This window comes from Elephas maximus, chromosome 2 (assembly GCF_024166365.1).
Source record: "Elephas maximus indicus isolate mEleMax1 chromosome 2, mEleMax1 primary haplotype, whole genome shotgun sequence".
In the NCBI taxonomy this organism is placed as follows: domain Eukaryota; kingdom Metazoa; phylum Chordata; class Mammalia; order Proboscidea; family Elephantidae; genus Elephas; species Elephas maximus.
Window position 1 is genome coordinate 232,069,289 of NC_064820.1, and position 144,179 is coordinate 232,213,467.

Sequence of the window (144,179 nt, forward strand, 5' to 3'; positions counted from 1 at the left end):
GTGTAGGTACTAGTATCTGATTGCAGCAGGGGGTCACACTCTGAACAAGGCAGGGAGTTGAGAACTGACCCCCGAATGTCTCTGAGGAAAGCATGTCCCTGTTCTCTAGAGTGTGCAGGTGGCTGGGTTCTGCAGGTGGACCATGGGCACCTAATGTTTTTGGTTGTAAGGACTGGGAGGTACCAGTTATCCTTGGGCTCCTGTCACGGGTGGCTTGGTGACCTGAGTGGAGCTACGAGTCCTTAGGCCCCTGATGTGGGTAGATGAGGACCCTGTTTAATAGGAAAAGCAATGTGAAACATCAAACACCCACTTCTGCACCACACAGCTGAAATGGTTGGAGTCTGCCAATAAGGGCCTATTCTCCTGAAATAGGCCAACACAGGTCCATGCACAGGGGAAATGTGCTCAAAGTCTACAGACTGTTTATGCCTGGACAGGAGCTGCTTCTGTCTTGAGCTCCCCTGGTTAGTGATGCTGGCAAATTATCTTCTCCCCCAAATGCAAATTTTTTCCTTCTCCAAGGCCAGGAGGATGGCTCTAGGTGTTCAACAACGTGTATCTCAGGCCCTGGGAATTCAACTGCTGAAGCTGGCTTAGGGGTGGGGGTGGGGTACAGTAAAATACATGCAAGTACTTAGCTTTTGCCAAGAGCGCTGTTCTTCTCAGGTTCTGGAGGTATGAGTAGGCTGTGTGGCTGGCTGCTTCTTCCTGAGGAAACTGCGGCCAAATGCTAGTACCGGCCTGCCTCTGCGGCTCTGGGAATGGTGCCTAAGGGCTCCCTTTGATTCAGGTCCGGTAACTCCTCTCCGCTTCTGAACTGTCTCTTCCTCCCCCTGCCCCTCTGTTCATTTTCTAAGCTTGCCTTTGATGACCAGTGCTTCTAGCTTGTCATAAATATACTCGTTTCACTTGTTTTTTCGGTTGTTTGTAGTAAAGAGGGCTTGCTGGAAGAGTCTGTCTATTCCACCATCTTGGCTGTGCTTCGCTTCATCCCTTTTTCATGACTACATAGTGCTTTCTGCTGGTTACCAATAACATATATGCTAGACTGTTTTCCATATAATCGCTTATATGCTCTGTTTTTTCAGTTCTTTTTTCTCTTTGTGCTATGGTTTGGATATAATTTTTAGATCTGTTTTTAGGTTGATTGTGCTTGACCTTCTGCATATCCCTTCTGCTGTTAAAGCTATTCAATGTGTTCATCATTTTAGATACTGTATTATTTTCAATTCCTTAAAAATTTTAGCATATCAGTTTTCATTTTTTTAAACTCCTTGTCTCATAACTCCAGGATCTGGATCATTTATGTTGTTTTGTTAAGTGCCATCAAGTTGGTTCTGACTCACAGCGACCTCATATACACTAGAACGAAACACTGCTTGGTTCTGCACCATCCTCATGATGGTTGCTCTTTGAGCTCATTGTTGCAGCCACTGTGTCAATCCATCTCTGTAAAGGTCTTCCTCTTTTTTGCTGGCCTTCTACTTTATCAAGCATGATCCCTCCTGATAACATGTCCAAAGTATGTAAGATGAAGTCTTGCCATTCTCTCATCTAAGGAGCTTTCTGACTATACTTCTTCCAAGACAGATTTGTTTGTTCTTCTGGTAGTCCATGGTATATTCAATATTCTTCGCCAACGCAATTCAGAGACATCAATTCATCTTCAGTCTTCCTTATTCATTGTCCAGCTTTCACATGCATATGAGATGATTGAAAACACCATGGCTTGAGTGAGTTTGAGACCCATCTTAGTCCTCATCTATAGTTCTACTTTACATTTTTCCCTCTTGATTATATGCCATGTTTCCTGCCTCCTCACATGTCTAGTCATTTTTATTGTACTTTGGACTTTGTTCATAAAAGGACCATACCAGTTTCACATGGGATCTTCTACCAGTGAGGAAGCTCCCTTACCCCTTAATTAGGTTGCTTAAAGGGCTGATGACTTAAATCCAATCAGTGTTTAAGCTGAAAGGGGTTGAGTTATAGCCCCAGTGAGACACAGTCCACTTCCAGTTCTCCATTCTCCCACGGTAGTTCCCAGGCTCTGGATTGAGAGCATCCTTAGCCCCCTCTACCCTGAATTAGAGAAGACTGAGTCCCGCCTTAAATTAGCTCTTTAGCTTCTCATTTGATGCAACTACAGTATTTAGCAAATGTCTTGAGGGGGATACTGTCTGTTGCAAATTCTCTCTGTAGCACTGGAGACTGGGGCCCACTTCACTCTGCTTTTCAGGCCCCCCCCCCGCCCCCCCGCCATTTGCTCCAGAACTCAGCCAAATGTCTCGGCCTTGCTTTTGGGACTCTTATTTCCAATCTATCAAGCCAGCTCATATGGCATCAAAAGCTCCTCTGGGGATGGAGGGGGATCCCTTGCCTCTCCCAGTTGAGTCCTTCTGCTTGGACCATGCCAGGTCCTCCAAGCCCAGAATCTGCAAATGCCTTGGGGATGAACAGTGCATGAGGTTGGAGTGAGCTCACTGAGGGGGGTGGGGGGAGGCCCCCTGGAATTTCAGCTTTTCTAGTGCTTGTTGTTACACAGCTCTCCAGTGTCCTTAAAACGGTTGTTCCCCGCATTTGCGGTGGAAGTGCAGCCGCTGGGTGCCACCCCACCTGGCCCTCTCCAAGCGCCTAGCGGACGCTGACCTTATCCTGGCTATTTTACTTTCAAGCCCAAACTTCCCCTTTGCGAAGCAAAAACCTAATCACTGTGCTTCCATTTTTCAACCGTAAAGAACGACTAACAGTCTACACTTCGCAGAGCGGTGGGGAGGTTAAGCGAACTAGTCCAGGTAGGGGACTCTGGCTCCATTTCCGTCGTCCATAACGGGCAGTTCCCTCAGCTCAGGAGGGTCTCTGCCCGCCCCTCCCGGGGCAGCCTGGCTCCCTCACCACCCCACAAGTCCACTCCTCTCCTGGGCCGCACGCCCACCACTGTCCGCATGGGGGCGGTGCTGGGCCCCGGGGCTCGCGCGGCCGCGGGAGGCGGTGCCCGCGGAGTGCGGCTGCGCGCGGGCGCCCGATCGGGGCGGGGCCTCCTCCTCCGAGAGCCTGCGCGCACTGCGCCTGCGCGGGCCGAGGGCGGTGGCTTGGCGCCTAGCGGGGACCATCGGCCTCTCAGGCCGGCGGTGCCAGCGGCGCTGAGCAGAGGAACCGGCTCAGGTAGGTCTCCTGGTTCTGCAGCGGGCGGCTGGACCGTGCGCTGAGGCACGACATTCCAGGTAAGGGGCCCTCGCCCCCAGCCGTGCCTCGGAGGGCGGGCCGGGTGCTGAGGAGGCTGCAGGACCGAGGCCTCCGCCCGCTTTTGGGGTCGGCAGGAAGGGTCGACAGGTCGGCGCCTTCCCGACGTCTCCTCGGCGCTCTGGCGACTGACGGCGAGCTCGGCCCTCCGCGCCCTGCACCTCCGGCACCGCACCCCTTCCGGACCCCGCCCCTCTGCTCCCCTTCCTCTGCATCACCCCCTTTCCTCTCCACTGCCACACTCCCTTTCCTGCATCATGCCCCCTCCTCTGCGCACATCTGCGCCACCCTGTCTTTCCTGTCTCCTCCCACCGCACCCCTTTCCCTCCCCCCTCTCCCCATCACACCCCTTTCCCTCCCGCTTTCTCCCCATCACGCCCCTTTCCTTCCCCCCTTCTGTCCCTCACGCCCCTTTCCCCCCGGTTTCTCCCCATCACACCCCTTTGCCTCCCCTTCTCCCTGTCACTCCCCTTTCTCTCCCCCTTCTCCCCCTCACGCCCCTTTCCCTCCCCCATCACCCCCTTTCCCTCCCCCCTTCTCTCTGTCACCCCCCTTTCCCCCGGCTTCTCCCCATCACAACCCTTTCCCTCCCCCTTCTCCCTGTCACTCCCCTTTCTCTCCCCCTTCTCCCCCTAATGCCCCTTTCCCTCCCCCCTTCTTCCCATCGCCCCTTCCCCCTTCTCTCTGTCGCTCCCCTTTGCCTCCCCCTTCTCCCCATCACGCCCCTTTCCCTCCCCTTCTCTCTGTCACTCCCCTCTCCCTCCCCCTTCTCCCCATCACAGCCCTTTCCCTCCCCCTTCTCCCGTCACTCCCCTTTCCTTCCCCGTTCTTCCCGTCACGCCCCTTCCTTCCCCCTTCTCCCCATCATGCCCCTTTCCCTCCCCCTTCTCCCCATCATGCCCTTTTCCCTTCAACTTCTCCCCACCATGCCTCTTTCCCTCCCCCCTTCTCCCCACCACCCCCCTTTCCTTTCTCCCTTCTCTCCATCACACCCACCTTCCCTCCACCTTCTCCATCCATCACCATCTGTCCACCTCTTCCCTCACCACACCCTGTCCTCATCCAGCCACTCTTCCTGACCTCACACCCCTCTCCCCGTCTCCTTTAGTCCCTTGTGCTTCCTGCACATCATTCCTGCTTCATCTTCCCTTTTCTCCTGACCTCTTATGACCCTGGTGGGGCAGTGGTTAAACATTTGGCTGTTAACCAAAAGGTTGGCAGTTGGAATCCACCAGCCACTCCTTGAAAACCCTATGGGGCAGTTCTGCTCGGACCTATAGCACGCTATGAGTCGGAATCTACTTGAAGGCAATGGGTTTTTCCCCCACTGAGCCTTAGATGAGCAGGAGCTGCCCTGACCTTGCTTGACCCCATCCTGGCCTTGTCCTGGCCCTGTCCTGGTCCTCCCCCATTCTGGCTGGGCTACTGCGCCACCCACCACATCCAGCTCTTTCCTGATTTTCTTCGGGCTGTATCATCCACATTTGCTTGGGTCGAGCGTGCCCTCTTCCTCCTCTGCCCAAATCCAACTTGTCCTTTAAGATCAAGGTCACATTTTACCATTTCTCTGAAATTTTCTTATCTTTTCCTCAAGACTCTTAGAATTCAAAGGAATTTATCAACTAACATAACCTTCAACCCTCTGCTGTTCCTTAATTTTTTATGTAATATAATTTCACTTTTTATGTGTTTATTTTTATATTCTGCTGAGTTGAAAGCTCCTCGTATTCAGTCAGGATTATGGCACAGAAACAAACAGTCCCAGAATCTCAGTAGCTTAAAGCAAGAAAGATCTTTCTCTCTCTGTGCCAGTTAAGACAGGCTATATTATCCTACAAAAACTTCCCCCAAATCACTGAGATCTGGTTTAGAAACAGCTGCAGTTTGCTCATCCAAGTTGGTTAAGCTGCAGTAACCAAAAATCAACAAAAGTTTGGGGCTTAACCTAGTTTTTTGTTGATGTCATGAGTCTGCAAGGATTGGCAGAGGCGCCCTGCTTGTGGTGGCTGTCAGCCTGGAACCATGCCGATGGACTTTTAATCTCTGCCTGGAAGTGTCCCTTTCTTCTGTTCCCCCTTCCTTGGCCACAGCAAATCCCAGCTGCAGAGCTTGGAGGGCAGCAGGCAGGTGCATGGCTGCCATGAGCCCGTTGAGCTCTGAGTACCTATGCAGGGTCCCAGTGCACTAAACGCCTGTTGATTCATTTTACCAGATGAGACCATGGGGGCAATCTCACTGGCAGTTCTCAATCCTTTTTTACAGTGTTGGAATGAAATATTTGGTAGAACCCCTGCACACAAATCAGGTAAAGTCTTGGCCCAGCCATCTCTTCAGGTTAGGGTCTGAAAACACAGGCCTTCAAGTTAGGGTGGGCTGGTTTTCAGCATAGGCTGAGGTGTGTGCCAGCCCTCTGTCCAGGTCTGTGCTGTTTGGTGGCCTGGGTGGTTCATCAGCTCCGATTCTTGTGTGTTTCATGTCAGGTTTGCTCTGTCATCCATGGTCCTGTACCATATTGGGAAAACATCACATTGCGCCCTGAGGACATTCATTGTATGGTCAATATGTCGCATCATATTTGAGGACCTAGTGAGGGCATGGAGTCCTGGTGGCATAGCAGTTAAGAGCTCAGTTTTTTAACTAAAAGGCCAGCAGTTCAAATCCACCAGCCACTCCTTGGAAACTCTCTGGGGGCAGCTCTGCTCTGTCCTGTAGGGTGCCTGTGAGTTGGCACTGGATTTGCAGCACCAGCTACAATAGTGAGGGCCTGGCACCTAAACACAAGGAGCCTAACGGGTGCATTGTTGAAAGAGCATTGATGCGAACGATAGGGCGTTATCCAATGAAAATGCAACGTGTGTAAGTTAGTAAATATTCATCATTACAGAATTACAGATGTCACAGAAATGAGTATTAGGTCTTAATTTATGAAACAGAGTACCCGTTTTTAACAAAGAATTGCTGTGTACTTGGGGAAGAAAAACCCATATTCAACTCAAAGCGTAGTAGTGACTGTATTGTCAGTGAAAAAATAAGAATGGAGAATAAAGGAAAAGCCTCTGGAAGCTGAGAGACCCACGTTACCTGTTAGTGGAAACAGTTTAAACCCGAGATTGGGAACTCTAATTTGAGTTAAAGCTATCAGAGTTCCGAGAACAGAACTGACGTCTATTGTTTTAAATCAGCACAGTGATCCAACAGTGTTAACAGGTTTTGGCAAATGAATATAATCAGCAGCATGGAGGCTAGTGAAGAAAATACACATTAGTTGAAGTTTATAATTCTTAAATGGTTTTAATTCCCTCCGTAATGAATTGAGTTGATATATTTCATTTCTTTATCCTTCTTCGCACACGTTTTACTTCTTTTTGGTAGAGGACCTTTATCCTGGGCTTTAGAAATTAAATGAGCTTAATTATTAGCAATGTAACAATCACTTTCTCTTTTTTAAAGTAGAAACAGAGGAAAACATGAAACATGAAAGGCAGCAGCTATGAGGCAGAGCCTGAGAACACTATGGAGACTTCAGGTGACTGTACCGTATGCGAATTGCAGGTAATTTTGGCTTTGGATGTTAGAACCTGTAATTAAAGAACGTGTACGTTACGGAGAGCTAGGCACCAGTGCACAGTCCTGACCAAGGATGTGCCAGACAGGTTGAGCTTCTTTGGACTTTGGAAGGTGGCCACCGACAGTCAGGGTGCCTCAGTGTACTGGTGAGGCAGAGGACGCTCCGTGTGTGGAAGGTGACAGAATTCTGAATTGGGCATTCTAAACAATTGCAGTGAAATACTTAAGACGCCCCAAAACATCACAGCCAACTAGGATTCCAGACGCCCCAAAACATCACAGCCAACTAGGATTCCAGTTTTAGCACGTGAGCTGCTGAAGCAGGTACATTTTCTTAGTCATTTAATAAAGACGTGGACATAATGCCCATAATGTCAAAGGCAGGCTTGGCGTATTAAAGGAGATTTATGTGTTCCTGCTGTCCTTCTGCCTGGGATCTGCATATCGTCTCATACAAGTTAGCAGTAAAAGAAGGCATCTTATTTTAAGTGAATTTTAAGGACTGTTGATTATGTGAAATTAAAAAACAAATGAAATACTCAATATTTTTAAACATTAAACTTTATATGATATCAATTTAAATTTTTTTTTTCTTTCATTCTAAAGATTACTCTGATTTTATTTGGGAATTTTATTTATAGTATCTTTGATTAGTCTATTTTTAATAATTAAAATGTTTTAATTTATATTCATAAATTTATATTCATAAATTAAAACATTTTAATTATTAAAAATAGACTGAATTTAATTATTAAAAATAGACTGAATTTTGGAGAAAATTTAAGAATATTAAAACGTTTAGAGAGTAATATTACTAATATCAAAAATATAATATCCAGAATTGAAAACTTGTTAACCTTTTCTCATATTTGTATATATATATTTATACATAAATGTAAATGAGATAACAGTAGGTACAGTTTGTTCTCCAGTCCCACGCTCATTCCTCTTCCACTCTGTGCAGAGGAAACACTGCGGTGAATTAGGAATTTGGTATGTGTGCTTCTGCACAATTTTCTTCGTTCTTTTGCCTTATGTAAGGATCCTTGAACGATATATGGTATTATTTGTGTGTGCGTTGTAGAATTTACCTAAGTGTTATCTTACTGCAATGAATAAGTCGTTGGCCTTGCAAGATTCTGTCATGGGATCTCCAGTGTCGTTTCTGTCACCAAGGCCTTATTTTCTAACTACCAATCTTTCTTTGTTTCCAACTTTTGCATTCCAATTACCAGTAATTATCAATGCATCTTGATTGCATGTCTGATCAATTTCAGACAGCAGAAGTTGGTAAAAATCTTCAATTTCTTCATCTTTGGCGTTAGTGGTTGATGTGTAAATTTGAATAAAAGTTGTATTAAGTGGTCTTCCTTCTAGGCGTATAGATACTATCCTGTCATTGACAGCGTTGTGCTTCAGGATAGGTCCTGAAATGTTCTTTTCAATGATGAATGTGATGCCCTTTCTCTTCAATTTGTCATTCCTGGTATAGTAGACCATATGATTGTCTGATTCATAATGGCCAATACCAGTCCATTTCAGCTCAGTAGTGCCTAGGATATCGCTCTTTATGCATTCCATTTCATTTTTGATGATTTCCAATTTTCTTTGATTCATGCTTCATACATTCCGTGTTCCAATTATTAATGAACGTTTGTAGCTGTTTCTTCTCATTTTGAGTCATGCCACATTAGCAAATGAAGGTCCCAAAAGATTTACTCCATCCATTTAATTAAGATCAACTCTACCTATCTTGTCCTATAGGGTCGCTATGAGTCAATATCGACTCGACGGCACTGGGACTGGGGCTACTTTGAGATGGCAGCTCTTCCCCAGTTAATTTTTCGTGCCTTTGTATCTGAAGGGCTCATTTTCCAGCACTATATCGAACAGTGTTCCATTGCTATTCATAAGGTTTTCACTGGCCAGTTTTTAAAGAAGTAGACTGCCAGGTCCTTCTACCTAGCTTGTCTCAGTCTGGAAGTGCCACTGAAACCTGTCCACCGTGGGTGATCCTGTTGGTGTTCAAAATCTGGTGGCAGAGCTTCCAGCATCAGAGCGACATGCAGGCCACCACAGTAGGGCAGACTGACAGACGAGTGTATCTGTGGAAGCAGATGATGGAGAAGCTCAATTATCATCAGTGAGAACAAGGTGAGGGGCCAACTGTGGAACAGACCATCAGTTGCTCATATGTAAGTTCAAATCGAAGCTGAAGAAATTAAAACAAGGCTACAGGATCCAGAGTACAGCTTTGAGTATATCCCACTTGAATTTAGAGACCATCTCAAGAATAGAATTGACCCATTGAACACTAATGACTGAAGACCAGATGCATTGTGGGATGACATCAAGGACATCATACATGAAGAAAGCAAAAGGTCATTAAAAAGACAGGAAAGAAGAAGTGACCAAAATGGATGTTGGAAGAGACTGTGAAACTTGCTCTTCAATGTGGAGTAGCTAAAGTGAATGGAAGAAATGTTGAAGTAAAAGAGCTAAGCAGAAGGTTTTAAAAGATGGCTGGAGAAGATGAAGTATTATAATGAAATGTGCAAAGACCTGGAGTTAAAAAAGAAAAAGATAACACCATGTTTGGCATCTTTTAAGCTGAGAGAACTGAAGAAAACATTCAAGCCTCGAGTTAAAATATTGAAGGATTCTATGGGTAAAATATTGAATGACACAGGAAACATCAAAAGAAGGTGGAAGGAATACCAGAGTCACTGTACCAAAAACAATTGGTTGACATTCAGTGATTTCGGGAGGTAGTATATGATCAGGAACCGATGGTATTGAAGGAAGAAGTCCAAGCTGCACTGGAGGCATTGGTGAAAAACAGGGCCCCAGGAATACCAATTAAGATGCTTCAACAAATGATTGCAACGCTGGAAGTGCTCATTTGTCTATGCCAAGGAATTTGGAAGATAGCTACCTGGCCAGCTGACTGGAAGAGATCCATATTTGTGCCCATTTCAAAGAAAAGTGATCCAACAGAATGAGGAAATTGTCGAATAATATTATTCATATCATACACAAGTAAAATTTTGCTGAAGATCATTCAAAAGTCATTGTAGCAGGACCTTAGCAGGGAACTGCAAGAAATATAAGCCGGATTCAAAAGAAGATGTGGAACGAGGAATATCATTACTGATGTCAGATGGATCTTGGCTGAAAGCAGAGAATACCGGAAGGATGTTTACCTGTGGTTTATTGACTATGCAAAGGCATTCGACTGTGTGGATCATAACAAATTGTGGATAACGTGAAGAATGGGAATTCTGGAACACTTAATTGTGCTCATGAGGAGCCTGTACGTAGGCCAAGAGGCAGTCATTGGAACAGAACAAGGGGATACTGCATGGTTTAAAATCAGGAATGGGGTGTAACAGGGTTTCATTCTTTCACCATACTGTCTTAGTCATCTAGTGCTGCTGTAACAGAATTACCACGAGTGGATGGCTTTATTCTCTCATAGTGTAGGAGGCTAGAAAAAAATGGAAGTCCGAATTTAGGGCACTAGCTCGAGGGAAAGGCTTTCTGTGTCTGTCAACTCTGGAGGAAGGTCCTTGTCATCGATTTTTCTCTGGTCCAGGAGCTTTTCTGCACAGAAACTCTGGGTCCAAAGGACGTGCTCTGCTCCTGGCATGGCTTTTTTGGTTGTATGAGGTCCCCATGTTCTCTACTCACTTCTCTCTTCTATATCTCAGAGATTGGCTCAAGACACAGTCCAATCTTGTAGACTGAGTCCTGCCTTATTAACATAACTGCAGTTAATCCCATCTCATCAATGTCATGGACCTAGGATTTACACCACATAGGGAAATCACACCAGATGACAAAATGATGGACAGTGGTACATACTGGGAATCGTGGCCTAGCCACATTGATACACATGTTTTTGGGGGGCACAGTGTAATCCATAACACTTAGTCTCTATGCTGAGCAGATAATCCAAGAAGCTGGACTGTATGAAGAAAAACGCGGCATCAGGATTGGAGGAAGACTCCTTAACAACCTGCATTATGCAGATGACACAACCTTGCTTGCTGAAAGTGAAGAGGACTTGAAGCACTTACTGATGAAGATCAAACACTACAGACTACAATACAGATTATACCTCAAAATAAGGGAGACAAAAATTCTCACAACTAGTAAGCAATATCTTAATAAACAGGGAAGATACCGAAGTTGTCAAGGATTTCATTTTACTTGGATTCACAAACAACACCCATGGAAGCAACAGTGAAGAAATCAGACAACTCACTGCACAGGACAAATCTGCTGCAGAAGACTTCTTTAATGTGTTGAAAAACAAAGATGTCACTTTGAGGACTAAGGTGTGCCTGACCCAAACCATGGTATTTTCAATTGCCTCATACATGTGTGAAAGCTAGACAGTGAATAAGGATGACTGAAGGAGAACTGATGCCTTTGAGTTACGGTGTTGTTTACAGAATGTAATATGGACTTCCAGAAGAACAAACATATCTGTCTTGGAAGAAGTACAGCCAGAGTGCTCCATGGAAATGAGAATGGCGAGACTTCATCTCATGTACTTTGGACGTGTTATCAGGAGGCACTGGTCCCTGGAGGAGGACATTATGCTTGGTAAGGTAGTGGGTCAGCAAAATAGAGGAAGACTCTCACCAAGATGGATTGACATATTGGCTGCGGCAGTGGGGTTAAACATAGCAATGATTGTTAGGATGGCACAGGACTGAGTAGTGTATCGTTCTGTTGTACGTGGGGTCGTGGTGAATCGGAACCTACTCTGAGACATTTAGCAAGAGCAACCAAAAAAAAAAAAAAAAAAACAACCAAACCTGCTGCCGAGGAGTCGATTCTGAATCATAGCGACCCTATAGGACAGAGTAGAACTGTCCCACAGGGTTTCCAAGGAGTGGCTGGTGGATTCAAACTGCCGACCTTTTGGTTGATAGTCAGTCTCTTAACTAATGGGCCACGAGGGCTTGTAATACGACTTGTTGCATTATGAACCATGTCTCTTACTGCTGCAGCCAACCCTCAAAGCATGTGGACATGCAATGAATTATATATTTGGAAAAAACTAATTTTGATAAGGAGAATGTAGTTTAGTTCTGGAGTCATAGTCTTTTGGGGATTAAACCAAACCTGTTACCTCGAGTCGATTCCGACTCATAGTGACCCCATAGGGCAGAGTAGAACTTCCCCATAGTGTTTCCAAGGAGCACCTGGTAGATTCGAACTGCCAACCTTTTGGTTAGCAGCCGTAGCACTTAACCACTATGTCACCAGGGTTTCCTTTTTGGGAATGTTACCTGAATGGGGCCTGTGCCCTGGAGCAGTTGAGCCAGTGAAACGTGAGATAAGTTTGTTAGGAGGTGACACTAACGAAGGGGCCCGGGCAGCAATGCGGGCTGTTCTTTATGGAGACCCCCAAAAGCAATTTTTACATCAGAGCTTATATATCATTTTGGCAAGAATTACCTAATGTTTTTAAGCACATATCCCACAGCTGGTCATATACATCACAAAACAACTACAGGAAACTCTTAACTAAAGATATGCACGTCAGACATCTGGACTCTAATCTGTATGTTTGTAACAGGCTGAAAACACGTAAGACTCTCTCGGCTAGTGGAACTTACCTGCCAAGTCCACTCTGACTGAGATAAGGAGTAAGAAAGAAAGTTGCAAACCAAAAGTGCCGGGCACCTTCCTAGCTGCCGTCTTCTATACAGGCTGAAGGCCATTTCTCAGGAGAACAAAGAAGGGGAGAGAGACCAAGGCCACAGGAGCCGAGATGGCTCTGCATCCCTTTGGAAAGAGACCAGTACAGCTGGTGCAATAAAAAAAATGCTTATAGATTACTTAGAGCATCATTATGGGTTTAGTTATATCAGAGTCTCAATCACCCATTCTGAAAAGGAGAAAACATGTTGCGAGGTATTAGGGTCACAGGAGTGCCCAGTTTTTTCTCTAATGTAGCTTTGTTCACAGTAAAAAACCAAACCAAACCCGTTGCCGTCAAGTTGATTCCAACTCATAGCAACCCTATAGGACAGAGTAGAACTGCCCCATAGAGTTTCCAAGGAGCGCCTGGCGGATTCAAACAGCCAACCCTTTGGTTAGCAGCTGTAGCACTTAACCACTACGCCATCAGGGTTCAAGGTCTTAAAGGCTGCCAAAAAAGCAGCCACCTGAGAACAGTAGCGTCTGGGAACTTAAAAGCTCCAGCAGGCAGCCAGCCATCCCAAAGACTCCAAGTCCTGGTAGGAGACCGATAGCTCCTTTTGTGGGTCATCTGCGCCCCCTAGTGGTGGCTTGATCCAAGGGGTGAGGTGTATATGTGAACTTTAGATATGAGGGTTGGGCCTAACTGAATTAGATGACTCCGGGCCTTAATTAAAACTGCATTCTGAACTAAACTGAAATCCTCACTTCTGCTGTCTGTAAAAGACAATTCAGCCTCTTTGTAAAAGTTTAACTACTTGTAACACAAAGAAAGGAGGAGTCAGGATTTCTAGCTTGGATGAGGAATTAATTGTTGAAGTTGTCAAAAATGTTTACTCAGCTTGGTCTGAAAAGAATGCCTTGCTCATTCCCAAACCAAACCAAACCTGCTGCCGTCGAGTCTATTCTGACTCATAGCGACCATATAGAGCAGAGCAGAACTGCCCCATAGAGTTTCCAAGGAGCGCCTGGCGGATTCAAACTGCTGACCCTTTGCTTAGCAGGTGTAGCACTTAACCACTATGCCCCCAGGGTTTCCTGCTCATCCCCGGAGACCAGGAAATAGGAGCACAATTCATAAGGATAAAACATAGCCTGTAACTGTCTCTTTGACCCAGATAAACTAAAACAGCTAGCCTTAGTTCTAGATGGGAACGCTGGTGGTGGAGGCCACACCCCAGGGAAACTCCCTTTACGTTGGATAAGGGAGGTGATCTTGGATCAGGGAGGTGCCGTGAGTAAGGGTGGCGTTACAATCCCACCCCAATCCTCTTTAGCATAAAATTACAATCACAAAATGGAGGCCAGTCACACAATACTGGGAATCATGGCCTAACCAAGTCCACACATATTTTTGGGGGACTCAGTTCAGTGCATGACACATACCACTTGTAAATCCCTACTGTGTAACTTCCCCGTGTGTGCGTCTGTGAGCCCAGCTCTTTTTTTGTTTCACCTGATAAAAGCTGCTCCCTCTCTTTGCAAGTCGGAACACACCACAGCCTTTGCTTAAATGCTAACGTGTGTGTTTCCCACTTCGTGAAATGTGTTTATATCCTTCAATAAATCTGTGTTTTAATTTCTAGCAAAGCATAAGTCCTGGTGTGTTTTCACTACATGAGTTACTCTGAGTCCAGTGACCTCGAAACAACCACTCTTATGTTTGTGATGTGTCTTTATACTATGTTTGCAATCTACGTTTTGTTTGTTTTGAGTGGTTGTGTTTTAAATGGTTGTGCACATATAGCAAAAACCAGCTTTCTTAACATAAACATCCCATATGTGCGTGTGTAACCAAATATTCTAAATGGCCACAATGTTTCATCTGGTGAATATAATTTGCTCATTTGATTGTTGTTGGGCAATCAATTTATTATTTTTCAACATGGCAGTGAATCCCTCCTGCAAGTACATCTTGCTCTTTACTTTGAAGTCTTTCCTTAGAATAGATTCCTCACAGTGGTATTTCTGGATCAAAGAGTATGAATATTGTAGTGTCATTTTTTTTTCTGCCCAGCATTCATTTACCCTTCTCTTGGTAAAACAACTCCTTCCCCATGCTCAAGCCATGTGGTTTGTATGAAGTGGAACCCCACTCTCAAGTCTAGGGATGAACTCCAATTGGCTTAATATAGCCAGTATATTCCATCCCTCTGGCCAGTTTGACGAGAGCCAGGATAGGCATATAAAAAATAACCCTCTCCAAACCAGTGAGATTCAAAGTTATATTTACTGGGGGTTCTGAGAGTGAAAAATTTCCTTTCTTCTGTGGGAACTCTTAGAAGAGACTCTCCTTACCTGCTGTATGCGATGAGAGAAAGTGCTGTTCGCACTGCTGTGACCATTTGTCACCGTAAAGGGAACCTGTGGATTGGGGCGGAGGAGGCTGGTAGTGTGTAGAGTCCGAGGGTGAAGTTGGCTCTGGAAGGCGTGGCCTAGCAGTAGAAAGAACCTGAGTCCTCGGTGATTTTATATCAATGGCTGGTCAAACTTGATAAAAGGACAGTGATACCTTTCAACTTTGCAGTGCATCTCCCTTTGTAATTGTTTATGTTTTTACTGAGGCTTAATTTGCATAGATTAAAATGTACACATTCTAAGTGTAAAACTCCATGGGTTTTTACACACATGTAAGGTATATCCACCTCCCAGCTGAAGATACATTTCACTCAGCAAAATAACCTTGTGTCCCTTCCCAGTCAGTAACTCCTTGCCACTAACATAATCACCCTTTTGACTAATATCATCATGGTATGTTTATAGTGCTCTGTGTCTGTTTTTTGTGTCTCAGTATTATCTTTTAAGTTTTAGCTGTATTATTCTGCATATCAGTAGGGTTGTTTTTTTTTTTTTTTAAGCTGTGTGGTATTCCATTACATGCATGTACCACTGTTTTCTGTTTTCCTAGTTATTTTCAATTTTTAGCTATCATAAAGTTAAAAATATTCTTGTGTAATTTTGGGGGGAACATTTATACTTACTTCTTTTGAGTATGTCTATAGATGTAGAATTTCTAGGTCGTAGGGTAGGCACATGGTCCAAGAGTTTCCAAAGTTGTACCGTATTACATTCTTACCAGTGAGAGTTCCAGTTGCTCCATCCCCGCCTATGTTTGGTATTGCCAGTCTCCTCAGCGTTAGCCATTCCTGTATGTAGAGGTGACTCTTGTGATTGTATTGGCCTTTCTTATGCTCATTGGCCAATTGGATATGTTCTTATATGAAATGCCTGTTAAAGTCTGTTGTCTATTTTCAAACCGGGCTTACTGATTTGGAGATGTCCCTTGTATATTCTGGATATGAGTCCTTTATCAGAACTATGTACTGTGATTATTTTTTCCTAGTCTGTCACTGACTTTCACTTTCTTAAGGGTGTCTTTGATGAACAGAAGTTTTTAATTTTATAAAGCTCCAGTTTATCAGTTTTCTCTTATGATTAGTACCCTTTCTCTTTAAGCAATCTTCACCTGTTCTAAGGTCACGAAAAAATTCTCCTGTGAACTCTTCTAGAAGCTTTATAGTTTCAGCTTTCCTATTTGGGTCTGTGACCCATATCAAATTCATTTTGTGTGTGGTGTGAGGTAGAGGTCAAGGTTCATTTTTTCCCCTATTGATTTCTAGTTGTCATAGCATTCCTTATTTAAAAGACCTTCCTGTGGTGAAATTAGTTCCTTTATGTGGCCTTTTGCCTTGGTTCTTTCGAAAAACAGCTTGAGAGATTTTTCCCCTAAGCCCTGAAGAGTTATCTTTGCCCTAGTTTTCTACCCCAGAGGGTTTGTTACTTCTCTCCATGTCGATTGATATTTCTTGGGTAAGTTGTAAACAGCTTGGTTTTGATACTGTTTACCTGGTCCTGGGTTACAGCCTGCCCTGTGATTGGTATGCACCTTGTAAAAGTGGTCAATAGACGGCAAGCGAGGCGAGTTGCAGCCCAGCCGTTCCTGCTGTGCAGGTGAAGTCTCTGTGGCCTACTGAGAGGAAGCTGATCGACTTTTGGCCCCTGCTGGGAGGGGCTGTGCCTTGAAATTGACCAGGCGTTGCCTCTGTGTGTATGTATATACACGCGCGCGCACACACACGTATATACGTTGCTGTTAGGTGCTGTTGGGTCAGTTCTGACTCAGCGGTCCTGCACTGCCCGGCCCTGCGCCATCCTTACAGTGGCTGTGCTTGAGCCCGTTGTTGCGGCCACTCTGTCAGTCCATCTCCTTGAAGGTCTTCCTCTCTTGTGCTGACCCTCTGCTTTAGCAAGCATGATACCCTTCTCCAGGCACTGATCCCTCCTGATAACACGTCCAAAGTATGTGAGACGTAGTCTCACCATCCTTGCTTTTAAGGAGCATTCTGGTTGTACTTCTTCCAAGACAGATTTATCTGTTCTTTCAGCAGTCCATGGTATACTCAATATTCTTCTCCAACACCCCAATTCAGAGGTGTCAGTTCTTCTTCGGTCTTACTCATTGCCCAGCTTTTACAGGCGTGTGCGGTGATTGAAAACACCATGGCTTGGGTCAGGCACACATTAGTCTTCAAGGTGACATCCTTGCTTTTCAACGCTTTATAGAGGTCTTTTGCAGCCAATTTGCCCAACGCAATGCGTCTTTTGATTTCTTGACTGCTGCTTCCGTGGGTGTTGATGGTGGATCCAAGTAAAATGAAATCCTTGACAACTTCAATCTTTTCTCCGTTTATCATGATGTTGCTGATTGGTCCAGTTGTGAAGATTTTTGTTTTCTTTATGTTGAGGTGTAATCCATACTGAAGGCTGTGGTCTTTGACCTTCATTAGTAAGTGCTTCAAGTCCTCTTCACTTTCAGCAAGCAAGGTTGTGTCATCTGCATAATGCAGGTTGTTAATGAGTCTTCCTCCCATCCTGATGCCCTGTTCTTTTTCATATAGTACAGCTTCTTGGATGGATTATTCGCACAGCATATAGATTGAATAAGTGTGGTGAAAGGATACAGCCCTGACTTTTACCTTTCCTGACTTTAAACCATGCAGTATCCCCTTGTCCTGTTCCAACGACTGCCTCTTGATCCATGTACAGATTCCTCATGAGCACAATTAAGTATTCTGGAATTCCCATTCTCTACAGTGTTCAATGCGTCAAATCTGTTCTTGAGATGGTCTCTAAATCTAGGTGGATATACTCATGGTCATACTTTGGCTCTTGTGGACTTATTCTGATTTTCTTCAGTTTCAGTTTGAACTTGGATATGAGTAATTGATGGTCTGATCTGCAATTAGCCCCTTTCCTTGTTCCAACTGGTGATATTGAGCTTTTCCATCATCTCTTTCTACAATCTGTTCGATTCATATGTATTCCATCTGGCGAGGTCCATGTGTATAGTCGCTGTTTATGTTGGTGAAAAAAGGTATTTGCAAAATTCTATCATGGGATCTCCTGTGTTGTTTCTATCACCAAGGTCATATTTTCCAACTACGGATCCTTCTTTGTTTCCAGCTTTTGCATTCCAATCACCAGTGATTATCAGTGCATCCCAATTGCATGTTCGATCAATTTCAGACTCCAGAAGTTGGTAAAAATCTTCAGTTTTCATCTTTGGCCCTAGTGATTGGTGTGTAAATTTGAATAATAGTCATATTAACTGGTCTTCCTTGTAGGCGTGTGGATATTATCCTGTCACTGACAGCGTTGTATTTCAGGATAGATCTTGAAATGTTCTTTTTGACGATGAATGCAATGCCATTCCTCTTCGAGTTGTCATTCCCAGCATAGGACTGTATGATTGTCTGATTTAAAATGGCCAATACCAGTCCATTTCAGCTCACTAATGCCTAGGATATCGATGTTTATGTGTTCCATTTCATTTTTGACAATTTCCAATTTTCCTAGATTCATACTTCATACATTCCAGGTTCCAATTATTAACAAACATGTTTGCAGCTGTTTCTTCTCAGTTTGAGTCATGCTGTATCAGCAAATGAAGGTCCTGAAAGCTTGACTCTATCCATGTCATTAAGGTTGACTCTACTTTGAGGAGGCAGCTCTTCCCTAGTTGTATTTTGAGTGCCCTCCAGCCCGAGGGGCTCATCTTCCAGCACTATATCAGACAGTATATTGCTGTTATTCATAAGATTTTCACTGGCTAAGTCTTTTCAGAAGTAGACTGCTGGGTCCTTCTTCCTAGTCTGTATTAGTCTGGAAGCTCAGCTGAAATCCGTCTGCTATGGGTGACCCTGCTGATATTTTGAAATACTAGTGCCATAGCTTTCAGCATCATGGCAACACACAATCCCCTACAGTACAACAAACTGACACACACACACATATGTATATATAAATATATGCAGCCAGCCCCACAGAAGTTAGGCAGAAGCAAGAAGAGAAGCAGAAGGAACAAAGAAGAGAGAAGAAGCAGAGAGAGAGAAAGAAATGAGGCAAAGAACCTCCTAAAAGAGAGGAGGCAAGGACTGTAACACTGAACATAGTGAGATGCCCGGAATGGGCCCAGTGGCAGAGCTGGTGGTAACAGGTAGCAGGGCCAAGTGGAGCCTGTCCTGAGGGGGCTGAGGGAGCCTGTCCTCAGGGGGCTAAGAAGAACTTGTCCTCAGGGGGCTGAGAGGAAGCCTGTACAGTCAGGAGGAGCTGAGAGAGCTGTCCTGCACTAAGAAGGGACACTGCCTGCATGCTTCCTCATCCTCAACTGTAGCCTGTTGATCCTGATCCCGAGTTGTACCCTTTTCCTCAGTAAACCACTTACCTGTAAGCATGGTCTGTGAGTTCTGTGTGGCCATCGCAACGGATGATTGAAGCCAGAAGAGAAGTAGAGAGTGCTGTGGGGGGGTGGCTGGTGTCAGAATCGGTAAAAAGATAGGAGTGTGGAGACATGTCTGACCCTCACCTCCCAGAGTCAGCTTTGGGCGGGTCTTGATTGGCGTTATCCCCCTGAAGTTCGACTTGGATGCCACATTACTACTAGTCTTACTCTGGCCATTTCACACCTTTCTTTTCCTGTTCAGCTGCTTTAGTGTCTGACAGAAAATAAAGTGGGTCTATGTGTGTGGGTCCGTTTATGGAGTATGTTGTGTTTCATTGATCTGTATGTCTGTCTTTATGCCAGTATCGCATTGTCTTCATTACTGTAACTTTATAGTAGGTCTTGGAATCAGATAAACTTGGAGTCAGTTCCTTCAATTTTATTCTAGATTTATTGACTACTCTAGATCCTTTGCATTTCCATGTTTACAATCAGCTTGCTGATTTCTGAAAAAAAATCTTGGTAAAATTTTGATTGGGATTACATTTAGTGTACAGGTCAATTTGGGAAAAGGGACATAATGGAAGACTCAGTAAATGTTTTTATCGTGTCTTCCAGTCCATGGATATGGTATTTCTCTTCATTTATTTAAGTCTTCAGTTTCTGTAAGGAATGTTTTGTAGTTTTTCAAGGTAGAGTTTTAAAGGTACACATCTGCCATTAGATCTATTCCAAGGTGTTGGGTATTTTTTGATGCTATTATAATGGTCTCTTTTAAAACTGGAGTTTGCAATTGTTTATGTATGGAAACACAATTTTTGCATGTTGATCTTATATTCAACAACATTGCTAAATTCACTTCACAGTTCTAATTTATACGTTCATTTGCATTATCTATTTGCACAATCATGGGTATCTGTAAGGAGTCCTGGTGGCGCAGTGGTTGAGAGCTCCGGCTGCAAACCAAAGGTTGGCAGTTTGAATCCACCAGGCGCTCCTTTGAAACTCTATGAGGCAGTTTTACTGTGTCCTGTAGGGTCGCTATGAGTTGGAATCCACTTGACGGCAATGTTTTTTTTTTTTCTTCATTTATTTCTCCTTTGATCTGTTAATGTGGTAAATGACTTTGCATTTTTTTGCATTTCAAATCAACCTTTCATTTTTGGAATAAACGAATTTAATCATGATGTCTTTCCTTTTTATATATTGCTGGATTTGATTGGCTTATACTTTACAGTTTTTTTATGTACGTGGGTGTATTGTGTATGAGTGTTGTATTTGTGTGTACGTGAGTGTTGGTCTGTAATTTTCTTTTTTTTAAATATCTTTGTTAGGTTTGATATTAGGGTTTTGCTGATTGGAATGTGTTTTTGTATGACTGGTATTTCTTCTTTAAATGTTTGATAAAATTAACCAGTGAAGCCAGTCTGTGTCTGGAATTATCATTATGGCATTAAATTATGGATTTAATTCTTTGACAGATAAAGAGTATTTAGATTTTCTTTTTCTTCTGTGTTAGTTTCAGTATGTTGTGTCTTTAGGGAAGTTTTTCAGTTTCCTCTGAATTGTCAAATTTATTTGTATAGGTTGCTCATAATGTTATTTATTCCCTTAACATGTATGTGATCTCTGGTGATGCCCCCTTTTTTATTCCTGATACTGATAATCTGTGTTTTCTGTGTTGTTTTCCTCGATCAATCTTCTTAGGGTTTTATCAGTTTTATTATCTTTCCAGAGGACCAATTTTTGTCTTTGTTGATTTTCTCTATTCACCTGTTTTCTGTTTCATCGATTTCCCCTCTTTATGAGTTCCTTTATTTTATTATATTTGTACAGCATCTTGAGATGGAAGCTTGGATCATTTATTTTAAACTTTCTTCTCTAATTTATGTCTTGAAAGCTATAACTTTTCCTCTAAACCACTGTGCTAACTGTGCCTCACACATTTTGATATATTGTATTTTCATTATTGTTCAGTTAAAAATGTTTTCTAATTACCATTGTGATATTATGGAAATATGTTAAAGGAACTTAGAATATTTATGGCCTATTCAGAGGTATGTTGCTTAATTTCCAAACACTTGGGAATTTTCACTTTTTGTAATTTATTTTTGGTTTAATTACATTTTGACCAGAGAACATACTATGTTTAATTTTAGTTCTTTTTATCAAGATCTGCTTCGTGGCTTAGTCATGTAGGCTGTTTTGACGAAAGTTCCTTTGTACTTGAAAAGACTGTGTATTGTGCAGTTGTTGGGTGTTGTGCATTTGTGTTGTTGTAGGTGCCGTCAAGTCAGCCCTCAACTCATGACGACCCTGTGTGTACAGGGTAGACCTGCTCCGGGGGGTTTTTGTGGCCGTAATCTTTATGGAAGCAGGTCACCCAGCCTTTCCTGCTGTGGAGCTGCTGCTTGGGTTCGAACTACCGACCTTCAGTTAGCAGCCTATCACACACTGCTTGTGCCACCCAGGCTCCTTAATGAGTTCATAGTATTGTTTAAATTTTCTGTATCCTTTCCGGTGTGTTGTACACTTGTTATATCAATTACTGAGAAAGATGTGTTAAAAAATCTCCACTATGTATGTGGACTTGTGTATATCTCTTTTTTTTTTTCTGTCACTATTTGTTTCATAAATTTTGAAACTCTGTTATTAGGTGCATACACATTTAGGATTGTTTTGTTTTCTAGATTAATTGACCGTTTTATTTTCATGAAATGTCCTTCTTTGTATCTGGTAATATTCCTTGCCGTGAAGTCTACTTTGGTGTTGATACAGCTGCATCAGCTTTCTTATGCTTAATGTTTGCATGGTTATTTTTTCCCATCCCTATGTTTTCAACCTATCTAAGACTTTACATTTAAAGTATTTCTCTTTATATGTAGTTGGTCTTTTTTTTTTTTCCTGTCAATTTCCACCTTTTAATTGAGGTGTTTAGTCCATTAACATTTAATGTAACTAATGATATGATAGATGTAACATCCTGCTGGAGTCCCTGGGTTAATGGTCAGTGTGTTTGGCTGCTAACTGAAAGGTCGTTTGGTTGCGTTCACCCAGAGGGGCTGCTGAGATCTGCTTCTGCAGAATCAGCTGTTGAAAACCCAGCGGAGCGCAGCTCTGGTCTGACACACGTGGGGTTGCCGGTAGATGGAATCCACTCAGCAGCAGCTGGCTGACTTGGTTAACACCTTGCTGTTTTCTTCTTGTCGCATTTCTTCTTTGTGCCTTTCTCCATTCCTGCCCTTTTGTATTAATAATGTATTTTCTGTAATTCCACTTTATCTTCTCTATTGGCATTTTAGATGTACCTTTTCATAGTATTCTCTTAATGGTTACATAAGAAACTAATATGTATCAATAACTTATTGCAGTTTTTTTTTTTTAAACACGTCACAATGTTAAGAATTTTACAGGTTACCAGCCCCCATCTTTTGTGCTGTTGTTGTCACGTAGTGCTTTATACCGTCAAAAATATTTTTTAAGAGTAAGAAACAGTCTTTATGTTTTCCTATAATTTACCTTTTCTGGTGTTTTTCCATTTTTATTGCATGTAGGATCATTTCCTTACAGCCTGAAGAATCTCTCTTAATTTTTTTTGAAATGTTTCCAATTATTTCAACTTTGGTTTGAATAAAAGTGTATGACTCTTTTTTTAAATAATATTTCACTTGGTATGGAATTCTGGGTTTGCAGTTTCTTTCATTCTTTAAAGATATCCTTCTACTGTCTTCTGGTTTTCATTGTTTCTCATGAGAAGTTAGGTGTCTTTCTTACTGTTGCTCTCCTAAATGTAAGCTGTCTTTTTTTTCCACTGGCTACATTTAAGATTTCCTTTATATCTTTAGTTTTTAACAGTTTTCATTGTATCTCTACTGCTTGTGGTTAGCTGAGCTTTTTGAATCTTTGAGCTCATGCCTTTCATTACTTTTGGTAAAACTTCCAGTTACCGCCTCAGTTATTTCTTCTGCCTCATTTTTGCTCCTCTTTTGTTGCAATTCCGCTTACATGCAAGTTAAATTGTTTGATATTGTATCACACGTGTCATGCTCTTCTTTTCTTCTTTTTAGATCTTTTTTCTCTTTTATACTTCAGTTTAGATAATTTATACTGACCTGACTTTGAGTTTAGCGATTCTAAACAAAATAAATAGACAAATAGATTTGGAAAAAATGTTTCCATCAAGATGATAAATAAGACCTATATTATGCAAAGGGCTTTTCTAATGTGACAAGAAAAGGACAAGCAGCCAGATGTAACAGCTGGCAGTTCATAGAACAGTATATCCAAATGGACAGTAAGCATGTAAAAACACAGTAGTTGAGGAATTGATATGAAATAACTGTGAGATTCCAGTGTACACCTATCACTCTGGCAAAAATTAAAGACCATTATAATGCCTGCTGATGCTGAATGTTTGAACAAAGGGTGCTCCATGCATTGCTGGTGAATTGTGAAGTGTTAGAACCTTTATGGAAAGAATCTGACATGTGCTAGAATAAAAATATGTTTATTCTTCATATCTGCAATGCCACTCCTGGCAGCGTACCCCACAGGAATGAAACATGAGTACGCAAGGATATATGTGCACAGATGTTTATTGCACCATTGTGCACGGTAGTAGAAAACTGAATACCAGGAGAAAGCCCATCAGTAGGAATGGCTGAAAATTCAAGCTAAATTCAGACTGTGGAATGTTACGCAGCCATTGCAAATAATAGATTATAATTCCACCAGTTACCTTGGGGAGTTTTTCTACAACATGTTGTATAAAGAAGAAAAGCTGATACAAAAAAAGGGTCTGAAGGGCCCTGTGGGCATAATGATTATGTGTTCAGATTTTATCAGAAAGGTTGGCGGTTTGAACCCACCAGCTGCTCCACAGATGAAAAGACCTGGTGATCTCCCGTAAAGATTACAGCCTAGGAAACCCTGTGGGGTAGTTCTCCTTTGTCTTATAGGGTCACTGTGAGTTGTAATCAACTTGATGGCACACACTAACAGTAATGTACTTTTTAAAAATGTCAAAAGAAGAGAAATACCCTGTATGTGTATGGGCGTGAGTTTAGTTGCGCATGGCATGAGCATGGAGAGGCTATGGTAGGATATGTATCAGGTGGTTAATACAGATTATCCAGAGGTGGTGGTGAGGGGTGATGGATGATGACGTGGGTGTAACAAGGGTAGAGATGGAGGGTGAACCAAAAAGAAAAAAATTCTGCTCTAAAACAAATCATGTGGAAAAAAGTGCGAAGAATGTGAACAGGCAGTTGAGCAAAAAAAAAAAAAAAAAACACAAATGGCCAGTAAATACCTACAAACATGTTTGACCTCAGTAATCAGAGAAAGACAAACGGAAGTAACAAAGCCATGTAATTTTTACCCATCAAATTGGCATAAAGTGGTTGATAATACCCATTGTTGATGAGGGCATAGGATAATGGGTAGCTCACTCTCAAGTAGCTGGCAGAAGTAGAAGGAAGAGCCTTTTTAGAGGGAATCTGGTGTGGTATATATCAAAATCAGTAGTATTCATGGTCTTTGATACATCAATTTCGTATCCAGAAATGTATCCTATGAGAATTACCGGAGACCCACAGAATGATGTATGTTTAAGAAGGTTTACCTTCCTTTACTTGTGATCTTTTTGGCTTTGAGCAGGAACAAGAAGCAGCCATCGAGCACAGTGAAGAAAAGAGCCTCCAGGAGGGCGTGCTGCAGCCTGAGGAGTTTGTGGCCATCGCAGACTATTCTGCTACTGATGAAACGCAGGTAGCTGTCTGTGTGCCTCGCGCACCCGGGCGTGTACTCATTTTTTCAGCGTGCTCACTGGCAGAATTAGATGTAAATTTCGCCTATGCTGAGGATTTAACCAAAAGTCACACCAAAGTTAAATAACAATGTATCCAGGTGTTTGGAACCACACGAAACCCTTCTCTTCCTTGCCTAACAAGTTCTGACCTCAGGCATGATAGGAAAGACACCTGGGGAAGGAAGAGAGTCAGCAGCAGGGTGAGGAAAAAGCACCTGTTCCAGTTTCTGCTTGGAACCTGGGTTAAGAACTAATTCCAGTTAATGAAAATAAAAATACCTGCACAAGTGTAGCTTTCCTTGCTTTGTAACAAATTTTTTATAGAGTAAGTCTTCAGTAACTAAATTGGCTACTACATAACTGAGTTACAGTGAACAGGTTGTTTAGAAATTCTATTCTAAGCTGTATTGAAAATGTTTAACCTTTGATATTGTTTTTTAAAATCTCAAATAAGCTAGGCTGTTCTTTCAGTAAGTGTTTTACAAAAATCTCTAAATTCTGGTATTGTTTTTGTAGTTTGTTGCTGTAATTACCCACTGACTACCTTTTTTTTTTTAAATAATTTTTATTGTGCTTTAAGTGAAAGTTCACAAATCAAGTCAGTCTCTCACACAAAAACGTAAAAAAAAAAGTAGTTCCTATACACCTTGCTACACATTCCCAATTACTCTCCCCTTCGTGAGACAGCTTGCTCTCTCCCTCCACTCTCCCTTTTCATGTCCATTTCACCAGCTTCTAACCCCCTCCACCCTCTCATCTCCCTTCCAGGCAGGAGATGCCAACATAGTCTCAAGTGTCCACCTGATCCAAGAAGCTCACTCCTCACCTGCATCCCTCTCCAACCCACTGTCCAGTCCAATCCATGTCTGAAGAGTTGGCTTCGGGAATGGTTCCTGTCCTGGGGCAACAGAAGGTCTGGGGGCCATGACCATCGGGGTCCTTCTAGTCTCAGTCAGACCATTAAGTCTGGTTTTATGAGAATTTGGGGTCTTCATCCCCCTGCTCTCCTGCTCCCTCAGGGGTTCTCTGTTGTGTTCCCTGTCAGGGCAGTCATCGGTTGTAGCTGGGCACCATCTAGTTCTTCTGGTCTCAGGATGATGTAGTCTCTGGTTCATGTGGCTCTTTCTGTCTCTTGGGGTTGTAATTACCTTGTGTCCTTGGTGTTCCTCATTCTCCTTTGCTCCAGGTGGGTTGAGACCAATTGATGCATCTTAGATGGCTGCTTGCTAGCATTTAAGACCCCAGACGCCACTCTTCAAAATGGGATGCAGAATGTTTTCTTAATAGATTTTATTATGCCAGTTGACTTAGATGTCCCCTGAAACCATGGTCCCCAGACCCCTGCCCCTACTACGCTGGCCTTCCAAGCATTCAGTTTATTCAGGAAACTTCTTTGCTTTTGGTTTAGTCCAATTGTGCTGACCTTGCCTGTATTGTGTGCTGTCTTTCCCTTCACCTAAAGTAGTTCCTATCTACTCTCTACTTGGTGAATGCCCCTCTCCCACCCTCCCTCCCTCCCCCCTCTCTTAACCACAAAAGAATGTTTTCTTCTCAGTTTAAACTATTTCTCAAATTCTTATAATAGTGGTCTTATACAATATTTGTCCTTTTGCAACTGACTAATTTCACTCAGCATAATGCCTTCCAGGTTCCTCCATGTTATGAAATGTTTCACAGATTCCTCACTGTTCCCTATCGATGCATAGTATTCCATTGTGTGAATGTACCATAATTTATTTATCCATTCATCCATTGATGGGCACCTTGGTTGCTTCCATCTTTTTGCTATTGTAAACAGTGCTGCAATAAACATGGGTGTACATGTATCTGTTTGTGTAAAGGCCCTTATTTCTCTAGGATATATTCCAAGGAGTGGGATTGCTAGATTGTATGGTAGTTCTATTTCTAGCTTTTTAAGGAAGCGCCAAATCGATTTCCAAAGTGGTTGTACCATTTGACATTCCCACCAGCAGTGTAGAAGTGTTCCAATCTCTCCGCAGCCTCTCCAACATTTAGTATTTTGTGTTTTTTGGATTAATGTCAGCCTTGTTGGAGCGAGATGAAATCTCATTGTAGTTTTCATCTGCATTTCTCTAATGGCTAATGATCGTGAGCATTTCCTCGTATATCTGTTAGCTACCTGAATGTCTTCTTTAGTGAAGTGTCTATTCATATCTTTTGCCCATTTTTGAATTGGGTTATTTGTCTTTTTGCAGTTGAGTTTTTGCAGTATCATGTAGATTTTAGAGATCGGGCACTGATCAGAAATGTCATAGCTAAAAACTTTTTCCAAGTCTGTAGGTAGTCTTTTTATTCTTTTGTTGAAGTCTTTGGATGAGCATAAGTGTTTGATTTTTAGGAGCTCCCAGTTATCTAGTTTTTCTTCTACATTCTTTATAATGTTTTCTATACGGTTTATGCCCTGTATTAGGGCTCTTAATGTTGTCCCTTTTTTTTTTTTTCCATGATCTTTATTGTTTTAGATTTTATATTTAGGTCTTTGATCCATTTTGAGTTAGTTTTTGTGCATGGAGTGAGTTCTGGGTCTTGTTTCATTTTTTTGCAGAAGGATATCCAGTTATGCCAGCACCATGTGTTAAAAAGACTGTCTTTTCCCCATTTAACTGTTTTGGGGCCTTCGTCAAATATCAACTGCTCATATGTGGATGGATTTATGTCTGGATTCTCAATTCTGTTCCTTTGGCCTGTGTATCTGTTGTTGTACCAGTATCAGGCTGTTTTGACTACTGTGGCAGTATAATAGGTTCTAAAATCAGGTAAAGTAAGGCCTCCCACTTTGTTCTTCTTTTCAGTAATGCCTTATTTATCTGGGGCCTCTTTCCCTTCCGTATGAAGTTGGTGATTTGTTTCTCCATCTCATTAAAGAATGTCGTTGGGATTTGGATCAGAATTGCATTAAATGTATTGATTGCTTTTGGTAGAATAGACATTTTTATAATGTTAAGTCTTCCTATCCACGAGCAAGGTATATTCTTCCATTTATGTAAGTCTCTTGGTTTCTTGCAGAAGTGTACTGCAGTTTTCTTTGTATAAGTCTTTTACATCTCTGGTTAAGATTTATTCCTAGGTATTTTATCTCCTTGGTAGCTACTGTAAATGGCATTGATTTGGTGATTTCCTCTTCGATGTTCTTTTTTTTTTTTTTTATTAACTTTTATTGAGCTTCAAGTGAACGTTTACAAATCAAGTCAGACTGTCACATATAAGTTTATATACACCTTACTCCGTGTTCCCACTTGCTCTCCCCCTAATGAGTCAGCCCTTCCAGTCTCTCCTTTCGTGACAATTTTGCCAGCTTCCAACTCTATCCTCCCATCCCCCCTCCAGACAGGAGATGCCAACACAGTCTCAAGTGACCCCTTGATATAATTAGCTCACTCTTCATCAGCATCTCTCACCTACCCACTCTCCGGTCCCTTTCATGTCTGATGAGTTTTCTTCGGGAATGGTTCCTGTCCTGTGCCAACAGAAGGTTTGGGGACCATGACCGCCGGGATTCCTCTAGTCTCAGTCAGACCATTAAGTATGGTCTTTTTATGCGAATTTGGGGTCTGCATCCCACTGATCTCCTCCTCCCTCAGGGGTTCTCTGTTGCTTTGATGTTCTTTTTCTTGGTGTAGAGGACTCCAGCTGATTTTTGTATGTTTATCTTGTATCCCGATACTCTGCTGAACTCTTCTATTAGTTTCAGTAGTTTTCTGGAGAATTCCTTAGCGTTTTCTGTGTATAAGATCATGTCATCTGCAAATAGAGATACTTTGACTTCTTCCTTGCCAATCTGGATGCCCTTTATTTCTTTATCTAGGACTTCCAGCACAATGTTGTGTAAGAGTAGTGATAAAGGGCATCCTTGTCTGGTTCTGGATCTCAGTGGGAATGCTTTCAGAATCTCTCCATTTAGGGTGATGTTGGCTGTTGGCTTTGTATAAAGGCCCTTTATTATGTTGAGGAATTTTCCTTCTATTCCAATTTTGCTGAGAGTTTTTATCATGAATGAGTGTTGAACTTTCACTGACTACGTTTTGAAATTGCCGTGATTTACCAGGATTTATCACCAAGCTGCAGTTGAAATATCAGTTAGTTTTGCTAGTAGGTTATTTCTTTCTTTTTTTTTCCTTTTCCTTTCCCAGCTCAGTTTTTTGAGAGGAGAAAAAATTCTTATCCTGAGACAAACTACTGCTGATTGGTGGTGGGGTGAGCGTGCAGGCTGCTGCGGTTATATACCAGCTAACCATGTTGGGAAACACCTGGAGGAGTATGATCCTGAAGACACATGGCAAGATGAAGAGTATTTTGGCAGCTATGGAACTCTGGTAATTGTTTTTCAAATTCCCTGTTTAGTTTGCCAGGTGGTGGTTTCTTCTCTCTGGTTGTCTGTTCGAACTTTAAGAAAATAATCTCTGAGCTTCCTCTCCTCATTGATTAGAGCAGAGGTTGGCAGCCATTTCTGTAAATATCTTCAGCGTAGTGGGTCATACAGCTCCTGTGTTGTCTACCTAACTCTGTCAGCATAGCACAAAAGCAGCCATGGACAACACAGAAGCAAATGAGCATGGCTGTGTTCCAATAAAACTTTATTTAATAGGATACTAAATTTGAATGTCTTATAATTTTCATGTATCACAAAATATTATTCTTTGAGTTTTTTTTAGCCATTTAAAAATGTGAATACCTTTCTTAGCTTGCAGAGCCATACAGAATTAGGTAGAGGGCTGGATTTGGCCCACAGGCTGTAGTCTGCTGATGAGTAGTTTAGAGGTGCTGTGTCCTGGTAGTAGTAGCGTCAGAACCTGTGTGACTTCGGGGGAATAATGAGAATCAAGATCAGTCCAGCGGTCATTCCTATGAGGTGGAAGTCAGACAGCCTCCAGCCTTTTTACTGGTTCTTACACCAGCCATCCTTCCCACGGCACTCTCAGCTTCTCTGTGGTTTTGATAATCTGTTGCATTGGCCACATGGAACTCACAGACCATACTTACAGGTAAGTGGTTTATTAAGGAAGTAACAGGGTACAACTTGGGATCACAATCAGCAGGCTACAATTCAGGATCAGGAAGCATGCAGGCAAAGTCCAGAAGACTCCCCGGAAGTGGAAAGCACATCCCTCCCTTCTTCAGTGTAAGACAGCTGTCTCAGCTCCTCTCAGCTGTGCAAGCGAGTAGGCCCTTCTTTCTGCCGTGCATGCTCCCTCTCAGCTGTGCAGGCCTCCTCTGGGCCCCCTCAGGATAGGCCTCCTCTGGGCCCCCTCAGGACAGGCCTCCTCTCGGCCCCCTCAGGACAGGCCTCCTCCGGGCTCCCTCAGGACAGGCCTCCTCTCGGCCCCCTCAGGACAGGCCTCCTCCCCGCTCCCTCAGGACAGGCTTCCTCTCAGGACCGGCTCCTCTTGGCACCATGAGGACAGACCTCCGCTTGGCATGCTGAGCACAGGCCTCTCTGCTTTCGGCCTCCCTGCCCTTGGCCTCTCCATTGTTAACTGATCCAGCTCATAGCCAGTGGTGCAGTTGTGTTCAGCTCTCTTCACTGCACTCCTAGCAGCAGGTTTTTGCTGTCACCACCAGCTCTGCTGCAGGATCCCTTCTGGGCCTGTCACCGCTGACTCTGCTGCAGGGCCCTTTCCGGCCTGCTCGTCTTCAATGTTACAGCCCTTGACCTGTGTTACAGCTCTTTTAGGAGGTTCCTTGCTTCCTCTCTCTTTTTGCCTTTTCTGTTTTCCTGCTTCTTTCTTTCTTCTTCTGCCTGCCAGCCTCTATAGGGCTAGCTGCATATAAGAAAACTCCTCATCAGTTTGAAGGCTTAGCCCTCCTACCAGGGCCACAAACTAACCAGTCCTCTCTCTGTCCCTTTTAGTAGCCCACAGATGCTTCATTTGCATGATAGGCAATAGCCACTAAACTTGTACTTTCACACAAAGACCATAAGCTATACTTGGCACTAGTCTGCTAAGAAGCTGAGCTTGCCGGCGGGGCGGGACCAGGGGCTCATCTTCAGGGGGCAGGAGAGAGTCCTTGTCGCAGGCCAGCAGCTCGGGTTCAAGGGGACGAGACCCACACCGTAGGGACAGCTTTGGCTTTAATGCTTCCTGCATCACGGGGGCCAGAGTGTCTGGTGACTGTTTCATGGGTAGAGCTTCCAAGGTCCCTGCAAGGGACATGCCCAGTTTCAAGATTCCTCCCACTCAGGGAAGCCCAAAGTCACAGCATCCCCGCCGAGCACTTACAGTACCCTGCCCAGACACAGCCTCCAGTCAGGGTTCATTTTGGCGTAAGCAGCATTGCTGAGCTACACGGTTAACAAGCCATCTTTATAAGGTCTCCAGAGGAACAGAGGCAGGAGACCGGCGTAGGGTTGGGTTCTTGTGCAGGAGGGGAAAGGTCGGGTTAACCTCCTGTGCACAGTTCTGTAATGGTGGTGTTCTGGTCCTCAGATTTTCTCCTAAACTTTGTAGTACCCCTGCCTTTTAAAATCTAATTCTGTACGTAATGTTACCATCTTGTCTTCAGGTACTTATTTTACTAAATTTATGCCTTTTTGAATTTATGCTGTAGTACTGAAAGGGAAATATTTTCTTTCCTTTTGGTTGGCATAGACTTCTTCCTCTGCATCCTGTTCACCTCCCTTTCCTCATGCTGCCTGCCCCCATCCACCCTTTATTTTTCATTCTACAATGTGTGTGTGAGGGCTACGTGAAAGCTCTTCCTGACCTCCTGTTTGTGCTGGCGCAGCCTAGGTGGCCTGTCCTTGGCTACATTATTTCCTGGGTCTGTCTTCCCCTCCAAGTGATACAGTTGTCAGCTGGGGTTTCTACAGTTTGAAAGCGCTGGGGGGCGGGAATGAAAGATAGGAAGTGGGGTGGGGGGGATGGGGAATGGGACTGCAGGAGGCACTACTGTGGCTGTGTGGCCTTGTCTGCAGACAAGGGCTCTGACCGCCCTTCTGTGGCTTTCTTAACTGTCTTGGGTGAGCCTTTCTTTGAGTCCCTCTACTGGGGGATTGGAGTGATTCCAGGGGGTATGTCCATGGCTTTTGGGGTGTCCTCCCAGAGAGTTGGCCAGGGTTGTGTTCCTACTTGGTGTCATCTCCCTCCCCTGGGCTGTAGTTTCTGCACTCCCTGAGTGAACAAGGGGGAAATCTATGTGTGAAATATGACTTTTGGGCCCCTTTGCCAGGCGGGGAGATTGCAGCCTTTGCTAAGGGCCACTGTGAGCGCCCTCTGGTGGTCTCTCTTGGTGGATACTTGACCAGGTGGTGTCTCGGGTTGGGAATGTGGGGATTCCTGCTGTATTGGGTGGGATTGGTGGTGCTCCAAGGCTGACATTCACACCTCCGTCCCGAGTGGTCCACAACTGCTTCTCCACCTGCCTGGCTCTTGGGAGAAGACACAGGGAGAAGCTATAGGGAGCACCATGCTGAGCCGAGAGGATTCCGGAAACTTCTGCTTCACTCCTTTGTTGGCCACTTATATGCTGGTGTATTTTTGCTTTTTTAAACCTATTTGTTCCTCATATTTTTGGGTATGGGGTGGTAGGGTTAAAAGGTACTCATTCTGGCTCTAATCCTCCATCTCAAACCAGAACTCCATGTGTGTTAGGCTAATGGCAGTGATTCTACATGTGTATTTCCTCTAGAAACTTCACTTGGAAATGTTGGCAGACCAGCCACGAACAACTAAATACCACAACGTTATCCTGCAGAATAAAGATTCCCTGAAAGATAAAGTGATTTTGGATGTTGGCTGTGGAACGGGGATCATCAGCCTCTTCTGTGCGCATCATGCTCAACCCAGAGCTGTGAGTAGAAAATGCTGGTCCTCCGGTCTGTTCGTGCCAAGGTGGGCCGGTGAGAACGGTCCCTGCTGGGAACCTCACTGTTTGATTGCCTGCTCAGGCGGCTGTCTCTGTGAAGTGACCCTGTGTTCAGGGACTTGGGCAGTAGCTCCCAGCCAGGGGCCGAGCCTTGTGAGGCTGCGATGTTGCCATAATGAGGCTCAAACAGTGATTGTTTTTAAATGGAATGGAATAGGGCAGGATAAGAAATGCCAGAGGGAAGTACGTGTTGTGGGGTATTTTTGTGAAATGTTTGTTTAGTTGGATGTAGAGATAAGTGGTCCCACGTCAAGCTAGGCTGCAGTGTGCAGATCACCATCGGGGGTGTGATGCACCCTTTGGTCAGGGTCTGAGACCCTGCCTTGCTCAGGCATAGCCCACCTCATGGGCAACGTGGAAGACCCTCACTCACCATGAAACGCGGCCCTCTGCCCTTAAGGCCTGTCTGTCTGTGCTGTTGGATTGTGCCTTGTGACAGCTGGCACAGATGAGTGATGATCCTGTTTTATAGGACTCGCCTGACCCAGATTCTGCTGGAACTGGGACCTGGCCCTTGGCATCCTCCACCAGGCTGTCCTCTGAGAACTTATATTTGGAATTGCCTGACGCAGTCACTGGACACAGAGACAGATTCTGGCTGTGCTGTTGGGCACCAAGAGCATCTAGGATCAGTTGTAGATTAGGCTTGGCTATGTGTGCACATGCCTGGCCACAAGTCTTCTTAGCCAGGAGGGCTTCCTAGAGTGGGCGGTCCTGGGTGGGGCAGGTGTGGAGGGAAGAGGAAGGATTAGAAGCAGCTATTCGATCCGGAAACAGAGCCCCTCCCTGATACTGTCAGGGTGTCCGGAGCAGCTGCATGGCCAGTAGCTGTGTGCACTGCCTGCCACCACCCAAACCCTGTCTCCTTCTCTTGCTGCACTCAGTGGTTTTCTAATGTTGATTCTACTCCAGCTGTCTCAGTCCACTCAGACCCAGGAGATGAGATGGCCGTCACGTGGAGTGGGGCCAGAAGCCTCTTCAGCACGCTTGACCAATGGACTTCTGTCCTGCCCGTAGGTGTATGCTGTGGAGGCTAGTGAGATGGCGCAGCACACAGGGCAGCTGGTGCTGCAGAACGGCTTCGCTGACACCATCACCGTGTTCCAGCAGAAGGTGGAGGATGTGGTACTTCCAGAGAAGGTGGACGTGTTGGTGTCCGAGTGGATGGGGACCTGCCTGCTGGTGAGAGGGGGTGGGGCTGGGTCAGGCAGTGTAATGTGATAGGGGGAGGGGTTCCCAGGTCAGGTGGGGTCATGTGATGGGGGAGGAGTACCTGAGTCAGGTAGTGTCATGTGATGGGGGAGGAGTACCTGAGTCAGGTAGTGTCATGTGATGGGGGATGGAGTACCTAAGTCAGGTAGTGTCATGTGATAGGGAGAGGTGCCCTGGTAGGGTAATGGCATGTGGCGGGTGGGGGAGGGGTGCCTGAGTCCGGTAGTGCCATGTGACAGGGCGGAGGGAGGCACTGTGATGTGGGGACAGCTGTGGTGTAACAGGAGCCCACGGAGGAGGGTTGGATTTTACTCAGGTTTCCAAACACAGGCATGACCAGGTCAGTCCCGGGGATCTTCACGTATCATTATTAATTTTAATTTTTTTTCTAAGTTAAGATGTGATTTCTTGTATGAACATTGTGTTCATTGTCTTGAGTTTTTGACTCATTAAAAAGATGCTTTTGTGACAGATTGAAATCAAAGTTAGTGTAACTTTCTCATGAGTGGTTTATGTAAGATATGTTGTCTTTGGACACCTGCAAGTATCATGCAAGTATCATGATCAAGTGTTAATACACATGACTCTTGAATATACGCAGAGTCTCCCTCTTTTCCTTAGCCTGAGATTGTTCTCTCCTCAGAGACCGTGTCTCCTGCTGTACTGAGAAAACCATGGTTAGCGCTACTTGGGGGATCCCATTGTACGGCCTGGCCTTTCACAGGCTATTCTCTTCTTGAGTCTTCTTGCTGCACGTGAATAGAAGGGAACGATTTCCTGGTTACGCCTGTGATCAGTCAGGGTTGCTGTAGCAAATCCTGCCAACTACGCCATTGTACAGACGAGTCCAGGGAGACTACGATTGCCCACTTCGGATGCCGGACTGTGTGGTGAATAACAAATCCCACTCCATACGCCAGTGCATCCTAAGGAAATCTCAGCTTCCTACCCTATTCAGTTCAGACTTCAGCTGCCCATGCAGCCCTTCTTTCTCACATCCCCATTCGCCCAGGGCTAGGTCAGTGGATACCAGTCACAGGCTCAGGAGTCCACATGACCCCTTCCCCCCACTTCAGACTAACCCGTTGCCGTCGAGTCAGTTCCGACTCATAGCGACCCTATGCAGAACAGAACGAAACACTGCCCAGTCCTGCGCCATCCTTACAATCGTTGTTATGCTTGAGCTCATTGTTGCAGCCATTGTTGAGCTCATTGTTGCAGTCCACCGCGTTGAGGGTCTTCCTCTTTTCAGCTGACCCTGTACTCTCCCAAGCATGATGTCCTTCTCCAGGGACTGATCCCTCCTGACAACACGTCCAAAGTATGTAAGACGCAGTCTCGCCATCCTTGCCTCTAAGGAGCATTCTGGCCGCACTTCCTCCAAGACAGATTTGTTCGTTCTTTTGGCAATCCATGGTATATTCAATATTCTTCGCCAACACTACAATTCAAAGGCATCAGCTCTTCTTCAGTCTTCCTTATTCATTGTCCAGCTTTCACATGCATATGATGTGATTAAAAATACCATGGCTTGGGTCAAGCGCACCTTAGTCTTCAGGGTGACATCTTTGCTCTTCAACACTTGAAGAGGTCCTTTGCAGCGGATTTGCCCAATGCAATGCATCTTTTGATTTCTTGACTGCTCCTTGCATGGCGGTTGATTGTGGATCCAAGTAAAATGAAATCCTTGACAACTTCAGTCTTTTCTCCGTTTATCGTGATGTTGCTCCAGTTGTGAGGATTTTTGTTTTCTTTATGTTGAGGTGTAATCCATACTGAAGGCTGTGGTCTTTGACCTTCATTAGTAAGTGCTTCAAGTCCTCTTCACTTTCAGCAAGCAAGGTTGTGTCATCTGCATAACGCAGGTTGTTAATGAGTCTTCCTCCAATCCTGATGCCCTGTTCTTCTTCATATAGTCCAGCTTCTGGTAATATCTGTTCAGCATACAGATTAAATAGGTATGGTGAAAGAATACAACCCTGATGCACACCTTTCCTGACTTCAAACCAGTCAGTATCCCCTTGTTCTGTCCGAACAACTGCCTCTTGATCTATGTAAAGGTTCCTCATGAGCACAATTCAGTGTTCTGGAATTCCCATTCTTCGCAGTGTTATCCATAGTTTGTTATGATCCACACAGTTGAATGCCTTTGCATAGTCAATAAAACACAGGTAAGCATCCTTCTGGTACCCTCTGCTTTCAGCAAGGATCCATCTGACATTAGCAATGATATCCCTGGTTCCACATCCTCTTCTGAATCCAGCCTGAATTTCTGGCAGTTCCCTATTGATATACTGCTGCAGCCGTTTTTGAATGATCTTCAGCAAAATTTTGCTTGTGTGTGATATTAATGATATTGTTCTATAATTTCCACATTCTGTTGTATCACCTAGACTAGCCAGCCCCAAATTTGGGGTTTTCCTCTACCCTCTCAGAGTACCAACCACAAACCCAGGAGTCCACATGACTCGCTCCACTTTCAGACTAGCCAGCCCCTACTACTCCTTTGGGTCCTGTATTTCATCAGAATGACTCACAGTGCTCATGGGAGATACCATGCCCATGATAACAAAAAGAGATACAGAGATGCATAGGGCAGGGTTCAGGAGGGGTCCCAGTGTGGAACTTCCATGTCCCAAGGGAACACACTGCCCTCCCCAGAGCAGATGTTCCATCTTACTAACCAGAAAGTTTCATCTGAGCCTCAGGACTCAGAACTTTTATTGCCCTTCCCATGTGGCCATGATAAATTACATCATGTTTATGACGCTTGGGTGGCATTTGGCCCCCAGGTGGGCCCTCTTGGTCTGGTCAGCCCCCATTCGTTAGCTTTAGGTATAGCCTGGCTCTCAGGAACAAAAGACCAAATTGCTTTCTGTACCCTACAGTCCCCCTGATTGGGACATTCAACTTATCCTGTCTAAGTATCTCGTGTTCATAACACTTGAATCAAGCAGCTCAGATGTGAGTGAGTGCTGATGGGAACCCAGGTGGGCCTGGTGCTTCAGCAGATGCTGCTAGCCCACCCTTTTCTCCTGAGGCTGACTCTGGGTTTAGCATCTTGGGACATGAGGTTTTAGAGTGAATCATCCTTATCTGAAATTTAGTTTCCTGTGTAAAAACTCAGAAAATAACATCTGGGTGAGGGTGAGAGGACTATGACAGATGCTCCCAGCTGGAGAACCTATTTAAATAGGAAGAAATAGCTGTTGAGTGTTGCCCCAGCTTTTTACAGATTGTAAAGAAGGAGGGAGATGATGGCAAGAGACGTTCACCCCTGCTGAAATGACCTAGTCTGAAGATCAAGTGTGAATAGGCTCTGGGTTCATGAGGGAACCCTGGTGGCGCAGTGGTTAAAAGCTCGGCTGCTAACCAAAAGGCTGGCAGATCAAACCCACCAGCCGCTCCTTGGAGACCCTATGGGGCAGTTCTGCTCTGTCCTGTAGGGTCGCTATAAGTCGGAATGGACTTGATGGCAATGGGGATGGGTTCATGAGATGATGTGCCGGGAGAGAGGGCCCACACCGTCTGTCTTAGTCTCCTAGGGCTGCTGTTAGAGAAATAACACAAGTGGGTGGCTTTAATGAACAGAAATTTATTTTCTCACAGTTCAGGAGGCTAGAAGTCTTACGGGCACTGGCTCAAGGTGAAGGCTTACTCTGTCTGCTCTGGGGGAAAATCCTTGTCTCAGCGTCTCTAGGGTTCTTCCTGGCATTCCCTGGCAATATCCATGTGGCATCCGTCTTTCCTCCATTTGTGCTTATTTGCTTTTGTGCCTAATCTGCTTTTTTTTTTTTTTAAATAATTTTTATTGTGCTTTAAGTGAAAGTTTACAAATCAAGTCAGTCTGTCACATATAAACTTATATACACCTTACTACATACTCCCACTTACTCTCCCCCTAATGAGTCAGCCCGGTCCCTCCTTCCAGTCTCTCCTTTCTTGACTGTTTTGCCAGTTTCTAACCCCCTCTACCCGCCCATCTCCCCTCCAGACAGGAGATGCCAGCACAGTCTCAAGTGCCCACCTGATGCAAGTTAATCTGGTCTTTTTATATCTCAGAAATGGTTAGGTTTAAGAAGCCTATACTGATGTGGACTCATTAACATGGCAAAGGACCCCCTGTTCCCAAATGGGATTAACGTCCGCAGATGAAAGGGTCAGGGTTTACAACACGTCTTTTGAGGGGTCATAATTTAGTCTATTACAGCATCACCCACAAAGGACGATGTTCTAAAATAACTTTGTCCTAAACACTGTTGTCCGTTCAGTAAGCACCCAGGTGCGCCACATTTGGGAGAGCCCGGATGGGTCAAGGGCGGGTGGACCATGAGGCATGAGGCAGGGAGTGTCAGCAGCCCCAGGTTCACTGAGCGGCTGTGCCGTGTTCCAGGACTGGCAGGAGACTGCAACAGCTAGACCAGTGAGCTCCAGGGAGTCAGATTTATCAAGGGCCGGGGCTTTGCAGCTGAGTGGGATAGAGGATAAGATGGCATGGAGGGAGCACACTGCTGGGCCATGGTTGTCCCGGCAGGCAGGGGCGTGTGGAGAAGGTAGAGGATGGTGCCACAGTATAGACCCTGCCTTTGTGTCCTGGGGCTGCCGTGAACAAAGTACCACAGACTGGGTGGCTTATAAGAATAGAAACTTACTCTCTCACAGTTCTGGAGGCCACAAGCCCAAGATCAAGGTTTTGGCAGGGCCATACAGGCTCTAGTGGAGAATCCTTTCTTGCCTTTTCTGGCTTCTGGTGGCTCCAGGAGTCCCTTGGCTTGTGGGAACATCACTCCAGACTCTGCCCACGTCTTCCTGTGGCCATCTCCCCTGTGTGCTCTGCTTTCTCCTCTTACAAGGTCACCAGGATTGGCTCCAGGAGTCCCTTGGCTTGTGGGAGCATCACTCCAGACTCTGCCCACGTCTTCCTGTGGCCGTCTCCCCTGTGTGCTCTGCTTTCTCCTCTTACAAGGTCACCAGGATTAGGGCCTTCCTAATGCAGTATGACTTCATCTGGACTTGGTTACATCTGCAAAAGCTCTGTTTTCAAATAAGGTCACATTCACAGGTACTGGGGGTTAGGACTTTAGCATGTCTTTTTAGGGGAGACAGTTCAACCCACAACAGACTCTCTTCCTTTTTTTTTTTTTTTCCAATAAAGAAAGCTGTTCAGAATCCCAGATAAGACATCTGTAAGGTGTCTGTGTGGTGCAAACGTTTGCACTCAACTACTAACCTGAAGGTTGGTGGTTTGAACCCACCCAGGGGCTCTGCAGAAGAAAGGCCTGGCAATCTGCTCTGTAAAGATTAAAAAACAAAACCCAGTGCTGTCGAATCGATTCCGACTCATAGCGACCCTATAGGACAGAGTGGAACTGCCCCATAGAGTTTCCAAGGAGCTCCTGTCGGATTCGAACTGCCGACACTTTGGTTAGCAGCCATAGCACTTAAAAGATTACAGCCAAGAAAACCCTGTGGAGCAGTTCTACTCGGTAACACGTGGGGTCACCATGAGTCGGAGCCAGCTCGACGGCAACAAACAAGTGAGGATGGAAGGATGGCACTGGTGTGAGATATTTAGGAGAAAAACTCTAGGACAAATTTCCTTCTCTGCTGGAGATTCTCAACAGTGTGAAAGCATTCAGTGACGTCTCCTGTCTCACCAGGGCTCTTCCTTAAACCCCTGTCTCTGTCCAGTTACAGCCCTATTTTTCTCATGGCCTTTGTCGCAGAACTCCGGGAAACAGCTGACTGTACCCAGTGTCCTCACTTCCTCCCCTCCATCCTCTCTGGAACCCATCCCAGTTCAGTTTTATTCCCCTAACTCCTAATCTACTTCTGTCAAGGCCATAACCACCAGTCTCCGTCGCTGATTCTGATGTTCTGTTTTCAGCCTTTATCTCACCCCACCTCTTAGCAGCCTCTGAGCATGCCCTTTTTCTTTTTTTTAATTATTGTACTTTAGATAAAGGTTGACAGAACAAACTAGCTTCTCATTAAACAATATTGTTTTGTGACATTGATTACCAACCCCACGACATGTCAGCACCCTGCCTTCTCAACCTGAGTTCCCCGTTACCAGCTTTCCTGTCCCCTCCTGCCTTCTCGTCCTCGCTCCTGGCCTGGTGTGCCCCTTTGGTCTTGTTTTGTTTTACGGGCCTGTCTAATCTTTGGCTGAAGGGCTTTTCCTTTCTTTTGCCGTCTCTTTCCACTTGTAATGGCATTTTTTATTTGCTATTTAACTTTCTAAGGAAAGAAAAATTGAGATTTTAAATTATTACCATAAATTTTACGTTCATCGTTCTATCATGCGATGCCAGTGTTAAACGCAAAGATAAGAACGTTTGTTAGCAGAATCACGGTCATCATGCAGTTTATAGCTCGTAGCTCCTGCGTGCGCGTGAATTTCACTCTCACAAGAACAGTGGGAAAGCTGCACAGAACTACTTCAGCTGTCTGCCTTCACTTGGTATACACGTTCTACCAACGCTCTCAACCAGGGCTCCCTGATGAGAGGGGAGGGACTGAAAGGAAAGCGGGCCGTGGGTGCCTGTCTTCCTTTTCTCTCCGTGTCCTTGTGGTCAGCATAAGGGCTGACTAATGCAGGGATGTCGCAGAGTAAGAAAGGACAAGATGGGGCAGTTGGGTGCGCTCAGCACACATGTCCTTGGCTTGTACACCCTCTGCCCCATCCAGTGGCACCTAACAGCACAGGCTCAAAGACGGAGTAACTGGGAATTTCAGAGTAGTGACAGTGAGCATTAAACAGGTACAGCTGGCCGGGTGTCTTGTTACCCAAGTCTTCAGTATAGGCACTGTCCCTTGGGGCTGTGTTGTTGGCCTGAGGTGGCAGTGTAGGAAGGACATGGCCGAGGGCATGGGGAGGGTAGGGCACGGTCTGGGCCAGAGCAGAGGGGGCTGGCCATGTCAGGAGAGCCCAGGTGTAGGGGCTGGGGGAGTTTTCCAGGAGGGGCTGGTCCATACAGGGCAGGGCAGGGCAGTGCAGACAGGCTGTCAGGGGCCTGCCTGTGAGGGTGCCTTGATGTGAGGATGCAGGGTAGGGTGGATGTGACTGTTCACTAAAAAACCCAGTGCCGTCGAGTTGATTCCGACTCATAGCGACCCTATAGGACAGAGTAGAACCGTCCCGTAAAGTTTTCAAGGAGCGCCTGGCAGATTCGAACTGCCGACCCTTTGGTTAGCAGCCGTAGCACTTAACCACTGTGCCACCAGGGTTTCCAGACTAGACACCGTCTAACCAAGTACCAGTGGTATCTCTCTTCCTCCTGGTCCGACAGTTCATAGCGTTAAGGAGTGATTTCACTCAGCTTAGCGGGTGTGAAAATTCTGCGAGATGAGAAGGCAGAGGGGACAAGAGCTGGCTGAATGGACGTGGGGCATAGAGGGTGGGAGGAGTGTGCTGTCACATTGTAGGGAGAGCAGCTAGGGTCACATAACAATGTATGTATAAGTTTTTGTAGGAGAAACTGACTTGAATTATAAACTTTGACTTAAGGCACGATTAAAAAAAAAAAGCATAAAAACAAACCAAAAAAAGGGTGTGAAAATTCTGAGACCACCCCAACCAAATAATTCCACTTATCAGTTAAAGTCCTACAGCAGCTAAAACGCAGGGGCTTTTTCGAAGCCCAGTAGTGACAGACCCCTAAGTGGCTGAGGTGGGGCGAGCACATACATTTTCCTGACTGTTAGGGCAGCCCAGTTTTGATTATGGCAGCAAAAACTTGTGGGTATAAAATAGATTGTCTAAGGCACTCTTCCGCGTGGTGCTGGGCAGCGCTCACCTGGCTAGAGTGCTCTTGTGCTGAAATTCATGAGAGCCCTGGGCCGGGGTCACGTTCAGACTGAACGGAGCGGGGAAAGCTCTCCCGAGGATCCACGGCCTCAGCTGTGGGGTGTTCTGTGTCTCTTCCCTCCTCATACAGTTTGAGTTCATGATTGAGTCCATCCTGTACGCCCGGGACATGTGGCTGAAGGAGGACGGGGTGATCTGGCCGACCACGGCCGCACTCCACCTCGTGCCCTGCAGTGCCGACAGGGATTACCACAGCAAAGTCCTCTTCTGGGACAACGCTTACGAGTTCAACCTCAGCGCACTGAAGTAAGTTGAATGGGTGAGTCGGGAACAAAAAGAGTTCCAGAGCTTTCTAGAACATTCCTGGGCCAGCGGGAATCGTTGTCTAGGTCTCTGCTCAGGTGGGTGGGCTCTGGACCCCTGGTGCCCTGGCAGGGAGGTGCAGGTGGTGTATAGACGGCCCGTGAGGGCGGAGTGATAGTTGTGGCTTTTTTGTGGAGGTGGTCCTCTGTGGGAAGTGTAATCGCTTTAGGAAAGTTGTTCCCAGCACACTTAGTGACCCGGAATGACTGTGAGAATTTGGCCGAGGTTCTTCCACCATGCCCTTTTCCTCTTCTCCTGTCCCTAGCCCAGCTCCTGATGGGCAAGGGATTGTCACTTCTGAGGAAGGCCGGGGGGAACATACTGTCTTACCCCACGCCCTTTCCTAAGGAAAGATACGGTAAGGGGTGGGAAGATGGGGAGAAAGCTCCAGTCCGAAGATCTCAGGCATCTCTAAGACACAGAATAACTATACTTTGTGGTCGAAGCTGCCAAGAAGCTAATCCACATTTACCCAGGGGGCTGAGGATTTACACATTTGCTTTTAATGCCTTGGCACTGCTGACAGACATGATTGGAGATGAAATGTCTTTTGAATCTAAGTAGAATATTTGTTGTCCCCTAAGCTCTCAGATGGAAACCCCGGTGGCCTAGTGGTTAAGTGCTACAGCTGCTAACCAAGAGGTCAGCAGTTCGAATCCGCCAGACACTCCTTGGAAACTCTAGGGGGCAGTTCTGCTCTGTCCTGTAGGGTTGCTATGAGACGGACTCAACTCGATGGCAGTGGGTTTGGTTCTTTTTTTGGTTAAGCTCTCAGATATAACGGGAGAAATAAGGTCATATTTAAAAATGAGGCCTTTAAAAAACGTGTGGGTCGTTAAACAACACAAACATACTCTCCTATTAATGGTTCTACATTTCTAATGAGAATTACAATGTCATTCCTGGCATTTTGCAAAGAATTGCTTTAAGATAGCTGATATTCTGGTTTTTAACACCTGGACACCTTGGCACAGTTGAGCTCCAGATGTTTACTAACATACGACTTCCTGACACGTTGCCCTTCTGAGCGGGAGTGTAACCTAAGCTGCTGACTTCCCTCCAGATACCGCCCTTCACATTGGGTGGCAGAAGGCCAGCATCAGCCTGGGAATTAGGGACGGGTCACACGTGTCAGAAACTGTGAGAACTCCCAGTCCACGCTGGGAGGCTACGATGGGAGATTGTGGACTCCTGGTGGAATGCAAGGGGTTGGGAGGTGGTGGCAAGGTGGGAGCTCCGAGTCTGTTATGTTTTCACTGAAAAAGAAGAAATAGTAACATGGCAACATGAATTCTTCCCCTGCTAATCATTTCTATCTTAACTAAAATCCCAAGTGAAAAGAGGGGAAAGGTACCCTACAAAGGGATTCTGTCACTCATCTGGGAGCAACAAGTGGGAGAGAGTGGAAGGAAGCATGAGGAGGTCCTCGTGTTATCAGGTATTAAAATCTATTCAAAGCACCAGTTATTAAAACAGTGTGGTACTGTGACAACGCTGGACGGATGAGTAGAACAGGATGAAAAGACAAAGAGGACTTTTTAGTAGATGAAAAGGTGGCTTTATAAGTCAGGACTGGGGGGTGAGGGATGACCCTGCGAATTATCTGGGACAGTTGATTAGCTCTTTGGAAAAATTCATTTCCACGTGGATTTAAGAGTTTGGGTGAAAACAGTAACGACAGCAACTGCACCTGTGTATCAAATCTTAGGCGGAGAGGAAGTCAGAAGCAGAAACAGAGGACAGAGCAGGACTTCACTTTGTAAAATGTCCAAAATCAGCAAAAATACGTTTGTAATTAGGGAAATCTACTTGCTGACAGGTCTCGGAAATCACTTAGAAAAAGGTGAATATCCAAATGAAATTATAGGCATGTGACGTGAACAGGCAAGTCACAAACCTGTAAAATTACTGGTAAACATTTGAGAAAATTTCCATGACGTTAGCAATTTAAATGCAGATTAAAACAAATGCCATTTTCCCATCAGATGAGTGAAGATTTGATCAGTGACACCCTGCACAGGTATAGATGTAACAGCAGTGCCGTCTGTGCGTTGCAGAAGCGGGGTTGGAGATAGGGGGACGGCAGCTTATTCCCATCTGGTGGGTGCCCTGGGCCAGAGCTGAGCTTCTGGTTCATCCCAGATAGACAGACAGACAGGAAGTCCAGGCTTCGTTCAAGAATATCCTGGTAGTACGCTCATATGCATGCGGCAGACTGGACACATGTTGATAGGAACGTGGTTAAATGACAGTACGACCCTTTGGTAGAAGACTTGTAACTGTAAAAGTTACATTTTTGGGGGAATATCATGATATTGCAAAGTGTTTTAAGAGATAAGTAAAAACAGTAGGACACAAAACGGTGTATACAAAAAACACACATGAATATGTCTGTGGGGGAGAAAAATGAGTAAATATATCCAAATGTGTGATGATTAAGGTTATGTGTCAACCAGGCTACACCATGATTCTTAGTGGCTTGGCAGATAATTATGTAGTCATCTTCCATTTTGTGATCTGATATAAGCAGCCAATCACTTGAAAGGGGAGTTTCCTGGGGAATGTGGCCTGCATCCAATATATATGAATATTCTGGCAAAGCTCTCATTTGAGCCTACATCCAGCTTATCATTCTCTGACCTTCAGTTTTTGGTATGTGAGCCAGCAGTCTGCCACCTGATCTGCAGATTTGGGGATTTGCCATCTCCTGCAGCCTGTGATTGTCAAGGATTTCATTTTACTTGGATCCACAGTCAACAGCCAGGGAAGCAGCAGTCAAGAAACCAAACAACACATTGCATTGGGTAAATCTGCTGCAAAGGACCTCTTTAAAGTGTTGAAAAGCAAAGATGTCACTTTGAAGACTAAGGTGCACCTGACCCAAGCCATGGTATTTTCACTTGTATCATACGCATGTGAAAGCTGGACAGTGAATAAGGAAGACCGAAGAAGAATTGATGCCTTTAAATTGTGGTGCTGGCGAAGAATACCGAATATACCATGGACTGCCAAAAGAACGAACAAATCTGTCTTGGAAGAAGTACAACCAGAATGCTCTTTAGAAGCAAGGATGGCGAGACTGCATCTTATATACTTTGGATGTGTTGTCAGGAGGGATCAGTCCCTGGAAAAGGACATTGTGCTTGGCAAAGTACAGGGTCAGCGGAAAAGAAGAAGACCCTCAGTGAGGTGGATTGACACAGTGGCTGCAACAATGAGCTGAAGCATAACAGCAATTGTAAGGATGGCACAGGACCAGGCAGTGTTTTGTTTTGTTGTGCATAGGGTCACTATGAGTCGGAACTGACTCGATGGCATCTAACAACAGCAGCAGCCTGTGAGCCAGCAGCCTGCTGTCTGACCTGCAGATTTGGGGTTCATCAGTCCGTACAACCAGGTGAGTCAGAAGAGGCCTCCAGCCTGACACCTGACCCATGGATTTGGGACTTGCCACCCTCTTAACTGCATGAGCCGTTCCCTTGAAATAAATCTCTCTATAACTGTTTGTATACATATGCTTCACTGGTTTGCTCCTCAAGAGAACCTAGCCTAAGACATTTGGTACCAGGAGTGGGGTTTTCAGTGATGCAGTGGCCCCAGGTAGCATCTCCACCTTTGGATACTCCCCCAAACCCTTATAGTCTGTGTCTGGGCCACCCCCAACCTGAGAGGGAACAGGGAGAGGGCATGGTTTGGCCTGGATCCTTTTAAATGTCAGGAAAACTGTTAAAAGGTCATCTTCAGGTGGAAGCACTGAGGTCTGCTTCTCAAGAACCATGTTTTCTGAGGCTTGCACTAAATTTCAGCTATCATGAGTGTTAAGCACTTAGAAGGCAAGGACCCTGCTCAGTTTCGTATAATGTGTAAGACACAACAGTACTTGCACACTGCCTTTAATAAAGTGCTTCTGTGAGGCCAAGAAACTTTGCTGCATTGGTTGCTGTCGAGTCAGCTCCAACTCATGGTGACCCTGTGTACAACACAACAGAACATTGCCTGGTTCTGCACCCTCTTCATGATCATTGGTGTGCTTGATTCCATTGTTCTGGCCACTGTGTATTTTGAGTGCCTTCCAGCCTACGAGGTCATCTTCCAGCACTATATCAGACAGTGTTGTGTTTTAATCCACAAGGTTTTCATTGATTGATTTTCAGATGTAGATAGCCAAGCCTTTCTTCCTAATCTCTTAGTCTGGAAACTCTGCCGAATCCTGTCCTCCATGGGCACTATCTTAGGCTGGGTTCTCTAGAGAAGCAAAACCAGTGAAGCATTGTCTTAGTTTCTAGTGCTGCTATAACAGAAATACCACAAGTGGATGGCTTTAGCAAACAAATTTATTGTCTCATAGTCTAGGAGGCTAGAAGTCCAAATTCTGGGCCCCAGCACCAGGGAAAGCCTTTCTGTCTTTCTTGGTCCTAAGGGCAGGTTCTTGTCATCAGTCTTCCCCCGGTCTAGGAGCTTCTCAGTGTCAGGACCCCAGGTCCAAAGGACATGCTCCGCTCCCAGCTCTGCTTTCTTGGTAGTATGAGGTGCCATCTGTCTGCTTCCCTCTCCTTTTATCTCTGTGAGATAGAAGGTCATGCAGGCTATACCCCAGGGAAACTCCCCTTAGATCAGGGATGTGACCTGACCTGAGTGAGCGTGTTGCACCCCACCCTAATGCTCTTTAACCTAACCTAATCTTGCCTCATTAAGCACAGGCAGAGATTTGGATTTACAACCCAGGAAAATCACTTCAGATCACAGGATGGTGAACAACCTCACAGTACTGGGAATCATGACCTAGCCAAGTTGATACACATTCTGGGGGCACACAATTTAATCCATAACAAGTGTATATACATAAATATACATGAAGAGATTTATTTCAAGGAAATGTCTCACGCAGTTGTGGAGGCTGGCAAGTCTGAAATCCGTGGGTCAGGTGTCAGGCTGGAGACTTCTCACTCATGTGGTTGCAGGGGCCAGTGAACCCAAAATTGGCAGGTCAGATGGCAGACGGCTGGCTCACATCTCAGGAACCGGAGGTCAGATGATGACAAGTCAGATGTACGATCAAGAGAGAGCTTTGCCAGAACATCCATATATATTGGGTACAGGCCACACCCCCAAGGAAATTTTCTTTCAGTTAATTGGCTGCTCACATCAGATCACAAAATGAAGGATGATTCCATAATATCTGTCAAATAACTGAGAATCATGGCCTAGCCAAGCTGACATATAACCTTAACCATCACAAAATGCTAAGGATTATGCAAGATTAGGGAAAATGCAGGATTTTGGAGGATTTAATTTTTTTTATACTTTCTTTTCTAAATTTCCTACTTTTATCATTAGAAAAATTATCATTCAGAAACATGGATATATAATGAAATCTCTATTAGAATGTTTACTGTCATTTGCTATTTCAAAAGTTACTGGTGTGCCTAGTTTTTGAGAAGTGTCTCTGTCACTCGTATGGTCGGGAGTGAAGTGGGAGTGCAGACAGGCAGTGGCATGGGAGGCTACAGGGATCCAGGGTCTGTGTGTAGTTTGCAGAGCAGCAGCACAAGTGTTTCTCATGAGGTCTTAGCTCAGGTGGGCGACTTCAGGCCTACTGATTCGTTACGTTTGTTCAGGAGTGACCTAGGACAAATCCGCTGCCGTCGAGTCGAATCCAACTCATTGTGACCCTGTAGGACAGAGTAGAACTGCCCTATGGAGTTTCCAAGGAGCTCCTGGTAGATTGAAACTTCTGACCTTTTGGTTAGCAGCCATAGCTCTTAACCACTGTGCCACCAGGGCTTCTGACCTAGGACAGAGCTATCCTTTTTATTTGCTGTGTAGTGGAAGATCCATGGAAACCTGGTGGCGTAGTGGTTAAATGCAACGGCTGCTAACCAAAAAGTCAGCAGTTCAAATCCACCAGGTGCTCCTTGGAAACTCTCTGGGGAGTTCCAGTGTCCTGTAGGGTTGCCGTGAGTCGGAATCGAGTCTACAGCGCACGGTTTTAGAAGATCCCCCAAAAGGTAATTTGAGATAAAGTAGATTCTAAAATTAAAGTGCGCTGCCTTGCCCCTATCTTCTGGGTTATACGTGTGAACGTCGGCGTCCGTGTGTTCAGATCCCTGTAAATAAGGCACAGAAGAGAAGTAGCTTGGCTCCAGAAGGCTCATGGTGCCCCTCTGGGGCCTGCCGGGGTGGCAGGAGAGGAGGGAGGGAGCCACCTCCTGGCCGGCCTTGGCTATGGCATGCTCTGACAGTGGTTTAGAATTCCTGCTAGCACTGGAGCCCTAGTGGCCTAGTGATTAGGAGCTATGGCTGCTAACCAAAAGGGTAACTGTTCAGATCCACCAGGCGCACTCCTCAGAAACTCTGTGGGGCAGTTCTACGCTAAATCGACTCGACGGCAACGGGTTTAGTTGTTTTTTTGCTAACACGGGAAGGGAGAGAAACTTACTGTTGTTAAGCGCATGTGTTCCAAGCCGGAAATGTTTGTCATGACTTTGACAATGGCTTTGATCTTTTCCCCAGATCTTTAGCAATTAAGGAATTTTTTTCAAAGCCCAAGTATAATCACATTTTGAAACCAGAAGACTGCCTCTCTGAACCGTGCACTATATTACAGTTGGACATGAGAACTGTGCAGATCTCTGATCTAGAGGTGAGAAGATGAATTGTTCACTAAATCAGGTAGTCAATACCTGTAAAGCCCTAGAACAAACGGTGCCTGGCACATTGTAAGCCCTCAGTAAATATTGGGGGGTGTGTGTGTGTGAGAGAAACTTACACAAGTAGCAGATATGTGAACTTTTTATTATTGATTTTTCCCACAGTCTTTTTTGTGTTCTATTTTGATATATTTTACATCATTTTTCTTCAAATTTTTTTAGCATCTTTAGTTATTTTTAGATCGCGTGTTTAGTATTTTTAAAAAATCTTCAGTTTCTTCATGGAATTTGAGATAGAACATATTTTCAAAAGTCTTTTTAGCTACTAAATTCTTAATCAAAGTTATTTCCTTAAATTACTCTCGTCTGCCACGAGATGGCACCCGTGTGAATTCCTTGGCGGTGGCAGAAGGGAGGGAGAGCCCCGCTGCTTGCTCCTGACAGCTCCCTCAGCCCCTGAACTGGATGTGCGTGTGAGAGGTTACCATTTGAAAGTAGCCGGTTCACACACAAAAAACGGTGCCAGCCCTCCCTTGCAAACCATACGGCAAAACAGTGCGTGAACTGAATTCTCTAGGTTTTGGTAGTGTGGAAACTTGGGTCAGAAGCCTGTTTTTCTGTTTAGTGCAAAGTATTCCACACGTATTTGGAGGCAGAAATTCAGGCAGAACGAGGCTCAAGTTGCTTGAAACCTGTTTTCCTTATGTAGTGCTGCTATACTAGAAATACCACAGACGGGTGGCTTTAACAAACAGAAATGTACTTCCTCACAGTTTTGGAGGCTAGGTGTCCGAATTCAGGGTGCTGGCTCTAGGGGAAGGCTTTCTCTCTCTGTGGGCTCTGGAAGAAGGTCCTCGTCTCTTCAGTGTCTGCTTCCGGGTTCTTTGGAGATGCCCATGTGTCTTGGCTTCTGTTTTAGCCCGTCTCCTCTGCTTGCTTGTTGTAATCTCTTTTATATCTCAAAAGAGATTGACTCAAGACACACCTTATGCTAATCCATCCTCATTAGCATAACAAAGACAATAGGTTCCCAAATGGGATTACGTGCTGTAAGGCATAGAGGGTAGGGCTTACAGCACGTAATTTTGGGGTATACAGTTCTATCCATAACAAAACGCTTTCTGATTATCTGCAGCATTTGAGTTTATAATGTAAGTTTGACTCTTTACTTTTTCCTTAGGAGAGAATTTTACATGGTTTTTGATGTGTTCAGCTAAGCTAGCATGTTAGAGTTACATTTCATAATTACTGAATTAGACAGTACAGCTGTTCAGTTCATGCACCATGTTGTGAGCTTTGTAAAATGTTCAGTAAGCAAAAGAACGCACTCGGTGATGATAGTTGCTAGTTCTCACTCACAGAGCCACAGGAAGCATCTTCCTCAGGGAACCCTGTTACTCGGTGGGCATTTCACAGCTTGTGGAATGGGTGTTTATTTTCTTATTTGTTTATTTGAAAACAGACCATGAAAGGCGAACTACACTTTGATATTAAAAAAGCTGGTACTCTGCATGGATTTACAGCCTGGTTCAGCGTCAGGTTCCAGAATCTGGAAGAAGACAAACCACAGCTGGTTCTGAGCACTGGCCCGTTCCACCCGTAAGTGCCGCCATGTTGGACTGCCATGACCTGGTTGTGCAAACACAGCCTGGCCCTGGGTGTGTGTGAAACGACACGTTTGCCCTCCAACTGTCAACGTGCCATTAACGATACAGTCATGATTTAGTAAAGATTAAAAGTTGATCTCAGAAACTCTGTAGCCCAGGGTAACCCGTGTGCCTGAGGATTTCTGGGTGGCAGCGGGTCATTGGGGCCGACGTAGGGAGGCGGGGTCAGGTCGCAAAGGCTCTGCATCCACTGATCTCTGCACCCCCATCTCTCTGTGTGGACAGAGGGTTCCAGGGTCTCCCTTTCTGCTGCCCCTGCATTGGGCTCCCCACGATGCACAGACTTGGTGGCTGTGGGAAGAGAAGTTACCTAGAATCTGCACTCTGCTGCCCTACAGCTTTTTGATGATCTAACACAAAAATACAGTCAATAGAATTTTGGAGGTTTGTAGTCAGGCTTTTTTGGAAGGCAGATGTCTTTTGGGACAAACTTTGTCTCCAGGCCATTTTTTAGCTTTACAGAGACTGAGTTTGCTTGAGTGCATGCTGGAAATCTAGCAGTGGCTGGGCCGAGTGTGCTGAGAGCTGAGATGGGCACACCCCCGCCCCTGGGCCGAGTGTGCTGAGAGCTGAGATGGGCACACACACACCCCCACCTGGGCCGAGTGTGCTGAGAGCTGAGATGGGCACACACGCCCCCCCCACCTGGGCAAGTGTGCTGAGAGCTGAGATAAGCACACACGCCCCCCTCCCCACCCCCTCAGTGGTCTTTCATTCCCCCTCCATAAATGCCCTGAGGGTGGTTCCCTCCGTGTGGTGGTCAGGTCACAGCAGCCAAGGCACCAGAGAGGGCACCTCATGGGTTTGACACAGTCATGGGATTCAGATGGGGAGACCTCAGCCGTCACTTTGTAAACGGAGTGCTGCCCGGGGGAGCTGTTTGCCCAGAGCTGCCCTGCAGCCGATAGAGGGGTTGCCTTCCTGAGCGCCCCCTGCAGATCAGGCTGTCCCCACTGGGCGGGCGGGAGCACTGGAAACAGATCTAGGTGCAGAGCAGATGCTAGGTGGTGGTGCACTTAGGCCCTTACCCTCACAGTTGTCTCCCCTGGGGCTGTCCACATGCCGGTGGAACCTGACCCCGGGACACACACTAAGTGAGGGCGGGGAAGAAACTGAAGGTGGCGGAGGGGAGTGGCTGGAGAGTTGGGAAGAAAGTCAAGAGAAAAGGATGTTCCAGGGCTGATTGAGAATGCACAGAGGAAGGGCAGGGCCTGGAGCTGCTTGTGGGCCATGACCTGGATCCTTCCTGCCCTCATGGGTGAAGGAGAGCAGGCGGATGGCAGAGGGTGGGCCCATCGGGCTGCCAGAGCCTCTTTGTGGCCCCATAGAGGCCAGAAGTTGGCAAGAGGAGGGAACGACGTGTGTTTTAACTTAGAACACATCAGCACACACCCAGTTCTCAAGGTGTGTCTGCCGGCTGGAGGCCCTGCCGCCTTCCTTGCAGGAAGCCCCAGGGGGGTCTACGAGTACTCATTTGGGTTTCTTTAAGTCAATGTTTGCCAGCCTTTTCTCGTTATGAGCCCAAGTCCCAGGATGGTGCAAAGGGTGAATGTGCTCAGCTGCTAACCTAAAGGTTGGAGGTTCAAGTTCACCCAGAGGCACCTCAGAAGAAAGGCCTGGCAATCTACTTCCAAAAAATCAGCCACTGAAAGCCCTGTGGAGCACCGTTCTGCTCTGACACACGTGGGGTCCGCGTGAGCCAGACAGCTCCACGGTGACTGGTTCGATTTGAGGAGCCTTTTTAGATTTTTTTTTTCCTGATTGCCTCTGCATGGAAGTCTAACACCAGAGATATACTGGACATGTCCAGCAGGCACATCTGTGCTTCCTACATAAATAGAGCAAGACTTTCCCCCCAGGAGCCAGCTTCTGCCCCCAGGGATGCTGGTGCTCCCACTAAGAATACCGGTTTTAAAGGCGAAGTGAGAACTTGACCTTCGCAGTGTAACCTGGGCACAGAATCCTAGATTTTTACTCTTTTCCCCGAAAGTTTATGGTTGTCTTGCATCCCTTCCTGTTACCTTTCAGAGAAGTAACCTGTTGCTTTGCACGGTAGCTTCAGTTTGTGTCACATTTTTGCTGGGATACCTAGAACCACAGGCACTAGCGGCTTAGAGAGCACCGAGGATTTAGGGGAGGCCCTGCTCTGCCAGGAGAGAGAGGATGTGGCCAGTGGGCTGACCCTGCCAGGGCCCGGGGATCAGGCCTCATTCAGGGGACCGTGAGTGCTAGCCCTGTGCCCCCGAGCCCTCCAGGCGGAGCCATCCTCAGGCTTCCAGAGAAAATATCCATTCTTGGTTTTGTTTCTGGAGTCATAGTTGTGAATTGATCTCAGCATGTCACATAAACACCTTTTAATTCATAGAGCAAGGAGTTTGTTTGCCTGTAAATGGAGCTCCAAGGTCCTAGGCTCCCAGAGAGGCTGGTGTGGGGAATGAGGGAAGGAGACTACAGCCTTGCAGGCTGTCCACGGGCGTTAGTGGTAAGGTCATAGCAGGGCGGGGTAGAAGCAGGTCCAGGCCGCTTTGGGTGTGACTTTGCAAACCTGCCTTGTAGCACAACGCACTGGAAGCAGACCTTGTTCATGATGGACGACCCTGTCTCGGTCCACATAGGAGATGTGGTCACAGGCTCAGTGGTGCTGCAGAGAAACCCCGTGTGGAGAAGGCACATGTCAGTCGCCCTGAGCTGGTCAGTCACTTCCGGACAAGACCCCACATCTCAAAGAGTAAGAAACGCTGACCTCCCGTGTTTCGTTTCAGCGTTGTGTTTTGAGGATGCTGGTCCTTAGGAGGCAGGTCTGAGTGTGGCCACGGCTGGGTGATGGCCGGCTGTGCATGCTCCTGGGGGCATCCTGGCCCATACCTCCTTTTTCTCATTTTCTTTCATCTTCACACCAGCAGGTAGGTGCTACTATTTGTCCCATTTCCCGTTTTACGGAGTAGGAAGCGAGGGTTCAAGAAGGTAAGTGATTCCCTCAAGTGACACAGCCAGTGAGCGGGACAGAGACCCCAACCAGACCACACAGTCCACTCCTTCCCACAGCATCCAGAACGCCCATGGTGGAGTGGGGAGGAAGGAACAAAATGTTGCTTTCCCTTTATGTGAGTCACCAGGCTTTCCAGGCGTGGTTAGCCTGGACGTGCAGTGTGGAGTCTTATTTTCTGACTCTGTCAGAGCTTGAGTAGCCTATGTTTTCATATGTGAAAACGTGTGGGGAGTGGCCTCAGGGCTGGTGGGACTAGTTCACTGGGATCACATCAGAGGTCGGCAAGGAGCCTTTTCCGTCTCAGGAAGGCTCGTGACCACTGGGATGCTCGTCTTTGTACTCGGGATTATGCAGGGAAGAAAAGAAAAGTAATTAAATGGTTTCCTTTATTTATTTTGATTCCTTTTTTTGTGTTTGCCCTGTGATTATTTTATGTTAAAAGTTTAAATGTTTGTCATTTTTTAAAAATCCAGGACTTAAACATCATTCTCTTGTACAACAGGAACTTGTTATTAGGAAATACTGCATGCTAATCAAACTGAAACAATTTATTATTCAATTGATTTGTTTGTTTTCTTTCATTTTCCCTTTAGGTCGGAGAAAAAACCTTTCCCATCTGGAGATGACACTTGAGGCTGTGCAGGGGAGGCAGCATGCACGTTGGGAGGGGACAGGCACAGTGAAGGAAGACTTCCTGGAGGCTGGTGCGTCACCCTCTGAAAGTCCTCCAGCTTTCGCTCTGCACTGACTGTACTCCCCACTTGGCAAATGGTGACACACCATCATATGCAGGCTCAGAGACCTCACCAGGGTCCTTCACAGAAAACCGTGCTCGGGGCCAACCAGGAGCTGCCCTCACCGCTGTCACTGCCCCAGTGTTCTGTTAGAAGTAGGCCGTGTTTCCGGGTATTTATCCAGTGTTCCCCGTGGGGCCCGCTCCTGGGCAATTCAGTGGTACAGTGTTCCTAAGCTAGGTCCAGTTCTAACCTAAACTCCCAGGACACATCCCATCAACCGCCGTTCACTCCTGTCAAAGTAACTGTTCATGCGTTGTGTGTTTAATGGTGTCCTTGATGCCGGTTCATCTGCTCAGCACGTGGAAGGCAGGCTCGCCCGGAGCTGTGCTGCTGGTGCGTGGGGGATGCTGAGCGGCTCGCGGCATGAGAGCTGGTGCCGGCGAGTGCATGCTAGACTCTGCATGGGATAGTACAGTCATGTAGAAGTCTTCCAGACAAATCATGTGTTGGTGTACAGTAGGCACTCAATAAATATTTTTTAATAAGTGAACATGGGTATGTATCCTATTTCTGTTCACATGTGTTGCGTTTTACAACCACGGGATCATGCTACACACAGTGTTTTGTAACCTTTTCTTGTCTGATCTTATGAGGAAACTTGTCAGTAGGCATATGTCGACTTTTTTGGTGTTTCTGTATTTTGATTTCTAGTAAACTTTTTATTGAAATAAAATGTATTACCAAAAATTGTACAGATTATGAGTGTATAGATAGATGAAACTTCATAAAGTGGACACACATGTAACCAGCACCTAGGCCAAGGAATGTCAACATTCTAGAAGCCCCCAAGTGCCCCCTTCTGTTCAGAACCCACTTCCAAGGGTAGTGTCCTGACTTCTAACACCACAGATTACTTTTGTCTGGTTTTGAACATTAGATGAATAAAGTTGTACGTTGAATGTTCTTTTGTCTGCCTTCTTTAGTTTAGCATCATGCTTGTGAGATTCAATGAGTTTGTATACCTCCTCGTTGTGTAGTGTTGTACTGTGTGGAGGGACCACAATCTATCTCATCGCTCTGTTGACAGATACTTGGGTTGTTTCCAGTGTTTAGCTGTTACGAATACTGCTAAAGTGAACATTTCTGTACATGTCCTTTGCTTCATGAGAGTTGAAATGCCCCACATCCTCGCCAACCCCTAGTATTGTCTGTTTTTGGTTTTGCCAGCTCTGGTGGGTGTGTGAATGTGATAATGCATTTCCTTGATGCCTGATGCACTCTCATATGTTCGCTGGTCATTTGGGTGTGTTTGAAGTGCTTGTTTAAGTCTTTTGCCCATTGTTCTATAAGGGTGTTCCTTACCAGATATATATTTTACAAGTGTCTTCTCCCACTCTGTGGTTTTATTTTTTCATACCCTTAATAGTCTTTTGATAAACAGAAGTTCTTAATTTTTATGTAGCCCAATTTGACTCTTTTTTCTTTTATGCTTTTTCTGTGCTTATTATTGATGAAACAAGCTTTGAAAGAAAATATAGGAGAATATCTTTATGATCCTAGGTTAGGCAAAGATTTCTTAAACAGCACAGAAAAAGCAGGAACCATAAAGGAAAAAAAAAAGTTGTCAAGGATTTCATTTTACTTGGATCCACGATCAACGCCCATGGAACCAACAGTCAGGAAATCAAATGACATATTGCGTTGGTAAAATCTGCAGCAAAGGACCTCTTTAAAGTGTTAAAAAGCAAAGGTGTCACTTTGAGGACTAAGGTACTCCTCACGGTATTTTCAGTTGCCTCATATGCATGCAAAAGCTGGACAATGAATAAGGAAGACTGAAGAAGAGTTGATGCCACATTTGAATTACAGTGTTGGCGAAGAATACTGAATATATCATGGACTGCCAAAAGAATGAACAAATCCGCCTTGGAAGAAGTACAACCAGAATTCTCCTTAGAAGTGAGGATGGCGAGACTTCGTCTCACGTACTTTGGACATGTTATCAGGAGGGGCCAGTCCCTGGAGAAGGACGTCACGCTTGGTAGAGGGTCAGCAAAAAAGAGCAAGACCCTCAGCGAGATGGATTGACACAGTGGTTGCATGGTGGGCTCAAACAGAGCAACGATTGTGAGCTTGGTGCAGGACCGGGCAGCATTTCGTTCTGTTATACATAGAGCTGATATGAGGTGGAACCAACTTGATGGCACCTGACAACAGCAAGAGCATCGTTGTACCTTTTACATGTACAGCAGCAATCCATCTGGAATTGATTTTTGTCATGACGTAAGGTGTAGGGCTCAAGATTCATTTCCCGCATATGAGGTAGAAGCTTAAAAAAAAAAAAAAAAGAAGCTTAGAGCATTGATTTATAGCTTTGCTCTGCTAGTATGTGCATTAAAAGCTGTAAAATTTGAAACTGTGTTTGCTAAAAAAACAGATTTTGGCTTATCTTCATTATTATGTAGTTTCAAATGTTTTCTAGAGCGAACAAGTCTGTCTTGGAAGAAGTGCAACCAGAGTGTTCCTTGGAAGCAAGGATGGCGAGACTTGACCTCACATACTGTCCACATGTTATCAGAAGGGACCAGTCCCTGGAGAACAGCGTTATGCTTGTAAGATAGAGGGTCAGTGAAAAAGAGGGAGGTCCTCGACCAGATGGGTTGACAGTGGCTGCAATGATGGGCTCAAACACAGCAACTGTCGTGAGGATGGCGCAGGACGGGGCAGTGTTTCGTTCTGGTGTACATAGGGTCACAGTGAGTCGGAACTGACTAGACGGCACTTCACAACAAACACTTTCTAATTTCTGCTGTGATTTGTGGTACCATACTGTCTTTAAAAGTACATAGTTGAATTTCACAAAGTTGGGATGTTCTAGTTGTTCTGTTATTTGCTTTCTAGCTTAGTTCCTTTGTGGTCAGAGAATAAACTCTCGAGTGATTTCAATCCTTTAGAATTTGTTGAAGCTTCTTTTATGACTCAACATACATTAATTGTATTCATGTGCACTTGAAAAGAATATGTACTCTGTTGCGCGCAGGACTCTAAATATGTCATTTAGATCAAGTTAGTTAATTATGTTGTTCAGATAATTGGATATTTACTGATATTTTTGTCTGCTTATACTATTGGATGGAGCCCTGGTGGCACAGTGGTTAAGAGCTATGGCTGATAACCAGTTCAGATCCACCAGGTGCTTCTTGGAAACCCTATGGGGCAGTTCTGCTCTGTCCTATAGGGTCGCTGTGAGTTAGAATTGACTCGACGGCAATTGGATACTGAAAGGAAAGGTTTGAAGTCTCATAGACATCAAACCCTCCCTCTATGATTGTGGATTTGTCTCTCTTTTTCATTTGTTTTTAATGTTTGCCCTATCTATCTAATTTAAATAAATAAAATTTATTAAAATTTTAATTAAATTTATTAAAATGTAAATATTTAATTAATATTTAAATATTTATTTAATTAATATTTAACTATTTTAAAAATTTATTAAAAATTTAAATAAAAAATATTATTTTTTATTTTTCTCTAATTTAGAATTATTTAGAGTTGATCCATCTTCCTGGTAGATTGGCCCCTTAAAGTAACCCTTTGTATGTTTAGTAGTGCTCATGGCTTAAATTCTATTTTTTTTATTCCATTTCCCCTCTTTCAGTGTATTAGTTATATAAAAAAAAAAAACTAGTATTATTCCTTTAGCATGTACCTTTGGCAGTCTTTCTCTCCCAGGACTTCATGAGAAAATCAGGCCATGTGCCTTCAGGTTTCCGTTGTGTGAAATGAATTATTTTCTCATTTATGAATCTTTGTTTCCTAGTGCTGCTATAACCAAATACCGCAGGTGGGCGGGTTTAACAAACAGATTTATTTTCTCACAGTTTAGGAAGCTAGGAGTCAGAATTCAGGGTGCCAGCTCTAGGGGAAAGCTCTCTCTCTGTGTTCTGGGGGAAAATCCTTGTCTTAGCTTCTCTGGTGGTGGTCTCAGCATTTTTTGGAAATACCCACATGGCACCTACCTTTTCCCCATTTTGCTTACTTGCTTCTGTGCCTAATCTGCTCTTTTTATATCTCAAAAGTGATTAGGTTTAAGACACACCCTACACTGACATGACCTAATTAACATAACAAAGAAAACCCTATTCCCCAGTGGGATTACATCCACAGGTATGTTGTTAAGGTGCCATCAAGTTGATTCTGACTCGTAAAAAAAAAAAAGGGATCCTGTATATACAGGACAGAGTAGAACTGTCACATAGGGTTTCCAAGGAGCGGCTTGCGGTTTCGAACTGCTGACCTTTTGGTTAGCAGGTAAGCCTTAACCACTTCGCCACCAGGGCTCCACCACAGGTATAGAGGTTAGGATTTACAACAGTATTTTGGGGGGGACATAATTCAATCCGTAACAGTCAGACTTGGGAGAATTGAGAAAATCGTCTCTCAAATTATTTTTTGTGTCTTGCAGTTCAGATGAAGTATCCTGATGGAGATACAACATGCATCTTTGACTCACTGCATTCTAATATATTTTTTTTTTTTTTTTTTTTTACTTTTAGTACTTACCCATAAGTGCTAGGACCTTAGAATACATTGCATCCATTTAGACCCCTCTCACCTTTTACATGACTATTTTTATGCATTTTAAGTATACATATGTTTAACACCCCACAATACATTATTATTTTATACAGTTAATGTTTATTTATACTTATACACATATGTACCCTTTCCATTGTTCTCTAGTCCTTCCTTTATTTCCATGTTTCTGTCTGAAATCATTTCCTTCTGCCTGAGAAACTTCCTTTAATACATGTTCTAGTTTAAGTCTTCTTACTACAAATTCCTCTGATTTTGTTTGCTTGTTGTACCTTCACTTTGAAAGACATTTTTGTTGATTATGAAAGTCTAGGTTGGCAGCTGTATTTTCCCCTGTACTTTAAAGTTACTGTTCCATCATCTTCTGGACTCCATTGTTTCTGTTATGAAGCTCCCTGTCAGTCTTACTGTTGGTCCTCTGGGGATATGATGTCTTTTTTCCTCTATTTTTAATATTTGTTCTTTTTCTTTGGTTTTCAGCTGTTTTACTATATTGTTTCTGTCTACTATATTGTCTATGTATAGTTTTTTTTTTTAAATATCCCAGAGTTCACAGAGCTTCTTGAATCTGTGAGTTGACATCTTGCATCAGTCTTGGGAAATTCTTGGGTCATTGTTGCTTTACATATTGTTTCCACTCTGTTTTCTCTCTTCTCTGTTAGCTTCCAATTGCACATTTGTTAGAAAACTTCTCATTGTGCCCCACGTGATTCTTACAGTCTTTATCTTCCATTCTTTATCTCTGTGCTTCAATTTGGTATTTTCTACTGACTTGTCTGCCACTTCATTTATCTTGCTTATATTCTGCTGTTTCTAAACCTGAGCCTCCTGGGGCATTTTCCTGGTGACTGCCATGGGAGAAGCACACACACTCAGGATAAAGAGCTTCTGCCTTCTTTTCAACAACTGGGAGACACCAGCAGGTGGTCCAGATGAGCTGTCAGCCTAGAAGGGCAGCTGGAAGAGCGCCAGGCCTGAGCTGAGAGAATAGAACTTTGCTCAGAGCAGTGAATGGGAGGGGAAGCTTCAAGAAATTGTCTGAACTGACTTAGACAGTTGCTCGGTGTTGTAGGGTATCTGTGGTCTTGGGCACTGAGGAAGCTATTGGAGGAACTGTGTGTCATTGTCCTAGAATGTAAGGAGTGAAGGATCTTCACCAAAACCACAGTACAAGTTTTTGTGTGGACATATGTTTTGCTTTCTTTTGATTATATTCCTAGGAGTGGAATTTGTGGGTCATATTGACTCAACGGCAGTGGGTTTGGTTTTTTGGTTTTATGGTAATTATGTGTTTAATATTTTGAGGAACTGCCAAACTATTTTCCATATGATTGCACCGTTTTACATTCCCACAGCAATGTATGAGGTTCCAATTTCTCTACATCCTTGCCAACATTTGTTATTGTCACTTTCTCTTTTTAATTATAGCCATTCCAACCCATAACCCAGAAACCCTGATGGTGTAGTAGTTAAGTGCTACGGCTGCTAACCAAAAGGTCAGCAGTTTGAATCTGCCAGACACTCCTTGGAAACTCTTTGGGGCAGTTCCATTCTGTCCTATAGGGTCTATATGGTCGCTATGAGTCGGAATCAACTCGATGGCACTGGGTTTAGTTTGGTTTGGTTTTAACCCGTAACCCAACCCATTGCTGTCAAGTCGATGCTGACTGATAGCGATCATATGGGCCAGAGTAGAACTGCCCCATAGGGTTTCCAAGGCACTAAATCTTTACATAAGCAGACTGCCACATCTCATGTGGAGCAGCTGGTGGGTTTGAACTGCTGACCTCTCAGTTAGCCAAGGGCTTTAACCACTGCACCACCAGGGATTCTTATAGCCATCTTAAACCAACCAAAGCAAACCATTGCTGTTGAGTTGATTCCGACTCATAGTGACTGTATAGGACAGAGTAAAATGGCCTCATAGGGTTTCCAGGGAGCGACTGGTGAATTTGAACTGCCGACCGTTTGGTTAGTAGCTGTAGCTCTTAACCACTATGCCACCAGGGTTTCCGTAGCCATCCAAGTGGGTATAAATTGGTATCTCGTGGTTTTGACATGCATTTTCCTGATGGCTAATGATACTGGGAATCTTTTCATGAGCTTATTGGCCATTTGTGTATCTTCTTTGGGGAAATGTCATTCAAATCCTTTGCCTGTTTATTTATTGAGTTTTAAGAGCTCTTTATATGTTCTGAATAGAAGTCTCTTATCCGATACGTGATTTGTAAATATTTTTTTCCATTCTCTGGGTGGTTTTTCGGAAACCCTGGTGGCATAGCAGTTAAGTGCTACGGCTGCTAACCAAAGGGACGGCAGTTCGAATCCGCCAGGCACTCCTTGGAAACTCTATGGGGCAGTTCTACTCTGTCCTATAGGGTCGCTATGAGTCGGAGTTGACTCGACAGCACTGGGTTTGGTTTGGTTTTTGATTGGGTTGTTTTTCACTTTTTTTTCAAATTTTTATTTTATTTTTTAAGTAAAGTTTACAAATCAAGTCAGCCTTTCACACAGAAACTTATATACACCTTGCTACATACTCCCAATTGCTCTCCCCCTAATGAGACAGGCCGCTCCCTCCCTCCACTCTCTTTGTGTCTGTTTTGCCAGCTTCTAACCCCGTCTACCCTCTCATCTCCCCTCCAGGCAGGAGATGCCAACATAGTCTCAATTGTCCACCTGATCAAAGAAACACACTCCTCACCAGCATCCCTCTCCAACCCATTGTCCAGTCCAATCTCTGTCTGAAGAATTGGCTCTGGGAATGGTTCCTGTCCTGGGCCAACAGAAGGTCTTGGGGGCCGTGACCACCGGGGTCCTTCTAGTCTCAGACCATTAAGTCTGGTCTTTGTTTTTCACTCTCTTAATGGTATCTTTTGTGGGTTGTGCTTTTGGTGTCATATCTAACAGGCCATTGCCTAACCCAAGGTCATGAAGATTTACTCCTATGTTTTCTTCTACGAGTTTTGTAGTTTTTACTCCTACATTTAGGTCTGTGATCCACTTTGAATTGATTTTTGTGTATGGGATGAGAAAGGGGTCTAACTTTATTCTTTTGCATGTGGATATCCAGTTTGCCCAACACATTTGTCAATAAGACTCTCTTTTCTCAATTTAATTGTCTTGGTATCCTTGTTGAAAATCAGTGATTTCACATATACTTTTTTTTTTTATGATAAAATGAAAGAGAATGAAAATAAACGGAGCAGCCATCAACTGAAGAAGTTAAAAAAAAATAAGCAAAACAGGAGGATGGCATACATAAAAATGTAAGCAGGAATTAATTCAGAAAGAAAAGAATAACAGAAAGATCTCTGGAAAATGCCCAAATAACCTGATGGGTCAAAGAAGAATTCTGAAGAGAAATTAGGAAGTATTTTGAACAGGAAAATAAACAATGTATCAAAAATACAATGTATCATACTTTGCCAGGATGCAGTTAAAGCTATATTTAGAGGGAAATTTATACCATTAGAAGTCTGTATTAGAAAAGAAAGTCTCAATTATCCCAGCTTCCACCTGAAGAAACTAAAAAAGAAGAACAAATTAAACCTGAAATAAGTAGAAGAAAGTAAATATCAAAGGGTAAATCAATGAAATAGAAAATGGAAAAGTAAAAAGAAAACCAAAAGCTGATTCTTAGAGATTAATAAATTGAGAAGCCTCTGGTTACGAATACGGGAATGAAAATTCGCTGTGTCCCCTTGAGACCGTTGCCACACCATCTGCTCCAAGTTCTGACTGCTGCTGTGCACTGGAGACTGTCTGCCCTGCCCCGAGAGGCTGACCCCTGCCCTGAGGATGGGCCATCCTTCATCCCATGTGATTCCTGCTCAGGTGACCCTCATTTAATTTGTAGAACAAAGGAATTTGATGTTCCATGGATGGCCATAACTTTTTACTACCCACTAGACTTTCTGACCCATCCAACCAGTTGCCATTGAGTCCATTCCTACTTGTGGCGACCCCATGTGTGTCAGGGTAGAACTGTGCTTCATAGGGTTTTCAATGACTAATACTTTGGAAGTAGATTGCCAGGCCTTCCTTCTGAGGCACCTCTGGGTGGCCTCGAACCTCCAACCTTTAGGTTAGCAGCTGAGGACATTAACTGTACCATCCAGGGATATTAGGGGGCAAGTACTTGAATTCCAATTGTGTTCCACATTTGGGTTTCCCATCCTAAAGACTCGTGACGCTGATGAGAAGTATTTCCAAAGGATCAGGTGTGGTCTCTGCTCTGGGCCTCCTGTACTCCCACCCTCACCCTTTGAGAATGCTGCTTCAGGAATTGCAGATTTGCAGGTTTCCTGGACAGATTTTGGCTGGGAACAGAGAACAGAGTCTCCTCCATTTAACCTTGACGGGCTGTGTCTGGGCAGGTTCTTGCAAAGGCTGTAGGGTGTGTGTGATGTAATGAGAAATGGGAATAAAAACATGACTCTGTGTGTGTGTGTGCAGTGAGAACATGGGAATGAAACATGACTCTGTGTGTGTGTGCAGTGAGAACATGGGAATGAAACATGACTCTGTGTGTGTAGTGAGAACATAGCAATGAAAACATGACTGTGTAGTGAGAACATGGGAGTGAGACATGACTGCGTGTGTGTAGTGAGAACACAGGAAGCACGTATGTGCGCATGCACACAAGTATGTGAGCCCCAGGTGTAAGAAGCGCCCCTGATGCCTTTGCAGCTCCCCCTGCCTCCCTCCCCCTCAGCCCTGCTATTCCAGCACCTTTCCTCCCTGCTTCCTCCCTTGGGCTCTGCACAGCCACCCCCACTCAGGGCAAGCCCCTTGTAGCGAAGCTTCAGTCACCAGTTTTACAAAGGAAGGCTTTTCTGGTTCCTTTCGGATACTCTTTTAGTGGACATCTTTTAAAAAAGTGCATCTTTTAAAAAGTGAGTGTCAGAGACAGAAACCCAGACAGGAGGCATGGGTGAATGAGTGAACGTGGGAGAAGCCAGCTCCTTGTCTGCAGGGAGCCCAGGTGGGGAGCCCAGGTGGGGAGCCCAGCTGGGGACATCCTCCAGAGCCCCATGCCCTGCCTTGGGGCCCCTGGGCACCCCCACCTCCACCCCACCAGTCATTGTGTCTGCCAGAGGGCTGCAGCAGCAGCTCCGGACTGGTAGTCAGGTTCTAGTCAGCGTTCGGGTGAAGACCACTTTCCGGCCATCGCCCCCTTTGTGTGGTTTCTGTGCCACTGAGCCCTTTACATCTGCAGAGCTGACAAGCTGGGCACGTTCTGACCCCAGAGACCTGCAGGGGAGCAAACAGCGACAAGAAGCAATCTCAATATTGTGACAGGAAGGCTTCGTGGAGATGCACTTGGCTATGCGCAGACACTCACGCCCACAGCCCCGAGGGGGTCGGGACATGCACGGTGGCCTCCTTTCTTCCTGTCAATCACAGCCTCAGCCTTTTTTCACGGCAGGGGGTTTGCTAATGTGTGTGCGGCTACTGGAACTCCATCAGACTACCGTCCACCGGCATCTTTCCGCAGGGCAATGGAGGGAAATTCTCCAGAACAGTTTCCAGCAGCTCCTTCGGCCCTCTCCCTCAGTCCCACCTGATCTCAGGTATGCGAAGGTTTGTCGCTGGCCTCCCAGGCGGGAAATCCAGACTTACAAGGGATGTCTCCTCTGTCTTGGCGAACTCGCTCACCTTGCGTTCTCCCTGAGTATGGATGGGCATAGCAGGGGGACGTGCCAGCCTTACCTCTCGCTTTCCTGCCTGGAGCCCTGAACAATCACCTAGCGAGGGAGGGGGATGAACAAGAGCCAAGGTTGGGTTTTCAGTCCTGTGTGTGGCCTGAGTCTTCCATGCCCGGCATCAAGGACACAGAAGTACACTCCCCCCCGCCCCCGCCAACACACCAAAAAAACCCAGCCAAGGTTGGACCCAGGTAAAGCAAAGGTAGAAATAAGACAGATTGAAAGGCTACAGAAACAAAGGTGGCACCAAGTGGAAGGATCAAACAATGGCCTGGCCTTGAGGTTTCGTCTGTCACCAGAGGGACACAGCAGACAATCCCACTCAAGTACAAGGTGAGTCTCTACCACCTCACCGCCCTTGTTAATCCAGTGGGGAGCGTATGGGTTCTTGGCCCAGTGGAAGCATTCTGTGAGGTTTCCCCCTAAGGAGGAGGCTCTCAGGCTCCTTCAGTGAACTGGACCCTGGCGGAGCCATGAGGGTGGGTACTTGGAAGATGACTGGGTTTTTCCAACTTTTGATCTATGTTCTCACCCTTAGCCTGTACCTCGCCTGCTGCCAGCTCCAGTGAGTCTGGGACCAAGCCCTTCTGGACTCAGGAAAGAATTGTCTCCTGTTCCATGGGGGTCTGGCGGTGGTCTTCTCCCCTTGCTAAACCAGAGATATTTGCCATCCTCCACCTGCTCCTGTCCACTATTGTTATGGAGCAGTTTTGGAAGGAGCTTGTGATTGACCACCAGGAGCAAACCCAAGTCCCTCTTTCCTGCCCTCTGACTGTGTGATGCCCAGACCTCCTCAGGAATGTGGCTCAGTGGGGCTGGGGTGGGGGTGAGGCTGGTGGGCTTCGGTCCTGCACGCCTCCAGAACACAGGGAAGGGAGGAAGGTGCAGATGCAGACCTAACGTGAGGGCCACATGACACTTGAACTTGCCAAGGGAACAAGAGTCCCCGGGGGCTGGTACTGAGGAAGGAGGAGGGAGGGCCAAAAGGCTGCGCACATATCTCAGGAATCCATTCACCATGGTGTTGGACTGATTGGATCAGTCTTGTGGCCTGAATGCCACAGGCTCTGTGGGTTTATTTGTGTTAAATTTGTAAAAAAAAAAAAAAAAAAATTTAGTTTACACTAGTATACCCTGGTTTACATTTGAAACCCTGGTGGCATAGTGGTTAAGCGCTACGGCTGATAACCAAAGGGTTGGCAGTTTGAATCCGCCAGGCACTCCTTGGAAACTCTATAGGGCGGTTCTACTCTGTCCTATAGGGTCACTGTGAGTCGGAATCGACTCGACAGCACTGGGTTTGGTTTGGGTTTGGTTATACTTAGGTTTTATGATAAAGATCATTTAAGTTGACATTAATGATTTATTAGACCTTTTCTTTAGAAATTGTGCATACATTATTCGTTCAAGAAATTCTGATCGAACACAAGGACACGTCTGCAGCTTTGCAGTGTGGTATTAATCAGGGTATGCTACACTTTTCTGTGAAAACCAATTACCATCCCTCCCCTCCCCGGATTTGGGACAGATTCCATATTTGTGAGGGAACTACCCCTCACCTGCCTACATCATTGGGTTGTGGTAAGGATTAGTATGTGGAAATACGTTAGAATCTGCAAAGTGAGAGACGCACTCCAGTCCATCCACACATCCGTCTATCTTCCAAGTCTTTATTAAGCTTTATTAAGTTCTTTGGTGTCCTGATGGTGCAGTGGTTAAGAGTTTGGCTACCAACCAAAAGGTCAGCAGTTCGAATCCACCAGCCGTTCCTTGGAAAACCTATGGGGGCAGTTCTACCGTGCCCTATAGGGTGGCTATGAGTCAGAATCAACTCTCCTACAGCAATAGTGTTTTTTTGGTTATTAAGCCCTTTGCCTGGGTCAGCCCCATTCACACTCATGAAAGTGAGGTAGACAGCAACCCTCAAAGTCACATTACTGCCCTTATTTACAGATTAATAAATGGAGCTTGAAGAGGTTAAGAGGTTTACCCAAGGTCGCCCAGCTGCCAGGCAGGCGCCTGGCTGACCATGTGTTGTGACAGGCATTGGAGTGATGGATGGTGATTTCGGGTGAGCAGGTCCCCTGTGTGTTGGGAAAGGGGTGGGGGTGGGCAGGCATCAGCAGGCTTCCTCATTGCCTCTGCAGCCCTTGCTTTCTCCCTAATGTAGGAAGCTCATTTGAGCTGTTCTGCTCCACTGCACACAGCCCAGAGGGCTGTGAGTAATGGAGGAACTGGGGATGCTGGGGGGAGCGGGGGTTGTCTTTCAGGGAAGGCTTGCCACAGTGCCAAAAGTGCTGCCAGGGTGGCCTGGGAAATGAGCCACATTTGTCAAAAACGAAAAGGAAATTTTATTAATTCACTTTAACATCATCGCATTCTCTGTCGTGAAAATTCAGAACAAAGCAGACTGATGGTGGTGGCGAGGGGCGGTGATGATGGTCAGATGATGGTGGTGAAGATACTGGTCGTGGTGAGGCGATGATGGGGGCGGTGAAGATGGTGACAATGGTGAGACTGATGCTAATGACGACAGTGATCACTGCCACTTACTGCTACTTTGGGCCAGGCTCTGCCGAGCATTTTAAAGTAAATGTTATTGCTAATTTTACAGATGAGGAAATGGGTTGCATGTTTGAAAATACACAAAAATGAAGGTTAAAATAAAAGCTAACCAGACTAAATGCTTTTCTAAAAAATGCACTAGGACAAAATGGAGTGACTGCTACTAAATTATCAGGAAAACATACCAGAGCCCTCAGCAATTTACTCTCTTTTTCTATCCAAGGACAAAAGTTTATCCCCAAAATTCATCAAAATGAAGTTTGACAGCCTGGTACTGGTACAATAACAGGCACATAGACCAATGGAACAGAATTGAGAACCCAGATATAAATCCATCCATGTATGAGCAGCTGATATTTGACAAAGGCCCAGTGTCAGTTAATTGGGGAAAAGATAGTCTTTTTAACAAATGGTGCTGGCATAACTGGATATCCATTTGCAAAAAAATGAAACAGGACCCATACCTCACACCATGCACAAAAACTAACTCCAAGTGGATCAAAGACCTAAACATAAAGGCTAAAACGATAAAGATCATGGAAGAAAAAATAGGGACAACCCTAGGAGCCCTAATACAAGGCGTAAACAGAATACAAAACATTACCAAAAACGATGAAGAGAAACCAGATAACTGGGAGCTCCTAAAAATCAAACACCTATGTTCATCTAAAGACTTCACCAAAAGAGTAAAAAGACCATCTACAGACTGGGAAAGAATTTTCAGCTATGACATCTCAGACCAGCACCTGATCTCTAAAATCTACATGATTCTGTCAAAACTCAACCACAAAAAGACAAACAACCCAATCAAGAAGTGGGCAAAGGATATGAACACACATTTCACTAAAGAAGATATTCAGGCAGCCAACAGACACATGAGAAAATGCTCCCGATCATTAGCCATTAGAGAAATGCAAATTAAAACTACGATGAGATTCCATCTCACACCAACTAGGCTGGCATTAATCCAAAAAACACAAAATAATAAATGTTGGAGAGGCTGTGGAGAGATTGGAACTCTTCTACACTGCTGGTGGGAATGTAAAATGGTACAACCACTTTGGAAATCTATCTGGCGTTATCTTAAACAGTTAGAAATAGAACTACCATACAACCCAGAAATCCCACTCCTGGGAATATACCCTAGAGATACAAGAGCCTTCACACAAACAGATATATGCACACCCATGTTTATTGCAGCTCTGTTTACAATAGCAAAAAGCTGGAAGCAACCAAGGTGTCCGTCAACGGATGAATGGTTAAATAAATTGCGGTATATTCACACAATGGAATACTACGCATCGATAAAGAACAGTGACGAATCTCTGAAACATTTCATAACATGGAGGAACCTGGAAGGCATTATGCTGAGCGAAATTAGTCAGAGGCAAAAGGACAAATATTGTATAAGACCACTATTATAAGATCTTGAGAAATAGTAAAAACTGAGAAGAACACATACTTTTGTGGTTAAGAAGAGGGGAGGGAGGGAGGGAGAGGTTTTTTTTATTGATTAATCAGTAGATAAGAACTGCTTTGGGTGAAGGGAAAGACAGCACTCAATACATGGAAGGTCAGCTCAATTGGACTGGACTAAAAGCAAAGAAGTTTCCGGGATAAAATAAATACTTCAAAGGTCAGCGGAGCAGGGGCAGGGGTCTGGGGACCATGGTTTGAGGGGACTTCTAAGTCAATTGGCAAAATAATTCTATTATGAAAACATTCTGCATCCCACTTTGAAATGTGGTGTCTGGGGTCTTAAATGCTAACAAGCGGCCATCTAAGATGCATCAATTGGTCTCAACCCACCTGGAGCAAAGGAAAATGAAGAACACCAAGGTCACACGACAACTAAGAGCCCAAGAGACAGAAAGGGCCACATGAACCAGAGACCTACATCATCCTGAGACCAGAAGAACTGGTTGGTGCCCGGCCACAATCGATGACTGCCCTGACAGGGAGCACAACAGAGAACCCCTGAGGGAGCAGAAGAACAGTGGGATGCAGACCTCAAATTCTCATAAAAAGACCATACTTAAGGGTCTGACTGCGACTGGAGGAATCCCGGCAGCAATGCTCCCCAGACCTTCTGTTGACACAGGACAGGAACCATTCCCGAAGACAACTCATCAGACATGAAAGGGACTGGTCAGCGGTGGGGAGAGAGATGCTGATGAAGAGTGAGCTAATTAAATCAGGTGGACACTTAAAAAAAAAAACAAAATGAAGTTTGAACGAAGAAGAGACGGGGGCGGGGCGGGGCAAGTGTAACTTCAACATTTTAAATGTTATTTCTAGTAAGCTGATATTCTGTGTTGTACTTTTCACATTCTGCTTAAATATTCTCTATCAAAATTCTCTCAAAATAACATTCACTTAATTAAAAAAATCATATTTAGTTATTTAAACATTCTTGAAAAAGAACAAAAAATAAATAAATAAGGAATCTGCATCTAACTAAGCAGTTAGAGCTAACTTCTACCCTGCAGGAAACAGTGGTAAAGGACTAGTGAAATGGCAGTCCAAGGAAGGCAGGTACGGACGCACGCGGGAATTCTGTGGGAGAACTGACTCAGTCACCTCAGTAAGTCAAAAAAAAAAAAAAAAGGCAGGACAAATACAGGCAGGCAGACAGGTGGGAGAAGGGTGGGGGAGGGCTCTGCCATAGGTAGGAAGAGACTTAAGAGACATAGAAACAAACAAACAAAAAACTACAATGTGTGGACCTCGTTTAGGTCCTGTTGGGAACAAAACTAAGACCTTTTTCAGGAAATCTGGGAAGTGGGAATATGAAGTGGACATCAACTGATATTAATTTTCATAGGTGTAAGAATGCCATTGTGATTAAATAGGAAAATGCCTTTTTGTTTATCTGAGGTCCAACTGATGTTTTTGAAGGCAAAATGATGTCTTTGGAATTTACTTTAAAGTTAAAATTACTCCAGTAAAAAGAGTCAGTGAAATAAGAATGGCAAAATGCTGGTGACTGCTGAAGCTGGGTAATGTGGGTGGGGTTGATTGCACTTTCTGCTTCTGTGTATGTTTGGAAAGTTCCGTTAATAAAAATACAAAAAAGTAGATAAGTCCATTAAAATATACTGATTTCCCTTATCAAAAATCTTACATAACAATGTGAATTTGTATTGGTATAACTGTAACTGAACTGTATTTTTTTTTTCATATCCAATAAAGTCATACTCTCTGTAGTTTGTTACATTAATGTACCAAACTCTTCTGTCCACAGTCCCTTCTCACCACTAGCATGTAAATTTTATGAGGGCAAGATTTTCGTTTGTTCACTGATATATCCTAAAAAGTACGTATAAAAATGACTGAAATATAAATATTTGTGGAATGACTCTTTTTTTCCAGAAAATATTCTAGATTGCACATAAACATTTCATAAACGTGAATAAAGTTTCCATCAGACCCAGCCTAGTAAAGAAATGATCCAATTTTTCAGTAATTAGTGAATGATGAATTTTCTTTAGGAAAGCAGTTCTGCATCTTTAAGAATTTTTTATAATCTATACATTTTACAGACCTGATAAACAGTAACATGGTAAGATTATGTATTAAGATTGCTGGTAGAAAATTACATAAAATTCATATTAAATTGTTTTTAACAGCGTTGTGTCTACAGAAGCACCTTTGTCAAACGCTCAGCTGAACGTATTTTAAAACATCCTGAACTTTTCTCAGACAAGACCTGATACAGAACACAGCTCAATAAATGGAAGTCAATTCCAGGTCCTGACCAGGTGGGTTCATTCCCGGGTGTGTCCTGATGACTTTCTTCATCCATAAAATTGTGTGACATCAAGGAACTCAGAAACTGGGTTACAGTGCCTCAAAACCCAGTTACTTGAGACAAAAATTGACTTCAGAACAAACAAGCTTTTTTTTGAGTGGAAGATTCCTTATTGTTTCAAGGCCACAAATTGTTTTCTGCGTCCTTCACGCACTGTCTGATGACTCACAGCCTGGAAAGGGAGAGCGGAAGGGGAAGAGGAGGCCACTCTTGAGTCCTGGCCTCTAGGGCTGCACAGAGCAGCTCAGATGATCTCGCAGCGGGCAGGCTGGGGGCTGGGAGTGGTGGCTGCAGTGAGGAGTGAGTCAAGAGCCAAGTCCAACAAACGCAGCCTCTGGCTCCCCTACCGCACAACCCTCATGAGCAGACTGGGACCTCTTTGGACAGTGGTCAGCCTCTCCTACCCCCGTGGGGCCGAGATCAGTACAATGGGTCTTTGGCACCAACACCTCTATCCCACCTGGTCTTCAGCAGTTACCTTGCCTAGTCTCCTGCCCCTGAATCTGCAAGGACCCTGTAACTGTTCTGACCAATAGAATGCAGCAGAGGTGACGCAGTGCCTGTTGGTCTCTGAAGGACCTTGTACTGGCCCGGTGCTTCTGCTTCTGGTCACTGGCTTCCTGTCTCCTAGAACCTTGAGGTGATCCCTGAGCTGTGCCCAGGAGCAGCTCGGCCAAAGCAGCGCGCTTGATGGGAGACCCTTGCGTGCTCATCCAGTGCAGGCAAGCCCAGTCAATCCTCAAACAGAGCAAGTGCAGGGCTGTTTTAAGGGAACACAGTCATCCCCCAGCCCACTTTTTTGCTCCTCAGTCTGGGCCCCACAGAGGTATTGGGGACTCATACAAAAAGCTGGGGTTGAGTCACGGTCACAGTCCAGGGACAAAGCTGGGATTGAAGCATGACAACACTTCACACATGTTCTTTATTTTCCTTCTCACCAGACTTGGTGGCAGTACATAAGGTCTAAGAGCATAGTTTCTTTCCCTTTTGAGTAAGAAAAAAAAAACACACTCAAAAACTTTCTTTGACATTCTTTATGCCTTTCAGCCCTGATGCTCCCAGTGACCAAGAACTTGGACTTGGGTAGGTCCTTTAACTGTGGGCATTTGTTTATTCAACAAATGTTGAGTTTCTGCTCTGCCCTGGGTGCTGGGGATATAGTGGTGAACAAGATTAAAAGAACCCTTCCCGTGGAGCCTGATGTCTAGTGAAGGAGACAGTCAATAAGCACATTCAAAGAATGAATGCGGTAAGTTCAGATAGTAGTAAGTAATGGGGTGGAGAGTTGGGGGAGGGCTGGGCTTGGTACAGCCCCTGAGAGCCTGGGAGGTGACTTCTGAGCAAACCCCTTGGCACCATGAAGACCTGGGAGGAGTGATGTGAGCAGAGACGTGGCACATGCAGAGGTCCTGAGTGTGGAATGTAGGGGGCAGCGATGAGGCCTCGTGGGGAGCACACTAGGATAGCATTAGGGGCCCTGTGAGGAGGCAGAGATGAGGGTGACTGGAACCAGGTCCCAGCTGTATCTTTAAGTGAGATTTAAGGTGCGTGTGACAAGACTTGCAGAAGGACTGGATGTGGGGTGAGAAGATGGGTGAGTCAAGGTCTGGTGTCTGGGATGACCTTGCTACATCTTCTTCAGCAAACCCTTCTAGTTAAGCTAAGCAGATAGGAGACTTCCAGGAAGGAAACTCAGTCAGGATGGAAACCTATGTGAAGTAGAAAATCATTCCAAGAAGCATAAGGAGTCCCTGGGAGACACTGGAGACACTTTAAGATGGAGACTCATTTTAGAAGCCTATTCACCTTGCCTTTGGGGGGAAGAATGAGCTGATGTACAGTGAATTTCAAAGCGGCTACCAATCTTTTCCATTGATAAAGCGACATCAAGAGGTGGAGTCTGCCCCCCTGCCCCCACTATTGGCTCTGGGCTCAGCCATGTGATTTCTTTGGCCAATGGGACATCACTCATCACATGTTACCCAAGCAGAGACTTGAAAAGTGCTTGGGCATTGGGGCTTACCCTTTCCTGCTGTGTCTTCCAATCTTTCTCTCTGTATATTTACATAGGCTCCTCCTCCGTTCTGTCTGAAATCTCCCTCTGCCTCTCGTAAAAACACTTATGGTTGCATTTAGGGCCTACCAGATAATCCAGATGAATATCTCCATCTCGAGGTGCTCAATTCAGTCACATCTGCAAAAATAATTTTTCTGTAAAAGGTAATAAACAGATTCCAGGGATTAGGGCCTGATAAGGGGGGTATTTTTCAGCTCACCACACGCCACTACTCCCACAGCTGTCTGCTAGCTGACTGTGATTGGGGAAGTCACCCGAAGTGCTCAGCTGGCCCAGCCATAAGTGCTGACCCACAAATTGTGAGCTATTAAGTGATCATTGCTTTAAACCATTGCTTTTTGGGGAAGTTTCTTTATATTGCAAAAAAGCAACTGATACAGGATCATTTTTGTTTGGCTATTAGCACCTGAAAGCCACTTCTTATCCTACCCTGCCTCCTCGATTTTGTTTCTCTTCACAACATGCTTGTGAAAATATTAGTTTACTACTTTCCTTAGTGGTTAGATACAGTCTTTTCCCACATCTGTCTTTGTTTCTCATCACTAAACTTATAATATTGAGGTCATCAAGGATTTCATTTTACTTGGATCCACAATCAACATCCATGGAAGCAGCAGCCAAGAAATCAAACCAAGTATTGCATTGGGCAAATCTGCTGCAAAAGATCTCTCTAAAGTGTTAAAGCAAAGACGTCACTTTGAGGACGAAGGTGCATCTGACCCAAGCAAGGTGTTTTCAATCACCTCATATACCTGGGAAAGCTGGACAGTGAATAAGGAAGACCGAAGAAGAGTTGATGCCTTTGAATTGTGGTGCTGGCGAAGAATATTGAATATACCATGGACTGCCAGAAGAATGAACACATCTGTCTTGGAAGAAGTACAGCCAGAATGCTCCTTAGAGGCAAGGACGGCGAGACTTGGTCTCACGTACTTCGGAGGGACCAGTCACTGGAGAAAGACGTCATGCTTGGTAAAGTAGAAGGTCAGCAAGAAGAGGAAACCCTCAACAAGACTGATTGACAAAGTGGCTGCAACGGTGGGCTTGAGCATGGCAACGATTGTGAGGATGGTGCAGGTCTGGGCAGAGTTTTGTTCTGTTGTATATAGGGTCACTATGGGTTGTAACTGACTCAACAGCAACTAACAACAATAACAACAAATTTATAAACTGAACTTTGTAAAATGAAGTCAGTTTTACACAGGCAAGATAAGAAAGGAGCAAATTATTTCTGAAACAATCATGTATGTATTTTTTTCTAGCCAAATGTCACTCAAATACGCCTAATTCAAGACGCAAAATGTACTGCGATAGCAGGTAACAGCCTGGTTAGACAAGAGATTACTTTCTAGATCTGAGGATATTAATACAAAAGGGTTTTAGTCTTATACATGGGCTCAGACAGTTCTTCAGAAAGAGACATTGACTGCATTCTCAGATCTGTGTATGTGTGCATATATGGTGTGTACGTGGGAGGTATGAATATGGGTGCGTTGTGTATGTGTGTGTCTGTGTGTGTCGGGGTGTGTATTCTAAGTTCCCCAACTGATCTCTCTGTGAGGTGGCAAACCTCTACTCTGTTCCTGGCAGCTGCAGGCCCCACTCAAACCTGGGGCTGCCCCACCTTTTGTAGTTATTCCATCTTATGGCACTGGTTTCCTCCTTCATCTAAATCCCGTTTGATTTTGGTGTTTTAGGAATTCTTTATTTCCTAAAGGAGTCATGGTCCTATTTATGGAAAACCTATTTTCTGTCATTTGCAACAGTTTGGGCAGGAGGGGGCAGCTGTCGTGCAGGCTCATGAAAGTGTATGTTGAGCAGAGCATTGTACCAATTAACTGGACATGAAATGTAGCATGGACTCCAAGACAGGGCACTGTCTGGTCCATTGCAAGCCCAGGTGCCACCTTGAGGGACAACGGCTACAGTAATGGTGGCTCATGGATCCACACCTGCCCTTGTTGAGGAGCCTCTACCTCCTCAAAGTCACATCATTTTGAGGGGTGGCGTGTTTTGTGGACACTTGAAATGTCTGCCCACCTGTTTTCTCCCACTGAGGGCCCTGCTGAAGTCTCTGCCTGCAAGTTTTGTCCTCTGGGGACAGCTGTGTCCATGTCAAGGGCATCCCTCCTGCCCTGTCAATCTTCCATATGGCTTACTCAAAAATACTTTGAAATTTGAAAGTTATATTGCACTGTTGGGTGGGAATATTTTTATGATACGAATAAAAAATAATTTTATGCTATGTGGATGTAATTAATTTTTCTACTGCAACTCAGATGTCAGCTAAGATCATCCTGTTCTTTGAGCTTTACATGACCTTTGCTCAAACTTCTTATCTTAAGCCTCTGTCATGGATTGAATTTTGTTCCTCAAAAATTGTGTCAACTTGGCTAGGCCATGGTTCCCAGTATTGTGTGGTTGTCCTCCATTTTGTGATTGTAATTTTATGTTAAAAGAGGATTAGGGCGGGATTGTAACACCCTTACTAACTTCACATCCCTTATTCAATATAAAGGTAATTTGCCTGGAATGTGGCCTGCACCACCTTTTATCTTACAAGAGGTAAAGGAAAAGGGAAGCAAGCAGAGAGTAGAGATCTGATACCACCAGGAAAGAAGCACCAGGAGCAGATCGTGTCCTTTGGAACGGGGGTTCCTGCGCAGAGAAGCTCCTAGTCCAGGGAAAGATTGACGAGAAGGACCTTCCTCCAGAGGCGACAGAGAAAGCCTTCCCCTGGAGCTGACACCCCTGAATTTGGACTTCTAGCCTACTAGACTGTGAGAAAATATTTTTCTCTTTGTTAAAGCCATCCACTTCTGGTATTTCTGTTATAGCAGCACTAGATGACTAAGACAGCCTCTGCACAACCAAAGAACGTCCTGGGAGGTCTGGTAAATTCCAGGTGCTTCTGTCCTCTGTTGGCTGTTTCTTGGGATTCTTGTTTTCTCTAAACATTGCCTCTTTGTGCGTCACTCTCTCTGACTTCCATCTCTGTTTTGTAGAGCACAGGCCTGTTTCCTTGATTTCCTAGAACCCTACTCACAAGGCATTTGTGCATGCAGTGGGCATTCCTGAGGGCTCGGAGCAGCAGAGGTGGCTCTCAAAACAGCTTTTGAAATACTTTTGTAGCACTTCTTGTTGCCGGCCATGTCTCCAGAAGCCCCCGCCTCCACTGCATTCCTAGTGCTTTTCTCAATCCCTGTCCTTTGTCCTTTCCCTTCTTAAGTTTGTGTCTATTTTTAGACATGAGAGAGTTGCCTGGTCTTGCCATCTTCCCTGACTCGGCTCCCAGTTACTCCTCAGGTGCTTCAGGCCGGCTCCACCCATTCTGATGCTGAAGCAGCTCTTCCTCCATCACCAGTGGCCCCATGCTACAGGGCCAGTGGGGATTTGATTTCCTTATATTTTCTGTTTTTTTTTTAAACTGTGGAATATGTTACTCAGATGGAAGACTGAACAAGACATATATGTACCTTAAGGGACTGATAATAAAACACACTCCTGGGTGCCCATTGTCCAGGCTGAGAAAAAGGACATGGTAAGGACATTGGTTGCCCCTGTGGACCCCTCCTCAAATGTGTGCACCTTCCCCCTCACAGCGTCTTGACTTTCTCACGGGCATATCTCGTCTTCATCTCTTTGGGCCCATCAGTAACTTTTGACACTGTTGTCCAGCATGACCTTTCCTCTGGACACCACAATCTCCGTGCTCCCTTTCTCTATGGGTGCCCCTTCTTGGTCCTCTTTATACCACATCTTAAGACTGGTTACCAGACCCTCTTCTCTCTCAAGACACTTCATACAAGTCCACAGCCTCAACTACCATCTACCTCCCATCGTGCCTAAATTTATAACGCAAGCCCAGATCTCCTCTCTGTTCTAGACACAATATCTGAGGACCTTGTGATGGTTAATATTGTGTGTCAGCTTGGCTGGGCCATGATTCTCAGTGTTTTGGCAGTCATATAATATTGCGATTACCTCCCTGTTGAGATTTGATATGTGATCACCCACATGATGAGATCTGCTGTGAGTAGCCAGTCTCTTAAAAGGGAGTTTCCTTGGGTGTGTGGCCTGCATTGAATATAAGTGGACATTCTGGCAAGGCGCAGGGGGCTTTTTGCTGGTGGTAGATTCTGCAGCTGGCTCTTGTTCGTCTGACCTCCGATTCTTGGAACTTGAGATAGTAGCTTACCTGTGGTCTTGCCTGCCGATCTTGGGATTCTTCAAATTTTGCAGCCTGTGAGCAAGAGCCCTGCTGTCTGACCTGCCGATCTTGGGTTCACCAGCCCCTACAGCTACGTGAATCGTGAGAGACCTCTATCCTGACCCACAGACTTGGGACGTTCCAGTCTCTACAACCATGTAAGCCATTTCCTTGATATTTCTCTCTCTCCCTCTCTCTCTCTATATATATATTCAAATGCTTTACTGGTTTTGCTTCTCTGGAGAACCCAGCCTAAGACAGACCTACTTGATACTTCCACTTGAGGGTTCACGGGCTCGGCAAAGTTGACATATAGAAGCTGAATTCATGATTTTTCCCAGTCAGTTGTATCCTCCCACTGCTCCTCCTTTCAGTGGACACCACTGTTCTCCATCCTGATGCAGGAACCAGGAAACAGGAAGTCATCTTTGATGCCATCATCCAATCACCCAATATCCAACTCACCTCCACTCTGAACAACTTTACCTCCCAGACATCTCTCTGATCTGTCCACTTCTTTCTGTTGCTCTACCAGGTCCTGGGGGCCACTATCTCTCTCCTGGACAATAGAAAAAGCCTCATCTGCTCCCTCCCCAGTAGAGTCTCAGTAGCCAGATTAATTTTTCAAAATACACATGTAATTTATGTCACTCACTCTCTTCCCATGATTGAAGGCTAAAGACACAAATACTCCTCATAGGTCTCCAGGTCCATGTGGATTGGTCCCTGCCTCTATCCAGCCCCATTGCCATTCTACCCTTCCTCTTGTCTTTTGCACTGTGACCACATTGATCTCTTCTGGTTTAAGTTGTAGGCAGATGGCATATGACATAGAAAGTGCTTTCCTTAGAAGTGAGAAGAGAACCGATTAATATAAATCTGAAGGCATACCTGAGAAGATGGTGTGGAGACAGAGGCAGTAAGGAAGAAAGAACAGTAGAAGAAAGAATTATTACTCCTGGGGCATCTCAGTTATCTCACTAAAATAGGAGACTAAGCTATTCCTGAGGAAACTCTGGTGGCATAGTGGTTAAGTGCTACAGCTGCTAACTCAAGGGTCAGCAGTTCAAATCCAACAGGTGCTCCTTGGAAACTCTACGGGGCAGTTCTACTATGTCCTATAGGGTCGCTATGAGTCGGAATCAACTCGACGGCACTGGGTTTAAGCTATTCCTGAAGTGATAGAGTGGGCGCAGAGGTGGGTTACATCTCAGGTTACTAAACGAACAATAGATAAATTCAAGAGGCAGTTGAAACCCATATGAATTGGTACAGAGATGAGCCTGCTCCTTGATAATTGAGGTATTGGCTCAAAGGAAAATGAAAAGAATTGGGGTTATTTGGTCAATATAATAGCCAGTCGCAGAGTTCCAGTTGACTAAGACTTAGTACAATATTACTGGTTGTAGCAGTTGTTCCTAACTTTTTCTGTGCCAAGGACCTCCACCACTCTTTGGGAATCTGATAAAAATGAAAACTAAGGACATTCTGTTCAGGACAAAAAGCCCATAACACACACATACACACAGAGAGAGAGAGAGAGAGAGAGAGAGCACACACAGCCAGCTAACGCATGTGTTTCCTACAGCACAGAGTGAAGGGTTGGACTAGATGTTGCTTATCTCTATGGAGCCATATACCAGGGAACCATGCTGGGCTGAGGAGAAGGAATTTGTATTGTGTTAACTCATATTCTCACTGCTGGCCCTTTTGGAATTGGAATATCAACTTTTATATTCTCTCTAAAATTGCTTTTCAGTATACAGATATTTCCCACATTGGCAGTCCTGAAACTGAAATTCAGGAGGTTTTAATATTAAGATAGGAGTTGACATTCGAGTTAAATTCTGAAAATATTTGTCCCCGGTATTACTGCCTGCCGTATTTCTACAAGTGTCATTCTAGACAACAGAATTTCCCGGGATGATTGTTAAAAGTTGATTGCAACAGCCACCTTCATTCATTACTGTTGGAAGTACAAGATGGTACAGCCTCTATGGAGGGGAATCTTGCAATATCTAACAAAACTACATATATATTTACCCTTTGACTCAGCAATCTGACTTCTAAGTATGTTCCACAAAGATTCATCTTCACAAATGTAGAGTAGCATATGCATACAGTTATTTATTGATGCCTTGTTTTGTAATAGCAAGGCTTGGGAACAGTATAATGCCCAACCATAGGAAACTGGCTGAATTAACTCTGATACGCCCACCCAATGGAATACTAGTCATCTGCAAAGAAACAGAAAACTGTCTATGAACTGATGGCATGATTTCCAGGATATAATTGTCAAGTGAAAATACCAAGAAGCCAAAGAGTTTGCAAGTATGGTTCTGTTTATGGAAAAAGAGAAGATTTAAATATGCACACTACATATTAGTTTATTTCTCCAGAAGTAACACAAGGGATAAACAGAAACAAATGAAAATGCTCATTTCTATTTACAAACGCAGGAGGTAGTGGGAACATGGTGGGTCTTGCAGTGATGCCAACACAGTAGCCTGCAGAGTGGTGTAAACATGGCAGCCTGTGGTGCGGTGGGACCTGGAGGCTCACGGAGTATGTGAACATGACAGCCCACAGAGTGAGCGAACATGGCAGCACTTGGAGGGGTATAAACATGATGGCTCTGCCTGTTCTAAACAGCCTCTTGGTTGATAGCAAAAAATAGGCATGTGACCCAAATTAATAAATTTGTATCTTTAAAGACATTATTTTAAGTAGGCAAGCACATCTCTTAGTAGAAGAGATAGGAAAATTGGAAGAGCTCCTTTAAGTTTTGAAAGTCATGTCTTCTGGCCAACATTTTTGATAGCCGACTACTTTTTTCTCCTCAAAACAGCTTCCCCAGGTCGCCTGCTGAGTAACAAGAGTGCCACTTTATGTACAAGCAGAGGGAGGTAGGTCTCACAGAATATACAACAACAACAACCAGAAAAATGGACAGGGTTATCGGACCTCTTTCAGATTTCATTTTCTTCACTAGAGTTCCCCTGAATGGAGCAATGGAAGAAGAGTGATGGAGCTTAAAGAGGAGCAGCAGGGGTGTCCTGTGATTCTCTCAAGTGTCCCATTGTGTGAAACCTCTTTTGCCAAAAGCACAGAAGGTAGCTGGAGCCAGAAGCTGGGCTGAAGTGTGAGGTTGATGTCGTCGAGGGCGAATCTTATGTCAGGAAGGAAGAGCTATGGTGAATCGGGTGGAACACTACTATTTTTGCATGTTTTGATTTCTAAATATATTTTTTCCCCTATTACACAAACAGATTTTCTCTGTAAGCTACTTGGGGAATACAGTCAGAGAAGGAAGAAATTCCCCCTCACGGTCCTGCCCCCTAAAATAATGCCTTCTACTTAACCTAAGGCCAGAGGAACGGGCACTCCACTCGCACGGCCTTTCAGAGGCCCCCTACAGTGCTGTGCCCCACCCCATGCTCCACTGCACCCCCTCCCAGTGTGGCAGACACTCTGTCCAGGTTGCTTCCTTTGGCCCCTCTCCCTTCTCCTTCTTTGTAGATCTTCCAGCTTCTCTGCAGTCTGCCCACCAGCTCCTGCAGTTCCTCCCTCCCCCAACCAAGGGTCTCAGGCCACTCTCCTAAGCCTCCCCTCCCACTGTCACTTGCCATCTGTCCCGAGGGGAGTAGGAAGGAGCCAGGTCAGGATGTGTCCATCTAGGCATGTCTGTTCTGTTGAAGGTGTGAATGCTTGGGTCCACCACTCAGGCCTTCAGACTTTTGAGGCTCTGGAAGGTTCATGTCCAGCCCTTCACGATCACCTGCCTGCAGCCCCACGACGTTTGGGTTATGCCCCAGCACACAGCAGCCTAGGCCTCCCTGGTCAGGGCCACTGCGGGCTATCTAGGAGCCATGGAGGCTGGACCCCTGACCTCTGTACCCTCTGGAGCTTGGCCCACTGCAGTGATTCTAGTGGAGGTCTTCTTGTGTGGAATTCGTGGCGCATGGCCACGCTCCCTCACTGTAACACTGGCGTCAGTCACAGATGAAGTGCTGAAGTCAACAGAAGATGAGAACCTTAGAGAATGTCTTCCTCTGCACTCTGAGATGTGGAGGTCCAAGTAGAAGCCAGCAGCACGTGTTATTCACATCACGATGCAAGCAGGCCCCGCATGACGGCCCTGGGCTCAGGACAACTTTGTCATCCTGCAGGCTTTTGGTGAGGCAGGGGCCAGGTTGAACTGAAACAGCCTGCCTGCAACGTCCCTCAGGGTCCAGCTGGCCTGGCCCAGCTGAGAGGTGGGGTTGTGCCTGAATAGCTTCTGCAGGCTCCCAGCCGTGACCAGGCCATGTCCTGCCGGGACAGAGCCTTGTGGACACTTATACGTTGACCTGGCACAGTGCCTCCCTGTCCCTTTCTCGACCTGGTACAGTGCATCCAGCACCCTGCTTGGCCATCCACAGATGGGATGGTCCAGTGTAGCAGTCAGAATCACAAAGGCCTGGGTTTGAGTCCCAGCTCCACCCCTGAAACCTGGGGCAGCAGTTCATCTTTCTGAACTTCAATTTCTTCCTCTGTAAAATGGGAACGGCCTGACTTCAGGGACTTTGGTTGGGGTGGGGACCAGTGCTGGTACAGGGCAGTCTTTGCTGTATGCTGGCTGCTACTATGAATGCCCCTTCCCTCCCTCTGTCTCTCTGCTCTGCCTCTTTGCGTGTGTGAAATGGGTGCTGAGGTTTTAAAATCGTTTATGTAGTTTAACCTATGAATCATTTCCTTTATGATTTTTACCTTTACTGTAAAGCTTAGAAAGGTGTCCTTACTTCAAGGTTATATAAAAATTCAATACTTTCTTCTAACACTTATAAGTCCTCTTGATTTTGTATTTAAATATTAAACCTTAGTCCAAAGGACTAATGGATCACAAGTACCACTGCCTCCACCAGACTGAGTCCAGCACAACTGCTCTGACAGGGACCACAATAAAGGGTCCCAGACAGGGCTGGAGAAAAATGTAGAACAAAATTCTAATTCACACAAGCACATACACACAAAAGACCAGCCTTACTGGTCTGACAGAGACTGGAGAAACCCTGAGAGTATGGCTCCTGGACACCCTTTAGCTCAGTAATGAAGTCACTCTTGAGGTTCACCAGGCTCATAAAACAAAATGAGACTAAGTAGACACACCCACTCAGTGGCAAGGATGAGAAGGCAGGAGGGGACAGGAAAGCTGGTAATGGGGAACCTAAGGTCAAGAAGGGGAGAGTGTTGACTTGTGGTGGGGGTGGCAACCAATGTCGCAAAACAATATGTATATTGTTTAATGAGAAGCTAGTTTGCTCTGCAAACCAACTGAAGTACGGTAAAAAATAATTAAAAAACAAAAACAAAAAGAATACAGATAATCCATAAATAATTTAAGGAACATAGGAAAACTTCAAAATACCTGCGATTAAAATTCTTAAATAGATGGATAAAATATACATGAAACAGGAACAGGAAGCTGCTAAAAAGGAACCTTTAAAGAAGAACAGCTTTTGGATTACTAAATGTATTAGAACACACCTGGAATATTGTGTCCAGTTCTAGGAAGATCCCCCATTCTAAGAAGGACATTGAGAAAGTAGAGGGCATCCCAAGGAAGTCAGGACCCAAATTTATTTGTGCCTGCAGCACACGTGCACTGGTAAACATTCATCCTATGCCTTTGTCTGGCAGCCAGACAATCACATTTCTCTGAATGAGCAAGAGGAGAAATGAGTGAGAGGAGGCTGAGCCATCAGGAGCTCATAGTTTGGGGTAGGATGAAGATAGATAATAGTCTTGGTCATCCAGTGCTGCTATAACAGAAATATCACAAGTGGATGGTTTTAACAAAGAGAAGCTTATTCTCTCACAGTCCAGTAGGCTAGAGGTCTGAATTCAGGGCGTCAGCTCCAGGGGAAGGCTTTCTCTCTCTGTCGGCTCTGGAGGAAGGTCCTTGTGATGCATCAGTTTTCCCTTGGTCTGGGAGCGTCTCCATACAGGAACCTTAGGTCCAAAGGATGTACTGTGCTTCTGGCACTGCTTTCTTTGTGGTATGGGGTTCTTGATTCTCTCTTTTATATTTCAGAAGAGATTGGCTTAAGACATTACCGAATCTTGTAGACTCAATATAACTGTTGCTAATCGATCTTATTAGATCAGAGTGATAGGATTTACAATACATAGGGAAACCACATAAAATGGAGGACAATCATATAAAATGGTGAAAAATCACACAATACTGAGAATCATGGCCCAGCTAAGTTGACACGTATTTTTAATAGACACGATTCAATCCATGACAATAATAAAAAATAAAGAAGAAGACATTTCTGAGCTGTAGGGATAAAGCTACCTACAACTTTTATAGGGAATCCGAAGGCTCTGGGTAGAAACGTGGTCATAGGTTTTCAGAAGCTCTTTAGGGAAAGCGGTCTTATTTGGTTCCTGTGGCATCCCTTTTACCATTGCATTTCGCACTTGGCAGGTGCAGATGACACATGGCAGAGCTGCTGCCTCTGGAAGGCAGCAAGCAAGGTCAAAGTGTTGCTCAGAAGGCAATGCCTGGAGGCACAGGGATCAGGCACCGGTTAGGAGCTAGGCTCCAGAACCAGATCTTCTGGGTGTCAACCCTGTTCTGTCACAAGCTGGCTAGGTGCCCTTGGGTAAGGTCTATGTAATGGAAAAAAAAAAAAAAATTGAATTAAATTTAAAAAGCATCTTTAGGGAAGACAGAGAGGGTCATTTCATAATATGGCCAATTTGCCAAGGAGTTATGTATGTGTGCACCTGGTAAACCGTGTCAAAACATACAAAGCAAAAGTTGAAAAAGAAAAAATTAAATCAGTCTGTGTGAGTGCCTGTGGGTGATTTTGTTTGGTGTAAAATTATTTCAACACACAGCCAATCGTCTTACTTTCTCATATTGAATAATATGTATTTCCCTGTTGCCTTGAAATCCCACTGTTATCAAAAGCACAATTTATATGTATATCTGTATCATCTATATTTATTTTATCTGTCTTCATCACCATCTATCTATTCATCATTTTTCTGTCTCTCTATCATCAGAACTGGGGTTTATTTATAGACATTCTGTTTTTCATTGATCTGGGACAATCTGGCCCTGTTTGCATTCACTACAAAACTAGCTCTTTTGCTAGAATCCATTCTACTTGGATCACTAAGAGACATCCCTGTTTTTCTCATTGGCTCTGTTACTTTCTGATTTGTTGGTAACTCTCAAGTTGAGGTGCAAACCTGGAGGGTGCTCCTTTCCGTCCCCACACTCTCCATTCTGGGTCTTTCATTTCTTTAGCCATTTGGTATTCACACAGAGGTGGATTAACCGGTAAGCAAGGTACCCCCAGGCTTACTAGTGCTTACTTACTAATCTGTAGTGCACAATTTCACCTGATTTGTGTGTGTGTGTGTGTGTGTGTGTGTGAAACTCATGTGCAATTGTGCACTAGAGACTAGTTAAGTAAACACAATTAAGTCTGTGCATACCTTGCTTACTGGCTAATCTTACTAAGACTAGTGCCGAAATGACAACTCTGGCTGCAGGATACAGATGTGAAGGGCCAGTGTGGGTGCCATGAAGACCAGCTGTGGGCAAAGCCAGAAACGGTTGGTCATCTGGTCTTCCTGCATCTGGGAGCTCAGCATGGGCTCAGGATGATCTGGAGAAGGGAAACCTGTGCTGAATTCTGGGCTGCTGGAACTGCCCTCACCTACCGCCTCTGTGGCCTTGGGGGCATTGGTGTCTCATTTGATGTCTCCTGGAGTTCGAGAGGTGCAGTTGCTGAGGGAGGAGATCCCTGCAATGTTCTGAGCTTCTGTATGTGACCACTGGGTCTCCAGTTAAAGCCTCTCCCTGCCAGGCCAGCTGTTTCTCTCCTTCACGGTATGCCCTGGAGGTGGACAATTAAACCATTTTACAGGGAGTCTTCTTAGTGATCTCCCATCAAGTCATCTGGAGGAGTTTGACCTTTGTAGTAACTGCACCGGTAGATTGGCTGCCCTGTGGAGGTCAGTGGGCTGGGGACAGGTCTCGGTCTCCTTAGGAGCCACTTTTCTTCTGTGGCTTGAGCTGGTCATGATGGGGATTGGGTGAGAGACTAAATGGCTCAGGAGCCCCGTGGCCAGTGCTGGTGCAGCTTGCATGTGGTCTGGCTGGTGGTACCAGAACCACAGCCAGAGCTGGGGCCAGGGGGGTTGGGTGGGGAGGGACACTAGCCCAGCCAGAAGAGGGGGATCCTGACCCTGGTCAGCAGGAAGAGCACCCACTCTCATGCTGTGGCACACCCCCTCCCCCTTGAGGAACTCACTCCCCGCTGTGCTCAGCTTCCCTGACTGAACCATGAGAGCGTGCAGCTGGGTGACCCCAAAGCTTCTCTCCAGCCCAGTGTCCTGGGAGTCTACAACCTGGGTCAGCTGGTGCTGGCAACAGTGAACTAACACCCATGTGGATTACAGCATGACACATGGCAGATTTGAAAACAGGAGGGCAAAGCTGGAGGACAGAAACATACCTAGTATTTCCCAAATTATCTCCCACCCCTTAGGGCCAGGGATATATACACGTGTAGAAAGAGAAAATACCTGTGACTTAGAAATACAAGTACCCACTAAGGGGAGGACAGTGGGGAAGGGGCACTGCCCTCAGCGAGAAGTCTCTGGGGGGTGAGGAGGGGCCCCTTGGTGATAGGAGGTGAGCAAGACTTCTTTTGTAGGGTCACCCCTTTGTTCCTCCCCAGACCCAATACACTGTGCATTCCAGAGGTGATTTAAACATTTCTTTTTAGCAAGATCCCATCAGAACCCCAAAGAAATGTAGAATTAGGGGAACTGGAACTTAAGATGTGAACTGCCTGATTCCCTTGTCCTATAAGAGAGGATGAGGGGACGCAGTGTCCTTGGTACACCCCAAAGGGACCCCTATGGCTGCCCCACTTCCCTCCTCACTTGGTCTCTCCATTTCTCCCCCACCCTCTCCCCAGAACAACCAGAATGCCCCTTAGAAGCAAGGATGGCGAGCCTGTGTCTTACATACTTTGGACATGTTGTCAAGAAGGATCAGTCCCTGGAGAAAGGCATCATGCTTGGTAGAGGGTCAGGGAAAGACAGGAAGACCTTCAATGAGATGGATTGACACAGTGGCTGCAACAATGGGCTCAAGCCCACAATAAAAATTGTGAGCATGGCGCAGGACCAGGCAGTGTTTCATTCTGTTGTTTCATTCTGTCATCATGAGTTGGAACTGACTCAACGGCACATAACAACAACAACTCTCCCTGTAGACACCTTTAAGCCATGTCCCAAGCCCCCTTCCCCTCCCAGGAGAACTGGATCCCCTACCCCCCAGTGAGGGAAAGGCCTGCCCTCTGATGTTGTACTGGTGTGACCTGGAGTGCCATACGCACCCTTTCTACACCGTGACTCCTCGCCTGGCTGCTGGCAGAACAGCCCCCCACCCCACTGGACCGCCTCCTGGGCCTGTTGTAATTTCCACCGGAGAAGAACTTGCATTCCCATTCTCCAATCATTTCTTTCTGACTTCCAAATTTACCGTGTGATGCAAGATGGCAAAGGAAGAGGTGTCTGGTCCATCATCATCTGTTTGGATGGTAATCCTGCAGATGTGGCAGGCGTGTCGTGGGCACCGCTTTCCCAGCACCGGCTCTATAAACACGTGCAAGGAAAACTGGCAGGTCTGTTTCCTTGCAGAGGTCCAGTAAGCCGAGGCACAGTGGGCGGCTCGGCCTGAGCTCACCTCAGGGTGCCATTGCTGGGCTTACATGGCTGCTGTCGCATTAAGAGACTGGTTATCATCTTCCCCTTAAGTATTTGGCTAATTTTACAAATATACCTAGCTGGGTGTGGTTTTTTTTATCAGAAGGTTTGTTTTTTACTGATTCCATTCTTTTAACAGAAATACAGCTATTCATATGTTTCAATTCTTTTTGCCTCAGCTTTGTAAAATTGTATTTTCTGAGGAATTTGTCCATTTCTTCTAAGTTGTCAAATTTATTGTTATAAAGTTGTTCATAAAATCCCCTTACTATCCTGTATAATGTCTGTATGATCTGTAGTAATTTCACTTTTTTGATAGCTGTTCTCATTATCTCTCTCTGTTTCTCTCATCAGTTTTGCTGAGATTTATCAATTTTATTCACCTTTTCAAAGAACATTTGACTGCTTGGTTTTCTCTATTTCGTTAATTTTCTTCTTCAATGATTTCTGCTTCAAATTGTTTAATTTGTTCTCTTTTTTCTAAGTTCTTGAGGTAGAAACTTTGATTTTAAACTTTTCTCTCTTTTTAAATAGATGCAGTGTAAGTTTCTCCCTATGCACTTTCCATCCCACTAAATTTGATAGGTTGTATCTTTATTATTGTTCTGTTCAATATCTCTCCTAGTTTCCTTTGTGGTTTGTTCTTTGATTAATGTGTCATTTAGCAGGTTTTTTGTTTTTGTTTTTAATTTCCAAATAAATGGGGGATTTTCTAGATAACTTTTTATTATTGAGTTGTAGTTTAATTTATTGTCATTAGAGGAAATACCCTGCATGATTTTAATTCTCTTAAATGTTGTAAGGCTTATTTTATGTCCAGCATATATATGTATTTTGGAGCCCTGGTGGCGCAGTGGTTAAGAGCTTGGCTGCTCACCAAAAGGTTGGCAGTTTGAATCCACCAGCCACTCCTGGGAAACCCTATGGGGCAGTTCTACTCTGTCCAAATGGTTGCTATGAGTTGGAATCAACTCGATGGGAATGGGTTTGGTTTGGTTTTGGTTTACATATTTTAGTGAAAGTCTCATGTGTGGTTGAAAAGAACATTTATCCTGCTTTGCTGACTATAAGGGTCTATTAACGCCAATAAGGCCAAGTTGGTTAATGTTCTGTTCAGATCTTCCACATCCTTACTGACTTACCTAGTTGTCACATCTATTACTGAGAGATAAATGCTGAAATCTCTAAACTTGACTGGCATTTGCTAATTACCTGTTTTCACCCTGTGTAATTCTTATGTCATGTGGCCTCCCTGGGCTAGAGAAGGCTGCCCTGTCCTCTGAGGACATTCTGAGGCTACAACTCAGGTGCATAGGTGCAAAGAGATTAAAATAGGTAGAGACAGACAGGTAGACAGGTAGACATTGTTGTTGTTAGGTGCCATCGAGTCAGTTCCAACTCATAGTGACCCTACGCACAACAGAACGAAACACTGCCCAGTCCTGCACCATCCTTACAATCATTGTTATGCTTGAGCTCATTGTTGCAGCCACTGTGTCAATCCACCTCATTGAAGGTCTTCCTCTTTTCTGCTGACCCTGTACTTTGCCAAGTGTGATGTCCTTCTCTAGGGACTGATTCCTCCTGACAACATGTCCGAAGTATGTAAGATGCCGTCTCGCCATCCTTGCTTCTAAGGAGCATTCTGGTTGTACTTCTTCTAAGACAGATTTGTATGTTCTTTTGGTAGTCCGTGGTATATTCAGTATTCTTCACCAGCACCACAATTCAAAGGCATCAGTTCTTCTTCAGTCTTCCTTATTCATTGTCCAACTTTCACACGCATATGATGCAATTGAAAATACCATGGCTGGGGTCAGCTGCACCTTAGTCTTCAAGGTGACATCTTTGCTTTTCAACACTTTAAAGAGGTCCTTTGCAACAGATACGTAGATATAAATACAGCATTGGATCAGAATGATTTAGCATTAGACAAAATATCAAAATATGAAGTCAACCAGGGTTCCCAAGGAGTGGTCACCTCATGCAATCTCTGCCTGAGATTCTTAGGGAAGATTGTATGTTCCTGCTGGTAGGATAAGTGAGACTCCCCTGGAGGATGTCTGTTATCACAGGTCATCCTGATTCTCTATAATCTGCTTTTATTTTTGCTATTAAAGGCTGTATTTTGCAGTGGAAGCATACATTGGTACACCCTGGGGCTAGTGTTGGTTGGAGACGTGAACTTCACCCCAGGGGTAGCAGCTCAGGTTGGGATGGGGAGGAAGAACTGGAGATCAGGGTGACACTGGGGCAAGTCCTCTGGCCTATGACTCATTTTCCTCCATTGTAAGTGAGGACTTGGAAAATTCCTATCCATTTCAGGCGGTTGTTGTGGGACTCGACTGACATGTGGGGTGAGTGGGCTTTGTGAGTGACAGATTAGGGGCACAAATGAGAAGAATTTCAGTCCATGGAGGTCCTGGACAGGAACCTGCTACAGCCTCTCCAACATGCATCAACTCTCTAGCAATGGTACCTCTCTGCTTATAATACCAAAAGTCTCTACAGGCTCTCCTTTGAGTTGCGACACAAAAAGTCTCCTTCAACTACCCTACTTGGCCTGAGCTTGGCACCTTAGGGGAGAAGAAGTTCAATAAAGCCCTCAGCTACCCCAAGACCATGATCATACTCTAATAAGCCCACTCAGCCTACTTTCCCTTCTCGTTCCCTGTCCCCACCTCCCTGTCCCCACCTGACCAGCCCTGGGATATCAAGAATTTGGCTTCCCCTCCATTTGGCCCTGGCTTTTTTTTTGGGAAGCAGTGTGTCCCTGAATCCTCGGGGTGACCCTTCAGTCCCACTCACCGATTACCATCAGCACTGCCATAGCACCGGCACTGTTCCTGAATTATAATGTTGCAAACACGTTCCAGGAACTATCATATCTTGAAAGGTGTGCAACTTATCATTCATAGCACTTGCGACTTTAAAAGGAAAATCATCAAATTATTTAAAAATCATACTCAGTAAGAAGGAAGAACACAATTCAATAATCTGATCGAATAAGTCAGGCTGGTCTTCATATACAAATTTGTTTCCTCTCCTCCTACTTGGCACAGATCACAAATACAAAGGAAGCAGAAAACCTGCACTTCTCAAAGAAGGTGAGTTAGATCTGTAACTATAAACACACTGAATCATGAATTACACCAGGAAGAGGTGATGGTATTGACCATGAAACTCCTATATATTTTTTGAATACAGAAATAATCGTTTGCCAAGGGCATGGATTGTATTGGGTTACGAAGTTATGATTGCCAAAGTATTATTTAAACCAAATATAGCCTTCAGCATACTGTACACCCCAATTATTGGGGAGACTGATTTTGTTCCTGAAACAATGTAACTGCATCAAGGTGTCGACTTTGTGCTTTCCCTGACTGGAGAATCCTGTAAATTCTAGGGCAAGAGCAGAGGGTAGGCTAGTGAGCCCTCTTTTTGAAAAGAACTTGGGGCTGTGCTTTTTTTTTTTTAAAACAAGAGTTTATATGCTGGTGCCTATTTTTGGTCATCTTCTGTATTTGGGTACAGACTGGGACGTGGTGTGATATGTGGGCTAAGACTTTCTGAGGCTGGCTTTCTAACCTGGGGTGTGGCCTCCCACCTCTGGACTTCCACCTCCCTGCCGTCCATGGCCCTCCAAGGCCAGCTGCCACAGAACTGGTTTTCTGGGGCCTACTGATCTACAAGTGGTCAACATGAAGATCTCACCCATCTCCCACCACCTTTACCACCTTTGAAAACACGCAGATGAACAGGACCAGGCTGCTCCGGGAAGCTGGGGCAGGGCCAGGGCCAGGGTCTTCTGCCTCACAAAACAGACGCTCTACTCTATTGCCTTTGGGAAACAGCCCCAAGGAGACATCAGTGAGTCAACAAACGTAAAAACTGAGGCACTTCATGGAGGGCTGAGGGCCCATCAGCCCTTCACACCTTTGTGGATGCAGTTCGGTCAGGTTCTCAAGACTTTCTTTGCTGCTGATTTCTGGCCTGGGTTTGGAGGGGGTTGGTGAGGGCCCTGAGCATAGGCTTGATGGTAGTTTGGGGCAGCAGAAGGGACCTTGAGCCACAAGAGAAGGAGACAGACGACAGTGAGTGGGGAGGGAAAGCCCAGTTTAACTGGAGGGAAGTTTCTCCCTAGAACCATCCTGTGTGTGGAGACAAGCCAAGCCTTTCCTCCTCTGCCTTCCTACTCCATGGTTTCCTGTCCCCAAGGCCCAGTCCAGCCACACTGTGTTAAGTAGGTTTTTGTAAGCTGGCCCCTATAAAACATGTCCTAGGGCAAGTTGTGAGCAGCTTGTGTTCAAACGGATGTGATGACCACCACTCACCTGTTACTTGGGGACCACTGCTCCTTTCGTTGGGACCCCCTAACATGCTCCCTGTATTTATGCCCTTGTACATGCCCCCACTTTGATTCTGAGCCTGGCCATGTGACTGGGCTTGGCCAATGGTATGTCAGCAAACCTACCACAGCAGAGGCTTGGAAGTACCTGTTATCTTCTTGGAATACGTCACAGCCGAAAAACCCAGGATTTCGTGCCAGAGACCACATGGAGGAGAACTGAGAAGCCCTGGCTGATGTCCAGGGAACCTGATTTCCACAGAACTGCCCCAGATGAGCTGCCAGACCACTGAAACTATGTGTGTGATGCCCACCGAGCCCAGCCCATGTTGCAGAATATGTAAATAAGTGTTATGTCAGTCTGTTAAGTTTTAGGGTGATTGTTACTCAGCAATACAACCAATATATGTCATGTGAGTAGTGTGCACTCATTGCTTTATTAGAGTCCACAAGGGTAACCAAACAACACGGAAACAAGACGTGCACATTATTACATACATGTAATGGATCTTTAGTTCACACAGAAGTTTTTGAGCAGCTTTATAAAGCCTGTTGATCAAGTTCAGGAATGCCTTAGGAAAACGACTCTTCACATCATGATGGGCCTTAGAGCGTCCAAGCATGTGTGCTGTTTTGTGATTAGTCAGACTGTTTTCTTTGGACAAGAGTGGGGCAGAGAAAAAAGTAAAAAGCAAAGTAGACCACTGCCTTTCGGGGCACCATGCTGCCATGTACAGACTACCGAGGTTAGGGAACCTACCTTCACCCCATGATGGGAGGCAGTGTTGTCAGTTTGAGAGAAGGCTAAAGCATTTGTTTAGTACTGGTGAACATCTTTTGTGCTTATTTGTTTGTCAGGGCTTCAGGGCCTTCCTTAATCTCTTAGCATTTTGGAGCCAAGGCTCCTAGACGGCACACTTCCCATAAGCAGAGCAATGTCATTATCAACGACAACACATAGATCCACGATTTTGTCGGAAAATGAACACCGATAACTGCCCTCTACCCCTCCCCTGCCCAGCACATGTAGATAAACCCACGTCTGGAGAAGCACTAACGAAACTAGACGTCATCAGAAAGGCCCCCCAGCCGGGCTCTGCACGGGCAAGTCTCTTGGCCCCTCTGTGCTTCAGCTCCATGTTTTCATCTGCTCATTCATTCACTCATTCATTCACACACACAACAAATATTCATGAAGTACCTACTGTGTGCCAGGCATTCTGCCTTCTTCTGAGGCTGCAGTGTTGAGCAGGACACATGGGGTCCCAGCCTTCAGGGTCCTACCCTGTGGCCTCATGCAAATTGATGGAGTTATATTTGGTGATGGCTAAGGTCCATTTTAGCTCCTGAACAATGAATCCTGCAGTTCTATGTCAAAGCAGTAAGTAGAAGCGGTACTGTAAAGTCCTATTGTTCTGAATCCTTTATGGAAGGAGAAGGCAGGGGCCCAGTGTGAGCCTCACCAGCCTCTCTTCTTTGCTCTGCAGTGAGATGAAAGCCTCACTCACCCTGTGTCTCAAGGCTATGCTGTTGCTGGATTTTCCACCTCACTGGCATCCTCATACCTTCCTCACAGACTGGATGCCTTTTCTCCTGCACATGGACTCTCTGCAGAGAACCCACTTATCCTAAAGCCAAGATCCTGGGTGAAGGCTAAGTCCCTTTCAGGGGTCCAGGCCACAGGACACATTCTCTCCCCACCCGCTGTCGTCAACCTCTGAGGTGTCCTGGTGATGTAAGAACCTCGCGATCAGTGGCCTCTGGCCTTGAACTTTCTGGGATGGTTCTGGTTGCAAACACTAGGCCTCGTGGCTCCACATTTGTCTGATGCTGAGTCTCAAGGGTGAGCTTGGAAAATGTGGTCACCAAACAACATGTCTCTGGGACCCCTTCCAGGTGAACATCGGGATATGTCTGGGTGGTTGCCTGCTCACTACATCCCTTTTTTATTCATGTTGTCGTGGTTCTGGAAGTTATTTTTAAGCAAAGAAGAGATTTATGTATGTTTCTCTTTGAGTGTAAAGTGCGCTGAATTACATGACGCTGAAAAGCGTATCTTTGGGATTCAGAGACTAGGCTTTCAGGTATGTATGTTTATACACACAGAAAAAAGTTAATGATTCACCCAGCAATGTGAAAGTTTACGACACTTCAATTCCAGGAAAAATGTTAGTAATGAAGGACCCAAGTCACCTCCGCAGATACGGAGTGAAAAGCATTGCGCTAAGTCAGAATTTGGAGGAAAACATGCTTCCTTTTGGGCCTGGAATTCTAAGCCCATGATGCTGTGGGCTTCATTTTGGTGCCACTGCTGTTTGGGAAAGCTAACAGCAACCACAGCTGTTTGGAAACTGGGAAACGTTAAGTTAGAATCAAATTGCTGAAAGAAGGGTAAAGGGTTAATTCAAGGACTCTCACTTTGATCCTTGTTTATAAAGATGTAAATTTGTGGCTTTGGCTTGAAGTCTATTTAGGTTGGTTTCAGATACGTCTAAAAAGTTTGGTTTTCTGAATTTCTAACCTATAACCCATTAACTACTGCTGTCAAGTCGACTCTGACTCATAACAACCTTATAAGGCAGAGCAGAAGCACCCCATAGGGTTTCAGAGACTGTAAATCTTTACGGAAGCAGACTGTTGCATCTTTCTCCGGAACAGCGGCTGGTGGGTTCGAACTGCTGACCTTTTGGTTAGGAGCCGAGCGCTTAACCACCACACCACCAGGGCTCCTTTTCTCACCTATAAACTCAAAACCTGTTGCCGTTGAGTTGACTCCAACTCATAGTGACCCTATAGGACAGAGCAGAAATGCCTCATAGGGTTTCCAAGGAGCAGCTGGTGGATTCAAACTGCTGACCTTTTGGTTAGCAGCTGAGCTCTTTAACACTGCACCACCAGATGGAAAACACTGGAAAGGGTGTGAGCTCAGGGCTCCTGTAGAGGCAGGCTGGATGCTCAAGGGAGAACTGGCAGGGCGACAATGAGAAAGGGGCAGAAACCCAGCAACGCAATGGGAGAGAGGTGCTCAGAATGCAGGTGCTGGGGCCACTTAGGGTTCAGAGAAACAGCCCTGCTTTCCTACTCAGCCTGAGGGCATCCCTGTCACCTCAGGCTCTGGTATATCACCTGGAAAATGTTTCCGTGTGTTCTGTCCTCTCCAACCAAAGGCCGCCTTTGAGAGAGTTAACGACCATCTGAGGGACTCCCCTTTTCAAGGGGATCAAGTGAGAAGTACTCACACCTGCATGTGGCCGTCAGCTGTGGCCCAGTGAGAACTGACACAGGGAGGGCTGGCAACAGAGCAGAAATGGATGCTGATTTCAGACCAAGACGACTTCAAGCTCTGGGTGTCCAAAAAAAAAAATTTTTTTTTCTTTTTTTTTTTCAAGGCTGGATTAAATGGCTGAGATCAGCCCCAGATGGTCCAGGATGGTCCAGGAGACCCATGGTGGGAGCAGGCGGGGGTTGGGGTCAGCAGGTTATAACCAAGATCCTCAGGGATAGGAGGGGAATGCCATTTCCGCCGTTGTCACTGGCCTCACTTGGCCAACAACAACGGTGAGCTGGTACATTTACCAGATCCTTCCACATACCCTCCCTGGACCTGCACAGCACCTGCACTGAAGCCCGGCTGGTACCAGATGATCACCCACATCCTACACTGGCAAGCTGGCTGGCCTTGTGGAGTCTGGGTCCACATCCGGATTTGCTAGTGGCTCTGCACTTAACTAGCACTGTGGAGCCCCTCCCACCACCCCTAGCCCCGCTGGTCCCCAGCTCCCCACAACCCTGCTTACCAACAATTACCTAGAGCCAGATGTCACAACCTTGTAAAGAGGCAGGTGGCCAGGCAAGGTCGGGAGGGCAGGGAGGCAGAGTCAGGTTGGATGGCACCTGTGGTCTACCCAGAGCACCTGGGGCGGGGCCCCAGAGTCTGTCCTGGCATTGCCTTGGGGGCTCTGCTGAGCCATGGTTGTGGCCTGTGCCTGGGGAGCTGCAGTTGAAGTCAAGAGAGGGGAAGGGGCTCAGCCATGGGGCCTGGGGAGCAGCATTTCTCAGGTGGCCAGCCAGGTGCCAGCTACCTGGCCCCCCTCCTCTTGCCCTCCTGCAAGGCTCCTGGGTCTGCAGCCCCACAGGCACCCACTGGTGCTGCTTGGCAGCTGAGCTCAGGTCTGCACCGTAAGAGCTCTGTGTAGTCCAGGGTCCGTGCAGAAGCTCCTGGGAAGGACAGGCAGGGCTCCCTGAAAGCTGGCACACCCTCAGAGAGCGGGGTGGATACTCTTGACTCCCAGGTGTTTCCTCTGGTGTCCCTGCTGCTCCCCGCACCCATAGGGGCTGGCCCCTGCCCAAGTTAGGAGGAACATCTCCAGCTGGCTGTGGACATGGAAGCCAGGGGTCAACCACCCTCTGGTGGCTGAAGAGGTCAGGCCGGGCCTGTCCTGCTCCCTGCCCTGACCCCACTTCCATGGAGACCATAACTGGCTGGCCCTGGATGGGGGTATCCCAAATGCCGCCTGAGAGATGGGAGCCATAGGAAATGGCACGGAGGGTGGGGTCTGAGGTCATCAGGGGCTCCTGACACTGACCACTCTGTGTGGGTGTCCCAGGAACAGATTCCTCGCAAAAATCCAAAACACCAGAGCCTGGGTGAGCCAGGTGCCCAAGGACATTTTCTCCTAAAGACAGTGTAGCTGCATAGCTCAGCTCAAACATCTGGGCAGGCCGTCTGGGGCTGGAAGCCTCAGGCGGTGGGCTAACAACACTTCTGTGGTCAGATATTGTTTGTTTCTGGCTCATACCAAAGGTCAAAGGTGCTACCTGACTGTGCCCAGGCTGCTGCTGTGGAGGGTTTTGAGGTGGGCTCTGGCATGTGGGGCCAGGGGTGGTCTGGCCAGAGACAAGAAAATGCTGGAGATAGGCCTGAGAGGGGCTGGGCTCAGTGCCCAGCTTCCGAGGCGGAGTCATCTCCATGGCTAGATGGCCCGAGCTCAGAGAAGACCGAGGCCTCAGGATTGGTGGGGGAGTTGTGCTGGCCGTCAGGGACAAGCTCACATGCAAGCCCTCAGGAAAAAGTGCCCCCTCCTCCCTCTGGGGCTCTCCTCCCTGGCTGCGTGGCAGCAGGTGGCAGTTTTGAGGCCCTGCAGGGTCTGATTCAGCCCCAAGAAGGTTCTCTTCCCATGGATGCTTCTCAAGGTCGGCGACCCCCAGGTGCTGAAGGGTGAAACAGAGGTCCGGTGGTTCTCCCGTGTCCTTCTCCAGCAGGGTCTCGATGAGGGCTAGGAGGGAGCGGCCTTCCTCCCCCTCTTCCTCCTCCTCGTCCTCACATCTATCATCAGGCCCCCACCTATCCAAGGATGAGCCTTGGGGGGTGGAGGCAATGCAGGACAAGCACATGGATTTATCTTGCTGTCTCGTGGCTCTGAGGAGCGATCCTGGGTGCACTGGGCCCTCCTGGTCAGTGGGATGGCCCTTCCTTGCCCTGGACCTCTTCCTGGCCGGGAGAGTGGTCAGGAGGCCTGGGAGGCTCTTCTCATACAGGATGGCTTCCCCGGTGGTGAAGGTGAACGGCAGCTCCAGGGCCCGCTTTCGCAGGTGCTCCTCCCCCTCCGCATTCCTGTGGTTAAGCAGAATCACAAGACTTACCTTTGGTTACATGGCATTTCTGGGAAAGATGACACCAGTGAGATGGGGGCCTCCTGGCCAGCAGACGGTAGTGGCCAGGTACCTGAACAGGTGAGCAAGAGGCAGGACATCATGTCTTCTGGCTTTTTCAACAAGATGAAAGGGAACAAGCCATGAAATTTAACTAGCTTCTCTGTTGCATTTTTTTTTTTTTTTTTTGAGTGTAAAATACTTGGTCAATCTATCTCGGATTATGGAATAGTTTCAGAGAAATTTGCTTATTTGTGTGACGGTATTCAAAAAATCCATGTATAACTTCTCCAAACTTCAAGTTTACTTTGAAAAGAATAAGTCATTCCACAATATAAGGTGATACATACAAGTGTTTTTTCACTGGGGAAAATAATGTTTTCCTTCCTTTCTACCCTCCCGCCCTTCCAATGGATTGCTGGGACCATCTGCCATCAGGCTGCCCTGACAGTCACGGGACACTAGACCCATGATTTAAAACTCGTTGCTGTCCAGTAGGTTCCAACTCATAATGACCCTAAAGACATAGTAGAACTGCACCATAAAGTTTCTAGGGAGAGCCTGGTGGATTTGAACTGCCAACCTTCTGGTTTGTAGCTCTTAACCATTGTGCTACCCGTGATCTAGGAGATAATATTGGAGCCGTTATTCCTTGTCCTAGAACGTGGCCCAGCTGGAGCTGGGCTCATAAGGATTCACAAGGTGGTATCAACTGGGCCCTGGGTATAAAGACAATAGCTAGGACAATCTTGGAAAACATCTTTTTAGGGACCTTTCATATAAACTAATGAAACAACACAAATAACTCACATACTTTCTGCTCTTATCTTTTTTTATTAGCCTTTAGTGAATAGTAAGATTTGCTGGACCAGCGAAGACCCTCCTGACTGTCGTTACAGAAACCTGTATCGATGATTGTTAAGAAAGAATTCAAAACGTAGGATGACAGTTTCTAGCCAATCTGCGACAAGGTGATGCTCCTGATGGTTTTGCGCATTTGTAATATAATATATGCTGATGAGTCTGTAATGTTCCTCGGACTCGGGCAGACACGGCTGCCACAGCAGGCTTGTCCGTGTTCCCACTTTTGCCCTATTCTGTAATATTCCTTAGATTCAGACAGACATGGCTCTGGCAGCATGCTTGTCCATTTACTACTTTTGCCTTTTTGAATATATGCCGAATAAAATTTTCTTTTTGCTTTACTGAACTTTGTGATGTTTTTACCCTAGAACACCCAGAAGCATGAGAACCTTGCTTGGCTGGCCTGACCCCACTTGGAATCCCCATATTTGGCTTGGAGCTCCAGAAAGGAAAACTGACTGAACTAGAACAGTGTCTTTGGCAGAAGCTGACCTGGCTGGTGTGGGCCAAGGAAGCCCTCTCACTGAATGGCCATCTGAAGAAGCTGGGTGTCTCACCTACCTGATATCAACAGAGCCATTCCAGTCTTCTTATGCTTACTGTTTGTATTATATGTATCTTTTTCCATCCAATTACTTTCAGCCTATCTATGTCTTTATATTTAAAACGTATCTCTTGTAGATGGCATATAACTGAGTCCTACTTTTTTTTTTTTAATCCATTTTAACAGTCTCTACCTTTCGAGCTCTCATGGTGCAGTGGTTAAGAGCTCGGCTGCTAACCAAAAGGTCGGCAGTTCGAATCCACCAGCCACTCCTTGGAAACCCCACGGGGCAGTTCTACTCAACCCTATAGGATTGCCGTGAGTCGGAATCAACTTGACGGCAACGGGTTTTTGGTTTACCGTTTAATTGGAGCGTCTTGTCGATTAACATTTAATGGCATTATTGCTATAGTTAGATTTAGGTCTTCTATTTTACTATTTGCTTTCTATTTGTCCAGTTTTTTGTTCCTCTCTTCTTTTCCTGCCTTAAAAAAAAATTTTTTTTTTTTTTTTAAGAAATCCATTTTCACTTATTTACTGGCTATTTAGCTACACTTTTTGCATTATACTTTTTGTGGTTGCTTTAAGAATTACGATATATACCCTTAACTTTTCACGGCTTAGTGCGTCACTTCACATATAATATATGCACCTTACAATTGTGCAGACGCTCAACCCCTATCCTATAGGCTAAAGTTATCATATATGTGACATCCACATGTTATAAATTCCACAGTCCATTGTCACTTTTGCTTTAAACAGTCACCTTGTATTTTAAAGAAAGGGAACAGAGTCTTTTTATCTTTTACATTTTAGGCACACGTTTACCATTTCCCCTCCTCTTCATTCCACAACTTGGAAGGGAAGAACATTTTGTGGTTTGACAACCTGGCTATGTAAAAACAGTAACAATAATAAAACCCTGTTTGTAGAGCATATTACAGTTTACAAATTATGTGACAGATTGACGAAAGGACATGAAAGATTAAATAGTGAAACCCTGGTCTTCTGGAAGTGAGTGGCAGGCCCTCCATGTTACCCATACGGGGCTGTTATCAGCTTGCCCCTCTGAGAAGAGCCTAAGAGGTGATTCCATTTGCCCCTAAAGGCCACAGGCACAGATTCACAACAGAGGCAGGTGACTAAGAAGTGTGGAAGGCAAGTTTAACGAAGCCGTTTCTGAGGAGAGGCCCGAAGTCAGATTTCTGCGTAGGGCAAAGGAGGATAGGAACTTCCTTCTAATATAGTTAATAGAAGATTCTAGATTCAGAATTTGATTTCTGGGGGCAAATAGAGCCTGGGAATTCTCTGTAATTAGTATTCAAGGCCTCAATACGTGCAGACATTTTGGTGCAGGCAAGGATCAAACCAAAAAACCAAACCCGTTTCGGTCGAGTTGATTCTGACTCATAGCAACCCTATAGGATAGAGCAGAACTGTCCCATAGGGTTTCTAAGGAGAGGCTGGTGGATTCAAACTGCTGACCTTTTGGTTAGTAGCCATAGCTCTTAACCACTGTACCACCAGGGCTCCACAGGCAAGGATGGGAGGATGAAAAGAAGAGTCCTCCTCGCAAGCAGAAGCAGCAAAGTTGGCTTTGGCATCCCCAGCCAAGGGGAAAAGAGATTCTGTGTGCATATGCTCCAGTAGCCGCACACCAGAGGGGAGGGTGGGCTCATTGGAAACCCAAAGCCATGGGCAGGGTCTTGTGCTGGACTCTGCTGGCTATGCCTGGAGAAGGCCGAGTGAACTGGGCTGGTTCCTGTGCATGGTGTTAATCCCTCACAACGACCCCCAGAAGGAGCACTCTCCCTAGTCTACACTCTCCCTACCCTGGAAAGAGCACTCTCTCCTATCGGGAAACTGAGGCTCATGGGATTAAGCTTCTTGTATAAGGTCCAACAGCTGGTAAACAATGGCACCAGCCTCAGAGAGTCCAAAGACACTTCTAAGATGGCAGCCTTATTGTGGGAGGAGGACAGGCCCAGCCTTACTTATGTCAGGCAGCACTTCCGACAGGGCCATTATGGGCCTCGTTTATCTCTGTTTCCATGCTTTTACTTACCTTAGGCCCCCGTTTAGTACAGGGTCCTCATGCAAGACCCTCAGGCCTTTTTTTAAATCAGGTTTAGCACTTCCATGGGAGGCAGTCATTGTTTACGTGGGGTCTCACTCACTTCTGCAGGGCCACACTTACGTTAGCACCCGCTGTCTGGCAACAATGCAGTCTGGCTGGCCACCACGGAACACCAGGCGGGCGTCGGACTGCACCCACAGCCAGCTGGCCTGCTTGGTGAGTAGCCGGAACACCGTAAGACCGCTCTCGCCTGTTCGTATCACTGCAGAGAGAGGAGGGCACGGGGGCTAGCATCAAGCTTCGGCCACCCACCTGTGCACCTGTGGAGCTTTCTGGAACCACCTCTGCAGGAGGAGGCAGGAGGATGGTGAGAAGCCCCGGAAAGTGTATAAGGATTTGCCTCTGCCCCCCAACAAACCCACGGGGTTGGGCCCTGAGGGCACTTCCTGAACTCACACTGCAAGTGTTTCTCAGCGCAGTGCATCATGTCGGCTGGGTGGATGAACTGGTAACCCGATCCCCTTCTGCAGAGCTCACTCTCCGTGTAGCCCAGGGCCACCTTGCCTCTGCGTGGAAGAGACACTGTGTATCTTTATCCTATAGCCCCCCAGTGAGATACCTAAAGGAACAATACGTCACTACCCACCCCCCCCGCCGCCTTCCCAGCTCCCAGTTCTCGCTGAAACTGGCCTTTCAGCCCTGTGCCCTGTGTGGGATCTCATCCAGGACTCATCCCTGGGCCTCCTCTGGACGCTCCAGGCCTGGAAGGGGCACCTCTCCTACAGCAGGGCTGGGGCGAGCATTGGCAATGAAGATTGTGGCAACGTCTCAGACATCTCCACCATACACGCCATTCAGAGATCTGCTTTAAGCCTGTTTCTGCCTGTGCTACCAAGCAGGGGCCCTTGCCTGGGGTCTAGAGAATCTCTGAAACTGTACACACACTTGTGCATAAGGGACAGCAAGTGGATCATCTGTAAGGAGAGCATCCGCAACTCTCATCAAAGGCTCTGCAACCCACACCATGTTAAGGACCAGTGCCTTAGAGGAAGAAATAGACATACAGGCCGTAGTATTAACGATACACTGGGTTAACCAGAAAAACCAAACGTAAAAAAAAAAAAATTTTTTTTTTTATTGCTGTCGAGTCAATTCTGACTCATAATGATCCTATAGGACAGAGTAGAACTGCCTCATAGAGTTTCCAAGGAGCGCCTGGTGGATTTGAACTGCCGACCTTTTGGTTAGCAGATGTAGCTCTTAACCACTAAGCCACCAGGGTTTCCATACATCAGATTACTTGCTCTGAAACCAATGCTTTCTAGAGTGTGTTCCAAGAAGCACTGGCATGTTATTTGGTTGTTCCAGCAAGAAAGGCTCCAAGGCCAAATAAGTTTGGGAACCATGGAGTCAAACAATTAGACTTCTTCACAGTGGTATTTCTTAGGGGTTCACTACTATCTATTACTGAGAGTCTCCCAGAGGGAGACAAGTATTTCCAGGATTTGATGTTTGGATCACACACTAACTCCAAACCCATCTTCCTACATGGAAGGTTCAGTACATCCCCCCTTTAAACACAGCATATTTTTTATTGACTTATTTCCCGGAACACATTTTAACAGAATTGGCCAATGGTTCCATTATGTAGGATCTGGGTCATAGCTAGTCTCGGAGCACAACCCTGGGTCCCTGGGAGTCATGATTTCTGAGGAGAGGGATATACCTGGAATCGCAGGCTATAGGTGTGAAATCTAATTTATGTTTTGTTTGAAAAAGAAATGTTTTGGTTTGGAGCTCCAACATGGTGAGAGGCTGGTGAGGTGTCGCAATGGCAAACAGGGTAAGCTGAGAAGACACAAGGGTGCCATCTTCTGACCTGTTGTTCTGCCCAGGGAGGCATTTAAGATGCCCATGGAAATTCAATTCCTGGAAAAAGAAGACCCCAAACATAATGAGCAGAGAAAAGAGAAGAGGACATTGAGTAGCTAAAACAGTGGACACGATTTCCTCCTACCAGAAGTCGAGCAGGCAGGAGGCACCTCCCCACTCCTTCCTCTGCAGAAGTGTGCACAGGCTAGGTGCCTTCTCATGCTACCTGCTCAGCAGGCCCAGACCATCTTTCACCATTCCTCAGCCCTCCCTCAGGACCCTGACCCACACAGATGTTCACAGAGCTAACCCAGCTGTTACGACAGTATACAATCCCAAGAATTCGTTTGCCCTGCTTGATAATTTTGAGGCTGGAGAAAAAGGTGGATATTAACATTCTGAGGTCACCAGGAACCTTCACACATCAGGGGTAATCTCCAAGTGTTACGGATTGAATTACGCAACCCCCCAAAATATGCATGGTAAATCCTAACCTCTATGCCTGTGGTTATAATCCCATTTGGGAATGGGTTGTCTTTGTTTTGTTAATGAGGCAGGATTAGTGCAGGGTGTATCTTGTGTCAATCTCTGTTGAGACAATAAAAGAGATTAAATAAGCGAGCAGAGCAGAGATGTCCAGAGATGCCAAGCCACATGAAGGTCACTCAGAAGCAGAAGCTCAAAGAGATAGGGACCTTCCTGCAATGCTGACAGAGAGCAAAAGCCTTCCCCTGGAGCTGGCACCCTGAATTCGGACTTCTAGCCTCTTAAACTCCGAGAAAATAAATATTTCTTTGTTAAAACCACCATTTGTGGTATTTCTGTTACAGCAGCACTAGATAACTAAGACATCAAGTAAATACATCCCAAGTCTTAACCAGGTAGAGGAAGCTTCAAATGACAACTCAGTGGTCAACAGGTGGGCTCTTTGAAACAGCAGTGGGCTGAAGGCCAGAAGACCCTTCCTAGGTTAGCAAAGAATCCTGTCCCAACCCCTGGGGAGTGTTCCAGTGAGCAGAGCCTTGCACCCCTTTAGGAAGCCCCTGACCCTGTAAGGATGGTGTGATTACCAGAAACCCAGAAGAGTTGTCCAGTAGGCAGCGGAATCGGCAAACAAAGCTTCTCTCCAGACAGGGAGGGTCTTCCAAGGACGGATGCTGACGGCCGTCAATGGAGGCTCCACTAAGGGGCTGGAATTTCTTTCCAGGCAGAGCTGGGAGGACAGAGAGACAAACTGAGGAGGCTCTACCAGAACAATCATTGTCACAGAGCTGAAAGGCTTTAGTTCTAGACGCAGCTGGTGGGTTGAAAGAATGTGGGTCATAAGCCCTGTGGCCAAGTGAGTTTTGGCCTCCAGCAGCAGGGTGACCTTGATGACCAGCTATTCAGGCTGGCTTTCTCATTCATCAAATGATGCTACCGGTCCTGTCTGGTAGCCTCATGGAATCGTGAGGATCAAGATAAAAATGAGCCGATACACATTAACATACGCATCATTCCATCAGCAACCCTGTTGACTCTACTGTTGAAATATACCCTGGAGCCAACCACTTCTCATCTCCTCCACCTCCACCTCTACCTCCGCTGTGCTGGTTAGTCCCTTTGTTGTCAGACGGGCAGGCACTGTGGTGGCCGAGAGCAAGGACCCTGGGCTCAGACTAGAGCCCACCTGTGTGGCCCTGGTTAAGTTGTTTAATCTCTCTATGGGTCTCAGTTTTCTCTTCTGACTTCCCGAGGTGGTTAAGAGAATTAAATACATTTACATACGTAAAGCACTTGGAGTAGTGCTGGGCACCTTATAACCTCTCTATATGCCTTGGCTGTTACTATCATTTTGTTTTCTTGCCATGACTTTGCCATAGCCTTCTAATTGGTGTCCCTCCCTCCACCCTTGCCTGCTACAGTATGTCCTCCACTCAGTAGCCAGAGTGACAGTAAAACATAGGTCAGATCATGTTACACCTTAGAATTCTCTAGGGACTTCCTACCTCAAAGTCTTTACAAAGCCCTGCAAGGCCTTCCTAATACACAGCCCCTCATTCTTCCATTAATCTCTTTTCACTCTCTCTGTACCCTTCTCAGTGGCCTCCTGGCTATGCCTTAGCTATGCCAAGTGTATTTCTGCCTCAGGACCTTTGCACCGGCCTTCCTTTCATCTGCATTGCTTTCTCCCATTCATGCAAACCACTATAAACAGCAGCATCCCCACCGCATAACTTCTTTCTCCTCACTTTTTTCTTTTCCTCACCAGGAATATTACATTGGTTTAATTTTGATCCCCCCATTAGAATTCAAGTACCATCAGAATAAGAATTTGACAATTTTGTTCACGGTTTCTCTCTAGTGCTTAGAATAGAGCTTGGCACATGCTAGGTATTCAATAAACGTCTATTAAATGAAGGACTGAACAAAGTGCAACAGAAACAATGGTTTGCACATTTCTTGTTTTCTACAGTGGGCGTCAGTTACTGCCAGTTTGGCAGGAAAAGAAAGCTTTATGCCCGAAGTGGTTTGATAATCTCACGTTCCAAGAAAAAGCACTTTTGTGGAGGATCCTGTCTCACCTTTCAGGAGTGCTGGTTCGACCTCCTCTCTTTCCCTCCCAGGAATTTGTAGGGAAGTCCTCCCAAAGGGTAATAAGGGGAAAATGGAAGTCTTGGGATTAAAAATAAAAGTGTCATCTGAGCATCACTAGGAAGTCAAAGTTGCAAAATCCAGGTCTGTCCTGTTGTGCAGCAATTCTCAGTCTGACAAGTCGGATTATCTTTACACTGGTGAGTTTCCCTGTGTCATGTGAAAATTGATTTTTCTAGACTTAAGGTCTGCAGAAGAATAAAGTGAAAGCAGGCTGTGGTAGATCAGGAAACCTCAATGTTGTAATGGGAGCAGCGATGGGAGGCCTTAATCAGGGTATGATATGATTAATTCCGTAACTGTTTTTCCTTACTCTCATTTAACTAAAGCCCCTAGCACCGGATACACCCTCTGCAAATGTTAGAACATATAATACACACACTTGGATAAAGCACCCATTGACCTGAATTTGGTTTATGGGGGATGGTCTTTAGATGCTTTCTGGCATATTACAGCACTATATTAAGGTTTTCTCTGTATTTTGAGGAATGTTGTCTTGCACATTTACAAACATGTATGCAGACTACTGCATAGTTTCTGCTATTGCAGGGATGTAAAGGTATAAAAGAAGTTAAAACATGAAATTATATACAAAACATATATATATATATATCCATTGTCAAGGACATAATTCAAACTTGCCAGTATCAGTAAGTGCACAAAATCCAGTGCCCACTGGGCCATTCACAGATACATTGTGACTGTGGTTTAAAATCCAGGCTGCACAAACCATAGAGCCTGTGTGGATAAAAATGGATAATTCCACGTTCCAATATTTTTCTATTTAGAAATACTACCGAGTTTTCTAGACTTAAGTTTTATTTCCTGAACCCCTAAATGGGGGAAACATATGATACCCTTGCTAATATGACATTTCCGATTAATACTTTATTTTGAAGTTGGAAAAAGGAACGGAAAAGTCCAAGACCATAAAAACAAAGATTAGAACAGTATGTTGTAGATTCATCACAAGGTTTGCTACCTCAGAGTGCATTACTCATACTCGTGATGCTTCCTTACGTAAAAACGGGTATAAATAAAAGCAATGGAAACACACTAAAAATTATTCCAGACGATATTATTTTTGTATTTATTTGACTCCCAAGTGCTATGAATGAAGTAAGACAATTTGGTGACTTCTTGACCTCACTGCCTTTTGAACGAGTGCCAAGAACTATTAATGAATAGCTGTTCAATTTATTAAACAAAAAACCTGTTGGGTTGACATTGACATAGTTTTCAAAGTGGTGTCAAATAGTTTAGAGTCATGTATGAAACTATGGTTGCAACAGGAAATTATTGGTTTGAAGAAGAAATGAAGTAAGTACACCAGTCGAAAAAACCAAACCCGTTGCCATTGTGTCGATTCCGATTCATAGTCACCCCATGAAGTAATAGGCACAAGAAACCACTAGGTTAGAGGCGGCAGTAGTGCAGAACCTAGCAGAGTTGAGGGAGCTGAGTTGTTGGTGTTGTGTCTTGGCCTTAAACTACCTTGGTGCTTTAGAAAGGATCCCTATCCACTCTGAGGCTTTCTTTCCAGAGCTTTGAAATAGAGGGATCGGGGTAGACGCCGACTGTGCTCCCACAGCCAAAGCTGAACTTCAGACTATCCATTCCCTCCCCCTGGTCCCTAGCCAGTCAGCATGGACAGGGCCTGGGCACAGGAAGAGTCCCCACACAGAGGCTCACACCTCAACGCAGAGGACAAGGTTTCTGCCTTCAAGGAGCTGATAATCTGATGGGAAAGAAAAGAGAAACAAACTAAAGATAACTTTCATGCAAGTAAATTTACACAGTTGGCAGCATAGCTGGTCCAGACAGGTTCCTCTTTGGGATGTCTGGGGTATGAGCAGGCTTTGGTGGAGACAGAATGAAATGGGCACAGCAGCCAGAGCTAACCTGAATTAAAGGCCGAGTCTCACAGAGCTATACCACCATACCCTATAGTTAGTCTTATAAGTTTATTTTTGTTTAATACGTTAGGCTTCCCACCACAAAAAGGCTATCATTATTAGTATGCAAACATTGACACGTGGACTCGTTTTTCTCTAGGTCAAATTTCCAGTTTTTGAGTATTTCATTCTTCTCTGACAATTCTTCACACAAAAACAGAGAAGACCCTTTTCCTCAATGCACTCTGAAGCCCTTGGAGAAGGGACCTGCTACTGGGTGTACAAAATAGTATTTACGTGGAAATAACATTGCCTTTTGCCTATGGTTTCCCACTAGCCAACAAGTAAACATGTGCCAGCACACAACTGGCCACCCGTCTTGTGTATCCAGCAAGTGCAGAGGTGTGAGTTCCCTGACAGTCAGAACACAGTTCACGGGCAGCACCCTACCTCTCGCCAGGATATTCCCTCCAGCACGAGTCTCACCACTCACAAGTTGGATCAAACTGGGCAAGCCTCAGTCTCCTCACCTGTGTATTCATTCGTTCAAGCAACGAATATTTACTGAGTGCTCACTTTGTATCAGGCACTGTTCTAGGCACTGAGGGTGCATCAGTGAACAAGACAGTCAAAAATCCATGCTTACCGATATATTCCATAAACACAGTGTTCTACACCCTAGTTTGGTGAGTAGTGTCTGGGGTTTTAAGAGTTTGTGAGCGGCCATCTAAGATACAACCATTGGTCTCAACTTCTCTGGAGCCAAAGAGAAAGAAGGAAACCAAAGACTCAAAGAAAAAACTAGTCTATAGAACCAACAGCCTACATGAACAACGACATTACCTACCTTGAGACCAAAAGAACCAGATGGTGCCCGGCTGCCACTACTGACTGTTCCAACCAGAGACTCAATAAATGGACCCAGATAGAATAGGAGAAAAATGTAGAACAAAACTCAAATTCCTAAATAAAAAAAGGCCAGGATTACTGGACCAGTAGAGACTAGATGAACCCCCAAGAGTATCGCCCTGAGATATTCTTTAAACTTGGAACTCAGACCACTCCCAGAGGTCACCTTTCATTCAAACGGCAGATTGGCCCATAAAATAAATAATATCACTCATGAGTACTGTACTCCTCAAAATAATCATCTAGATGAAACTAAATGGTTAGCATTTACCCTAGACCGAAGATAAGAAGGCTAGGAAGGACAGGGAAGCTAGATTACTGGAAAGAGAACCACCAAAAAGGAAATAATGAGAATGCTAATATTGTGAAGAACGTAACCAAAGTCACTGAACAATATACACAGGAATTGTTAAATAGGAACTGAATTTCCTGGGCAAACATTCACCAAAGACACAATCAAGAAAAAAAAAATCCATGCCTGCATTTTACTGGTAGCAAAAACAACAGAAATCCATTCCTATGCCTGTTTTCCTGTTACTAGGAGGACCAAATGAGGTCGCAGACATGAAATCCTGTACCGCCAACTCTACCAGATTCCTCAAGTGCACCGACGTGTCCTGCCCTCCTCCCTTCCCTTCATGTACCTGGAACACAGTGAGCACCCCATCAACGCTTACTCAATGGAATATACGTACATTCAAGGTGAGAAACGAAGCCTAACTCTCTAATTTCTGCCTCTTGGCCTGTAAGGTTCAGGCACTGTGGGTCAAAACACACACCCAGGGTTCATTCGGCATCTTAGCCCTTTCCCTTCCAAGCCTTGGTGACTCACGGCTGGTGTCCTCCTTGGCCTCTTTGCTGACGGGTTCTGGGTCTGGTGACCAGCGTAACTGGCTCTGGAACATGGGTCTATCCTCCTTGTGGATCAGCTCAAACACACTCTGATAGATGACATCTGACTGCAAAGACAAGGGGGTGGCATCACACTCCTGGGGCTGCCTCCTGCCTGTCAACCCCAGAGTAAGGCCCGCTCATCCCAAAGGTCCCTGAGCCAGAGCAACCCATTTGATGTCCTTCCTGGCTGACAAGGCATCCTGGTTTCACACGTCCTTGTTCCTCCTCACCACTGGAGGCTAGTGTGTGCTCTCTGTCCCTAGTCCCTCTTAAGGTCTTGCACAACCCATTTTCTCAGGCTGCTGCTGTCCCTAGACCTAGGATACATCTCCTGAGACATGCACTCCATGGAGTGAATGCCCAGGTGACAGGTCACAGGTAAATAACAGGGAGATGCTTGAGGTGGGGACACTGTAGTTAGCTACTGCAATAGCTTCCGAAAGTTAGTTTGAAGCTCACCAGAAGGAGGAGGTTGACCTTCTCTGGAAATCTATCCTCAGCTCTTTTGGATAATAAAATTAAACAGGTTTAGAAAAAAAAAAAAAAAATCTAATTTCCTGGGAGATCAAAGTTTGTTCCGTTATTTGTTAAAAGAAGTGAGAGAACACAAATGTTAATGTAATCTCTTGGGAACTGGGTCTGGCTAAGCAATTAACTTGAACAGAAACAGAATTAACATATCTGGTCTCTTACAGATTTTGCAGTACTGTACACATTAAAAAAAAAAAGAACCCGTTGCCTTCGAGTCTATTCCAACTGATAGTGACCACATACAACAGAGTAGAACTGCCCCATGGGGTTTCCAAGGAGCGCGTGGTGGATTCGAACTGCCAACCTTTTAGTTAGCAGCTGAGCTCTTAACCACTGTGCTACCAGGGCTCCTTTACACCACATTCCCTTTTTACACATAAAAGGAATGTTAAATTATTTTCAGGCAGCTTGTCTTGAGAAACCTTAGTGTATTCCTTATAAATCAAACAGGTTTAATTAAAATACAATGATTCTTTATCTCTATGCCTGTGGTTAATAACTCATGAAGCTATGTTCTATATAGGTATGGTCTGGGATTCTTCTGGACCTTGTGGGAGGAATTAAATGCAGTTGAAAATTCTCTGTGAGAATAGAAAATTCTGCTGGACCAAATTCCATTCCAAGTAAATTATATTCTTCTTCACCGTTTCTGCATTTAACCCTCCCCCGCCCCGTACCTCCTCCACCAACACATACTATGATTTTTAAGGAGACTGTTGTATATATTCACTTTCTTCCACTAAACTCAGGGAAAATGAACTTCAGAAGCATCGCTACTCCAGTTCTTAGGACGGTGATAACCATTTACAGGGGTCTGGTGTCTAATCTGGAGCCCTGGTGGTGCAGTGGTTAAGACCTCAGCTACTAACCAAAAGGTTGGCAGTTCGAATCCACCAGCCATTCCTTGGAAACCCTATGGTGCAGTTCTACTCTGTCCTAGAGGGTCCCTACGAGTTGGAATCAACTTGATAGCAATGAGTTTGGTTTGGTTTCTAGTTTGTCTAATCTATGAAAGGACAAAGATATTGGAGGTCCCAGCAAAGGGATCTCTAGGCTGAAAGCCAGCAAAGGGAGGTGATCGGAAAGTGGGATGAATACCCTCAAATCACAGGAAGAGCCTGAGGGGAAATAATGGATCAGGAAGGGTTAATAGGGACATCACATGGCACAGGGGCTGAGATAAGGGAGGTGGGCTACAGAGGGACCACCCTGGAAAAACAGAAAAGATCATGTGAAAGAACACAGCAGGTCAAACTGGCCTAATTTCCCTGCCCCTAACTATTCAAGCTGTGAAAATATGGCCAGGCCCAGCTTACTGTCCTGGGAGGGCTGTGGGCAGACGCACAGGCCATGCTGAAGGCTGCGTCCTTCCCGACCCCACCTGCTCCTCCGTGTCCCTTTCCGCCTTCTCCTCTCCCCTGAGGCCCTGATTTCTCTCCCTTCTGTCCCTCTTCCTGTCCTTCCTCCTAGATCTCTGTTTGATGTTCCTGGGAACTCTACAGTAGAAGGACATCTTAGTCGGGGAGTCCCTGTGCTCCTGACTTCTGTCACCCTGCTCTATGCTTCCCTGAGTTTTTCCCTGAGTTGAAGGGCTTTAAATGTTAATTTATTTTCTTTTGGAAACTCTTTTCAGTAGGGGCCTCTGTCCCCAGCAAGCCCCATCCTCCATCAAGTTCCTCCTCTGCCATCAAGAAACTGGACAGCAGGTGGTGTACGCGAAGGTTCTAGTGAACCTCCAGCCTCAGGTCTGTCTTTGACAAATAAAACCCTGTCTCGGTTTCCAGCCCAAAACCAGATCCAGCAGAAAGGTACTGACCTATTTGTTTTCTAAGCAAGGGTGAAAGGACTGTAAAAATCCTCAACCTACATCTTCTCATCACAGGTTAGAGGGCAAAAGTCATAGTACAAGTGTTGGGCAGGTTCCACATTGAGTAGGGGTGGGGGAGAGTGGGGCAGTGGGGAAGAGACACAGATGGAGGGACGCTCTCTTTTTATTACCTTGATTTCAGAAAGCCCTCTGTTGCTACATTTTATAAGTCCTTTCCAATGCATGGAGCTCTAGTGTGGAGTGGCTAAGCGCTTGTCTGTTAACCAAAAAGTTGGCAGTTCGAGCCCACCAGCCACTCCATGGGGAAAGATGTGGCAGTCTGCTTCCATAAAGATTAACCAAAAAAAAAGAAACCCAAACCCGTTGCTGTTGAGTTGATTCCGACTCATAGCAACCCTAGAGGACAGAGTAGAACTGCCCCATAGGGCTTCCAAGAAGTGCCTGGTGGATTAGAACTACTGACCTTTTGGTTAGCAGCCTTAGCTCTTAACCACTACGCCACCAGGGTTTGCTTCATAAAGATTACACCCTTGGAAACCCTGTAGGGCAGTTCTACAGGGTCGCTGTGAGTCAGGATCGATGTGACAGCAACGGGTTTGTTTTGTTTGTATTTTTTCCACTGGCGGCACTCTTGGTATGTAACGTACTTGCATATGCACTGCTGCTATCCAATCCACATGACAGTGGTGTGAGGTACTGTCTTAGTCATTCAGTGCTGCTATAACAGAAATACCACAAGCGCATGGCTTCAACAAAGAGAAATTTATTCTCTCACAGGCTAGTAGGCTAAAAGTCCAAATTCAGAGCGTCAGCTCCAGGGCAAGGCTTTCCATCTCTGTCAGCTCTGGGGGAAGGTCCTTGACATCAATCTTTCCCTGATCCAGGAGTTTTCCAGTGCAGGGACCCCAGGTTCAAAGGAAGCGCTATTCTCCTAGCTCTGTTTCTTGGTGGTATGAGGTTCTCCTGTCTCCTTGCTTGCTTTTCTCTTTTATGTCTCAGAAGAGATTGGCTTAAGACACAACCTCACCTTGTGGATTGAGCCCTGCCCCATTAACATAACTGCTGCTGACCCCACCTCATTAACATCACAGAAACAGGATTTACAACACACAGGAAAATCACATCAGATGACAAAATGGTGGACAATCACACAATACTGGGAATCATGGCCTAGCCAATTTGACAGATATTTTTGGCGGACAAAATTCAACCCATGACAGGTAGAGAATATCTTCCCTCAGTGGCAGTCATGAAAATGCCTCTCTCAGCTCTCCGACTGCAGAGAGCTTACCAGCGACCGTCCCAGCTGGTACGCTCAGATACCCATCACAGCAGCGACACTAAGTTAGGCCTGTTCCTGGGAGAGAAAGGACTTCTCTGATGGGCAACTTTGGCTCAAGGTCTCCTCTTTGGCCTTGTCAGTCTTCCCTGGAGATGGTCTGCAAGCCAAGACTTTTCCACTTAACTTTCCTTCTGTCCCTCTCTCCTTCAAAAGGGGCAGATCAGAGCTTCTCTGGACATGGATTTCCCACCCTGGTGAAGACCCCAGGAAATCTGGGCAAACTCACTGCTGGAGTGGCTCTTAGAAATCCGGAAAAAGCCAGTGCTCAGAGAGGTGGAAATGCCTGAGTTGTCCTGGCAGATGACAGAGAGAAGAATAAAGAGGCTGAGGGAGAGAAGTGGGCTTGCTGGAATTTCATGAAGCCAAAAGGCCCACCAGAGATTATGTTCCATAGGAGGGCCCACAAGGCACGCCACCCACCAAGTGCACTGGTGAAGAGGTGGATGCCAGCATTGCCAAAAAGTTTGGTGGTGGGTGGCTGGCAAGAGAAGTCACAGAGTTGGGATCATTTATATCCATGGGGATGGTGGTCCTGTTGTCTCCATTTAATTCACCAGTCTGGTCCCTACAGAAACTGTAGACTGCTCATGCTTAACCAAGTTGTGGGCCTGATTGCAGCTCTGAGCAGTACATGGTACCACTGCTGGAATAGGCTAATGGTACCAGGTACATGATACGTGGAAAATGATTTGAAATACATTTTTTTCACTATGAGTAGAAAAGAGGATCAGAAACAGCTTGCATTCATGTGAGAGGGACAACAACAGATATTACAGTTTAGCCTCATGGCCATAGGTTCTCTCTTCCATCATAATATGGTGTGAAGAGATCTGGACCAGCTGGACATCCCACCAACCACAACACTGATGTGTTACAGCGATGCCATCGTGCTGATTAGCAGGGCACACAACAGCTGGCCAGCACAGTTAGGCCTTGTGAGACATACGCGTTCCAGGTGACGGGAAAGAAATCCCATGAAAATTCAGAGATTTGAATTTTGGGGTCCAGTAGCCAGAGGCATGCTGGAGTATTCTCTCCAAAGTGAAAGACACATCACTGCATCTTGCATCCCATACCACAAAGAAGAAAGCACAACACCTGGTGAGCCTTTTTTGGGGTTCTGAAGGCAACACATTCTACTCCTGGAAATACTGCTCCAACCCATAACCCAGGTGACACAAAGGCTTCCAGCTCTGAGGGATGCTTGGAGAAGAAACTGTCTCTAGGCTCGGTCTAGATACAAGTAGCCCTGTCACTTGGACTGTATGACCCATTAGTCTCTGTGGTGATGGAGGTGTCAGAACACATCCATGAGATCATGTGTTCAGAACTGCCCGTTAGGAGCTGAGTTCTGTCAGATCTGCTACGTCATAAAGTCAGATGTCCTTAGTAGCACTTCCTTAGACAACGGAAATGGTATACCCAGTATCAAGGGACCATAAAGCACTAGCAAGGTGCGTGAACAGGTAGCCCAACTCTCATGTCACCTATCATCATTGTACCAGTGCCCCTCCCTCAGATCACACCTGTGGCTCCATGCAGGTCCTGTATGACCACCTGAAGGCAAAGGAAGAAGTCTGAATTTGGTTTACAGATGGGTCAGCTCATTTGACAATAGATAGTGGTTGGCCGACAGCCACACTCAGGGGCTGAAAACAGTGGTGGGGGGATAATTTCCCTAATGGGAAAAGGTGCAAATGGTGGACCTGAGCATATACTTTGAAAGGAGAAGTGACCTGAGGAGCATATGTATATAGATTCCTGGGAAGGGGCCAATGCTCTGTCCGTCTGGTCAAGGACATGGAAGGAAAAGGACTAGAAGATAGGAGATAAGCAAGTCTGGAATGTGGATGGACATATGGGAGTGGGCATGATGCGTGAAAGTTTTTGCATTGCATATCAGTGCCCATCAGAAAGCATCCACCATAGAAGAGGCAATGAGCAATCAGCCAAGTAGGTAAAATGGCTGGAGGACTTGACATTAGCCAGCCTTCATCACTGGCTCCCAGGAACCGGCACAAAGGGAAATAAATGGAGGCTAGGCATAGGTCCAATGGCATGGACTCCCACGTGCAAGGCAGATTCAGCTACCTGTGAGTGTCCAACCAGTAAGCAAGAGAGACCAACACCAACCCTCCAATATGGCACTATTCCTCAAGGAGCCCAACTGGCACTTGGAGGCAAGTTGACTACATTCAGCTCTTTCCATGGAAGAACCTGGTTCATCCTCACAGTGATAGGTATATATTCCAGGTATGGGCTTGCCCTACCTGCTCATAGAGTCTTAGCCAGCATCACTATCCTGAGGCTAATCCACAGGCATTGAATCCCACAAGCTTAACCTCTGATGAGGGGATTCACTTCATAGCGAAGGAATGTAGCATAATCATCACACTCAATAGTAGTATCAGGTACTGCAGCATCCAAAAATAGCTGGCTTCATAGAGTGCTGGAATGGCCTTCTAAGGGTACAGTTGAAGGCAACAAATTGAAAAGTGAGAGTCCATCTTTTAGGGTTAAATACATATATTAAATCAGAAACCTCTATACAGCACTGTGTCCCCAATAAGAAGCATACATACATGGGGTGGAAACTTAACCATCATCCTCAGCGACCCACTGAGGGATTTGATTCTTTCTGTATCCGTGACTCTGGGCAGCTCAGGGTTCAAGGTCCTGGTCTTACCCTGTTACCCTAACCATAACACTAAGTCTAGTTGTAACCCTAATTCTTCCCCTAACCTAATCCTAGACCTAACCATAACCCTAACCTTAATCTTAGATTAAACCTAATCCTAAAGCCAGTGCACTATTGCTAGGGCACAGCAAGGGTCCCATCAAACTATATATTACAGCTGCCACCAGGGCTCTTTGAACCAGAAGGTGAGAAGAGGGTCATTGTCTCAGAAGGGGTAATTAGCCCTGATCTGCGGAGGTAGGACTTCTTTTACACCATAGGGACAGGGAGGCAAGTGTAGAATCCAGTGATTTACTTGGGTGCCTCTGGGCACTCCCCTTCCCCATTGTAGCTGTGAAGGGACGTGTACAAGCCCAGCCTAAACGGTTTGACTGCTAATAGCTCAGACCCTCAGGAATGAAGGTTTGGGTCACACCCCCCCAGTAAGCCACCAAGATGTTCCAAGGTGATGGCCAAGGGTGAACGGAATTTAGAACAGACAGTGGAGGAAGGACAGGATGAGAACTAGTTGCTCCCTGAGATCAATTTCCATCATGGGAGCTGTAGTCAGTCCCACTAACCTCTCTCTTTTGAGTTTCCCCTCAGGAAGAGAGGCTAATGGGAACCAAGGAGGAGCTGCCTCCCAATCCCCTGTGGAGAAGTGGATGTGCACAGAACAAGGGGTGAGTGTGACAACCATAGAAATGGGCTCGCAGACTCCTGACTGAGGGACATGTAATTGACTGTTGGCCCCAATTGCTGCCCCTCTTGGGTCCACCACCAGGATTGCACCAGGGTCACAATTCCTACAGGCAGGTTCCAGCCAGTGACTGAACATGGACCTGGACTAACACACCCTCCAACGGGTGAGGAAACCAAAGCTTGGAAAGGGTTCATTTCAAATACCTGCAGTGTGTACATGAAGAACTGAGATGCAGACCCAGGTCTTCTGACTTCCGTTATAACTCCACAGAAAAAACCGCGTATGCGGCCCTGCCTCAGCCCCAGACCCACCCAAACCCCTGAAAAATAAAGCCACTCGCCTGGTGAAATCCCAGGTAGTCCTGGACTGTGGGAGAGACGTAGAAAACATAGCCATCTTCTGTAACAGCCATGAGAAAGCCATTGAGGGCCTGGGGAGAGGCAGAGAGGAGAGTGCATTCAGGTTTATTCATTTTTGTTTTAAGTTTTCAGGTATGTGGAGCTCCTGAGGGCCCTGGTCCAGGGTGGGAGGTGTTTTCTGCTGAGCCTCCTTTCTGTGTGGAGCGTCACTCACATCCTCTGAGTTGTCACTTCCTAAAGCAGGACCTAGGATCTGTGACTGGTCTGGTTTCTCAGAAAAGTTCAGCTTAAATAGCGCTCACTCACACCAACTAAAAGGCGAGTGTGTGTGCGTGTGGATGTGTGTGCATGCGTGTGTGTGCTTGTGCGCACAGCAGCAAATGGGAGTCAAACTCCTATTCCCTTCAACTTCAGTCTACTGAGGACACGTTGAACAAAAGTTAAACAAATAAATACATACATAAAGCAGCTCATCCATGAAGAAGATCAGATATTATCCTAAGGAAGGTTTGGGGATTCTGTTTTGTCTTGCTCTCTGTATCTCAGCCCCTTGGCTGACCCAAGCCGCTGCAGAGCAGAAGCCCCTCATGCGTGAGGAGGGGGACAGGAGCAGATCAATGTTCTCCACTGGCTACAGCCCCACATCAGATCCACCTGGGCTGGGTGGCTAAAAAACAACGCTCACTCACCACCGTATTAGAAGCTCCAGAGGCAGCACTGGGAGGGTAAGTTTTTAACCATTTCCCCAGGAGACCAGAGGAGGTTTCCAGCCTTAGGACAAAAGTATTTTGGTGTGTTTTAATGTTAAACCTTCAGTGAAAAACATTTCTCTCTGCTCATTCCAGGGAAACGTGTACCCATGGTTGGAAGCCACTATCTGACACCGCCCTGTCTCTCTCTTCCTCCTGCAGTTCCAAATAAAAATCAAACTCGTGCTCATTGGGAAAAATCCATCTATTCAGTCAGTATTGAACACACGCTTCCCAATTCTGAGCCTGAGGCATACGACACATAAACCATAGGCTTCAGCCTCCAGGAGAAGAGGCTTAGTAGGGAGCGCGTGAAGACGCGACACAACGCAGTGATGGGTGGCCTCCTGAGCGGGTGGCTAGGGCAGTCAGGCCACAGAGGTCAGAGAGGGAAGTGGGCATGAGGGCTGCTGGGTGGTTCTGCTTGGAAGGTTATGGACTGAGTGTGTCCCCCCGCAAAACATGTGTTGAAGATCCTGGTCCCCATACCTGTGGTTATGATCCCATTTGGGAATGGGTTTTCTTTGTTATGTTAATGAGACAGGATTAGTGTAGGATGTGTCTTGAGTCAATCTCTTTTGAGATATAAAAGGAGCAGATTAGGTAAGCAGAGATGGGGAAAAGAGATGCCAAGTCCCAAGAAGATCATCCAGGAGCAGAAGCTCAAACAGACAAGGACCTTCTTCCGGAGGCGACAGAGAGAGAAAGCCTTCCTCTAAAGCTGGCACCCTGAATTTGGACTTTCGGCCTCCTAAACTGTGAGAAAACACATGGCTGTTAAAACTACCCACTTGTGGTATTTCTGTTACAGGGGTGGAGGGTGGGGTGCAGGGTGTGTGTGCCACGTTGAAGATGATGAGTGACTTCCATGTACTGAGCGTGGAAAAAGGCATGAAAGGACAAACACCAAAACGTACAGGAGTTCTTTCTGGTGGTATGGTTTTTGCCTATTTTCATATTATACCTTTTCGACTATGAACAAGTTTATTTTAGAAAATGAAGGCCATATTGAGAATATGCCTGGGGATCATGAGGAGATGTGCAGGGAGGAGCAGTAAGAGTGTGTGGTGGGTGGAATTATACAGGATTTCAAAATAGCCCATCTCCAAGTAGCTCCTTTTACCTTCCATCTGGTCCCCCCATGGTGGGGACTCTAAGAGCACCTGGTGCTTCAGGAAAACATGACCCAGTAGAAAGAAAGAGTCTCCCTGACATTTGTGTTTCAAAGGCCAAGTCCTCAGGAAGAAGGAAAGAAATTCATAAGCCTAGAGAAGACAACAGCCAGGACACTGCTGGATGACATGACAGCAGCATAGCTTCCTTCCTGTGAGACTTAAAAAGGGTTTCCAGGCTCTGGAGGAGAGAATCAAAAGAGAAGTGAGGAAAGCTGCCATGTTTCAGTGGTCCCTGAGAAAGTTGGGGAGGGTGGAAAGTGGGAGCAGAAACCTCACATAGGTTTGGGGGAGCCCCCACACTGAGAGTCTGAGTCTCTGGGAGGCTTTGGAGAAACTATGTTTATGTTTCAGCACAGTTAGGGGTTCCTGAGAGAATCTTACTGAAACTTGAAACCTTAGAAGTTCATTCACAATGGTAGAGGTTAGATTGTAGGAACTACAGAGGGATTGATCTAACTCCAGAGACTTGTTCACATTTGAGGGCCAGGGTCTGAGACCCAGGAGACATGGAGACATCCCTGGGTTGTAAAGCTTGAGACGATGGTCCTTTCTGTTTTCTGGAAAGATTTATTTACATTCCAAATGGTCAGAGCAAGAACTCAGAATCCTTTAAGGAGGGGAGAGGAACAACGTGTATATAAATGCCAAAATTTATATTTTTTTGATTCTTGCCTAACTATAGGTCCAAATGAGTAAGATAACCTCCACTTTCATCACATTGCCCACCCGTTGCTTGTCAACTCATAGTGACCCTACAGGACAGAGTAGAACTGCCCCACAGGGTTTCCAAGGAGCAGCTGGTGCATTCGAACTGCTGACCTTTTGGTTAACAGCTGAGCTCTTAACCACTGCGCCACCAGGGCTCCATCACATTGCCCAAGGGTTAGGAACTGAAGCACAGGGGAACCACACCATTTTTGTTTGTTTGTAATAAATAACAACCTGCTCTGCTCCAGAAACCCTGTGTGTGCATTCGGGATAATATTAATAAATGCAGCTATTAAAAACTTAACAGTTCCCTCCTGGGGTAAAACCCAAGGAGGTGGGAAGGCCTAAGAAGCGACTGCCTGGTAGTCTAGAGAGAAGGTGCCTGTGACACTCACAGCAGTTCCCTAGCCCAGAGCGGGCAGGAGAGCTTGGATTATTCTGTGGTAAAAAATATATATATATATATTTTTCTAACCTGAGAGGAGCTGGGCCTGGAAGACACAAGTAACAAAGGAAGTCAGGAGGGGCAGTACAGACTCACACCAAGAGAACAGGAGTGTCAGAGATTGAATTATGTCTCTCCAAAAATGTGTGTATCAATTTGGCTGAGCTTTGATTCCCAGTTTTGTGTGATTTTCCTGTATGTTGTAAATCCTGCCTCTATGATGTTAATGAGGCAAGACGGACAGCAGTTGTGTTAGTGAAGCAGGACTCAACCTACAGGATTGGATTGTGTCCTGAGGCAATCTCTTGAGATATAAAAGAGAGAAGCAAGCAGAGAGACAAGGGGACCTCATACCACCAAGAAAGCAGTGCCAGGAGCAGGGTGCATCCTTCGGACCCCGGGTCCCTGCACGGAGAAGAAGCTCCTAGTCTGGGGGAAGACTGATGAGAAGACCTGCAGAGAGAGAAGGCCTTCCCCTGGAACTGACACCCTGAATTTGGACTTTTAGCCCACTTTACTGAGGAGAAATAAATTTCTCTTCGTTAGAGCCAACCACTTGTGGTATTTCTGTTATAGCAGCGCTAGACGACTAAGACAAGGAGGGAACACGAGTCTCTCAGAAGTCGCCAGCACGGACAACCCCGATCAGATGCCTTCCAGCTCCCAAACCTTGGTGCCTTCCAAGTCCCCATGAGTTTAGATGCAATTTCAAGAGCAAGAGTGGGACTTCTGAGCTGGAAGAGGTTATGCTTCCCAACTGGAAAGACATCCATTGCCAAACAAACAAACAAACTCGTTGTTGCCGAGCCAATTGTGACTCCTAACGACCCTATAGGACAGAGCAGAACTGCCCCACAGGGTTTCCAAGGATTTGCCGGTGGATCTGAACTGCCAGCCTTTTAATCAGCAGCCAAATGCATAACTACTGTGTCACCAGGGCTCGGTAGGAAGAATAAAAAAAACAAAAACCCCGTTACTGTTTAGTCAATTCCAACTCATAGCGACCCTATAGGACAGAGTAGAACTGTGCCATATGGTTTCCAAGGAGAGCCTGGTGGATTCGAACTGCTGACCTTTTTTGGTTAGCGGCCATAGCTCTTAACCACTAAGCCACAAGAGTTTCCATAGGAAGAATTAAAAAAAAAAAAAAATACAGGCTTTTAAAATATTGATGAAGTTATAGGAAAATTCAAAAAGTTATGGTTCTTGCACACCTCAGTGGCCTGAGATGGTCACATTCTCCTTCTCTCCCTCCTCCTCATCATAACAACAAGAGCAGCAATAATAATAATGCTGAAGAACGTTATACCCTCTTATTGAAACCCTGATGGCATAGTGGTTAAGCGCTACAGCTGCTAACCAAAAGGTTGGCAGTTCGAATCCACCAAGCGATTCTTGGACACTGTACGGGGCTGTACTATTCTGCCCTATAGGGTCGCTATGAGTTGGAATCTACTCGATGGCAACGGGTTCTTCCCTATTATAGTTTTACTATATAATTATCATATCAATCATTTTAATGATTCCTTTGGCTACACCCTCAAATTCTATGCTCCTCTCAATTTGTTGTGCTCATCTGAGTAAATTACAAACGTGGTTGAGTCCAACCTTCTGCCTACTCTGTGTTGCATTCCCTCAGCCGAATGTTCCTGTCTCCTCAAGTGGCTTCCAGGGCTGCCCCCAGATTCTGTGACATTTCCCTGGTGCATTCGCTCTCCCTTTTCACACGCTCTCCTCTCTCTTCAAACCTCCAAGATCTTCTCCTCGTCCTCACTCTCAACGTTGTTTCCTATTTTATTGAAGATAAACAGCAATCAGAAGACAACTTCTGTAGGCTTCCATCACCTCTCCCTACCTATTTTTATCTGGGTACAGGGGATCTGCCTTCCCTCTTGTTACCATGGGTGAACTTTCCATGCCCCAGGCCAAGCCTAGGTCCTCCTCCACTTATCAATACATGAGATTCCACCTCCATTTGTTTAGAAGGTTTCAGTAAAAAGTGCTAGATTTCAAGGTAGTCATTTAAGTTCAGCTCAGAGAAATGCCAGTTACATGTTAGAATGGCCTAGTTGACGAGCAGGGGCTGGATAGCTGCACTGTCATGGCAGGCAAAATCTGAAGTCAGAAAGTAACCTGGCCTGATAAAATGCCAGCTTAGGTTAGAATCATCTTGGAAGTAGACCAGTCCCACGGCTGCCACAATTGTCTGCTGACCACCCAGAACACATCCCCTCTAGCTGCAGTGAACTACTGTTGACTCGCCACTATCTGATGAAATGCTTATCTTTCCCCCATGGCTATGCAGGGTCACATTGTTATAGGTCACTGGCTGTACTTGAGTGGATCTGTTTGTGGGCTCTTCATCGTATGTCATTGGTTTATTGACATTTGTATCAATACCACGGTGCTTTAAAAACTGTGGATTTAAAATATATCACGACATCCAGTAGAACACATCTTCCTACTTCCTTTTCTTGCTCTTCCTCCTTTAAGATGCTGTTGTTAGGTGCTGTCGAGTTGGTTCTGACTCATAGCGACCCTACGAACAACAGAACGAAACACTGCCCGGTCCTGCGCCATCCTTACAATCGTTGTTATGCTTGAGCTCACTGTTGCAGCCACTGTGTCAATCCACCTCGTTGAGGGTCTTCCTTTTTTCTGCTGACCCGGTACTCTGCCAAGCATGATGTCCTTCTTCAGGGACTGATCCCTCCTGACAACATGTCCAAATTATGTAAGATGCAGTCTCGCCATCCTTGCTCCTAAGGAGCATTCTGGCCGCACTTCTTCCAAGACAGAGTTGTTCGTTCTTTTGGCAGTCCATGGTATATTCAATATTCTTCGCCAACACCACAATTCAAAGGCATCAATTCTTCTTTGATCCTTCTTATTCATTGTCCAGCTTTCATATGCAGATGATGCAATTGAAAATACCATGGCTTGGGTCAGGCGCACCTTAGTCTTCAAGGTGACATCTTTGCTTTTCAACACTTTTAAGAGGTCCTTTGCAGCAGATTTACCCGATGCAATGTGTCTTTTGATTTCTTGACTGCTGCTTCCATGGGTGTGATTGTGGATCCAAGTAAAATGAAATCCTTGACAACTTAAATCTTTTCTCCATTTATTATGATGTTGCTTATTGGTCCAGTTGTGAGCATTTTTGTTTTCTTTATGTTGGAGTGCATTCCATACTGAAGGCTGTGGTCTTTGATCTTCATCAGTAAAGTGCTTCAAGTCCTTTTCACTTTCAGCAAGCAAGGTTGTGTCATCTGCACAATGCAGGTTGTTAATGAATCTTCCTCCAATTCTGATGCCCCACTCCTCTTCATATAGTCCAGCTTCTCAGATTATAGGGTTTTATGGGTTTCTCGGATTATTTGCTCAGCACACAGATTAAATAGGTATGGTGAAAGTCTACAACCCTGACGCACACCTTTCCTGACTTTAAACCAGTCAGTATCCCCTTGTTCTGTCTGAACAACTACCTTTTGATCTATGTAAAGGCTCCTTAACAGCACAATTAAGTGTTCTGGAATTCCCATTCTTCGCAATGTTACCCATAATTTGTTACGATCCACACAGTCGAAAACCTTTGCATAGTCAATAAAACACAGGTAAACATTCTTCTGGTTTTCTCTGCTTTCAGCCAGGACTCATCTGACATCAGCAATGATATCCCTGATTCCATGTCCTCTTCTGAGACCAGCCTGAATTTCTGGCAGTTCCCTGTCGATATACTGCTGCAGCTGTTTTTGAATGATCTTCAGCAAAATTTTGCTTGCATGTGATATTAATGATATTGTTCTATAATTTTCATTAAAAAATTACTGGGATTTTAATTAGAATTTCATTGGATTTATAGATGAATTCAGGAGAATTTAAAAATGGAGTCTTCCCCAGACTTAATGGTCTGACTGAGATTAGAAGGACCCCAGTGGTCATGGCCCCCAGACCTTCTGTTGGCCCAGGACAGGAACCAGTCCCAAAGCCAACTCTTCAGACAGGGCTTGGACTGGACAATGGGTTGGAGAGGGATGCTGGTGAGGAGTGAGCTTCTTGGATTAGGTGGACAGTTGAGACTATGTTGGCATTTCCTGCCTGGAGGGGAAATGAGAGGGTAGAGGGGGTTAGAAGCTGGTGGAATGGACTTGAAAAGAGAGAGTGGAGGGAGGAAGCGGGCTGTCTCATTAGGGGGAGAGCAATTGGGAGTATGTAGCAAGGTGCATGTAAGTTTTTGTGTGAGAGGCTGACTTGATTTGTAAACTTTCACTTAAAGCACAATAAAAATTTTAAAAAATAATAATAAAATAAAAATGGAGTCTTCCAATCCATGATTTCAATTTGATTCAGTCATAAATCACAAACATCTGAACATAACCCCACATAATTAGGTCAAATTTTTCTTTATGAACTGAATCAAGTTTACTTTCTCCTTTTATAATCGAAACAAATTCTTGTTGACTCCATTAAAAAAATTAACTAACAATGAAACCCTAATGAGAATTCTCAACTAAAGAAATTAATTTTAAATAATTCACTGGACATTTCAAGAGCTGTGTTCTGTTAAAGCTTCAATTTTAAAGTTATAAATACAAAATATTTCAAACCCACAAAATAGTAAACAGCATATAATTGAGAAACATGTATCCAAGTTTAACACATGCTCACATTTTACCAGAGTCTTTGTCTCAGGTCTTTTTTTAAAAAAAGGTTTTAAAAAAAAATATTCAAATATGCAGTTCCTTCAGCTTACGGGTAAGGACAAAAGACCACAGACTTTTAAGGAAAGAACGACTCTGCTGAGATTGAATTCTCAACTGGAGGAGTCTAATGACTTGTCTCGATAGATACATAAGGCCTGACAAGGTAAAGACGGGGTGTGCATACGTGTCACCTCCTCACCCTGAAAAAGAAACCCATCTGCTTCTAATAAGAAACCCAGAGAGAATTTATGGGCAACAGCCAATCATCCAGTAGTTGTGGGTATTCTCCCCGGATGGGATATTGAGATTTTGTACTTCCAGTCTGTGAGGTGACACAAAGAAATTGGATTCTTTGCTAAGGTAGCAGCGGTGTATTATTTTTAGATAGAAATTTACTGCAGTGGCCTTGTAACTCCCACCAAAAGACTAGGTGGGACTCTGCAAAAGAGATGCTTATGGCCCACCAAGGGGATTGGATAGCTTGCTAATAATGTAAATAAGGTGCATGGCACCTTGTGGGGGTGGGACCGTTCAAATAAGGTGTATGGAATCCTAATGAGGGGATTGGTCCATTCTGCTATCCCGTTAGGCTTGAAAGACAGCCAATTCCAGAGCAGAGAAGGGACCTCCAAGCTACCAACAAGAAAAGACAGGGAAGTGGAGAGCGTCCTTTGGACCTAGGATCCCTGCACTGAGACACTTCTAGACCCAGAAGACAGAGAGAGAGAGAGCTGTAACACCGAAGATGGCAAAAAACAGTGGCAGAAGAGGCAGCAGAACCAGGAGACCAGCAGAAGTCAGAGCAGTGGGCTGAGCGAGAAAGCCGAACACCTTCGGGCAGGAGGCTTACTAGTGGAGTGGGGTGCCCCTGGGCACAGATCAGTAGAGCTAAAAGAGTTTTGTTTCACTTGCCCTAGGAGGGCAGAGACTGGACCAGCCCAAGAGACCCCCTGGGGGGCCGAGGGCCAGAGAGAGGCCTGTCTATGGCACAGCTGAGAAGAAGCTGTCCTGACGGAAGAACTGTATCCTGAGTGTTCCTGAACCCTGACTGTAACCTGTTACTTCCCTAATAAACCCCATAACTGTGAGTATGGTCTGTGAGTTCTGTGTGGCCGCTGCAATGAATTATCCAACCCAGCAGATAAGTAGAGTGTCATAGGAGGGATAAATGGCATCAGAATCAGTGAAAAGGTTGGAGGGTTGAGGCATGCCTGATCTCCTTCTCCTCATGGGCTGTTGAGGTGACAATGATTCTCTCTCTCCTTGTGACATTAGATGAGGTCAGAAGCTGCCCCCACGCCATTTTTAGAACTGCATAGACGAAATTTTTTTAAATGCTCGGAAGTAGTAAGAATGGAATTGGCATTCCCATGTATACAAAATAGAAATATATTTCCTTTGTCTATTTATTTCATGACTTGGAATTTGATGGCTCACAGCTAGATTTTCACATCCACCTCTCCATCTGAATCTCGTAGCCCTGGATGGGAATCCCGCTTGGGGTGACCATCAGGGACTGATGTCCAGGGTTTCTGACTCCTCCTACTCCATGTGTGACTCCTACCCACAGGACCTTGTGAGTATAAAACCAAAAAAACCCAAACCCGTTAACGTCCAGTCTATTCAACTCTTAATGACCCTATAGGACAGAGTAGAACTGCCCTAGAGGGTTTCCAAGGCTGTAATCCTTATGGAAGCAAACTGCCCCATCTTTCTCCCATGGAGCAGCTAGTGGGTTCGAACCGCCAACCTTTCAGTTAGCAGCTGAGAGCTTAACCACTGTACCACCAGGGCTCCTGACTATGAGTATAAAACTGTCCCAAAGTGGGAAATGAGATATACAATACTGTATTCAACCAGACATTAAACACGATAATTAAAGATAAATTCAACAAGAGTTGAAACGATGTGCTTTCTGGAAAACCCTGAAACCTGATTTTGCCACAATCATAACCATGGACACGGAAGAGAGATGGACAATGTCATACGATACCTGAAGAAGCAAGTCCCCTTCAGAAAATAGCTCTGCATTGATCTGTGGAGAGGCATGTTCACTTCCCCCTGGGTTCACGGGTGGGTTGGCTGAACAGCCTGCACTGCTCTCCTTTAAGGTGGCTGGGAAAGGGAAAAGGTGTAATTAGGACCGTGGCTGCCCTTCCCAGGGATGGGGAGGAGAATCCAGGAGGCCTTGGCAAGAATGGCCAGTGTGGCTCCATGTGTCTGCACCTTGACCTCTTCTTTGAAGGTTGCAGTAGGAGTGGCCATATTTGATTGAACGCCTACCCCTCCACCTGGAAAAAAAGCCCCATTTTAAACCTCTGTCTGAGTTGCTCTTATTGTAGTTTCGTGTAAGCAAAACAATCATTCTTTAAAGGCCAGCTTAATTGCCACCTCTTCTGAGGATCCCCTTCTAAAGTCTCCTAAAGTGACAGCTGGCAAGGAATAGGTATCTCCTGAGGAAAGTTAGCTGTGCCTCTCTGCTCCCTTAGCATCACACAGTCGCCACCATTAAAATGTGTGTCTTGGTGTCTGACCATTTTATTTCAGCCTTATCGATCAATGTGGAAACCCTGGTGGTGTAGTAGTTAAGAGCTACAGCTGCTGACCAAAAGGTTGGCAGTTCAAATCCACCAGGCACTCCTTGGAAACTCTATGGGGCAGTTCTACTCCGTCCTATGGGGTCACTATGAGTTAGAATCAACTTGATGGCAATGGATTAAGGTTTTTTTTTTCAATCCACCAGTTGGGTAGAAGTGCTTAACATCACTTCTTATGAAAAATCTTAGTCCCAGATGCTCTCCCCTCATTTCACCACACTGTCCACCATCACCTTGTCTGAACCACCACCCACTCTGGCTGGGTGAAGGCGGCAGCCTCCGTGAGGTTCTCCCTGCTTCCACTTTTGCCCATGCAGTCGGTTCTTAAAATTATAAGCCGATGATGCCACTGTCCTGCCAAAAACCATCCGAGGGCCACATATCATACTCAGAACAAAATCCAAAGTCATGACCATAGTATATCAAGATTCCATTTGGTTGTGAGTAACCAGAAAATCCAAAATAACAACAACTTACAGGATAAAATTTCACTTGCCTCATATAATCTCAAAAGGGTGCAGTCTGGGCTGTGCGGCACCCCTGCTTCCTGAGATTCTCTGGGGCCAGCTCTCTCAAGCTCACTCTGGGCCTGGCCTCAGAGCCCAAGGTATCATTCGGTTCCAGAAGGAGGTGAGTCCAAGGAAGAAAAGCTGAGGCACCAGCTCTTGCTTTAGGAAGCTGCCCCATGACTCCTTTGCTTAGTCTATTAGACAGAACTCAGCCACAAGGTCACTCTTGTAGCAAGGGAGTCTGGAAGCATATCTGTTTCTGGGAGGCCATGTTCCTGCTTTCTGTATTGCTCTGGGGACTGACCAGCAAGCAGCGCCTCTGACTATGTCTCCCATCACATGAGTGATTGCACACCCATGTCAGCCACACGAATCTTACGGCTGTTTCCCACGCAGGTCACACTTGTCCTGTGCCAGCAACTTTGCAGGTGCAGTTTCCTCTGCTTTCTTGCAGTTATTCACATGGATTTTCCTTCACTTCCTCAAACTCTGTCCTGTTAAGCTAGAGTGAGTGTAGCTGAATGGTGAATTCCATGTCCTATTTCTGTGTATCTGTAAAAATGAAGGGAATACAGCCCCAACAGGTGCTCACAGCTCTGTTCTGCACAAATTGTCCTTGGGGAGCTCTGGAAAGGAGCCTGGAAAAAAAGAGCCAAGAACTCTTTGCTATTTCACATTCCTAAGTGTTACTGTTGAGTATGGGTAAGTCTCCACAGGTCCCGGATGTATTTAGCAGAATAAACATAAATGAAATGTATTACTAATACAGATAAAGAAGAATTTTATAGTTTATTTGACAGTGTATAACTTTCCAGTGTAAACTTTAGGACTTCCTCTCCACAGAATCACCAGTGGTATCTGTGGATGTATTTTTTTCTCTCAACATTGAAGATGAAATAAAAGAGGAAAAAAAGACTTACCTAAAAAATCCAATTTAACCACAATGTGCATAATTTTGTGATAAGGCATTCCACACTAAATACAAGCCTACATACAAGGTCTACCTTTCCTCTTGGTCAAGTCTTCCTTTAGTTTAAACAGAAAATAGCATAAGAACTGCATTGCTAAATTCACCAGGGAAAGCTGGTGATAAAGATGTACTAGTAAGCGTATGAAAAATTGTTGGAAAGAGGGTCTTTCCTTTCATCACATGGAGCTGGCAATGAAGTGCCAAATACAGCAGCCCCTCCCCGTCACAGGCAGGACCAAGGGGACCGGGTGAGTGTCAGCTCCTCATCTTCCTCTGTTTGGCTGCCTGGTTCCCCCATTTTTGAAGCTGATTTTTGCAGCAAAGGGATTTTAGGCTCAAAATACCCATTAATTCAAGTATCATCATGTTATCTTATACACGGCATGCAGCGCTCCTTAGAGATACAAGCTTTTGAAAGAACAGAAAAAATGTCACTGTGGATAATCCCCTCCCAGCCCTTCTCTTTTTCTGTTACTCTCTTTTGGTCTCTCCCAGCCAAAGAATCCGCAAGTTCCTACTTGCCTATGAGCCTGATAAACCTAAATGTTTGATAGCAAATGATAAACGTTTTAATGGTAAATGTTTTAAACCAAATGATAAACGTTGCCAAATGAATTATTTTCTTCCTCAAGCCTCTGGAAGGGAAAGTCCCTGAAATTTTGCAAGGACTAACTATTGTTCAGATCTCTGGCTTTTCACTGAGCTGATATTTCACTCGGACACCTAATATTTCCTTCATATTCCACTCAAATGTTTCCTAAAGATCTGTTATGCCAAAGGCTCTGTGTAAGGACCCTGGGGATGATGGAGATATAATCTTGGGTTTGGAAATGGTGGGCAGAAAAACATCTCCAGAAAATGCTCATGAGACCAATAGGTGGCCTCTGATCTGAGGTACATCCTGACCATGCTGTAGGGGAACCTCGAACAGGCTGGAGGAGGCACCCCAATCTGACAGGAGGGGATCCAGGAAACCTTCATGGCAGAGGTGGCAGGCCTTGAAGCACTAGCAAGATTCTGGCCAGTAGGACCTCCTTCGCAACCTTGTTCTTGACTGTGTTTTCCATATGGGGCCTTTGACCCTCCCGCAGGCTCTCCAGTCCGAGAATGCCCGACTCCTTGGCTGCCACGGCGATGTGCACAAATAGTGCTTGGGGGCCTGATCCTTGTCTCACTGCCCAGCACCTTCCTTCTGTTTCTTTCTTTCAGTCACACTCAGCTCTGAGTTCTGCTACCACACATGCCCTGAACAGGATGAAAAGCTGCTTTAGGTCTTCATGCTTTTGTCTCTAGGCAAGTGAAGGCTCATCAAACATCTCATTCCAAAGCACCCCCGCTCCTTCCCACAAGCAGATTCAGCCTAATGCCTGTCCCCGTGTCAAGGAGAACAAAAACTGAACAAAAATCCAAATAGGTATTAGGTATCCTCAAAGACGGAAATATCAGGGATAAACCAAAAAAAGAAAAACCCATTGCCATCGAGTTGATTCCAACTCATAGCAAGCCTATAGGACACAGTAGAACTGCCCCTAGAGTTTCCAAGGCTGTAATCTTTATGGAAACAGGTGACTGCCACATCTGTCTCCCAAACAGTGGCTGGTAGGTTCCAACTTCTGACGTGTCAGTTGGCAGCCGAGTGCTTAACCACTGTACCACCAGGACTCCTCTAATGCTTTTTGGGTTTCTGGAAATATGGAAATGAGAAAGCAAAGTGTTGTAAGATAAGAACCGAAATGTCACAGAGAAAGCTAATGATTCAGCATTCTGTTATGTTTTCCTTTCAGGATCAAATAGAGGGGGGTCATTGACACTGGAAAATAAATCACCTTACACTGGGGTGGCTCAAGAGTGAAACATTGCTCCAGAAACCCCTAAGCTGCAGGCTGAGGACTTCAGGTTAGCAATTCCAATCACTTGCAGAAGGAACTGCTGATGGAAGCCAATAAATGATACCAAAGGAGGGCAGTGGGGGTGTTGGGATTGATATAAGCAGTAAATTCAGGCCCACGGAGCTGCTGAGCAGCTGTGTGGTAAACACTCTTCTTCAGGATGTTCAGAAAAGGCCAAGCAGGGTCTGGTCCAGAAGTGATGGAAGGGTGGAAGTACATGTGGACAGGGTGCCATAGGCAGCTAGAGGGAGGAGGGAAGCCACATTCACTGGGGGGAATACAGGGTCTTGGGTCACAGAAACACAGGATTCAACTCAGCCACCCTGGAGCATGTGCTGTTCGAGGGTCTCCAGATGGTGCAGAGGCACCTGGGGTCGATGCTTCTGTTTCTGAAGAAGCCAGAGCTGCCCACGGGGCCTGTGATGTTAAGGTTATGGGTCAGCTTGGCTGGGCCATGGTTCTCAGTGGTTTGGCAGTTATGTAAAAATGTAATTTGGCAGACACTGGACTGATTGCTCTTCCATACCTCCGTGACGAGATCTGATATAATGTAATTACCTCCATGATGAGATTTGCCATGAGCAGCCAATCAATTGTAAGGGGAGTTTCCTGGGGGTGTGGCCTGGATCCAATACATATGGGCGGTCTGGCAAAGCTCAAAGGCTTTCCTCTGGATTCGCACCCATTTCGTCATCATATGACCTCCGGTTCTCGGTTCTTGAGCCAGTGGCTTGCCACATTGCCTGCTGATCTTGGGATTCATCTGCTTCTGCAGCCTGTTGTGAGTCAGAAGCCTCCAGCCTGATGCCTGATCCCCTAGTAACTGCACAAGCCATTTCTTTGATAAATCTCTCTCTACACACACACACACACACACACACGCATATTGAAACACTGCCGGCTCCAGCGCCATCCTCACAATTGTGGCTATACTTGAGCCCATTGTTGCAGTCACTGTGCCAACACATCCTTTTGAGGTCTTCCCCTTTTTGCTGACCCTCTACTTTAGCAAGCATGACATCCTTCTCCAGGGACTGACATCTCCTGACAGCATGTCCAAAGTATGTGAGACCCAGTTTCTCCATCCTTGCTACCAAGGAGCATTCTGGTTGTACTTCTTCCAACACAGGTTTGTTCATTCTTCTGGCAGTCCATGGTATATTCAACATTCTTCACCAACACCACAATTCAAAGGCGTCAGTTCTTTTTCGGCCTTCCTTATTCATTGTCCAGATTTCACACGCATACAATGCGATTGAAAATACCATGGCTTGGGTCAGGCGCACCTTAGTTCTCAAGGTGACAGCTTTGCTTTTTAAACACTTTAAAGAAACATCTCTTGCAGCCTGTTTGCCCAATGCAATGCATCTTTTGATTTCTTGACTGAGGCTTCCATGGGCGTTGATTGTGAATCCAAGTAAAATGAAATTCTTGACAACTTCTATCTTTTCTCCATTTATCATTATTGGTCCAGTTGTGAGGATTTTTGTTTTCCTTTTTTTTTTATGTTGGGGTGTAATCCATATTGAAGGCTGTGGTCTTTGATCTTCATTAGTAAGTGCTTCAGGTCCTCTTCACTTTCAGCAAGCAAGGTTGTTAAGGAGTCTTCCTCCAATCCTGATGCCCTGTTCTTCTTCATATAGTCCAGCTTCTCGGACTATTTGCTCAACATACAGACTGAATAGGTATGGTGAAAAGATACAACCCCGATGCACACTCTTTCTGAGTTTGAACCATGCAGTATCCCCTTGTTCTGTTCCTACGACTGCCTCTTGATCCATGTACAGATTCCTCATGAGCACAATTAAGTGTTCCAGAATTCCCATTCTCCGCAATAGATCATAGTTTGTTATGATTCACACAGTTGAATGCCTTAGCATAATCAATAAAACACAGGTAAACTTTTTTCTGGTATTCTCTGCTTTCAGCCAGGATCCATCTGACCTCAGCAATGACACCCCTGGTTCTACGTCCTCTTCTATATCTGGCTTGAATTTCTGGCAGTTCCCTGTCACTATACTGCTGCAGCCGATTTTGAATCATCTTCAGCAAAATTTTACTTGCACATGATATTAATGATATTGTTTGATAATTTCCACATTCGGTTGGATTGCCTTTCTTGGAAAAAGGCATAAATATGAATCTCTTCCAGTTGGTTGGCCAGGTAGCTGTCTTCCAAATTTCTTGGCATAGACGAGTGAGCACTTCCAGTGCTGCATCGTTTGTTGAAACATCTCAATTGGTATTCCATCAATTCCCAGAGCCTTGTTTTTCACCAATGCCTTCAGCGCAGCTTGGACTTCCTCTTTCAGTACCATTGGTTCCTGATCATGTTACCTCCTGAAATGGCTGAACGTCGACTAGTTCTTTTTGCTATAGTGACTGGTATTCCTTCCAGCCTCTTTTGATGCTTTTTGCGTTGTTTAATATTTTCCCTTTAGAATTCTTCAGTATTGCAACCCAAGGCTTGAGTTTTTTCTTCAGTTCTTTCAGCTTGAGAAATTCTGAGCATGTTCTTCCCTTTTGGTTTTCTATAGCCAGCTCTTTGCACGTGTCGTAATACTTTACTTTTTCTTCTTGAGCCGCCCTTTGAAATCTTCTGTTCAGCTCTTTTGCTTCATCATTTTTTCTTTTTGCTTTAGGTACTTGACATTCAAGAGCACGTTTCAGAGTCTCTTCTGACGTCCATTTAAGTCTTTCTTTCTCTCCTGTCTTTTTAATGACCTCTTGCTTTCTTCATGTATGATGTCCTTGATGTCATTCTACAACTCATCTGGTCTTTGGTCAATAGTGTCAAATCTATCCATGAGATGGTCTCTAAATTCAGGTGGGATATACTCAAGGTCATACTTCGGCTCCCATGGACTTGCTCTAATTTTCTTCAGTTTCAGCTTGAACTTGCATATGAGTAATTGATGGTCTGATTAGCAGTCGGTCTGGTCCTTGTTCTGATTGATGACACTGAGCTTTTCTATCGTCTCTTTCTACAGATGTAGTCGATTTGGTTCCTGTGTATTGAATTGAATCCTGTGTATTGTATTGAATTGTGTTCCCCCAAAATATGTGTCAACTTGGCTAGGCCATGATTCCCAGTATTGTGTGATTATCCATCATTTTGTCATCTGATGTGATTTTCTTATGTGTTGTAAATCTTATTTCTATGACGTTACTGAGGCAGGATTAGACACAGTTATGTTAATGAGGCAGGACTCAATTTACAAGATTAGGTTGTGTCTTAAATCAATCTCTTTTGAGGTATAAAAGAGAAAATCGAGTACAGAGACTGGGGGACCTCATACCACCAAGAAACAAGAGCCAAGAGAACAGCATGTCTTTGGATCCAGGGTCCCTGTGCTGAGAAGCTCCTTGACCACAGAAGATTGATGACAAGGACCTCCCCCCAGAGCAAACAGAGAGAGAAAGCGTGTCCCTGGAGCTAGCACCCTGAATTTGGACTTCTAGCCCCCTAAGACTGTGGGAGAATAATTTTCTCTTTGTTAAAGCCAATCACTTGTGATATTTCTGTTATAGCATCACCAGTAACTAAGACAAGGCTTCAAGCTTCTTTTCTTATTTAAGAAATGAACTGCTCATCTCTATTACCTGTAATAACATATAACTCTCTACAAATCGCCTTTGATAAGAAAAAAGATCCAAAGGTTAAAGTGAAATATACAAAACAAATGTTTACTAAGCTCGTTGGCACAGCTTTTGTTCAAGAAAAGTATTTTACAGCCACACGAAATACCCATTAAGTGACCTGGCTCTGATACTGGGAAAGAAACCCTAAGGATGTTAGAGTCATGGTTGTTCAAACAGACATCGAAGACAGAGCAGATGAGAGAAACGGACTAGGCTGGCTTGAAATCAGAGAAGAATGATTTTACAAGAGGTCTTCAAGTTATTTTATGGCTTATTTGGTTTATTTTAAACCAAACTAAACAAAAACAACAAAAAAAAACCCTAAACCCATTGCCATCAAGTCGATTCCAACTCATGTAACTTAAAAACAAACACCCTTCTCTGCCATTGTAGAGCCCCTGTGGAGGCCCGAGGCATTCTCACCTCTGAGCCACATACCACAATGGCTGGAGTGGCCCCAGGTCAGATGAGGATGTAGATGGGGCTGGTTGTCAGGGAAGGTAAAAGGTGTACGTGGGCAAGGGGATGCATAGGAGCTGGGGAAGGAGTTCAAGTGTCACATGGGGAAATATGGAGAAACAGGATGCTCTTCCCTTTAGACTATGATGTTTGGGCCAAGCCCAGGCCAGCAGGAGCCCAGCACACCTGCATGCCTCCAGTTCTGCACCACCCCAGCCAAGATGCCCCATCTCTTCTTGGCTCCTGCACCTCCCACGCCATGCTGAGGGCTCACTTGCTTGCACCCCCAGCCCTGTTCTCCCACAGTTTCCAAAGGAGGAAGTATGGACAGCACGTTTCTGTTCAGCGATGGTCTTTCTCTGGGGAGGAGTGGTGGTGATGTCCATTTCCCCCATGTCTCCTGCAGAATCTCCTCACCTGCACTTTCTGTGGGAGAATGAGGCCAGTCAATCTGAGACCCAAGTAACAGGCCTTTTGGTCTCCTTCAGCTCAAGCTCACAGCTTCAAACTACCTCATGAGACTTCCCAAAAGAGATGCTCGGTGCAGTGGGAGAAAGTTCTGTCCTTGTCTCTCACTGCCGTGCTGGGGGATAGTGAAATCCCCTCACAGAAGTAGGTGAGTTACCTGAATAAAAAGCCTGGCTTGTAGAGGATGCTCAGGACAGCAATAAACAATGCTGAGTCACAGAGAAAGGGGGGAAAACATGATAGCTGGACATGGTGAGCAGACATGGGTTAAAAATTTAGTTAAATGGAACCTGCTCTGTTTGCTATGGCACAGAAACAGCTTTGATGCCAGTGAGGTGGAGCAGGGAAATTGTTCTTCAAAAGCAGGTGAACATATCTATGCCATTTACTGACCCTTCTGTTACCTGTTAGGGAACTGGCACCAGAGCAGATGGCATCGAAGGTGGGAGAGACAGATTAGGTGACTGACACACAACAGGTGCCCAAGAAATGTCCAAAGGAAGAACGCTGGAATGGTCAGAACACAGGAGATCAGAATGTGCTGGGGTCGATTTTAGACAGCTAGAACCTGTTTGGTTTTGACTTGCAATTCCAGTAGGTTAAAGCAGCGAATGTGCGGACGGTGTGGGTGTCTGTGCTGGGGAAGGGGGAGCAGCAGAGGTACAGGCTGTGGGGGGAGGCGAGAGCAGGGTCCTGATGGCAGAGACAGGGCTCTGAAGCAAGGCCATTTGGCCTGTCCACTGTATAGCCTGACTCACCAAGAATCAGCCCAACTAGGTCCAGCATATTCTGTTTAAGAAAGCAAGAAAGTCTACGCTACACCTTAGAAGACATTCTCCTTAAAAATGATGAGAAACTTTCAAAGTTGAGGTGTACAGAAGAATAAATCTTTAGCTATTTAGAAAAAAAGCTCATATATGGGAGAGTCACAGATTTCCAAATATTCTATCTTAGCTTTTACTAGAGTATACTTCCAACCCCAACCCAGCCCCTAAATATCTACCATGTGCACACCGCTGTGAATGAATTAGGTGCCATGTGAGAGCAAAAAGGCCAGGCGCCGATGCACATGTCCCAGGAGAGGCAGAAGGGGGCCGTGAGAAGCATCCTCAGACTTTGCGCCCATGGTCTGAACAAGAGGGACCAACACTGGTGTCTGCTTCTGTTCCAGGTGAGCAGCAGCACACTGCTGTATAGCAAGTCTACCATACAGGTACAGTGTTGTTGTTGTTGTTGTTAGGTGCCGTTGAGTCAGTTTTGACTCATAGTGACCCTACGCACAACAGAACGAAACACTGCCCAGTCCTGCGCCATCCTTACAATCATTGTTATGCTTGAGCTCATTGTTGCAACCACTGTGTCAATCCACCTCGTTGAGGGTCTTCCTCTTTTCCACTGACCCTGTACTCTGCCAAGCATGATGTCCTTCTCCAGGGACTGATCCTGCCTGACAACTTGTCCAAAGTATGTAAGACGCAGTCCCGCCATCCTAGACATACATAAATTCAAAAGCATGGATAATAATGAAATGTGATAAAATAATTGGGAAGCAACGAGTTGTCTTTATTACCTTTGTTTTTCATATAATTTATTTAATTGTAAGGTGATGTAAGCTAAATTTTAATAATGGCTTTGTTTAAGTATTGACTTGCAAAATTCCTGAAAATTTAATAATTGGCTCTCTTGAGCTGATACAAGCCAGCTCCAGCACTCCATTGGATACTACCCACAGCCCAATCCCTGCTCCCACCCTCCATGTCTTTGGGCCAGATAAACAGAGACTGCAGCACTGGGAAAGCAGTGCCGTTGAGTCAGTTCTGACTCATAGCCACCTGAGAAAATTTACATGTAAACAAATGGGAAAACAGCCCCTTAACAGGACACTGCCCACCTTCAGATACACACTGTACACATAGATTCTCCATCTCCTGTCTAAGATGGCCTCTACTAGAAGTCCTCACCAGAGCAATTAGGCAAGAAAAAGGAATAAATGGAATCCAAATCAGAAAAGAAGTAAAACTATCTCTACACATACATGGCATGATCTTGTGTATAGAAATCCCAAAGAATCCACAAGAAAGCTACTCGAGCTAATAAACAAATTCATCAAAGTTGCAGGGCACAAAATCACACACAAAAATCAGCCATGCTTCCCTACACACCAGCAATGAACAACCTGCAAAGGAAATTAAGAATTCTATTCCTTTTACAACAACATCTGAAACAATAAAATACCTAAGAATAAATTCAACCAAGGAGGTGAAAGACTTTTACGTGGAAAACTATAAAACACTGCCGAAAGAAATTGAAGGAGACCTCAATAAATAGAAACAAATAGAACATCTCATGTTCATGAATTAAAAAAAAAAAAAAATTGCCGTCAAGTCGATTCCAACTAATAGCAACCCTATAGGACAGAGTAGAACTGCCCCTGTAGAGTTTCCAAGGAGCACCTGGTGGATTCATACTGCCAGCCTTTTGGTTAGCAGCAGTAGCACTGAACTGCTACACCAGCAGGGTTTCCACTCATGGAGTAGAAGACTTAACATTGGTAAGATGTCAACCAACTCTACCCAAAGCAATCTATAGGTACAATACAATATCTAATAAAATGCTGGCAGACTTTTTTGCAGAAATGGAAAATCTGATCCTCAAATTCGTAGAGAATTGCAAGGGGCCCTGAAAAACCAAAACAATCTAGCAAAAAAACAAAAAGAAAGAAAAAAAGTAGGAGGACTAACACTTCCTTGTTTCAAAACATATTATAAAGCTACAGTAATCAAAAGAGTATTGTATTGGTATAAGGGGATAGACATACAGACCAATGGAAAAAAACTGACAATCCAAAGATAAGCCCATATATCTATGGCCAACTGATTTTGGATAAGGGTGTCAAATCTACTCAATGGGAAAAGAAGAGTCCCAACAAATGGTGTTGGGACAGCTGGACCCCCACGTGCCAAAGAATGATGTACCTCACACCATACACAAAAATTAATTCAAAATGGATCAATAACCTATACATAAGAGCTAAAACCTTAAAACTCTTATTAGAAATCATGGGGGTAAAGCTCAGGATCTCTTTTTAGGCAATGGGTTCTTAACTGACACCAAAAGTATAAGCAACAAGAGAAAAAAATAGAGAAACTGGACTTCATAAAAATTTAAAACTTCTATGCATCAAAGGACATTATCAAGAAAGTGTGAAGAGACAACCTACAGAATGGGAGAAATATTTGGAAACCATATATCAGATAAGGGTTTAACATCCAGAATATATAAAGAACTCTTTAAATCCAACAAAGTGGCCACTGGTGGGTCAGTGGTAGAATTCTCAACTTCCATGTGGGAGGCCCAAGCTCAATTTCTGAGCAACACACTGTTGAAAAGAAAATTTCGATTAATGAGTCAATTAGAGTTAACAGGGTTTATTGAGTGAGAAGCTGTTATCAAACAGGGAGCATCTAAACGGAAAGAGGTCAGGAGCTCACTTAAGCAGGGTAAGTACAGGGTTTTTAAAGCATTAGGGGATTTCCAGCAAAGAAGTTACAATGACTGGGTCTTAAGTCTGTCCTTAACTGAAGAGAGGGTTTTACAAAGTGGGAGTCTTTCTGTCATGGTCTCATAGAAATGCTTATCTATTGCAGATTAGTTATTTTGGTGTGATAAAAACCAAAACCAAACTTGCTGCTGTCAAGTCAATTCTGACTCATAGCGACCCTGTAGGACAGAGTAGAACTGCCCCGTAGGGTTTCCAGGGAGTGCCTGGTGAATTCGAACTGCCAACCTTTTGGTTAGCAGCTGAGCTTCTAACCACTTGTGCCACCAGGGCTCCTTTGGTGTGGTGAATCAGGAATGTTTTTCACTGTCAAGTTGTTCTTTTCAGAAAGTGTCTGCGATTAGGACATTTTCAAAACTCCCTATTGCTCTGTCAAGGTTTGTACCTGGCACAAATGGCTATTTTGATTTACTGTTTTTTGGAAAGGTTTTGCTCTTGGCACAAATGGCCATTAATCTTTAATATTTAACACACCTCGTACACAGTCATTACCCATCTGTCAGTGGAGGCTTGCATGTTGGCTATGATGCTGAAAAGGTTTCATTAGAACTTCCAGAATAAGACAGACTAGGAGAAAAGGCCTGGCCAGTGAAAACCCTGTGGATCACAACAGCCTGATCCACAACAAATCATGGGGATGGTACAGGATCAGGCAGCATTTTGTTCCATTGTGCTTAGGGTCACCATTAGTTGGGGACTGACTCAAGGGCAGCTAACGACAACCATCACCACAACAAAACTCAGCAACAAAAACACTGATGACCCAATCAAAAATGGGTAAAGAACTTGAATAGACATTTCTCCAAAGGAGATACACAAATGGCCAATAAGCATGAATAGATGCTCAATGTCATTAGCCATTAAAACCAAACCAAACCTGTTGCTGTTGACTTGATTCCAACTCATAGTGACCCTATAAGACAGGGTAGAGCTGCCCCATAGGGTTTCTGAGTAGCAGTTTCCAGGGCTGCAAGGACTCAGTGGCCTTTCCCCCTACCCGCGCCCCTCCACCCGCCAGGTCTTTCCCTCAAGCTAAATGCTCCCTATGTTGCACTGTTGCAGAAGAAATCTCTTGGCAACAAAACTTCAAATGCGTGTACAGAACAATAGCATCTTAAAAGCTATTTTTATATCAAAAATTAGTTAAGAACAGTCATATAAAATAGTAAGAGTTTGCCCCTATCTGGCAAAAACAAATTGTTAACAAAGAGTAGAAATTATCCTCAGAAAAAAATGGTGGGAAAGAGAATTTCTTTCATCATGAGTTTTTTTTTCCTGCCTCAGGAAGAAAACATAAAATGAACTTCTCCTTGGTGGGTGCCAAGATGCCAGCCCCTGTCAGATACCAACGAAACCTAAGGAGGTTGTGATGTTGGGCTTAAGGAGTTCCACTCCTCCAATGGATGCCTACTAAGCAGCCACCCTGAGCAGGCAACTGTTCCAGGTGCTCCATCTGCCAAAGCAAACACGTACCTCTGGCGACCCGATATTTCTCTCTAGAGCTGGCCTATTGGTTCCATGTCTCTGACGTGGGGTGTGAAATCATGAAGGAGTCAGAAGGGGACAAGGAGAGAAGGAAAGTGGGACGTGAGGCTTATTCAGGTTGGGGCTGGAGGGGAGAGGGATGGGACTGTTCTCAGGTTGCCTGGGAAGGTTGGAGGCAGAGCCCGGGCTTGGATCATTACCTTGGGTCCTCATCCAGTGCCTCCTCCCTCACGCCTCTCCTGCCCAGGGCTTAGGGTCTGGGAGAGGTTCCAGAATCCCTGCAGTCTTAGCACATTTGGCTTTGGTGAAGACCAGTCATGGCTGCCCTGCATTTGGTCAGTCTGTGGCTCAGGCTGCCTCCCTGGGCCCAGGAAGCTGCCAGGCCCGGCCCTTCCCTGCCTGAAGTGTGAGTCTCCTGTTTTTCTTCCATAGTGGCTCAAAGGGCAGGAGACGGTTTGTCCCACTCATTTAATACCCAGTAAAAAAAAAATTTTTTTAATTAAAAAAAAAATTTTTTTTTTTAAACGGAGGTGGGGTGACCAGGCAAGGCAGCACCAGCACTGAGGGCAGATAACAAGGTGATGGGCTGCCCTGAGTGGGCAGGGCCCTCAACCCTCCATGCCTGGCCCCAGTGTTACCTCTGACTGTCTCATGGCCAGGCTGGGCCAAGCCCACTGCCACCCCAGGATGGATGTGGTTAGTCTGGGCTGGGTTGGGCTACACACCCAGCCTGAGCAGCAGAGGCTAGAGTGCTGTGATCTTTAATCCCTGGGAAGGGAGGAAGGGCGGGTGGCCTCATGGGCTGTAGTCACGCTAGGGAGGAGCTGCCATGCTGGGCTGTGCACCAGATGGATGCGTGTGCACTTATGTTTGGGTATGCATTTGTGTGCCAGGGAACGGAGGGGCCAGGGCAGTCCCTCCAAAGGTAAAGACAGACCTTCCTTTCTGAGTTAAGGGGGCTTGATGGCCCTGTGTCTGCTCACCACCCCCAAAGAATTCCAGCACTGCTGGTTTATGACTATCAAGTAGGGAAAGAATGTTACAGGGCCAAGCCGCAGTCTGTCACTGGGCAATTTCCTGGGAGACTGTGATCAGGCAGGTTAGGCGACAGTCCTGCCCTCACCTCCACCCTAATGAGGTGTCAACATGAACCTGGGGTGGAGTTTTGCTGTTCTGTCAGGAATGTGGGGGCAGAAGGGAACCGCAGGGGCAGCGAGGGGTCTGCGTCACTGCCCGAGCCTTGGCTCTGTCGACCACCCACGGGATCTTTCCCAACTTTCGCTGAATCAGCTGAGCTTTTTGGCTCTTTCTTGCACAAGGGGAAGGGCAGGAGTCTCAGCTGTCCTTGGGGAACTGCTTAACTCCCAGAAGGACCTTCTCCTTCACATCAGAGATGAGGACTTTTGTGGTCTCTGGGGGTGGGGGGTGGGGGTGGGTCTTTCAACCCTGATGCAGTGGCCAAAGCCAGACCCTTGGGCCAGATGGTTTTCGCTATCTGAACTGACAACACCCACATACTCCTCCCCAGATGGCTTGTGCTTGCTGCCTGCCTGGCCTTGGGAGGCATCCAGCTAGATCCCACACCCCACCCACACCCACACCCACACCCACACCCACACCCACACCCACACCCACACTCACACCCATACCCACACCCACACCTCCATCCCATCCCCAGCCAGCCTCTGGGATGCTCCCTTCTCCCTTACTGCTTCTCCACAGCAAGTCTTACTCGGAGTCAGGGTCTCCCTGGGGTGGGCTTGTTTCCCTCGTTTGTACCTGATGGTGGAAGGAGGGCACATGGCAAGTGTCTGTGGAGTGAGGGAACCATCTGAGGAAGAAAAGGGCTGCTGCAGCTGCCAACCAGGAGGGACAAGGGAGGAGGCAGATCTGTAGCTTCCTAAAGGTTAGGCTCCTATGGAGTGACCTGCCAGCATGAGGCTGAAGACTCTCCTGTCTTATTCTAGAAGCAGCTGGATCCACTTCTAAACATGATAGGAAACGGTGTCTTCAACTTTACACCAGGGGGATGACATAACTGCTGAGGGCCTTAGAGACCAGCAGCCGCCCGCCATCTTGTCACCAGAAGGTACCAAATGGATGTGTAGCTGACAGAGCTAACCAGGACACACTCCTGAGCCCTGACTTGGCCTTACTTGGGCTCTAATGAGCTTTGGGGCCATCTATAAGGGTGTTGGGAGGGAAAAGGTTTTGAATGTGTTTTTGATCAAAGTACAGACAGCCACATTATCATTGTACATGCTTAAACAGCTGCTAGTTTCCTGCAGTTATTACTGCATTTTGGGCAAAGTTTCATAATCTTCAGTATATCGCCAGGGTCCACTGGATCCAACTTTAGGTCTGTTTTGAATGGCTCTTAGAATTTTGTAAGGATTAACATTTCATGAATTTTATTCTTTATTAGAGGTCTTCCAAAGAACAAAGAGCCCTAGTGGCACAGTGATTAAGAGCTCGGCTGCTAACCAAAAGGTTGGCAGTTCAAATCCATCAGCTGCTCCTTGAAAACCCTGTGGGGCAGTTCTACTCTGTCCTACAGGGTTCCTATGAATCGGAATCAACTCGATGGCAACGTGTTTGTTTACTTGGTTTCCAAAGAACAAAGAGAAAATTTACTTATGTTTAAAGTAGAATAAAATTCACTTTATTTTTCCAGTTACCATATAAGTCCATTTAACCCATGGAATCTTAGTGATTTTATTTATTTTTTTAAATCTTGAAAACACTTAGGTATTTTATCATCCTAAGAATTATTTCCAAATTCATCATTAAGGATACTCGACTTTACCGAAAAGACTAACATAATAATCAAACAGAATAATGATGGAGCACCTAGAAAGACGGTGTAGTAGAGAAATGGAACATCCCTCTTGTCTTGTCCTTCAGCATTCTTATTGCATTCCCAAAGTCCTGCATTCTCTTTCAAGGAGATACAAAGTATACAAAGGAAGACTGTCATTGTGGTCTGCTCTTACCTTTCACAAGACACAGTTGAGAAATCAAACATTATAATTTTCTTCCCAAAACATCAAAAAGAACACACTGATAGAGGAAGATGTTTTATAATTATTGGTCAAATCAGAAGACAATTGCAAAGACAGATCAGTGCTATACAATGCTAGGATAGAAATGTTCTACACCTGTGCTGTCCAATACGATGGCCGCTAGACACCATGTGGTAGCTATTCAGCTCTTAAAATGTGACTGAGGAACTAAATTTTTAATTTTAATTCTAATTTGAATAATCACTTGTGGCTAATAGATATGGTATTGGATAGCACAGCTTTGGACTCTAATAGTTACAATAAAATTGACCATTTAATGAAACTCAGTAAAGAAATGGAAACTACAAAAAAAGAATTAAAAAGAAATTCTAGATCTGAAAAATGCAATATCTGAAATAACAAATATATCTGATGGGCTTAGCAGAATAAACACTGCAGAAGAAAGGATTGGTAAACTTGAAAACCCACCTACTGCCATCAAGTGAATTCTGACTCGTAGCGGCCCTATAGGATAAAGCAGAACTGCCCCATAGGGTTTCGAAGGCTGTAATCTTTAGGGAAGCAGCCACATCTTTCTCCCACGGAGAGGCTGGTGGTTTGAACCACCAACCTTTCCATAGTAGCCGAGAGCTTTAACCACTGTACAACCTGTGCTCCTAACTTGAAGACAGGCTAATGGAAAATATCCAAAATGAAGCAGAAATGGCAAAAAGAAAAAAAAGAAAGAAATAGACAAAGCCAAGCACAGCATCAGTGGCCTGTGGCATAACACCAAGCTGTATAACATGCATGAGCACACCAACGATTGTGAAGATGGTGCTGGACCAGGTAACGTTTTGTTCTGTTGTATGTGGGGTCGCCATAAGTCAGAGCCAACTCGACAACACAATTAATTAGCAAGTAGGAAAGAGTAGAATAAAATGATGTCCATTGCACTGATAGAGAAATTTGGAAAAATAAATTTTCAAGAACACAAGAAATTTATGACTGAAAAAGTCATATCCGAGTTCGTATCCTAGCTCAGCAGAAATGAGCCCTTTGTTCTGAACCAGAGTGGCCAAACACTTGGATTCTTACAAGAAGCAACAAAACTAAAGGAGCAAAGGGCTGGCCGAACTAAGGACTCCTCCTCCGCACACTGTTCTATGAAAAGGCTGGTGCGGAAAGGCAGAGCTGGCAGGGGAAATCCGGGCCCATCTTCTTTCATGAACAGCCCGGGGAGGCAAGATGGAGCCCAGGGTTTACCCCACCAGGCTGGGCAAGCACAAGTCCCTCTCCTGTTCACCCAAGTACCTGCGTTGAGCATGATGCTTCCCCCCTCTGCCTGACCGCCAAAGGCGACTGTGCTTTTACATGGACAGAAGGTTAGATCCAAGTGCTCATGCCCTGGGCCTCCAATGGGGGTTGGCCAGTGTGGGGGCACCTTTTGCACCTTGCTTTGGAACTGCCAGCAACACTTACCTGAGAAGTAGCCCTTCATCTTCAGATAGCCCACGATGAGCCTGAGGATGGAGAGTTTGTCCAGGCGGGCTCGCACGTCCTCGGG

The 144,179-nt window shown here is 45.4% G+C and overlaps 2 protein-coding genes across 6 annotated transcripts in view; one reads left to right on the top strand and one right to left on the bottom strand.

Annotated features, from left to right (window-relative positions):
- The first annotated feature begins 3,072 nt into the window (after nt 1-3,072).
- On the top strand, nt 3,073-54,348 carry PRMT2 (protein arginine methyltransferase 2). 5 transcript variants are annotated; one of them, XM_049875089.1, is made up of 11 exons: nt 3,073-3,227; nt 6,697-6,798; nt 24,911-25,021; nt 29,213-29,395; nt 32,709-32,870; nt 33,963-34,127; nt 42,098-42,273; nt 48,844-48,973; nt 50,443-50,579; nt 53,204-53,375; nt 54,230-54,348. In XM_049875089.1, the coding sequence occupies exons 2-11, from the start codon at nt 6,721-6,723 to the stop codon at nt 54,260-54,262; spliced, it is 1,347 nt and encodes a 448-aa protein (XP_049731046.1). In that variant the 5' UTR covers nt 3,073-3,227; nt 6,697-6,720; the 3' UTR covers nt 54,263-54,348. The 5 variants fall into 5 exon arrangements, with proteins under 5 accessions (XP_049731046.1, XP_049731047.1, XP_049731045.1 ...); XM_049875090.1 differs by having other exon boundaries at nt 6,700-6,798; XM_049875088.1 differs by having other exon boundaries at nt 3,073-3,168.
- Nucleotides 54,349-95,730: 41,382 nt separating this feature from the next.
- LOC126068476 (aryl hydrocarbon receptor-like) overlaps nt 95,731-144,179 on the bottom strand; it is a 48,851-nt gene continuing 402 nt past the window's right edge. Inside the window, exons 2-12 of the mRNA XM_049871032.1 lie at nt 144,079-144,179; nt 126,026-126,128; nt 116,234-116,323; nt 108,751-108,877; nt 103,551-103,693; nt 102,335-102,537; nt 101,065-101,174; nt 100,729-100,870; nt 96,290-97,085; nt 95,928-96,061; nt 95,731-95,845 (exon numbers count right to left, since the gene is read on the bottom strand). The exon at nt 144,079-144,179 is cut by the window's right edge and continues 103 nt beyond it. Of these exons, the coding sequence (XP_049726989.1) occupies nt 95,731-95,845; nt 95,928-96,061; nt 96,290-97,085; nt 100,729-100,870; nt 101,065-101,174; nt 102,335-102,537; nt 103,551-103,693; nt 108,751-108,877; nt 116,234-116,323; nt 126,026-126,128; nt 144,079-144,179 (2,064 nt within the window). The remainder of the gene's footprint in view (nt 95,846-95,927; nt 96,062-96,289; nt 97,086-100,728; nt 100,871-101,064; nt 101,175-102,334; nt 102,538-103,550; nt 103,694-108,750; nt 108,878-116,233; nt 116,324-126,025; nt 126,129-144,078) is intronic.

Bases quoted from the DNA above. Each gene is read 5' to 3' on its own strand.
- PRMT2 (XM_049875089.1), top strand. From the start codon at position 6,721: ATGAAAGGCAGCAGCTATGAGGCAGAGCCTGAGAACACTATGGAGACT. The intron at 25,022-29,212 runs GTAGCTGTCTGT...TTCCTTTCCCAG, and splicing joins CTGCTACTGATGAAACGCAG to CTCAGTTTTTTGAGAGGAGA. The intron at 32,871-33,962 runs GTGAGTAGAAAA...TCCTGCCCGTAG, and splicing joins ATCATGCTCAACCCAGAGCT to GTGTATGCTGTGGAGGCTAG.